We start from the raw sequence: 124,593 nt of genomic DNA, 5'->3' as shown, positions 1-124,593 counted from the left end.
GCTGAGGAACGGGAGAGCGAGGTCAGCGCGGAGTCCGGTCGGGCTAAAGTGCCTTGCGACTGCTTATGAAGGTGCCGAGATGCTATGCGCTTGTGCAGGGCGGCCCAGGCGGGCGTGCGGGGGAGCGCAAGTTGCCGAGGACGGAGGGCCAGCGATGAAGATGGAGCGACGGACCCGAAGGGGAGGAGCTTTGCGCCGGGCGAGACCTGGTCTGCGAGCTGTTCGAGGTACTGGCGGGCGTGCTCCTTTGCGTGGTACTCGTCTGGCTGGGGCACGACCGAGGGCACAAAGCTGGACTCGAGGTAGTGCGAGAGGGCGGGGGCATGGTGGTACGAGACGCCGTCGCGCCAGAGGGGCGGGGCGGGGTGCGGGTGGAGGGTGTGTGCGAGGTGTGCGTGGGCGGGGCCGAGCTGGGCGGGGGCGGGTGCCGGTGCAGGCGAGGGTGCCCTCGAGGAGGACGAGGGCTGCGGCTGGAGCTGGGGCTGGGGCGGGGGCTGTGCGTGCGGGGAGGGCTGACGGGAGCGCGGTCCTGGAGTCGCTGCGGCCATGCTCGCGTGCACGACGGGCGCGGCCGAGACGAGAGCGCGGGCGGCGAGAGGCTGCGGGCGAGGACTCGACGGCGAGGGGAGAGCGGGTCGTCGCTGCGAGCCACAGTCTCACTTGAGCGTCGGACAGGGAACTGCAGCGATGGCGTTTGCACTCAAGGTGGGCTCACCCCCGCGCTCCTCGCTGCATCCGCTCCCGCTCACCGCGCTCCCCTCGTCGCCCTCGTCCTCATCCCCTCGACCCGCGTCCACCGCACCACCTCCACCCGCCCCCCCGCAGCTCGCCGCAGGAGGCCTCGCAGGCGCAGGAGCCGCGCTCTACCTCAACCCCGCCCTCCTCGAGGACCGCGCGCGCCTCGCCGCCAACCCCGCCGCGTCCCACTCGGTCCTCGCGCGCCCCGCAGACCCCGAGTCCCTCCGCTCCCGCGTTCGCTTTCCAGCCAGCCTGCTCTGCGCCGGCCAGACCGCACTGACTACCGTCCCGCAGCTCCCCCTCTACGACGCCCCCGCCGAGCCCACCGTCCTCGTGCCCGTAAAGAGCCCCCTCCAGGACGAGGTCGCCCGCGCCCGCCGCTCCGCCAGCGACACCCTCGACGGCGTAAAGCACCACACCGCCGACCTCCGCCAGCAGTGGCTCGAGTGGGAGGCCAAGGGCGAAGGTGCGCGCGCATCCTCGCCCAAACCGCACGCTTTCGCTCACCTTTCTCTCGCGCACCGCAGCGGCCCTCAAATCGGTCATCTCCGACAAGGACCAGCTCAACCCCAACGCCCTCTAGTGCGTCACCCGCCTTGCGTCCGCCGCTGCGGAGGAGCAGGCTGCGGCCGACTCAGCTGCGCGATAGCTGCATTCCCTCCTCGAGCGCTGGCTGACCATCTCGCGCACTACAGCGTCGCTGTCGCCACGCTCGCTGGCTCGATCGTTGGCCGCAACCGTGCGTCCCTTGCTCAAACTTGCGCGAGTGACTCTAGCGCTGACCTTCTCATCTCGCCCTCCTGTCCTCACCGCCATGCTCCGCCTCCTGCGCACTTCGCACCTCGTCATCCCTGTTCGACTCGGTCTCTCCGCTTCTATCCCTCTGCGCTTCCCTCGCACACCCGCTCTTCCGCGCCCGTCCGCCCCGTCCTCATCTCCGTTCCCTCGCCTCCTCTCCGCCCCTCACCCATCCGAACCCTGGCCCGCGCCACTCCTCGCCCTCCCTCTCCCCGTGCACCCGACGGCAACACCGACTGAACAGGCATCCTCCTCCGCCTGACGCTCCCGCCCGTCTTCCTCGCCGCGTCGACCGCGTACCTCCTCCCGCACTCGTGGGACCGCATCGCCCGCCGCGCAGGCTTGCCCGAAGAGTGGAGGGACGTGAGGGGGGCGGTCGATAGGTGGACAGGTGGCAAGGCTTAATCCGATAGCCGACGACCTACATTTCAATGCAACGGTGCTGGGTCGACGACATGTATCGCCAGGCGTGAGCATCACAGCACAACGACGCGCACGCAGCGCAGGCAAGGCTTCTTGCAGGGCAAGCCAATTCGGAAAGGGACCTGCAGAAGATCCCGACCGAGCGTAGTCTTCCGTTGGTCTTGTCGCAACTCGGTATTGAAGAGTATTCCATAAATGCGCATCGGTACATGCGAGGGGTCGTGAAAGACTGATTATAATTGTATGACATCAACCAGACTGGTTCAACACGCTTTCCTTCGTGCATGCGGGAAGAAGGAACATTGTCGGACCGGGAGAGAGTGACATGTGCACGCTTGAGGTGAGATACACAAATCAGCACTCTGCCTTGTGGCCTGCAGGGACCCATTTGTCCGGCGTAGGCACAGCAACGCGCACGCATGCGAGGCAGGACCGAGGGAGGGAAGGTTCGAAGACTCACGCAATAGCGAATGCGCACCTAGGCAATCGTGCACGACATGTACGAGACGATCTGGGGGTTGCGCTCCTCGTTGGCGAGCTCGGCGGCCTCGTCCTTGCGCGAGACGGTGCACGACATGTACGAGACGATCTGCGGGTTGCGCTCCTCGTTGACGTTGGCGGGGACAGCGACGTCCTGGCTCGAGGCGAGGGTGATGGGGGCCATGGTAACGAGTGTGGAGGGTCGCGAGCGAAGAGCGGGGCGAAGTCGGAGAGCGGATGAGGTGAAGAAGCAAGAGACTGGAGAGCGCTGTTCAGTCTGCTTTTGCTGGCCGCCGTGCGCAGCCACAATGGAAGCATCGAGCCTTTGTTCGCCCCTTGTCGCGCGAAGCGCATGCCGTGCGCCATTGATTGACTGGGCTGTCGAGGACAAAGGGACAAAGGGCAATACCCAGCTTCATCATCGCGCACGCGCACCGAGGTACGGCTGCACGTGCGGCAGTCTGCGTTCATCCAGTGGAAAGGCTTCGCAAGGCGACGAGCTGGCTGAGCCGAGAAGCACGCGTAGCTGCTGCCGCCCCGTGTAGCGCGATCTCATTGCGGAGGTTGCGCAGGGTCGTCACACGCGCGAGGAGAGCTGTACCTGTAATGGAAAGCAAATATCGTTTCTCGCTCAGGTTGCCGCACCGGACGGGCAACGGCCAGAGATCAACCTTGGACGCGTGGGAGCGACCCGAGCGAGGCGCGACGCTTGCAGTGCGCGACACTGCCGAACGTCCACTACCTCTGCTTCCACTCCCGTGCGCGGAATCCGAGCATGTCTCGTGCGCGCTGGACACCGGGCGATCTCGAAGCGCCGACTCTCACACCTTCACGCCCTGCCCCGCCGGTACCCGTCGCTGCGAGCGGCGCCTCGCCGCTCACATGGGCGTCCCACGCGGACGAGCACGCGAAGTCGCCAGCGTCACAGGGCGCCGGTGCACACAGCGACAGCCAGCACCCCGTCCACGACGCGTCGCGAACAATCGTGCGACGAGGGTGGGTGAGCGTCAAGGAGGATGGTCTGCGTGCGTGGATGTGGGGCAAGAAATGGCTCGTCTTGCGCGAGCAGACGCTGAGCTTCTGCAAAAGCGAGGTATGCTGCAATTCTGTCTCCGACGCCGCCCGCTATCGGCGTTGGCCGCTTCCAGAACGTCCTCCTCGTTCCGCACTGACCCCTCGGCGCCCACTCTTTCGCGACGTCGCTTCAGACGAGCACGACGACTCCGTCGACGACCATCGAGCTGTCCGACGTCACATCCGTCACCCGCGAGGATCTCAAGCCCTTCTGCCTTGCCATCGCGACCACCGCCCGCCCGTACTACCTCGCCCTCAAATCGGACGAGGAGCTGTATGCCTGGATGGACGACATCTACGCCCGCTCGTCCCTCATGGGCGTCTCGAGCCCGACCAATTTCGTCCACCAGGTCCACGTCGGCTTCGATCCGGTCAGCGGCGCCTTCACCGGCCTGCCTGAGCAGTGGACTCGCCTGTTGACAAGCAGCGCTATCACGAAGGAGGACTACGCCAAGAATCCGCAAGCCGTTCTCGACGTGCTCGAGTTTTACACGGACATACAGACGCGCGAGCGCGACGATTTTGGCCTGGGCGCGACGAGCATGGGCATGACGGATGTCGGCTCGGCGCTGCCGTCGCCCGCGCTGCCTCGTGCGCACCTTCCGGCGCCTGCTCGATTCGGCGCGGGGACGGGGCTCGGCGGCCGTGCCGACTCTGTCGCAGCACCCTCAATATCTGATCGTCCTGGCGTCGCTGCTGTATCCGCGCCTCCTCCGCCGTCACCCAGTCTTCCATCGGCGCAGCACCTTGCGCGCTCACCTGCGCGACCGCCCCCACCGCCGATCACCCGGCCCGCACCACCGCCGCCGACGAACGGCCGCGCTCCTGCGGCCTCATCGTTTCCTTCTCGCCCGCCTGCACCCATCGCGACTGCGCCAGGCCACACCTATTTGTCGTCCTCGACCTCCTCCCCTGCTCAGCGTGCGGCCGGACCGCACCTCAAGCCGCTGTTGACCAGCGCTTCTCGCTCGAACCTTCGCGAACCGCCGTCGGCTCCTCCACGTCTCGCGCCTCGCGCGGACCCGGCGGCCACTGTGCCGTCCGGTGCAAAACCGTTGCGACTGCTCGCGCCGGGCGCCAACACGGCAGCAGGACCGGGTGGCAAGTCGGGAGGGGCGCCGGCAGGCGCTGCGCGGAAGGTCGACAGCGACCGTCGCATCTCGTCGATGTCGGAGGCGCAGATTATGGCGAAGTTGCGCGCTGTCTGCTCCCAGGAGGACCCCAACGGCCTGTACTCCAAGATCAAAAAGGTCGGCCAGGGTGCATCCGGGTCGGTGTTCGTCGCCAAGGTACTCGCAGGCGGTTCGAAGGTCGCGATCAAGCAGATGGACCTCAGCCACCAGCCGCGCAAGGAGCTCATCGTCAACGAGATTCTCGTCATGAAGGAGAGCCAGCATCCGAATATCGTCAACTTCCTCGACTCGTTCCTCGTCGGCGGTGCCGAACTTTGGGTCGTCATGGAGTTCATGGAGGGCGGTGCTCTGACCGACATCATCGACAGCAACACGCTCGAGGAGAATCAGATCTCCAGCATCTGCAACGAGGTGCGCTAGCTTAGCTTTCGCCTCATCTTTGCAGCTTCGCGTCTTCCTCGGCACCCCTTATCAAGACGCGACTAACTCCCGCTTCAGACGTGCAAGGGTCTGCAACACCTTCACGCGCAGAGTATCATCCACCGCGACATCAAGAGCGACAACGTCCTGCTCGACGCTCAAGGTCATGTCAAGATCAGTACGCCCTTTTCGCTGCCTCTTGCCTCCGCGCCGGCTAGCCGCCATGCCGTCCATCTCACTCTCCTCGCTGATACCTTCTGCGAGCGCAGCCGATTTCGGATTCTGCGCCAAGCTGACCGACCAGAAGTCGAAGCGGGCGACCATGGTCGGCACGCCGTACTGGATGGCGCCCGAGGTCGTCAAGCAGAAGGAGTACGGCGCCAAGGTCGACATCTGGTCACTGGGCATCATGGCCATCGAGATGATCGAGAACGAGCCGCCGTACCTCGACGAGGAGCCGCTCAAGGCGCTCTACCTCATCGCGACCAACGGCACGCCAACGCTCAAGAAGCCCGAAAAGCTGAGCAAAGAGCTGAAGAACTTCCTCGCTGTGTGCCTCTGCGTCGACGTCAAATCGCGCGCTTCCGCCGACGAGCTGCTCGAGGTGCGCCCACCATGCTTGTCTCGCCCTCGTGTTCCACAGTTGACAATCGTCCATTTGCTCTTCAAACCTTGCGTCTGTCTGGCCATATGTACAGCACGAGTTCCTCAAGAAGGCCTGTCCATTGACGGGTCTTGCACAGCTGTTGAGGTCGCGCGGGACGTCTAGGTGACTAGAACCCGTGTTCTGCGATTGGCTATGCTCGTCCATTTCCGGGACGTCGGCCCCGAGAGTGCGACATTGTCTGATCAAGAGCTAGCACGACCTCGACTGTGTCGCGATTTTATGATGGCTGTGCGATGTCGCGCCATCGCCGCCGGCAATCGTTGACGAGGGACCCGGACACGTGTATCTAGTGCTGTATGCTTGCGCACTCGCTCACAATTGCACATGTTGATATCTGACCGAAGTTGCTGGACTTTGTGACAGTATGCTGGTTTGCTTTTTGCTGCTTTGCATTCGCCCTTTGTCCCTTTGTCCTCGACAGCCCAGTCAATCAATGGCGCACGGCATGCGCTTCGCGCGACAAGGGGCGAACAAAGGCACGATGCTTCCATTGTGGCTGCGCACGGCGGCCAGCAAAAGCAGACTGAACAGCGCTCTCCAGTCTCTTGCTTCTTCACCTCATCCGCTCTCCGACTTCGCCCCGCTCTTCGCTCGCGACCCTCCACACTCGTTACCATGGCCCCCATCACCCTCGCCTCGACCCAGGACGTCGCTGTCCCCGCCAACGTGAACGAGGAGCGCAACCCGCAGATCGTCTCGTACATGTCGTGCACCGTCTCGCGCAAGGACGAGGCCGCCGAGCTCGCCAACGAGGAGCGCAACCCCCAGATCGTCTCGTACATGTCGTGCACGATTGCCTAGGTGCGCATTCGCTATTGCGTGAGTCTTCGAACCTTCCCTCCCTCGGTCCTGCCTCGCACGCGTGCGCGTTGCTGTGCCTACGGCGGCCGAACGGGTTCCTGCAGGCCGCACTCAGCGATCATGCGCCTTGACTGGCTTCTCACGGATGTCACATGCCCACAAGGAAGATGAACTGAGGTTGTCTTGTGATTGCTCGTGCGAACAGTCCCGCCCCTTCCTCCGTCGAGTCCCGCCGATGGCGGTACGTCGCCATCCTTCGCCCCACGGAGGCGGAACGACGTCGAGAAATGTATGGTGGATATTGTGTCGGTGTTGTTGCTGCGTGCCAATCTTATCTTTATCTTCGTCGTCTCCTTTGTTCGTCCGCTCTGTGGTGCTCCTGTGGTGCTCCTGGCTTGTGGACAGCGGTTCCTCGTTCTTACAGCAAGGCGCAGCGCGTTCCAGCCACGGGACTGTCCTGCCCGAAAAGAAGCCGGCTCCGCGGATACTCATGTCCGAATCACGCTCATCGCCATCCTTCATCGCTCACCACTCACCGGTCAGCACACGAGCGCCGCTTGGCTTTCCATGGTCGAGAACTTGTCTCGCTGGGCTTATGGGCTCCTTGCGCGCCCCGTTCGTCTCGACCGCTCTCCTCATCGCGTTACCGTGCCGTGGCAATTCGTGGTCTGCCGACTGCTGGACCCACTGTCCAGCGTCACAGGCGGCACTAAAGCAGAGGCATCTTTGCGCGCTGAGCGAAAGCGGCTTTGCTCACACGATTCGTTGCGGCAAAGATTCTCGATGATCCAGCTCGCTGCAACGTAGCATCGACCCGTGTCGTCGGTCGTCTCCTGGGGCGCGCGACTCGGATGCGCACTTTCGCTTCGCGAACGGTGTCTGACTTTGTCTCGCGCTACAGCAGCGGTTCGTCGGACGCTTCGCCCGACTTGGCCGTTCCGGTGCCCACTTCCCTTTGTCTTCCACGCCCGAGTCTCCCGCTCCGGCAGTCAATGGCGCACGGCATGCGCTTCGCGCGACAAAGGGCGAACAAAGGCTCGATGCTTCCATTGTGGCTGCGCACGGCGGCCAGCAAAAGCAGACTGAACAGCGCTCTCCAGTCTCTTGCTTCTTCACCTCATCCGCTCTCCGACTTCGCCCCGCTCTTCGCTCGCGACCCTCCACACTCGTTACCATGGCCCCCATCACCCTCGCCTCGAGCCAGGACGTCGCTGTCCCCGCCAACGTGAACGAGGAGCGCAACCCGCAGATCGTCTCGTACATGTCGTGCACCGTCTCGCGCAAGGACGAGGCCGCCGAGCTCGCCAACGAGGAGCGCAACCCCCAGATCGTCTCGTACATGTCGTGCACGATTGCCTAGGTGCGCATTCGCTATTGCGTGAGTCTTCGAACCTTCCCTCCCTCGGTCCTGCCTCGCATGCGTGCGCGTTGCTGTGCCTACGCCGGACAAATGGGTCTCTGCAGGCCGCGAGTATGGACCTTTTGCGTGCTACTTCAGCGACGCCGCCAACTCAGAACCGTTGTTGACATACCTGCATCGCTTCCGCTTGGGCAGGTCGCCTCTTCTTACCTTCACCTGTCACCCCCGGCCATTCGCGGTTTCGCCTTCGTTTGCGCCACCGGCCGATTGTTGCGACGGAGCTAGAAGTTGCGGTCTTTAGCTGTCACCCATTTACCATGTTATCCTTATCCTCGTCTCACTTTTGTCTCTCTCTCCGGACGAACGGGAGCTTGTGCACGCGAACAGATGCACACGAACAGCCATGCGAGTTGCAAAGAATCGTAGTCGGCACGGCAGACAGCTCGGACAGTACACAACGAAGAGGGCGGGGAAAGGAGTCATGCGAGAAGGAAAGGCGAAGAGCGGAAGCCGGATCCGGGCGGCCATGCCATAGCAGTCGCTCACTGCGTCGCGCGGCGCACCATCTGCACTCTCGGCGGGCATGTCAGCGGACCTCTCGATGCGAAGACGGCAGCATGGGGCAGACAAGCCATGCCTAGAACGCACCTCGCGCGCCCACTTGGCCACCTTCTTGGTCTCCGGCCCGCCCAGCTTCGTGCGCCCTGCCTTCAAAAGCTCGCTGACCCAGGGAGAGGACAAGGGCTCTTTGAGCTGCCCATTGGGGAAAGCCTCGGCGAGATCACCGAGAAGGCCGATAGCGGATCGCAGGATCGTCTCGGTCCGGTCCTGATCGGTGAGAGTGAGATGGAGGAAGGTGAAGAAGTCGGCGATATAAGGGAGGAGGAGATCCGCTTTGCCGCCTGTCTTGAGACCGCCGACGATGCCCGTGTAGGCCTCGAGAATGCCTTCACGCAGGGTATTGACATAATCGACCAGGTCATAGTTGTTCTGCAGTTTAGAAGAGAGGGGCGTGAGCAGCCATTTAGAAGCGGACGTAGGGGGACCGTGGTCGTACCGGATCTGCCCGCATGACTCCCGCCTGCTTGAGAACGGCCATTGTCGTAAGGAGGTAGGGCTCGAAGGCGGGACCGATGGCGAGAGCGATGTCGCCGAAGCAGCTGAGAATGGGCGGCTTGACGCTGCGGTGAAGGACCGTACTCTGAAGGGCACTCAGAAGCCCCTCCATGAACTCTTGGCAGTGCGCCAGGCTGCCTTCCCCGAGCGCCCGACACAGGTCGCCGATGAGGCCGACGGCGATAGAGCACAGCTGATACTCCTCGTGAGATGCGAGCGCCTGCCGGAGATACGGCATGAAGGCTTCGAGGTACGGCTGGAATGCGCCTTCGAGAGCAGCTGTCATGGCGCCGATGGCGAGGAAGGCGTCCTCAAGAACGGGCGACTGCTTGCCAGCCGTCGCGATCAAGCGAAGCAGGAGCTCCATGATACGGTTGGCGAGGGGCTGGATCTCGCGTCCGAGTCGACGGACGATGCTCTGATGACGACGAGGTAGGGCAGAAGAGCGTCAACATCGCTCCGAAGGCGAAGGAGATAAGGACGCACGGTGAGGACGCTGCAGATATTGACCTGGAGCTCGTTGTAGCTGTTGCGATCGTCCGCTCCGATCAACTGGCCCTGCGATGAAGCGAGTCAGCGGGGATGACTTGGCCGGATGCAGGCGGGTCGACGGACCTGCACCGCCAAAAGAGCTTCGGACCGGTCCAGCACGGCAATGACGAGCTTGGAGACGACCGGCAAGCAGTCGGCGGGAGCATGCGTCGCGAGCGTCGACAAGGCCTCGTAGGCCGAGTTGCGCGAGTTTGATTCGTTTGAGCCGCTACGAACCGTTTCATGGAGTCAGTCCGCAAGTCGTGCGCAGGAGGGAAGGAACGCACGCTTCGGCAAGGCGCAGAAGCGAGGAGACGATGCCATCGTAGTACGGGCTGAGGGCACAAGTCTCGCCTCCAGCATCCCCGAGCTGCTCGGCAAGGTTCATGAAGGTCCAGCAGCAGTTGCTGACGATACGCGGCGACTGTTCGAGACCGGCGACGAGCGCGGAGATCATCGGCGGGAGATGCTCATCAACCTTGATCGTCTTGACGAGCACGTCGGAGACGCGGCCCAGAGTCCACGCAGTCGTGTCGCGCACTTGCGATGCGGGGTCGGCCATCATCTCGATCAAAGTCGGAAGCGCCTGCGCGACGAGCGGGGCGAGGATCTTCTCCTCCGGACCGTCCAAGATTGAGCCAAATGCCATCACAGCCGCCTCGCGATACCGCCAGTCGGGGTTCTTGATGTTGCTCTCGACGAATGGGATGATGGGGGACACGATGCCGTCGCCGACGCATTGCGCCAACAGCGCGAGACAGGTGCCGGCGGCCATCGAGACGTTCCATTCATCATCGGTGGCATCCTCGTCCTGCTTGGTCAGCAAGAGGAGGAGCACTGGGAGCACTTCGGGGAGGGCGACGCGGGCGAAGTGAGCCGACTCGCGCTCGGGCGCCTCGCTGTACTCGGCAGCCTCCTCAGCCTCGAGCGCCAACTCGATCTCCTCGTCGCACACGGTCGACCAGAACTCGACAGCCTGCAGAGCGACGTTTTCATCGGCGTGCTTCATGCCGAGAACCGTGAGCTGCCGAGCGGAAGGTATCGCATCTTGTCAGCATCGACCGTTCTGGCGAAGAGACAAGCGGAGATCGCGCACGCCGAAGAGAGCCCGCTCCATGTAGAACTTCATGTAGTCGTAGTAGAGGTGCATGATGCGGACGAGGCATGCGAAAGCGGCAACTTGGACGTCCGACGAGGGAGATTGAGTAGCCTCGCACACGACCTGCATGATGTAATTGCGCTCGCCCTGCCAGAGCAGACGTGTCAGCAGTGAACTCATCTGTCAAGGCGGGATCGTCCCAGCGAGAGGCAACGTCGAGGCGCCAAGGCCTGTCTACAAGACGCACCTCGCGCGCAAAGTTCTCGCGAACAAATTCGAGCGAATTGTACAGCGCGTTAATCGCAGCGAGCTGCACATCGGAGCTGCGAATCCGACAGATCCGGACTGGGGTCAATTTCACTGTCCCCATGTAGTCGGGCAAGGGCATATTCGTACCTGGGCTCCTCCTTGCGTGCGCCCTGAACCACTGCCGTCAAGATCTCGTTCGACTGCGCAGCGAGAATCTCGGGTTTCTGGATAGTGGATGGCGGGCAGGCGCCAACACCCAGTCAGCGCGGTGTTCGCCGCACGGCAGACGCAGGGCAGGAACGAAGGCGACGCACGATCGACTCGCAGATGTAGCCAATCGTCTGCAGAGTGGCCTGACGGAGGTTCGGGTCGTCGTTACGCGCAGCGAGGGCGAGAAGCTGGCCGATGAGGGAGGGCCACAAGCCGGCGGGGAGCTCGATGGCGGCGATGGCGGCGATGACCTGGCCAGCTGCGTTACGTGCGCCACGCTCGGTCGCGGCGAGCGTCGCGAGCGCATCGTGCTTGAGCTGGTCGCGAGTGGCCGGGTCGAGGCTCTTCCAGCGGTTGGCGTAGTCTTCCTGGCGGGCAGCCTCGCGCGCCGAGAGGGCATTCTTGATGGCGAGTCCGGCAGCACTGCGGATGTGGGCCGGGGCCTGGTCGCTGGCGAGGGCCTGTGCGAGGCTGACGAGGTAGGCGGTCGGGTTGGATGAGAGGAGCTGGGTGAGCTGGGCTGTGGCCGCGTCGCGCTCCTGCTGGTTGGGCGAGAGCGTCGCGGCGAGCACTGCGGTGGCGTCCATGGGAGGCAGCTCTGCACACACACGCGCGGGGCCGGACAGAGCGGGGACGAGGACGAGAAAGAGTGCCAACCGCTCAGGCGCGGGCCGTAGATTACGTTTGCATTACTCCGCGAGTCGTATTCCCAGTTGTATTGCCTGCGCGCAGCCGCTCACCCTCATCTCATCTCCGCAACTCAGCCTGAAGCACCGCCTCCTGCTCAAGTTCCGGCGCCCGTTCGCCTCGACTCGTGCTAGCTCGTCCCGTTCGCCCCCTCGCTTGCTGCGCTTCCCTCTCTCCATCCTCTCTCCATCCTCGCTATGAGCGCCGACATGAGGGTGCGTCGTCTGCCGCTGCTCCCGCCCCCTCGGTTGGCCCGTTTGAGTCTGTTCGGCGCAGCAGCTGACCTGCGGTCGTTCACGCACAGGGTCGTGGCCGCGGGCGCGGTGGCGGCGGAGCCGGTCGCGGAGGCGCTCCTGGCGGCGGAGCAGGCCCTCGCGGTGCCACGGGTGGCCGCGGCGACGACCGTCCGAAACGCGAGGCGATCCTCGACCTCGCCAAGTACGTCGACCAGCGCGTTCGAGTCAAATTCACCGGAGGTCGCGAGGGTGAGTCCGCTCTCTGGCTCGTCCGCTGCTCGCACTGCTGATCCGCTCGGTGTGGACTTGCGCACGATAGTGACAGGCACTCTCAAGGGCTATGATCAGCTTCTGAACCTGGTGATGGATGATCTCGAAGAAGTGCTTACCGGTTCGTTTCCGCTCGTCCCGTTTCGTGGATCTGCTTGATCGCTGACGTTCTCAAGCCGACGGCTTAGACCCCGCCACCAGCTTGCCGTTCGTGCCAGAGCAGCGGCGCTCCCTCGGCCTCGCTGTGTTGCGCGGAACGAGCCTTGTCGTGATCAGTCCGGCGGATGGGTGTGTTCTCACTTTGGACCATGAAGCCTTGCGCGCGACTCCCTCAGACTTGCTCACTCGCACTGCATCACCGCAGATCAGAAGAAATCGCGAACCCTTTTGCTGCCGCCTGAGTTGGAATACATTCGAAGGCGTTAAACAATATTCTGCTCCTCCTCGACAACTACCTTGATGCCATGTCGCACCCCCACTTCGCGCGAGATGTCGAAAGCAGGCGCCGAAGTCTTGTCCAGGGCAGTGCCGGAAAATTTGCTGAAAAGGCGATGCCACCGTCTGCGGATGCGAGCGTTAACACCGTCATTGAAGAAAGCAGCTAAAGCCGATTGAGACTTGCCGCGTTGGGCGAGAGGACGATTCCGCCTTGGCATGTCTGCCAAGGAAGATTGCGCATAATCGCTTGTAGGCCGTAACAGCTTCGTTACCAAACCCGAAGGCCGCGAAGAAGATGAACCCGACAATCACGTTGCCCCAGCTGGAGAAGTCGGCCACCGCGGGAGTTTCCGAATAAGTCACAGGGTGTGCTTTCCACTGCAAGAAAGGGATCAGAACAGCTCGGATAGTCAAACAAGGGAGACTCACCGCCGAGTGAGTGTACGACCATGAATAATCGTAGTAGCGACCAGACGTCTGGACGTTGACCACGGCCGACCAAAGCGCGAGTGGCACACCCACGCACAGGTACGACATGGTCACGGCGCAAAGACGAACGAAGCGCGCCGTGGTAAGCGCTGAATGAGCGCCCGCAACGACACGCCCGAAGTTTTGTCGATGACGGATGAGACGGTACACTGTGTATACTGTGAGAATTGTCAACACTGATACCATTCATGTTGACACGGCGATATATCTTACTGGAATAGAGCGTGCCGCCAACAGCAAAGAAAGGCGCCCAAATCACTCGTAAAATGAGTGTTGGCCATGTCATGACTTGCGTAACCGTGCAGCCGACCCCTCGTATGATGCTGTATCGGTTCGGTTGGTAGAGTACGTGGCAAGCCATTATGACTCCGGGAACGCCGAAGGAGAGAAGGTAGTCTTGAACCGCCCGCCTGCGTCGATCCTGGCGAGTGACCGCGGTTGCGCGCGGACTCACGATGTCGGCGAGGAAGCGGGCGATGCAGAAAACCGCTGCAACCCGTCCAATCTGCTGACCGACAGCGAGCTGAGGAAGAACAGTCAGCTACACGGCGCCGAGCGTTCCGCAGGATTAAAGGGGCGCACCTTCACGCTGATGTCGCACCAGATTGGGGCTCGGTCCTGCGTGTCATTGTACCAGGTGACAACGTTGATCTGGGCCTCCCACGGGTCAGTACGGGTGCCAGTCTCGAAGGAAGACAACGCACAAACTCGTTCAGATTCGCGAGTACCACCCAAACACCCATAGCGATGGGGCCGGAGTTGCCCTGAACGAACTGCCAGTAGAGAGGGACGCTATTCAACGCGACGAGCAAGCCATTGCAGACAGCGTATGGAAGTTGCGACCGCATTGTGCGAGAGGGAAACGAGAAGCGTGCACGTTCGCCCGAAGGCAATCCTGGACAAAGGACGGACGGACAAAGGCTTGTCTCATCATGAAGGTGACGCCGTCCGAATCCGAATCTCTCGCCTTCGGAAACATGGCTCCGAGAGAAGCGATCATTGCGGTGATTCTGGCGGCGCCTACTACTTCTTCTTGACCTCCTTGCGCCGCACCTGCTCGTCGCCCACGAAGATGCCCTTGCCCTGGGACGAGGCGAGGGACGAGAGGGTGAGCGAGCGGGACCCCAGGCGAGCCTAGGCAGGGGAGAGGGAAGCGGCGGCCGACGTACATTGTACGGTTCGGGCACGCGCCAGCTGCGGATGCGGGCTGCGACCTGGCCGAGGCGCTGCTTGTCGACGCCCGACAGGACGATCGAGTTGGGTGAGGGGACGTCGGCGCGCACGTCGGCGGGGAGGTCGACGAGGACCGGGTGGGCAAATCCGAGCTTGAGGTTGAGGCGCTGCGTGGCCGGGGTGGCGGCGGGCGGGAGGGACTCGACGGCGGCGCGGTAGCCGACGCCGACGAGGCGGAGCGGGAGCGTGTAGCCGTCTGCGACGCCGACGACGGCGTTGGCGAGGAGAGCGCGGGTGAGGCCCCAGACTGCCCGCTGCGACTTTACGGCGGGATTGTCGACCGAGACGGAGAGCGTGGCAGGGAGTGCAGGCGACGCGGTCGACGCGGGCGGGGAGGGCGGGGAGGAGGGCACGAGGTCGAGACGGACAAAGGGGGCGATGTCGACTGCGAGCTCGCCCTTTGGCCCGCGAACGAGTGCCTGGGCGGGGGCGCCCGGGCCTGCCGCAGACGGGGGCGAGGGGCGGATGAACGAGACGGAGGGAGGGAGGGGGATGGGGGCGGCGCCAACGTGGGAGCGGGTTGGCGGGGCGGAGGAGAAGGCGCGAGCAGCCGGTCGTGGCCAGTGGGCGGCAGCTGCGGCGAGGGGCGCGGGCAGGCGGGGCATGGCGGCGCGAGGTGCGGGTGAGCAGCAAGGACGAGGGCGGCGAGCGGGGGGTCGTCGCGGGTGCGGTTCGCGGTGGGCGTGTCACCGGGCTGAGTCTTGCTAGTGCTCTCAGATGTGCAAATGCTCTGCGTGGATCGAGCGCGGTGCGGGGCGAGGGCGAGGGCGAGGCGAGGGCGGTGCAGCTGTGCGCGCGACGCGAGCTGGGTTCGTCGCCCGTCGCTGCGCCTGCTCGCTTCCGCCGCACCGAGGCTGTCTCTGAGCTTGCCTGGACCACGCCTGCTGCTCCCTGCTCGCCCGCCATGCCCGCCCCCGTCGACCGCAACCTCGTGCGCATCGGAAAGGAGCGCGTAGAGAGCGTGCGTCTTCCGCTCGCCTCATCAGCCTGCAGCACCCCGCGGACACACCTGCGAGCGCGCGAGCACCCACTCACACGCTCGCACTCGCCGCCGCACAGGTCTCGGCCACCGACTTCCCCGGCCACCACCCCGGCGAGTCGCACCACTGGGACCTCGACCGCTTCCGCGACCACCTCCGCGTCCAGCTCAACTGGCTCAGCCCCTCGGCCCTCGAGTTTGACCTCGTCGGCGTAGATGCCAGCGTCGCAAACGCCCTCCGCAGGATCGTCATCGCAGAGGTGCACTGCCGTTCCCCCCTCCCGCAACTCCCCCCTCTTCCGCTTGCTCGGCCAACACCTCGAGTCCCCGTCAACGCACGTCGCTTTCGAGCCCTGCTGACTCGTTCCCTCGGCATATCACCGCACGCTCGCAGGTCCCGACCGTCGCCATCGAGGATGTCTACATCTGGAACAACACGTCCATCGTGCAGGACGAGGTGCTCGCACAGCGTCTCGGCCTCATCCCGCTCGCCATCGACCCCCGCAAGCTCGAGATGAAGAATCGTGCGTCCGCCTCACTCGTCTGAGCCGGGCTGCCATGTCCAGCGCGGCCTGCGCTGACCTCGTGGCCCCTCCGTGAGTACAGCCTCGAGCGAGGGCCCTACCGATCTCGACACGGTCGTCTTCAGCCTCGTGGCGCGGTGTGAGCGAAGGCGAGACGTCAAGAGGGGCGAGACGGATCCAGACAAGATCTGGTCAGGCGTTCAAGGTGACTTGCTGCTCTCCGCTCGCCCGCTCGGTGCTTGCTCACCCGGCCGGCCGGACCTGCGCAGTTCTTTCGTCCGATCTCGAATTCAGCCCGCGAGGAGCGCAAGAAGCGCTGTTTGCCGGCAGCCTGCCCCGACCAGCTGTGCCCGACATTCTCGTGGCCAAGATGCGCGGCGGTCAGGTGCGTTGCGAAACCTCGCATCCGCAACGACTGCTGACGTCGTAGCGTGGGATTCAGGAAATCGTCGCCGAACTCCACTGCAACAAAGGCGTCGGCAAGGACCATGCCAAGTGGTCTCCCGTAGGTGCGTGCCGCTGTCCTGCTGCTCGCGTCAGGCTGGACCTCACTGCCTTGCTTTGCACCGCGCAGCTACCGCATCCTACCGCCTGCTCCCGACGATCCGCATCGATTCGCCCATCCCTCCTGCCTTGCACTCCAAATTCCAGGCTTGCTTCCCGCCAGGTGTCGTCGACGTCTCGTCCGGCGAGCTTCGCATTGCGGATGCGCGGCGCGACACCGTCAGCCGTGAGGTGCTCCGCCATCCCGAGTTCGAGGGCAAGGTGACCCTGGGGCGCGTGCGCGACCATTTCATCTGTGCGTTCAACCTGCAGACCCGGCCCCTGGTCGAATCAGATGCTGAACTCGACTCCCAATCGTCGCTCGTAGTCAACCTCGAGTCCGCCGGGCAGTATGCTCCGCAGGAATTGGTGCCCGAAGCGCTGCGCGTCCTCGTGACCAAAGTGCAGCAGGTTCGGGCGGCGCTGCAGGCTGTAGGACCATGAAAACTGACGATTTCGCGCGGATTTCACTGCCCCGTCGCAAGACTTTCTGAGAGACTGGACGCGTTCGTAAATCCCATGCTAAGCATTATAATCGTGCAGAGCCGCGAGTGCTACGGCAAGATTCTCCCACCGTTGCCGCCGCATACTGCCTTCGAAGAAAAAGCCCAAGTCGTTCTGCTGCAGTCGAATCACCTGGTGATCGCGTATGGGGGATATCACGCGCATGTAGAACGCCAGCACGGGCAAATGATGTGACGTCGAGCTGCTGGCCGAGCACAACGACTGGAGTGGGTGGGGAAACGACATGTTGGCGATGCTGGACGCCGCCTGATTACTCATCATCCAGCGGAAAGGGCTGCGCTCAGCACCTCTGTTGAATGGCCACCATGTCGATCGCTGCCAAGGCCAGGCATGCTGCGGTACTACGGGGCCGTCTCCGAGCGAGCTGATGGTGGCGTGTAGATAGGTCGCGCACCGCGCTCGTGACAGCGAGCGACGATGCTCGAGGGCGATCTGGTGCAATGGTCGACGGGCGAGATCGCAAAGGGAAAGCGGTGTTGAGAAGAAGGGGTAGGGGATCATGGCGTTGTGCGGGTAGGCGTCTAGTCCGAGAACTGATCGGACGGAGTAGACGGGTGAAGCGGTAACGAAAGAACGTTCCGACTCTTCGCCATTGTGAGCACTCTGTCAGATGGCTGTCAGCACAGCTCGGAATGGTGAGGCAGATGCGCACCTTCAACACCCACGACATCAGCACATCCCCCGAGGAAACCCATTCGGCATCGCCTGTCGCCGATCGCGCCTCCTCCTTGATACGCTGAATGAGGCGACTGGCTGCATCCTTCCCAACGAAGATGTACCGGGCTTCGTCGCGGTGATACCATTTCTCCCAAACGTAGTTGACGAGGAACTTGGCGATGTTGACGAGACGGGTGGCGCTACTCCAACCGACCAGAACATTCCGATCGACCCAGGCGTCCCCTTGTGCAGCCGGCGTGGCGTTTGTCAACGCGGCCTCGTGCTCGTCGAGAAGACCGTCGAGTTGGTTGTGAGCCAGGAGAGGCGGCGCCGTCCAAGACCTGCCGTGCAGCTCGGCATCAAGCGCCGCAACGATGAGCCCTAGACCGGTCGCGTCGAAAACTGCGTGCGGAACCGTCACGCCCACTGCGATCGCATCGGCGAACACAGTCGCATGCACGGCCAGAATCGACGTGCCGGAATCCGCATAAGCGGACAGTGTTGTCGGTAACGATGGCGAAGCGAAGAAGTCTATCGCTGGCGGCTGTTGAAAGGCAGACGGCAACGACGGGTGCAAAGGGCGTACAGGGCTTGATTGGCCTGTCGCGGTTGCGTAGGCCTCCAACGTCGTACAGGTGCTGAAAAGGAGGGGATTGTTGCACTGCGTGTTGTCGGGAATCGCAATGGCCCAGATGTTCACCTATCGCGCACATCTGGTCAGCGCTCGCCACAGCTCAACGCAGTGAGTTGAGGTGCGGCTCACATCCTCGAGCCAGACGGGTTTGCCCTGCAGCAGGGGCCACTGCGCGGCAACCCTCTGCACAGCGTCACGAAGGTGCGCGACGGCGGCCTCGTGCGCGGCTTCATCCGGAAGACTGAAGACGTAGGCGCAGCAGAGATTCATAGTGGAGACCGCATCATCCACAGCCTGCAGCCGCTGAGAGAGAGGCGCAAGCATCGCTGGGCACCGTTCTGAACGAAAGAGCATCGGAGGCCACAGCGGAGAGTTGAAGCGCCCCGCACATTCACGTGGGCTGCGTCCCTTTGTCTAGGTAGCGCTCCTTTGTCGCGAGGCCAGAGGGACACGATGTCGAACTTGTGCAAAGCGCGCATTAAAGTACGGCCCATGGTCAGCAAGAGCGGACCCTCAGGGCATTTCAAGAAGACCTTTTGGCACGAGTGAGTCCTGGGTTCCAGTCAGATGGGGACAAGAAACAGGAGCAAACATGAGCAAACATCGCCCTTCCTCGACTAGACCACTGAGGGCGAGACATCGAGGCATTGGTCCTGTCTGAGTGCGTATTCGTCCAAGAGCTCGAGGGGCTGAAGCGGCGAGGAGGGAACGGTTGGCACTGACGATAGACACGCATCCCGATGGCGAAGCTGACGCTTCCAACGCACCAAGGCTCGACCCTTCCCCGCTCTCCAGATGCTACGGTCACTTTGCTTGTCTGTCTGCTTACTCGCAGGCAGTGCACGCGCCGCGAGTGTACTCGTTGCCGGCGCGGACGCCGCGAGCGAATCCACCTATGACCGCCTGCTCGACACGTTGCGAGGTGCGCACCCGGTCTTTCGGAGGACGGCTCGTCCCGAAGCTGAACTGCTTCTGCGCAGGTGCTGGGCACGACGTCGCGCTTCGCAGCGTGGATGCCGCGGCGGCCGAGCTGCGCCAGGATGGACGCCGCTTCGAGCATCTCGTCTTCTTCGCTTCCGCCTCCAAACGTGCGTGCCAACGTCGAGCAGTACGCCATCTTCTGTTCTGACGCTTCTGATGCGGTCGCAGAAGTACCGCCGGAACTGTCCCCCCTCAACCTCGCTCGTCGGATCGAAGCTGGCACCAACCTCGTCCTCATCGTTTCGCCAGACTCTGCGGAGCCTTGGCGCGACTTTGCTCGCGAGTTCGAGGTCGACTTCGGTAGCCGCGGTCAGCAGGTCATCGATCACTTCGGCCACGATGCCAGCGACAGTGGATCTCACACGGTTCTTTCGGTCTCGCTCGCCTCTGCGCCCGCACCCTTCGTCAGCGACGCCACGCGTCGCGGGCGAAACGTCGTCTACAGCGGCGCTGGTCATGTGTCGGGGCAACATCCTCAGCTGGTCTCGGTTCTTCATGCCTCGTCCACTGCCTCAAGCGCCGATGCTGGCGGGTCGCACGTTGTCGCGGATGTGAGCGAGACCAGCTCGGGAATGTCTCTAGTCAGCGCGTTCCAAGCTCGGAACAACGCGCGTGTCGCATTCGTCGGCTCGACAGACGTATTCGCCGACCGTTTCCTCGACCGTGGCGATGAGTACGTGCCATAGCCCTCTTTCGCTGCCATTGCACATGCTGACCCGCCGTGCATTCGTCTTGACAGGCTCGGCAATGCCGCTTTCGCGCGCGATCTGTTGGCCTGGGTCTTCCACCAAACGGGGCAGCTTCGCCTCGTCAAGTCGCGATACAACGCGCCGGGCTTGCTCAACGCGCAGCCTACATATCGCGTAGGAACCCAGCTTGTGCGTGGTCGTCCAGTCGAGCGGGCTGCTTCCAACCGCTCAGGCAGAACGCTGACGTGCTTCCCGCTGTACAACAGGACGTGGAATTCACCATCTCCTCCGACTCGCCATATAATGCCGATGACTTGCAATTGGAGTTCGGCATGCTCGACCCCCATCTGCGGCTCGACATTCCCATGCAGAGCCAGTCGCAAGACACGGCAACGTTTGCGACGCGCTTCACCATCCCGGACCGGCACGGCGTGTTCACGTTGCGCCTCGACCATCGCCGGCCAGGATGGACGGCTGTCGAGCACAAAGAGACCATCGCGGTGACGCCCATGCACCATGATGAGTATGAGCGCTTCATCGGCGGAGCCTTCCCGTATTACGCCGGGGCGGCTAGCGTGTCGGCAGCTTTCCTGCTCTTCGCCGGGTTGTGGAGTCTACAGTCGTGAACGCTTGTAGCAATACTGGAGTGACGCACTACAAACAACATGGGCGGATCTAGTCCTCGAAATCTCTGCCAGATGTGTGCGTGCCTGGCCGGCCCTGGCACCTCCGCTTGTGTCGTGTGGCTTGAAGTTATCGCGACTTTGAAGGGCTGCACAGCGCACGGCAAGAAACTCGGTTCACAATTAGCGTTGTCCTGGCAGCAGAAGATCAGACGAGGCGAATAGCGCACCGACCACGGTACGGCTGGCGAGTCGGCGCGAATTCGCCAAGCTTGTGTCCCACCATCTCGGGAGTGACATGAAGCGGGACATACTGCTTGCCGTTGTGCACGAGGAAGCGCAAGCTGCAAGAGAAGGCGAAGCGATGTCGTGAGCTCGAACGGCATCAACGCTCCGCAGGGAGCCCGTGCGGGAACCTGTGCCGCACCCGATGAAGTTTGGCAAGATCGTGCAAGCCCGCGATGCCGTCCGGATCGGCGTGTTGGACTTGATGGCCTGGTTGATGCCGGGGAAAGCGGTGAAGGCAGGACCTGTCGACGAGAAGCAAACAAGGTCAGCAAGGTCGTTCAGGAGCCTGCTTTCTGGTCAGGCACACCCTTCCAGGCCGCACGGGCCCACAGAGCGCGACTGGGAAGCATCGTGGTACAGAGCGAGTTCAAGAGGCGTTGCTTCCCGAAGCTTGTGGTTCAGCTCGCGGTGGCCGAGATTGACGAGACCAGAGATCAGAATGCTCTCGCACTTCTCCAACGGCACCGAGACGGTGCGCGTAGGGCAAAAAGACACATTATGCGACTTCCACTCGGACTATCGATTCCAGCTACGGTCGTCGTCGTGGTCTGTCATCCCGGAAGCATAATCCGCCCCGAAGGGCGATGTCGCTGTCTCTGTCTGAGCTGCTGCACTCAGCGCGACGGACGGATGGAGAGCGGCTACACTGGCTACGTCGTCCGATCGAGCTAGCACGGGCGCAGAACTCGTGCTCGCACTTGAAGCCCATGTCAGCCTCGCTTCGGGCAGCTCAGCACTCGAAAGCCCGACGGCCATGACCTGATGCGCGAAGGAGTCACGTAGTCAGCGTTAGCGTCATAGAGCCACCTTCGAGCAGTAGAGAGGGAGAAGGGAAACTTGCATGCTCGGCAGCCTTGCGATCGGCGAATTCGGCGGCGAAGCTACGCTCCTCCGCGTAGTATTCCAAGCTCTTGACTTGTTCGAGGGTCTGGGAGAGAGCTGCTTGTGAGGTGAGGCGGCAAAGTTGTGGCGAAGACACTCACCTCGAGATGCGCTCGCAGCCTGTCGCGGTGCTGCTCGTCGAGCGGGCCAGCTTTGAGTTTGGTGGAACGATTGTCGAGGCGGAATTGCTGGTACGAGCGGGGCGGAGGTGCCCGTGCAAGTGAGTGTCGACCCGCAGTCCATGGCCGCGCTTTGTGAGCACGAGGACCCGCAGGCGTCGCAGCATCCGTGACGATTCCAAGAGAAGCAGCCTACAGAGCGGCGAAGGAGGTGAGCTTGCGCATGATAACTCATCGAACGGACGCGGACGCGGGCGTACCTCCCGACGAAGCTTTTCCAAGTGCTCCCGTGGCTCACTGCCGACTGGCACCTGCGTCGCCGCTGTTTCCACAGAGCTAGGCTGACGAGCCGATTCGGCTTCGGCGGCGAGACGTCTCAGGTCCGCCAAGATGGCCCTCCGCCGCTCCTTGTCGGCGCCCTCAAATTCGTCGAGCAGATGACGCTGCTGCGCCGCGCTGTCACGGAGGAAATCTCCGGCATCAGGGGAGCGTGATTTCGCCTGATGCGGAGCCCGGGTTGACGTAGAAGACATGGCCTGAGCGGGAAAGGGGTTCGTGTCGGTACTCGGTGGCGACGTGCGATCCATGTCTTGCGAGCCCTGCAGTCCGCGGTCGTTCGCTCGGTAAACGCGCACAAAGCGGTTACCAAAGACGGCCTGAGGCGACGAGACGGCGCGATCGGCTTGCGCGGGCGTCGCGAAGGTGACGGTGGCAGCACGACGCTCGAGGTCGAGGGAGAGATCGCAGATCTGGCCGAACGGCGCAAAGAAGTGCCGGACCGCCGCATCCGTGAGCGACGGTGCGGGTATGTTCTCCACGCTGATCACGCGAGATGCGCCGCGCGCCGGGCGCGAAGAGTGCGTACGGGACGGGGGCGGGCGATGCTGCACACGCTCGGGCCGCAGAGTGGAAGCCTCCAGCGCGGATAGAGGGGTTTGCGGCAGGTGGCGGGGTTGCGCGAACGGCAGGGTGGAAAGCTGTGGCGGCGGACGACCGAAAGCTGGTACAGCGGGACCTGTCCAGGCGAAAGCATCGTGCTGGTAGTGGCACGCATCGCCGCGAGCACAGAATCCGCGAACTGTGCGAGGCATGTCAGACCTGTACGCACGGCCTCGATCTCAAGGCACGCGATTCTGCGTTTGAGAGGACTCGAAGGCTTACGGTGATAATCCCGGCAGAGCCCGGAGGAGAGCGAGCCTACCGCTGTGCGGTTCATGACAACGTCGCCACTCTGGTCGCGCTCTCCGCGAGTCGGCTGATGGGGCAGACGGATCTGCTTTGCGGGCGCGAGAGCTGGCTCGGAGGAGCGTTGCCTCTTTGCAGGCCCGTCCGACTGCGCAGCTGGGCGCACAGCAGCCGTCGCGGTGGAGAGCGCGACAGGAGGCGATGGTTCGCTCACGACGGCAATGAGCGATTCGACGAAACGCGGTGTGTCTGCACGTACACGGAAGCGCCGATGAGCGTTCCGCACGCCCTTTATCCCAAAGGCAACCGCCCTGCGCTCGCCCGTTGCAGAGGGACAACGCACGTTGGTCGAGGAAGTCGTCAAGCTGCTGCACGCAGAACTGGCGCAGCTCCTCGACGTCGCGCACATCGTGCTTGAGAAGCGCAAGGACGTAGTCGGCGAGAACGGCGGGCTCTGCGTCCGAGCTGAGGTGTGCACGAGCAATGTACGCGGTCAACAGGCGTGGAGAGAGCGACGAGGCGAGCAGGCCAACCGAGACAGGTGCAGGCCTGGGTCGAGGGGGTCCGGGAGCAGGAAGAGGAGCGGACGCACATGGGCTCGAGCGAGCGGGTGAGCCACGGCTTGAGTGCCGCCGGGTCATGCTCGAGGAGCATTGAGGAAGGGCGTGCGACAGGATGCGCCCAGCCGACGGGGGCCTGGGCGGGTCTGGCGCGGCAGGGAGCGCAGGGTGCAGCAGGCGGGCGGAAGCGCTGACGTGGCGCGCGCGCGCTGGCTGGGCGGCGTCGGCGGGAGGGAGCGCGGCCGTCGCGCGAGCTGTGCGGCGGCTCGCCCTCTGTCCGTTGTCAGGCCGTCCCCTCTTGTCTCGACCAGAGCGACTCTCGACAACGTGCGCACCTTTCTCGCAGCGCCCCTCCCCCATTCCCGCCCGCGCCCGCGCCCCGCCCGCCAGCGGCCCCCTCGCCCGCCCGTGCTTGTGCTCTGCTGACTTTGCTTCGCCCGCCTGCCCCCGCCCCTGCCGCCTGCCGACCGCCTCGAATCCCGTCCCGGTCCCTCGCTGCCGCCCCTGCGCGCCTCGTCTCGCCCCCCTGCGCCCGCCGCCGCCGCCCGCGCGCGACCTTCGCGCCCGCCCGCCTCTCGTCCCTCGCTTCCCCCCTTCCACACCCCGCCTCACCGCGCCCCTCTCGCGCACCACGCCCGTCCCTGCGCTCCGTCTGTTGCGCACCGGCACGTACTCGTCGACAGCATGGGCCGCTTCCAGGAGTACCAGGTCATCGGCCGCAAGCTGCCGTCCGACAAGGAGCCTCAGCCCAAGCTCTACCGGATGCGCATCTTCGCGCCCAACGACGTCGTCGCCAAGTCGCGCTTCTGGTACTTCCTGCGCAAGCTCCGCAAGGTCAAGAAGGCGACCGGCGAGGTGGTTGCCGTCAACGTGGTGCGTCCCACTTCCCCTTCCACCGCCCCGCTCTGCGTCGGCGCGTCGGTCTTTGGCCTCGCGTGAGCGGTGGGCGGTGGCGCTGCCGCGAGGCATCGTCATGCGCTCACGCCACCGTGCTGTGCGGTCGGCGCGACGAGCAGCGGATGCTAGCGGGCGCACGCAGTACCATCGGACGCGCAGTGCAGCGGTGGGATCGCCCGCGCCAGTGGTCAGTGCTGATTGTTCATTGAAATGGTCTTGGTGCCCTCGCGCTCGCAGATCAGCGAGAAGAAGCCGCTCAAGGTCAAGAACTTCGGCATCTGGCTCCGCTACGACTCGCGCTCGGGCACCCACAACATGTACAAGGAGTTCCGCGAGCTCTCGCGCGCCGACGCTGTCCACGCCTGCTACCAGGACATGGCCGCTCGCCACCGCGCGCGCTTCCGGTCGGTGCAGGTCAGTCTATTTGAATCTTCGGCCCGACTTTCGACAAGCTGACCCGTCCCGTGCCGTACGCAGATCCTTCGCGTTGCGGAGATCGAGAAGACCGCCGATGTGCGCCGCCCCAACATCAAGCAGCTCCTCACGCCCAACCTCCGTTTCCCCCTCCCCCACCGTGTTGTCAAGAGCCGCAGTCTCTTCCTCGCCCACCGCCCGTCGACCTTCTACTAAGCGCGACGGCCGTCGGCGTAGATCCGATGTGTCTGGAAACCACACGCTCATGCCTCACTGCACTGTTCGGCGATGTGCTGGGTGCGCTTTCAGCGATCGCGCAAGAGATGCTAGCTGTTCCGGCTCGTTTCCTTCCGCTACGTTCGGCGAGTCACGGCACATAGAGCGATGCGCGATCAAGCGCAGCAAAGGCCAGGTTTCTCCGAAGTGGCTGCGCGAGGCGGCCAGCAAACGTACGCTGAACAGCGCTTTCCGGTCTCTCGCTCCTTCAATTCGTCTGCGCTCTGCTTCGTCCCGCTCTTCGGCCGTGTCCATTCGCACTCGTGTACATGGCCCCCCAATGCCCTCGTCTCATCTGGGCCGTTGCTGTCTCCACCAACTTCGACAAGGCCAGCCTTGCCTACATACAATTTTCAGCCCCTTCCCGTGACACCTTTGCGGGAGTTGCGGGATCGGAGTGAGCGCGGTCGTCCGCCCGACGATGACTCGGTACTGAGGGACCTTTTCGCGTGCTCGAATCCCTCTCTACTTGCTCTTTACTTTTGTCTCGTTGATTGTCACGTCCGCTAATGCAGGGAAAGGGTTCTGCATCGATCCTATGCCAGCATCAGAGATACGGTGCCCCGAGCTGCTGACGGAAGACACCGAGAGTGAACTCGACAACGAGCAACAAGACACCTCCACCCGGGGCGAGACGCAGGACTTTGGGGAGGAAGCCGGAATAGAGGGCGCCGACACCCTCCTCGCGAGCAATCGTCAACAGCGAGGGGAACGCCCAGTTGTACTTCGAGACTTGTCCAGCAACCTGCATCGGGAAATGAGTGAGCGAGCCATCGGAGCGCGTAATTTAGCAATGACTGTGCGGCTTGCCTTGACAGAGTTCTGAACGCGCGACTTGACCACGTCGACTGCAATTGAACCGCGTTAGTTGGTCAATGCCGCGACGAGACAGCGATGCAGCTGCTCACAAGGCGTGTTGAAAGCGGTCCCAACGAAGCCCCCGATTGCGCCAGAAACAAAGTCGTTGAACAGTTGCGCCGACTTAGTCTGACAAGGGGCGGAGACGGAACATTCAGCGCATCTCAAGATGAAACATGGCAGGAGGAATGGGTGCGAACCTCGGCCTTGGGAAGCAGAGCGCGGACCTGGAAGATGCAGCCGAAGTAGCCGCCGTTCCACGTGACGTGCCTGGCGAGCATGGCGCGCATGTCAGGGCTGCATCACAACAGAGCCGGTAAGGGCCTCGCAGAGGCGTACCTCCAGAAGGTCGGCTCGAGGCCGGCATACAACCCGAGGAGACCCTCCTTGCGAACAATCTGCGCGACGACATCCATCGGGCCCTTGTAAGTGCTGTTCTTGTCCTGCAGGCGGATCTTGACGAGCTCGAAGGGCACGACAACGATGCTCTCGGTTGCACCGGCGCTGCACCCCGTCAGGACCGACAAGCCTTGGGTCATCTTGTCGACACCCATCGCCGACTTGTATGTCTTGCCCCAGAAGTCGTTTGCGGCGAACTTGACGGCACGCTTGGGTGCCTCAAGCATGAGGGGCGGGACCAGCCCGCGGTAAAGGCGACCGACTCTGCGGGCGAGCACGACATGTAGCGGGTCAGCCTCGGCTGAGCGCAGGGTTGTCACGAGGAGCAGCACGCAGAGTGGCAAAGCTTCGCACCCTTCCTTGGCGATGATCTTCCGGAAGCAGTCGACCATGCCGTTGTAGTGCTCGGCGCCGGGAACCGCCTTGCCGACCTGCAGCTGCATGCGCGTCTTGACCTGCGAAGCGGTTATGCAGAGACCTTAGAGTCTGGGAACCACACCACAGATCGCCGAAAGATGACGCACGACATCTGCGAGGCGCAACGAAGACAGTGTGAGGGAGCCGCGGTCGGTCCGGGAGCGGGCGAGGGCAAGGTCGCACGAGCGGAAGGGGCGACGCACCAAGCGGGTAGAGCGTGAGGAGCTCTGTGACGCCGGCAATGGCACCGGCGGCGAACTGGTAGACGAAGGGCAGGGCTGTTGCCGCGACGAGACGGAGTGAGCCGCACGATACGGGTCCAGCCGAAGCAAGGGCGAGACGCACGCTTGCGCTCTGCGGAGGGAGGAGCGGCGGCCATGGCAGCGGCAGCAGGCGTGCGCACAGGCGGAGCGAGCGGGCGAAGGAGCGGGCAGGAGCGAAACCGGCGCGAGAGGGGACAGGCGGCAGGCGGGGCCAGGCGGCAGCCGACGGCGCGGGCGAAACGGGCGGCGCCGCGCTGAAGGCCAGCACGCGCGCGCGCGCGCCGCTGCCGACGACTACTCGCAACTCGCTGCTCACGCACGCCACCCGCCCCCCGCCTGCAATGCACGGCGGTGCAGCTGGACGGTCGCCTGCAGGCGCAGTCGCTGCTGGCGCGCTCCACCTCGCTGCGCTCGCGCGAGTCGTGCGCCAGTCGCGCGCTCTTCCGCTCGGCCTCGCTTTGCGCCATCCTCCGCCGCACGCTGTGCAGCCTCGTCCAGGCGCAAACCCCGCGCCTGCTGCTGGCAACGCCCCCAAGCCGACTGCAACCGTCGTCGATGTTGTGACGACACCCGGCGCTCGCTCAGAACCTCCTCCTGCACCGCCTCCTTCCGCCGATCCCTCCACCTCTTCGCATCCGAATAGCGCACCTTCGCCTCACAAGCAGTCTTTCTCGCCCCCGTCACCGCCTGCGGTCGATGGCTTGCGTGAGGCGCCGGCTCTGCTCGAACCTGCCGCATCGCGGTCCGGCGACGTCTTGCTGTCGGCGGCAGATGCTCCGACGCTGGAGACGAATACACCCACGGAGGAGATCAACCCCGTGACGCAGGTCGAAGAAAGCCGGTCGATGGTGCGATTTTCGGTTGAGATCTCGGAGCGCTGAATGACTGACACTGATGCTCTCTCTCTCGGCTGTGCAGCGTTCCTCGACCGCTTCTCGCGTTCCAGCATCTCGGATGGCCCGCCTTTTGCATTACGGCGGTGAGCTGCTCTAGCTCAACTCGCCTGCTCCTCCTTCGCACTCATCTCTTCTTTCGGGTCCGCAGGTCTGGCGGCGGGTCTCGGCTGGGGCGTGGCTGCTGAGGCCGTGCGGCGGACTACGACGCAACGGCCGGCGGATACAGCTGGTGCGTCTCTGCTTTTCAGCGGGGACAACCTCGAACGCCTCGTAGGCAAGCTCTCCAAGATGCGCGGAGCTGCCCTCAAGCTCGGCCAGTTCCTCAGCATACAAGGTAACAGATCCGGGGCCTATTCCGTTGTCAGGCGTCCGCTGATCTTGTCTCGCTTGCAGATACAAAGCAGCTTCCTCCACAAGTCGAAGCCGTCTTGCAGCGAGTGCAGAACAGCGCAAACTACATGCCCGAGTGGCAGACCGAGGTCAGCTGTCCGGCAAGAGTCCCGGATCGCCTTCAACTGACAGTTCGTTCCGTCGACAGCGGGTGCTGGCTCAGAACCTCGGTACCGACTGGCGCTCACACTTCAGCGAGTTCGACATGCGCCCATTCGCCGCTGCGTCGATTGGACAAGTACATGCTGCGACCTTACACCCGGATGGGCCACTCGCGCGTCGGTACGCGGGCGTCACTCAAGTGGCCGTCAAGGTGCAGTTTCCGGGCGTTCGCGAATCGATTACGAGCGACATCGGCACGCTTCGTTGGCTCCTCGTTGCGAGTGCGGCACTGCCCAGGGGCCTTTACCTCGATAACTCACTCACTGTGCTCGCTCGGGAACTCGACGACGAATGCGACTACGCTCGTGAAGCCGAGTGCGGCCGCAGGATGCGCGAACTCATCGGTGCTTCGTCTCTTGCCGGCGACTTCGCGGTTCCGCAAGTGATCGACGAGCTCTGTGGGCCTATGGTCCTGACGACTGAGATGATGCATGGGCGGCCGCTCAAGGATGTCCTGGGCAATACGCAAGAAACGCGTGACTGGGTGCGCAAAACCAGCCTCCACGTACTCAGAGTTGCTGGCCACGAATGCTAACCTCCGAGTTGCAGATTGGGACCCGCATTCTGCAGCTATGCATGCACGAGCTCTTCGAGTTCCGTCTCATGCAGACGGATCCGAACTGGAGCAACTTTCTCTTCAACGAGGCAACGCGCAAGGTGCGCACTTCGCTCTGTGCTTGTCGGCGTGCATTCTGGCGTTTTCTCATGCGACCGGTGTGCGTGCAGATCGAGCTCATCGACTTTGGGGCAACGCGCGACTACTCGGATACTTTTATGACACTATATGGACGACTGCTGGACGCTGCCGTCGACGGTGACCGCGAGATTGCGCTGCAGCTCTCGCGAGAGCTTGGTTATCTCACAGGCGATGAAAACGAGGTGCGCCGTTTGTCATCAGAGCTTGCCGTGTACTGACCTACCGGGAGCACTGCAGATAATGCTGGAGGCGCACCTCGATTCGCTCTTTGCGCTCGCCACGCCTTTCCGTGCCGATGCGCCGTCGCCATTCCCGTTTGGCCTTCTCGGACCGGGCATCACTTCCAAGATCCGCGCGCAAATCCCCATCATGCTCCGCCACCGCCTCACTCCGCCACCGTCAGAGACCTACAGCCTCAACCGCAAACTCAGCGGTGCTTTCCTTCTCTGCGAGCGACTCAACAGCCACGTTCCGGTGCACGCCTTGTGGAACGCAGTCAAGCAAGCACGGCATCCAGAGGACTAGGGCTGGAACGACGTCGACTGCATCTATCGCTGCAATACGGACTGGACGTAATCGTCGATCAGAGACGGCCATGCAGCTGCAGAGAGTTGCCATTCGTGAGTTCGGAGACATCGACGAATGTCGTAGACGGATGAGTTAAGCGCGCCTTCCTCGTCATAATTGGAAAAGTCGGCGGCGGTGGTTCGGGTGAAATCAAGGAACTGTGCGGGCACCAAGCAGCGTCTATACCTCTTGTCCGTATAGCAGCACGGGTCTCATTGTGACTCACGAGGTTCCATGTGTCTCGCGAAACGGCTCGCCCGCCTCGGTCAGTCAGGAAGGCGATCCAGGAGGCGAGATGTGTGGCGGGGAAGCTTGCGGCCGGGTCGAGAGGGATGAGAAGGTTCCACAGTTCTTGCGCAATCTCGAACTCTGCACAAGGCAGGTGAGCAGGAAGACGCGGCGAAGATCCCGAAAGAGCGAAACAGTGCTCACGGAGACTCTTTTGTCCCTCTGCTTTTGCATAGTCAAAGGCAAAAACGTAGATGCGCTTGAATCCTTCCGGGTCCGTGAGACGCGTTCGCAACGTCTCCATATACTGCCTTTGCTGCTCGAGCGAGTCGCACCTACTCGCACGGACGATCAGCGAGTTGCCGCGCTGACCGGAAGCGCAGAAAAAGGCCGCACCGCACAGTCTGCCACGCTTCAAACCACCCAGAGCGTGCGAATCGCCCCATGGTGGGCGCTTTGGTGAACCAGGCGAGGGCGAGCATGATCACGTCCTCCGGGTCGACGGCGAGGTCGGCACAGTAGCGCATGGTCCCGTCCATGCCGATCTCGTCAACATTGCTTTCGTCTGTAGCCAGTCCCTGTCAGCGCCCAGCAGAAGCGGCGTCATGACCAACAGCGCCCACCGCGGTACTGAGCCCACACATCTTCCAGGTTACGCGCGAGTGCTGCACTGCTCGACGCGCTCGTCTGTGCACTGGACGACGAGCGAGGATCGCTGTAGAAGGCGTCCAGGGCGGCGTCGAGGCGCCAAGCCGTGGCCTTCAGGAAGCGACTGGCCTCCGTCGTGCTGCAGCAGCCGATGTCAACAGCGGGCAATCGTACGAGTGCACCTCTGACTCACGATGCGCCAGTCACTGTGGCGAATTCGCGAGCGCGAGCGTCCTTGGCTGCCTTGCTGAGCGTACTCTGCGTCGAGGCGATTCCCGTCAGCAGCGGCGCACAATCAGGGCAATAACACGACGCGGAGGGAGACACGCACCATCCCCTTGAAGTTCGAATCACACTGAAAGTCCTTGAAACACAGAGACGCGTAGCTTGAGTTCGACACGGGAGCAATTCGGCGGGAGAGCAACGGTCGGTCGTAGCATCCGAAGATCTCTCTGACTCTGCGGCTTTCTTGTGTTCCGACTCGAATTGATATGGCAAGACTTTGCAGCGCAGAGTGCGGGCCTCAAGGTACTGGCGGACTAGGTGAACGCCGCACCCGCCTCTTGTACTCCGCCGGGCTTTCGTATTCGGCCTCACGCTGCGACCACATCCCTTTGCGCTTCAGCCTGCAGACCACGAGGCGGTCAGCTCCTCGACACGACTGCCGGAAAAGCAGCCATAACGGGACGTGCCTTGCGGCCCTCTCGAGGGCACGGAAATGCTCGAGGCGACCTCCGTGCATAGCTCCTGCCTGTTCATACACGGTCGCGACTGCGCGTGCGTAAATTGCGTGAGCGGTGCCTCAAAAAGCGGCAGGATGAACAAACACCGACGTCCTGCCTCCAGCAGCAGCTCAGAGACGTTGCGGCGGCGGATGTGGGGGAAGCGGCGGACGTAGACCATGGCAACGGCCCGTCCATAATGATCCTTGCCGAGAACTTCCATGTGAGCACGTCGCCCGGATAGCACTTGCGTGAGCCTGCAGGCAGAGGGCCACAGGGTGAGCGGCATTGACACATTGTCGACGAAATGGGCACGCGCCACTCAAAAGCCTCTTGCGAAAAAGGTTGCGCCGGCTTGCCAAAGTGCGCCATCTGCACGGGCGTGTCAGCGCAAACGCCGTCTGACGCACGGAAATGGCTCGAATGCTCACCTCCGGAGCATCGACGCCAGCTAAGCGTACAGCCAGTGTCTCTCCCGCAGTCTCTGTTGACCCGCGAGCGTCAGAGCACTACGAGTGCTGAAAACGCAGTGCCGTGAACGCACTGCTCTTACGTTTCGGTGGACGCAGCCATGGCCTGAGAGTCGGTTGGTGAAAGAAGCGGCAGCCGTCGGCGTCACCGACGCTGCAGGTGCAGGGGTTGCGTCTAAGCCTCGGGAGTGAGACCAGACGAGCCAAGAGTCTCGGACCTTGTGACAATACCTCGGAGGCGACGAGGGCTGTAGTCGAGGGGATGAACCAGGTCCTCGACGGAGCGGATGCGCCGGCCCCACCGGTGCCACACCCTGGAACCAGCGTAGATGACTGCAGCAGTTGTCGAGCACACCAACAGCGGATTGGTGGCGTCTAGACGCGTGCAGGCTTCTGCCCAGGGCCCGGACGATGGCTGTCGCGGTCGAGGTGAGGGAGCTACCTGACTGGAGCTGGCGAGCGAATCCTGCTTGTCCACGGTTGAGTTGTTCCACCAGGAGCTCAGCATGTCCTCGGACCGAGCTGCATGGAGGCCGACGAGCCGCGACAAGGCAGACAAGCAGCGGGACCCATCTGCTCGACGATGAGAGCCACGACTAGACGTGACGTGCTTCACCCGTTCGCCGCCTCACGCAGAGCCGTCCTTGCGAGCGATACACGAGTCCCTCGCGCGTTCGCGGCTCCCGAGCCCTGCGCCATCGTCAGCCCCGTCCTACCGGGACACCCTCACCGCCGCTCTCCACCAAGCCGACATGCTCTTCCGAGACTGGGACCGCTTTGCGCAAGCGTGCGATGTGCTGTGTCAACGGAGTACCCGTCAAGTAGGTCATCGCCTCGCCTCGTTTCCCCGAAGCCTTTGCTCACGCTCACCTGCACCCTCATCGCCCGATTCAGACTCGAGCATGCATCAGGTGGCGTCAGCAAACGGGCCTACTAGTCTTGCGCGTGACGGACGATCAGACTGTGCGTCGCTCACGGCAAGTCTCTTCCGTGAGGCGCACCATCCACTCACCAATACACCGAAACCTCGGCTCTGCAGTGCCTTACATTCAAAGCGCGCTCCAGCGTCTACCTGAACCGCTTCGACGCACTCAACCGGGCCCTGCTCCGCCAGTACCAGAACAAGCGGCGCGTAGCGCAATTGGCTGTCGAGGCGGGCTCGAGGCCCGAAGTGCAGGATGTGAGTGCGACCGTGGGCGCCGACGATGCGACGGCCGAGACAGCTACGGGAGGCGCAGCTGGGACGGGCAAGGCGAAGAAGCGCAAGGGGAAGAAGAAGACCAAGTAGAGACCGGAGGATCTCAGCGGAAACGAGCGAGTGGTAGTCATACAGCATTGAGAGCTTCGATGTGGCTCTCGTATAATGAGCGCCTGCTCATGCCTCTCAGACCTTCCGTTGCGCAAGGAGGGCCAGGAGACAGCTCAGCTTCACGTGCAGGGAAGAGGGGGCAGTCGGTGGCGGTGCACGCTCGTTCCGAGCTCGACGGCGGCTCGCTCGCGACCATCAACTCGGGTCGTTGCGCGAGGAGCTGCACGAGCTGCTGTTGCGCAGATGGTGCCCGAAGAGAAAGTCGCGGCCCAAGCAAGCGCCGCTGCGCCCGCAGGCACCACTCGTCTCCTCCTCACCGGCTTGCATCCCTCCGTCGCTGCACACCATCTCCGCCAGCATATCCTGGCCTGTCCGCCTACCGCTCCTGCTATCACCGACCTCAAGGTGCTCTCGCGAGCCTCGGGGGCTTCCCGCTGCATCGCGTTCGCCGGCTTCAAGACGCACGGGGATGCAGACCGTGTGCGACAATGGACCAGCGGTGCCTGGGTGGCCGGTGACAAGGGTGGTACGCGTATCAACGTCGACTGGGCCAAAGAGGTGCGTGAGGAGTGTTGCGCCGTGCTCGTTTATTCGCAAAAGAATCATCTCATGTGTGCTCGCCCCGATAGTCGCGCGACGCTCCTCCGCCGCACAAGCGTGTCCGAGTCTCGACTGCGGCAAGTACTGCGTCAACGGGGCGAGATGACCGCTTTGCCGACTTCCTCGCCGTCATGGCGCCGTCGCGTCGTTTCGACACTGTTGTCACGGACAATGCGAGCCTGGTCGCGGCCGCAAAGCCTTTCTCAGCTGCGCCGTTGGAGTCCTCCGCAGCAATCGAAGCGAACGCGCATGCTGCAACCGCTGCACGGGCGACACCTCCCAGCCCTCAGCGCAATGCTCAACCGGCCGCGCAAGACGGCGCTGCTCTGGATGAGACGCTCTCCGATGCCGATTACTTGGCTCGCCGCATGAAGCGCAAGCTCGCGGACGATGAGGTCGAGGACGATTATGCTCTTCCGGCTTCGGGATCGGCGGCCTGGGCGCAGGATGATGCGGCAGAGTCCGAACCCTTGCCGGGAATCGACGAGGTCAGTCGCTTCGTGGCGTTTTCTTCGGGTCACTTATCCGCTTTTGATACATGTTTATCTGACTTCAAGCGGTTGAGCAGATCCAGCCGTCGGGCGCGGCCTCCCAGTCTGCCGACGAGGCGACCAACGCAGATATCCTCCTTACCGGTCGTCTCTTCCTGCGCAATCTCCCGTTTGATACAACCGAAGCCGAGCTTTCCGACGTCTTTGGCGCACATGGGCACATCGAGCAAGTGCGTTGACTTCGCGTGTTAGCTCGGCGTTTCGAGCTTGCTGACCTCGCTCCTTCGCTGATGCAGGTTCATCTCCCACGCGACGCCGCCACGGGCCAGTCCAAAGGCCTCGCCTTCGTGACTTTCCGCCGACCAGCGGATGCCGTGGCAGCAAGGAAGGCGCTCGACGGCACAACCTTCCAGGGTCGTCTTCTCCACGTCCTGGCAGCGGTTGGTCGCGCCAGCAGGTCGGACGCTCGTGCTCGATTGGACACGTTCAAAGAGGCTCGGCTCGACGCTCGCAAGCAGGAATCGGGTCAGACGTTTACCTGGAGCGCATTGTATCTCAACGTGAGTGCAGCCACGTGACGCCCGGGCACACCGCTGACCTGCCTTTGCTGGCCTTGCAGGCTGACGCAGCGTTGGCTAGCGTTGCCGACCGCCTCGGCATCGCCAAGTCTGCGCTTCTCGACCCATCTTCGAGCGACCCGGCTGTAAAGGTTGCCCTTGCGGAGGCGCACACGCTTGCCGAGACGAAGCGATACTTCGAGGAAGTGAGTTTACGCGTTATCATTTCTTGCTGATACGGCCTCTCACGCTCCTTTTTCGCCAGCACCATGTGAATGTCGCAGCTTTCTCTCGGCCGGGTGCCCGTTCCGCGTCCACCATTCTCGTCAAGAACCTGCCGTTCGGGACAACATCTGCCTCGGTCCAGGCGCTGTTCGCTCCACACGGAGTCGTCAAGCGATTGCTCTTACCCCCTTCCGGCCTGATCGGCATCGTCGAGATGGAAGATGCGCTTGGTGCTGCCGCAGCATGGCGTGCACTCGCCTACAAGCAGTTTGGCAGCAGCGTTCTCTATCTGGAGAAGGCGCCCGCCGCGATCTGGTCGAGCGACAAGGTCGAGCGTCCTGCGACGCAGCCCCATCCGAGCCAGCCTGCCGCACCCGCGCAGACTCGTCCTGGTTCCGCCATCGACGAGTCCGACGATCCTTCCGTCGCAGGAGCGACTTTGTTTGTCAAGAACCTCAACTTTGCGACGACGACGCCTCGCCTACAAGCCGCGTTCGAATCGGTTCCCGAGTTCGCTTTCGCACGTGTCCAGACGAAATCCGATCCCGCGCGGCCCGGCCAGACCCTCAGCATGGGTTTCGGCTTTGTCGGTTTCCGCACGGTCGAGGCAGCTAAGTCGGCGCGGACGGCTCGCCAGGGCTTCGTCCTCGATGGACACGCACTCGACCTCCGCTTCGCTCAGCGCAATGCCGACCAGGTCGACGCATCAGGCAGTCGCAACAAGGCGAGCTCCACCTCGACCAAGCTCCTCGTGAAGAACATTCCCTTTGAGGCTACGCGCGCCGACCTGCGACAACTGTTCGGGTGAGTATTCACTTGTTCGCATGGCCGGGCGCCCGCTAAACCCCCGTCGCTACAGCGCATACGGTCAGCTCAAGTCAGTCCGGCTACCGCGCAAGATGGACAACAAGACGCGTGGATTCGCTTTTCTCGAGTTTGCTTCCCGCCGCGAGGCGGAGGCTGCTTTCGCCGCGCTCGAGCATACGCACCTGCTCGGTCGTCACCTCGTGCTGCAGTGGACCGATGGAGATGATTCGTCCGCAGTTGCGAGCAGCACTGGCCAGGGAATGGCCTCTCAGCGCGGCAGCAAGTCCAAGTTTGTCATGTGAGCGGGAAGGCGCGAATGTGCGTATTCCTCCGTTACCACCGATATGCCAGCATCAACCATGACTCACCTCAGCTGTCATTGCCCCGTTACAGACGGTGCGCCGCGCGACGCAGTGAGCGACCACTTTGGCACGGCTGGCCGCCCGGATCCGGCTTCCGCTCTTCGCCTTTCCTTCTCGCATGACTCCTTTCCCCGCCCTCTTCGTTGTGTACTGTCCGAGCTGTCTGCCGTGCCGACTACGATTCTTTGCAACTCGCATGGCTGTTCGTGTGCATCTGTTCGCGTGCACAAGCTCCCGTTCGTCCGAAGAGAGAGACAAAAGTGAGACGAGGATAAGGATAACATGGTAAATGGGTGACAGCTAAAGACCGCAACTTCTAGCTCCGTCGCAACAATCGGCCGGTGGCGCAAACGAAGGCGAAACCGCGAATGGCCGGGGGTGACAGGTGAAGGTAAGAAGAGGCGACCTGCCCAAGCGGAAGCGATGCAGGTACGTCAACAACGGTTCTGAGTTGGCGGCGTCGCTGAAGTAGCACGCAAAAGGTCCATACTCGCGGCCTGCAGGAACCCGTTCGGCCGCCGTAGGCACAGCAACGCGCACGCATGCGAGGCAGGACCGAGGGAGGGAAGGTTCGAAGACTCACGCAATAGCGAATGCGCACCTAGGCAATCGTGCACGACATGTACGAGACGATCTGGGGGTTGCGCTCCTCGTTGGCGAGCTCGGCGGCCTCGTCCTTGCGCGAGACGGTGCACGACATGTACGAGACGATCTGCGGGTTGCGCTCCTCGTTGACGTTGGCGGGGACAGCGACGTCCTGGGTCGAGGCGAGGGTGATGGGGGCCATGGTAACGAGTGTGGAGGGTCGCGAGCGAAGAGCGGGGCGAAGTCGGAGAGCGGATGAGGTGAAGAAGCAAGAGACTGGAGAGCGCTGTTCAGTCTGCTTTTGCTGGCCGCCGTGCGCAGCCACAATGGAAGCATCGAGCCTTTGTTCGCCCCTTGTCGCGCGAAGCGCATGCCGTGCGCCATTGATTGACTGGGCTGTCGAGGACAAAGGGACAAAGGGCAATACCCAGCTTCATCATCGCGCACGCGCACCGAGGTACGGCTGCACGTGCGGCAGTCTGCGTTCATCCAGTGGAAAGGCTTCGCAAGGCGACGAGCTGGCTGAGCCGAGAAGCACGCGTAGCTGCTGCCGCCCCGTGTAGCGCGATCTCATTGCGGAGGTTGCGCAGGGTCGTCACACGCGCGAGGAGAGCTGTACCTGCAATGGAAAGCAAATATCGTTTCTCGCTCAGGTTGCCGCACCGGACGGGCAACGGCCAGAGATCAACCTTGGACGCGTGGGAGCGACCCGAGCGAGGCGCGACGCTTGCAGTGCGCGACACTGCCGAACGTCCACTACCTCTGCTTCCACTCCCGTGCGCGGAATCCGAGCATGTCTCGTGCGCGCTGGACACCGGGCGATCTCGAAGCGCCGACTCTCACACCTTCACGCCCTGCCCCGCCGGTACCCGTCGCTGCGAGCGGCGCCTCGCCGCTCACATGGGCGTCCCACGCGGACGAGCACGCGAAGTCGCCAGCGTCACAGGGCGCCGGTGCACACAGCGACAGCCAGCACCCCGTCCACGACGCGTCGCGAACAATCGTGCGACGAGGGTGGGTGAGCGTCAAGGAGGATGGTCTGCGTGCGTGGATGTGGGGCAAGAATTGGCCCGTCTTGCGCGAGCAGACGCTGAGCTTCTGCGAAAGCGAGGTACGCTGCAATCCTGTCTCCGACGCCGCCCGCTCTCGGCGTTGGCCGCTTCCAGCACGTCCTCCTCGTTCCGCACTGACCCCTCGGCGCCCACTCTTTTGCGACGTCGCTCCAGACGAGCACGACGACTCCGTCGACGACCATCGAGCTGTCCGACGTCCCGTCCGTCACCCGCGAGGATCTCAAGCCCTTCTGCCTTGCCATCGCGACCACCGCCCGCCCGTTCGGACGAGGAGCGGTATGCCTGGATGGACGACATCTACGTCCGCTCGTCCCTCATGGTTCGTCCAACAGGTCCACGTTGGCGTTGTTTGCGCGTCTTCTCTCCGCTTGAGTGGCTTTGCCATGCCTCACTCCGACGACAGGCTGCCTGGTCCCGACTGCCCGAGTGATACCGTTCGGTTTGCTTGAATGTCGCGTTGCACTCGCTGCTTCGCCAGAGTGTCTCGCCCAGATTCGCTTGCGCTGGCACATCGTCTTCTCTCGTGTCGGGCTTCCAAATTTGCCTCAGATGAGGCGGCCCAGTCCCAGTCGCTGACTCGCGAATGATTTTTACTCGTGCTAGAGTGGCATGACCGGCGCTGACAGCTCTCGCACCTTCCCCTGACATGAAGCATGGAGCTTGGAGGATGCGCACCCGACTTCGCATTGACTTCGCACATTACCGATCATGGCACTGCCCCGATCACCTACTGAATCGCCCAGCTGTTGTTGAGTATAAGCACCGGTGGTCCCCTCTAAACAGGAGCCCTTCGCACCAGCTCTCCTGCTTTCGAGGCTTTGTCCAGAGTGGTACGCGGCGGCCTTTGCTCGACATCTGTTGCTCCAGCTTCTTGCTTTACAGGCTCGCTACCGCTACGAGACAACACGCTGCAAGGTGTCTTCCGTGCCTCCGAATTCCCACACGGCCTGCCGCCCATTTGCAGCCGGACCGTCGCTTTCTCGGATGTGCGCCGCAAGCATGCATTCGATGACCCCGGCAGCGGGATGTGCTCGTGGTGGACGATGCGTGCAATGATAGAGAAATGACTGTCACGTCTCTCTCGGCCGCGGCACAGCTTGTCCGGGCGTCTGCATCGCGGTGCAGTCTTCGTCTTTGCCGCGTGCCCACCCGACGCAACTTCCCGAGGCTTACCATCTGACTCGGTTTCTGCGAAAATGAACTCTCGTTCCCGATCGACATGGCAGAGGAGTGTGAGGGCAATGCGCGCAAGATGGTTCCAACACGAGGAGACGGCGACGACGACGTTGGACGAGTAGCTATAGATGTTGGAGGGGAGATACACGGACGATCTTCAAGTCTAAGTGGTATTTAGCTGATGAGACGGGCGCGATAAACAGGATGCTAGGCGATGCGAGGGTCGAGGCTGTATGGAGAAGGCGACATGCGGGATAGTGAGGATGACGGAAGCAGCAGACGAGGCGCGGAAGAGATGGTACAGGAAACGTGAGGGAAGAATCGAATCAAGCCAACAGGAAGCACGGCGACAACGAGAGAGTGATAAAATTAGGGGAAGGGCGCGGGAGAGCGCGGCGGCCTCAGAGCGCCATCTGCTCATCCCGTGCGGGTGCCGGCACCCGCGTGTAGAAGCCCGTCGACGGCGGGAGCGGGAACGCATAGTCCTCGGTCTCGACGTCGTGGTCGTCCATCTCGGCGGGGAGGACGACGGGCGCAGGGAGCTCGACGTGGTACGACGCCTGCTGGTCGCGGCACGCGTCGGCCCAGTCGTCGCTCCAGATCGGGTAGTAGGCCGTGTACGCCGCCTTTGTGCCCGCGCTCAGCGTCGACGACGTCGACTCGTTCGACGCGCACGGGCGGTCGAGCGTCAGGTCCGTGAAGGTCCGGACCGGAACGGGCTCGTCCTCGCCGGCGATGCGGACCTTGTTGTTCGGCGCGTAGCCGATCGCAGCTGCCTGCGCGGCGGTAAAGGGAGGAATGCCGGTCGGCGTCGCGGGCTGCGACGAGTTGCCGGAAGACGAAGACGAAGAGTCGTTGGACGGCTTTCTCCGCCGCGAGTTGGGCAGTTGCCGTGCTGCGCCACGAGGAGAGCGGCGAGGCGAGGTGCGGCGGCGGGAAGTCGGAGTGACGGGAGAAGGCGGCGTCTGGAACAGGTCGTCCTCGTCGTGGCTGCGGCTGCGGTACTGCTCGAACGAAGCGCGAGACTGCGGCGGAGGCGTTGACGGCGCGTCGACGCGCTTGCGCCGCGAGGTGGGAGACCGAGGAGGCGGGTTGATGGGCGCGGGCGGCTCGCGAGGAACGCGGCGAGGAGTGGCGGGCGGCGTGAGCGGCGTCTTGCGACTCGGCTGAGTCGGCGTTGCGGGCGAAGAGTAGTCGTCGGCTGCGAGGGTAGATCGCAAGTCAGTCTCAGTCTGTCGCGGATTGTAATTTGGAAAGAAGAACGCACCCTTGGCCCAGGGCGTGGTCGGTGCCCGGATCTCGAGAATGTCCTCCTCGCCCTCGATGTCCTGCATCGCGTCCTCGTACTCGCCCTCTTCCTCCTCCTCGTACAGCACATGCTGCTGCTGCTGCTGCTCGGCGCGGCGCTGCTGCTCCGCAGCGGCATACAGCGCCTCCTGCTCCTCGAGCTGCGAGCGCGCGCTCTTGCCGCTCTGCGCAAACGCGCGCGCCGCCTCCTTGGTAGCGCGCGAAGCGTGCCGCAGTTCGTCCTCGCTCATGACGAACGTGCGCACACTGAGGATCTCGCGGCGGAGGTCGGCGAGCGAGATGCGCGCCTGCGGGTTGAGCGCAAAGATGCGCTTGAGGATCCGGTTCGTGTGCTCCGAGATGGGGAGGATCGAGCGCAGGAAGTCGGGGTTGCCGAGGTAGGCGCAGAACGTCTCGTCCGACGGGCACGCCTGCTTCCACGGGTTGCGCCCGCAGGTTAGGTTGACGAGGATGACGCCGAGCGACCAGATGTCGTTGTGCGGTGTCGAGTAGGTGGCGAGGCGCTGAAAGAGGCCGCCTTGGCATTCTGTAGACGCGGGAGATCGTCAGAACGCGGGCGGGACGAGGAGCCGACGGGAGGAGACGAACCTGGCGACATGTAGAAAGTGCTGCCGCAGCCAAAGTCGCCGCTTGTGCGCTCGCCCGTTGCAAGACCGAAGTCGGCGAGCATGACCTTCTTACCGCCATCGAGGCAGAGAATGTTCTCGGGCTTGAGGTCGCGGTGGTAGATGCGGTTGGCGTGGCAGTACTCGACGGCGTCGACGATTTGGAGGAAGACGCGGCGGATGAGCTCGTCGTCGCCGAGATACCGCTGACGCTCGGTGATCATGCCAAAGAGGTCGCCCTCGTCGCAGAACTCGAGCACGACGAACGTGCACGTCTCGTCGTCGATCGTGCTGTACAGGGTGACGACGTTCGGGTGGCCCGATGCGCGCTCGTGCAGCTTCATCTCGCGCTGCTGGAAGCTGCGCTGACGCGTGTCGAGGCCGATCTTGTTCAAGCATTTGACGGCGTAGAGCGGGAGGTTGCCCAGCTCAGGGTGTGCCCGCGAGGTCGGGTACGGCGTCGGCTGCGCAGCGATGTCGCGCGCAAGGTAGACGACGCCGTAGGCGCCGAGGCCCAGGATCGAGACAAACTCGAGGTGCGAGACGCGGTCGGGCGTCGAGTTGTCGATGACCTGCCCGATGAGGTTCTGCGAGTGCGACGAGTTGTTTGCCGCCATGGCCGCCTGCGCCTGCGCAAACGAGTTCTGCTCGGGCAACAGCTCGGGCTCGACGGGTGCTGGCGGTGCTGGTGCGGGGGCTGCGGCGGCGAAAGTGGGCTGCGGCGGAGGTGAGGGCGAACGCGGCGGGAAGAGGTAGGTCGGGCTCGCGGCCGCCTTGGCCGCGTGGTGCGGTGCGGGGGACGTCGCGGGCGAGGAGGGCGAGGCAAAGGCGGGCTGGAGGTGCGAGTCGGACGAGGTGAAGGACGACTGGGACGACGACGAGGGCGACGAGAGGCTCGAGGCGGAGCCGGTGCTCACGCTTGCGCTCGTGCTCGCCTGGGAGGCGACGTGTGCGTGCATGGTGAAGGGCGACACAAAGCCAAAGAGCGACATGGAGCGACTCGGGCGCCAAGAGGTAATGCGAGGCGAGGTCCGGCGGGATCGACGCCGAGCTGTGTCAGGCGAGATGGCGGCGGTCGCGGGCGATGCTGCCGGGGCGGGTCGGGCCTGCTGGACGGTGGAACGAGCGAGTGCGGGCGCTGGCGGGCGTCGGGCGGGCGCAGGCGGGGGGAGGACGGGCCGGGGACGGCGGGCGGAGAAGGCGAGAGGCGATGAAGCTGCCACAGGCCCGGGGCAAGGCACACGAGAGAGCGACGGGGACACAGAGAGGGAGAAGGGGGCAGAGCAGCGTCGGGCGGCACACGGTCGCGCTGGCCAGACACAAACACAGTCCAAGCCCGCTCTCGGGGCGAAGCAGCGCTGTCCCAGGCGAGGGGGCAGGCGAGACGAGTCGCACTCCGGAAGAGGAAGTGCCAGGCACCGCGGCCCGCACCCGCCCCTGCGACCTGCCCCGGACTCTGTCCCTTTCCCCTGCCCTTTCGCCCCCCGTCAGTTTCGCGCCTCGCCCCGATCCCCGCCTCGCGCGCTTCCCGACAACGTCGACGTCGAGCAACGGGCGGGCGCCGCAGCTGCACTCTGTCGTCCGCGCACTCACAGGCGCATTCTCCTCAGCTACCCTGCTTCTTCTTTCGCTTCGACCGCACGAGAGCCTCCAGGCATCTTGGAGTGCCCTGCTCGTCCTCGTCGTCGGTCGTCCGGTGCTCTTTCCTTTCTGCGCGTCCTTGCTCTTTGTTCCAAGTCCTCTTCCGCTTTGCCGCTGTGTGCACCTGACAGCAGGCTCTTGTTGACTGGCTGAGCGCGCAACCACTCCGTTGCGTTGTATGTCACCTGCTGGCGCCCACGCGAGGCCCGCCTCGTACCTCGTCAGTTGCTGTTCCGGACATCTCTTCCCGGCTGCTCTTTCGCTTGCGGCTGGCACTGTTTCTCCTCAGAGCAATCGACGGACGAAACAGCCCCGGCACCGAGTACGCAGATCCGCGGTGCTGTTATGAGTGGATCTGCGGGCCTCGACCCACGCAACCGCCCGCCGCCTTCCCAAGCAACCTTGTCGTCTCGCCGCCGCGCCGCTCGAGCCGGAAACGGCCCGCAACAAGGCTTCATTAACCTTGTCGGGGCTCACGCTCACGAGATCTGCGGAAAGCTCTGGCGATGCCGCGATTCGCAACGGCCGCTTCATTCGCCAAAGACCACCTTCCTCGCTTGGACTTCCGCTCGCGCTCCGTTCTCCAGCTATGCACTTTGCATGACAGTCGACTCTGTGCGCGGCACAGCGCGAGACGGCTCGTTGCTAGCCCAGGCCGCGCAGGTTTTGTGCGCACTGCGATTAAAAGCTCCGGTTCATTCTTCAGCTGGCGATCACTCTGCCCGGCCTCCCCGACACGCAGGCAAAGGCTAGATTACGTCGAGTGTCTTCAACCAGGACGAGCCACCCTATGCACATTTCCGGGATCATGGACGCGGCGACAAAGACACGCTCTCGTCGGGTGCACCTTCCCGAGTCGGAAGAGGCCTTATTCGCTCGCCTCCTCGCCGGCGTTCTGGATCCTCTCGCTTGCTGGGCAGGCTCCACCCTCATTCTGCCAGTCTGAACGAAGTGCACGAGAACGGCAGCTTGACATGTCGATTGCTCCGCTGCTGTCCGAGACGTGCACCCGGCCGCTCATTCAAAGCCCGAGGCCCCCGAAGATTCGGCGGCCTCGCCCGACTCGCCAGCCTGGCGATCTGCAGAAGCTCGTCGCAGAACATGGGCGACGTGTCCATGAAGTGCGGTGGCTCGACAGGGGTGAAACGTCGTGCTCACTACTCTACCGCTCCCCGCGCTTTGCTTGTAGGGCTTGCCCGCAGTCAAATGTACTCTAGCGCTGCTATTCGCAGCGTGTTTTCCTGATTTGCTCAGAAGAAGCCCAAGTGGTGCATGCGGCGAGAGACTGTCGGAGTTCTAATGGTGCTACATGCCAGACTGCGCGGACCGCGAGTCTTGGTGAGCCAAAGTTGGTACCGCATTGTCGAGGTTCCGCTCGAGAGCTCGCCAGATCGGCATTGCAGGGCATAGGAGTTGATCCGCCGAGGACAAAGAACGACGAGGCGGGAAAGCAGTCCTTCTCGCTCGCGCAACGGCTCCTCGCCGTCTGTGCGCATCTGGCTGCCATGCGAAGATTAGAGGCACTCTACGCCAAGCTCCAATGCTTCTCGCGCCGTTGCAACGGGGACGACCAGCCCTCTCCCCCGGCTCAGTTGGACCTTCTCAACCGCCGCTCACCATCTTTTCGCTCGCTTTCACCGTGCCTGTCGACATTCTTCGATTGCATGTCCATGCTGAATCGACCCTTTGTCTTCGCTCGCCATGCCTCGCTATCCGCACGGTCCGCGGAAGCCTTCGACAGGTCAACCCTGACCGCTGGCCGGGACATTGCTAGTCGCGACGCGACGCGTCAATGTCTCATCTGTGCATCGCAAGCTCGCGGCCTCCCGTCATCCGCTTTTCCTTCCCGCCGGCCACGAGCCTCGCGTTCCTCCTCGACGTCAGGCTCAAAGTCCGCACGCTACGATGCCCTCTGTCTTTCTCGTCCGCTCGGTCGGCACGGCATCGCCCGCCTGCCGCGGCTCGCTCCCGCACCGCAGTCGATCGTGGCAATGCGCCTGACTTTCCTGCATGGTCCTTGTTGACGACGGGGAGGATGAGAGGGCTGACCGCGCAATCAGCGGGTCCCGACTTCGCAAGCGAGCTGGAGATCGCCTCTTTACGATCGAGCAGGCGCAGCCAAGGGGTCGTACCGTATCGCCCTGCGATGGAGAGGTGGCTCTCAGTCCGGCCTTATCCCCCTCGCCGACCGAAATGGTTCGGCCTTGCTTCGCTGGCGCCTGTTCTCTGCCACGCTCGCAATCCGCGTGCCATCTCCGACGAAGCCACGATCGCAGTCTCCGCAGGACAGCGGAGAGGGTTCTTGATCCGAGCGCACGAAACGCCTTTCGGGTTGTTGCGCCGGCCTTCCCTCTCCATCGCCTCGCTTGCTGCACCTGCTCGTTCGGCCAGGTCTGCTCTCTCGGGTGCTGCACTTGGGCATCGAGCGCCGACCGAGGTCGGCGCGATGATATTCGGTGAGAGCCGTATTCCTCGCCCGCTTCGCGCTCTGCTCGTCCTCCTCGTTCTCGACTGCACGGTGTCAGCTGTACCGCTCTGCGAGGCCATCCGAGCAGCTGACCAGACGATCCTTGCCGCGCCTCTGCCCGTCCAGCTCGGACAAGCCTCCCGCCCGAAAGGCTCGCAACCGCTGTCGCATCCTGCGCCGATCTCGGTCGCTGGGCTCGTCGATCACGTCTATCTCGCTTCCTCCGCTCTCTCGCTCGATGCTCTTTCGGGCCGTTCTCGGCTGCTCTGGAAGTCAATTGCTCGCTTCCGCTCGTGCATTTCCGCCCGCCGGTACCCACGTGACTTTGCGACCCTCTCGAGCCGTTGTCGAGCGGGACTGGCGCAGCCTTCTCGATTGCCGCGTGGGGTTTGCGAGGCGCAACGCATCTGCCTGCGGCTCCAGTGTCACGGCGGCCGAGATGCGCCGCCGCGCAGCGTTGCCGTCGGGAAGCATCAGGTCGCAAGACCAGGCAGCAGGCGCGAGGTTGGCAGACGAGGGCGAGACTGGTCTGCTTCAGTCATCAGGCTCGATACATCGTCGTCGACGTGACACCAGTCTCGTCGCTGCGCTGATTGCAGATTGAGAGCTACTCGGCGAGAGCTCGACAGCGACGACTGAGACTCTTCTGACTGAACGGCTTGCCGTCGCATGCCTGGTAAGACAACTCTTGAGCAGCTGAGCCGACTCCTTGGTCATGCAGCTAATTGCATCGGGCGGCTTGACAAGGCATGCATATGCCCTGTCAGCGCGATGATGTCGAAGCGGTCCAGCAATTTGCCAGCGTCCGCATAGCCAGACTATGCGGTGCTTGGGACAAGACGTCTGCGAGACGACAACTCAGCGTGCTGCGAGTAGACAAGCCGGCGAAGGGCAAGCGACCAACCGGTGCAGAACGCTTCGCCTAGAATGGCGGACGAGCATCATGGCCGCCCGCTCTGCCGAGGTCGCCACCGTCCATGGCCATTCTGCGAGTAGGAAGAAAAGCAACTCGACAGGTATGTGAGACTCGAAGCAGAGGTGCAACGAACATCGTAGCTGGTGATGTGCAGGAGCTGCTCCTGCGAGAGAAACCCGGCTTCACGCTGAAAGCCGTCGTGCAGCCGCTGTGCCCCAGCTTAGAAGGAATGAGCTGAAAGAACAGTCTGAAGCAACAGGGGACCGGCAGCGGGAAGCTTGGCGGCACCACAAGCGCCGAGAGCCCGTAGCTGATGAGGAGGTGAGGCGGGAGATGCAGCGCAAGCCGGTCCTATGTAGCTCGTAAGTCGGTCCAGACATACGTTGCCGGCAGTACGTATGTCCAAGCAGCGTTCGCGAGCTGCCAGTGTAAGCAGCACAAGGTCGACCCGAAGCTCAAGGGAGAGGAGGGGGATTGGGAGCGACCGCATTACCCGCTGCTACAGAGCGTGTTGCGATGGGGCTGAGACGTCGCAGAGCAGACCAACCTGCCGCACCAACCAGCCCAGATGCTGCTCCCGGCGCCGGCTCCTCTTCGAAGAACCGCCGCCCCACATCCTCGCCTACGCCCTCGTCTTCCTCGCGAGCGAGCCGTGCACGCTTCGCATTGGCCGTAATCCCTCTGCTCGGCCTCGCGTGGCTATACCTCACCCGGACGAGCGGGCCGAAGCAGCTCGCCTCGCACTTCGCCATCTGCTCGCCGCGCAATGGCTCGCAAATCATCACGATGGACGAGTCGGACGGCGGGGCGCACCTACGTGTACAGTGCGTCGTGTTCGAAGCAGGAAAGGTTGTGGGAAGAGGCAGCCTGGCAGAGGTCAGGAGCGAGTGGGGGGACCTCGATACGACGGGACAGGGCATTGGGAGGCGCGGAGGCGTGCGCATCCACTACATCAAGCACGGTCAGACAGTGCTACCGGGCCTGTATGCTTGCGCCTTCCAGTCACGCGGATGAAAAGCCTGACAGGCTGTCTACGCAGGATTGATGCACACGCACATGTGCTGCAGCAGGGCGAGGCTTCAACGGCTGTGAACCTTGTCGGAGCGACGTCGGTGCAGGGTGAGTGACGGAGTGATGTCTCCCGTTCGAGTGAGGCGCTGACCTTTCGTCTTTCTCCCGCAGAGGTGGTCGACCGCATCGCTCGTTTCGTCGATGCCGATCCAGAGCTGCAAGCCGACCGCAGCCGCTTCATCCTCGGCCTGGGATGGGACCAGACCAAGTATGCAGACACGGGACGCGAGTTCCCGACTGCCGTGCGTCCCCTTCACTTGCCATGCCCCTCGTCTCGCTGACAATTGCTCCCGTAGGACGACCTTGAACGTGATCCACGACTCGCTGGACGGCCAATTTACCTGAAGCGGAGTATGTACGGTCACTCTCGCTCTATGAGAGCCTGACCTGATCCGTCACCTGGTCTCTCGTTCCAGTCGACGTGCACGCTCTGTGGGTCTCGCCTGCAGTCCTTCAGCTGCTCCCGCCCGACTTGCCGATCAGAGTGCCAGGAGGCGAGATCGTGCGTCTGCCGGACGGCCGACCAAGCGGCGTTTTCCTTGACAATGCGATGGGCTACATCAGCAAGTCCCGCCTCTTTGCCCTCCTCGTCGCAGCGGTCTGACTTCGCCTCTTCCCACGCCCAGCCGCCGTTGTCCCACCTTGGACGACGTCCTCCCGTATGCGCTTTCTCCGCGCCACGGCGCTCTCGATGCTCTCGTCAGGCCTCACGTCCGTGCACGACGCGGCCCTCTCGCCCGCGGACGTGCGCTTCCTCCGCGCGCTCGACGAGCAGCACCGCATGCCCGTACGCGTGTATGGCTTCGTCGGGTGCGAGCCGACCAACAGCTGGTGTGGAGACGACGAGGGGGTCGAGAGGTATGAGGGCGACCGGTTCACGGTCAGGTGCGTTGCGCGACGTCCGTTGTTCTGTGCGCACAGCGCGCTCGAATCTTGACAAGCTCGCGTGTTTGCAGGGCGGCGAAGATCTTCACCGATGGCGCACTCGGCTCGTGGGGCGCAGCGATGCACGAGCCCTATTCCGGCACGTTGAGGAGAGGCTCATGCAACTAGTTAGCGCCGCTCACGAGCTGACCCGGTTTGTCACCTCATCCTCCACTAACAGACGCTCCGGACAAGAAGGGCTTCCTGATTACCGAGGAGAACGAACTGCGAGAGTTGATTGGGAAGGTGCGTTCCGAGTCTGCGTTCTCCGAGCCCACTCCTCCGTTGGTCCACGCAGCTGACCATCGCCTTCACACGATGTAGTGGATCGCCAAGGTCAGCCAACCCGCTAGCCCACCATGAGCTCCTCCCGGCCGACCCCACCGTCTCATCCGCCTCGCGCCCGCAGGGTTTCCAAGTCAACTCGCACGGGATCGGCGACCGCGCCAACACGGCCGTGCTCGACATCTACGAGTCGGTCCTGCGCAACCTCACGCGCGCCGACGGGCGCGACCCGGGCGACGACGCCGAGGTGCGCAGGACGCAGCGCGAGTGGAGGTTGAGGGTCGAGCATGCGCAGATCATGGTGCGTGGCGCCCGCTTGACGGTCGAACGAGTCTTTGGTGCTCGGGAGGGCCAAGAGAGCTGACAAGCGGTATCATGTACAGACACCGGGAGACATTGAGCGGATGGGCCGGCTTGGCATCATCGCCTCGTTCCAGCCGACGCATGGTGCGTGTCCGATATCGTCTCGCCTCGACAACCACCCTGACCGTGCTGAACCTCTTCCTCGGTGCTTTGCAGCCACGAGCGACATGGCCTATGCCGAGACTCGGCTGGGTCCCGAGCGGATCAAGGGCGCATACGCCTGGCGCTCGCTGCTCAAGTGCGTCTTTAATTCGGTCCTTGCAGCACGCGCTCAAGCTCGCCTTCTGCGCTTGACTGTTGTACGGGGTGCCGAGCACTGACGCGCCGACACCTTTCCCCCAAGAGCCGGCGCACCTTACGCTCTCGGGTCCGACTTTCCCGTCGAGGCGGTCAACCCGTTCCTCGGGATCTACGCCGCCGTCACGCGCAAGTGGGCGGACGGAGGGCGCGCGGGCGACTCGCCGCACGGCGAAGAAGGCTGGTGCGTTGTTGCATCTCCCTCCCTCGAGGGATGGAGCAAGGATGCGTACTGACACACGGCGCGCGACGCCTCTGTACAGGTACCCCGCCGAGCGCCTCACGCCGCTCGAGGCCCTGCGCGGGTTCACGACCTCTGCAGCGTACGCCGCGTTCCAGTCGGACGAGGTCGGGTCGCTCGCGGTCGGGAAGCACGCCGACTTTATCGTCGTCGACGGCGACCCGCTCGTGCTCGGGACGGCGGTCGCGGGCGAGAGTGGGGACGAGCGGAGGGAGCGGGAGCGGAGGTTGAGGGAGATGAAGGTGCTGACGACGGTGGTGGGTGGGACGGTCATGAGCGGACGAGGGTTTTAGGGAGACGGGCGGATGACGATGACGGGATGAGATGCGGGTTGACGAGGTGGAGAAAAGGGGGCACAGACCCTGATCGAGGGGGACACGGGGGAGGGAGGCAGAGAGCGGGGGAAGAAGAGGGCGGCGTCCGCAGCAAGACGAATGCGCTCCGTTCTGTCGACCCAACTTGCGCTGCCTGGCTCGAGAGTGTGCGACAGTGTGCGAGTGCCTGTAGCCTAGATCTGCAGTCCACCTGTCTCTTCTTCGGCTGCTCCGTTCGAGGTGAGCACACGCCCATCTCGCATCTCGCCGTCGCCATGCCATTCCGCGGTGCACCCTCGCGCAGCCGCAGCGTGTGTGCGCGAGCAGAGCACACTCCGAGCGTGCACTCATTCAGTCACGCCGCACAGCCCGTCTCGCCTCCCCTCGACCCGCCGACTTCCCCTTGTCCCGAACCCTCCCCGACCCGCTGCTGCGCCTTCGCCCCCGTCTGCTGGCTCAGCGGGACCCACCACACTCGATTTCGGCACACTAGACGCGTGCTGGGCCACTGTGACCTGCGCGAAAGGCGCTGTGAGGTGCGTCATCGTGCTCGCCTGCACCGGTGGAGGTGGACCGTTGGATGCGCAGCTGGAGCCGGCGGGGCAGGAGAGGGTGACAGGAGGGCTGCTGAGTGCGCAGGAGGAGCTGGATAGGGGCTGCGGAGAGCTTGCGCCCACCACAGACGAGGCGCTGCTCCTGCTCCTGCTCATGCAGCTCGTGCGACCCGTCCTTCCAGTAGCACACGGCTCACGAGCGCTCTCCCTTGTCCCGTAGACGCCAACGCATACTCCACAGCTCGCCGCTGACCCCGGAACCGCCTCCCGCCTGACCCCGCCAGCACCTCGTCCACCATGTCTGCCGCGCAGAATGCGACGTCCGACCTCATCGAGTCGTTCAACCAGAAGCTGAATTCGGTCGCGCCCGGCGCCGTCGGCATCCAGTTGGCCTTGATGGTCGGCGTCGGCCTCGTCGCGCTCGGCGCCTTCTCACTCCTGCGCCCCAACAACTCGGTCGTCTACCAGCCAAAGGTCAAGTACGCCGCCGACGAGAAGCGCCCGCCGAAACTTGGCAAGGGCTTCTTCGACTGGATCGTGCCCGTCGTCAAGACGGGCGAGCAGGAGATGATGGCGACCATCGGGCTCGACTCGGTCGCGTACCTGCGCTTCCTACGCATGTGCCGCAACAGTGAGTCCGGCCGCTCCGCGCTCAAGTTTCTGCGTGGCACAGAGCGCACATGCGCTGCGCAGTAGCCGCGCTGGATCATACGTCGTCTGACTCGTCTCGCTCGCAGTGTTCCTCTGCATCGCTGGCCTGTGCTGCGCCGTCCTGATCCCGATCAACGTCGCCTACAACCTCAATTACGTCAACAGTAACAGCCGCAACTACCTCCTCATGCTCACCATGAGCAAGGTCCGCTCGAACTGGCTCTGGGCGCACGTCGTCGTCACCTACGTCGTCACCGCCATGGCGTTCTACTTCATCTGGCGAAACTACTCGGTCGGTCCACTCGCCCGGCTCCTTGCACGACTGTGCTGACCTGTCAAGTCCCGCAGATCGTCGTCAAGCTCCGCTGGCAGTGGTTCCGCTCGCCTGCGTACCAGGACATGCTCTATGCCCGCTCGCTCATGGTACGTCTCCACCGTCTGCACACTCCATCGAGGTCATCTGCTCACCTGGTACCGCGCGCAGGTCACGCACGTCGCCAAGAAGTACCAAACCGACGCCGGGCTCGCCGGCCTCCTCGCGTCGCTCAACATCCCCTACCCGACGACAGCCGTGCACATCGGGCGGCGCGTCGGCGCTCTGCCGGCGCTCATCAAGAAGCACAACGAGACCGTCAAGGAGCTCGAAGAGGTCCTCACGACCTACTTGCGCCACCCGGACCACGTCCCGACGAGCAGGCCGACCAAGAGGATCGGCGGCAAGTTTGGGCTCGGGGGACAGACGGTCGACTCGATTGGTGAGACGTTTACTGATTCAGGAGCATGGACAGGAGAGGGCAGGAGCTGACGAGGATTGGTGCGCGAACAGACTACCTTACGGAGAAGATCAAGCGGCTCGAGGAGCGTATCGAGGTGCGCCCTGGCGCCACTTCTTGAATTCGTTGTCATGCGATGCTGACCGTCGTGTTCGAGCCCGGCAGGCTGCACGTGCGCAAATTCACGAACGAAAGCCAGAGAACTACGGGTTCGCGTCGTTCGTGAGTTTGACTGCCTTCCGCGCCTGCGTTTCGATGGGTGTGCATGCATCTCAGATGAGATGCTCGGGGTACCGGAGGAATTTGGCGTCAGACTCACGCCGCGTTCCCGCAGGAATCGGTTCCGTACGCCCACATCGTCGCCAAGACGCTCCTCGGCAAGCGGCGCCACAACGCCTACTTTGAGCTCGCGCCCCAGCCGTCCGACCTCATCTGGGAGAACCTGACCATGTCGCCCGCGGCGCGCACCAAGAACAAGTTCTTCGGCGGCCTCCTCCTCGTCCTCCTCTGTGGCTTGTACACCATCCCGCTCGTTGCCGTCTCGCTCCTTGCCAACTTGGCTGCGCTGTACGTCGTTCGCGCACCTCGGGCTTGTCGGTCTCAGAATCAGGCTCATCCTGGACGGCGTCCTGCAGGTCTGCCTACGTTGACTTTATCGACGCGTGGGTTCGCGACTACCCGTGGCTCTTCTCCGCATTCGTCGGTGCGTGCTGTTCATCCCGTCAGCACTACGCGCAACGAGGCAGAGTCGCTGACCTCCGAACGTTGTTTGCTCGCGCAGGTATCGTGCCTCCGGTTCTCACCCTCCTGCTGCAGATGATTCTGCCTATGATCATCCGGTGCGTTGAGCGTCGTTCCAGCCTCGTGAGTGCATCTCACTCATTCATCCACATCTGCAGCTGGATCGCCTCGCTTCAGGGCGCGACCACGCACTCGCAGTCGGACCGCATCGTCACCGCGCGCTACTCGGCCTTCCTCTTCATCACTCAATTCATCATCTTCTCGCTCCTCGGTGTCATCTTCCAAATCGGTACGCGCTTGTTCGATTCCCGGTCTAGGCCGCTCCTGACGCAACGCCATCCGCAGTCTCGCAGGTCGTGCTCGAGCTCCAGGGCCACGCTTCGACGAGCAAGATCTTCGACTACCTCGAAACGATCCCGCAGCAGCTGCAGAACACATACATGATCCAGAGCAACTGTACGCGCGACCCGAATCCGTTCCGCCAGCCTCGCACGCGCTAACCCTCCGCCTTCGGCAGACTGGCTCACGGTCTTCCCGCTTCGCGGCGCCTCGGCCTGCTTCGACCTCGCGCAGATCATCTCGCTCCTCCTCGTGTGGGTCAAGACGCACTTCTTCGGGCGCACGCCTCGCGAGATCCGCGAAGCGACCAAGCCGCCCTTCTTCGACTTCCCCGTCTACTACTCCAACTCGCTCCTCCTCGTCGTTGTCGCGCTCGTCTACGCGCCCATCGCCCCGCTCGTTGCGCTCTTCGGTGTCGGAGCATTCGCGATCCAGTACTGGGTCAGCAAGTATAACCTCCTCTATGTCGCGGTCCCGCGCAGCGAGACGGGCGGGCGCCTGTGGAACGTCGCCATTAACCGCTGCCTTATGGCGCTGGTGCGTAGAGTGTCGATGCTTCGGCAGTGGAGAAGTGGTTGACCCCTTTGTGCTTCGTAGATCCTCATGCACATCTTCATGGGCGTTTCGATCGGCCTGCAGACGAAGCGGTGGCTCTATGCCGTGATCCTGTGCGTCCATGCTCTCCGAACACCGCCTTCTCACTGACAGTGGTCGCCGCCTGCGCAGCGTCCCGCCCATTGTCGCCGTTTGCATCTTCAAGGTGTTCCTCGACCGCTCCTTCCGCGACCGCTTCCGGTGGTACATCCCCGGCGAGGCCGAGATGGCCGCCGTGCACATGCACCACGCCGATGCGCGCAAGAACCGCCTCCAGAAGCGCTTTGGCCACGATGCGCTCTCCGAGCCGCTGTACACGCCCATGCTGCACAAGAGCGTGCAGCATCTCTTGCCGACCATGTGCGTGCATCTGCTAGCCTTCCGCGACTTTGATCCATTCCTGGCTGACCTTCACGCCCACCGACAGCTACAACGGTCGCATCGGCCAGAGCGAGGGCAAGGTCGAGGGCAAGACGGTCGAACAGAACACGGCAGGCGGTCTCACGTTCGCCATGATGGAGGCGCACGACCTCGAGATCGACCGCGCGGCGTACCTGCGGCAGCGCGACGAGGACGAGGTGACCGTCACGACTGCCGCCGCGCTCGGCCACATACGCACGACGCCCGGCTCGGTCGCCGGATTCGAGGGCGACGACTACTTTGACACGCGCCGCGCCGAGTATCTCAAGCACGGCGCGACCTACAGCCGCTCGAGCACGCCGTTCAAGGATGGCGACGGCGACCTCCCGCTCGAGCTGCAGCGCATGCCAACGAGCGACGCCGCCTCGTTCTTTGGCATGGACGGCCGCCACACGCCAAACGCCTCGACCGAGCAGCTCATCCAACCGTACTCGGCCGTCATTCCCGCCGCCTACCCGCCCTCCTACTCCTCTCCTCCTCGCCGCTCCTCGCCGCAGCACGTGCGCGGCCTCTCGGGCTCGCCAGCGCAGCAACATCCGCGCGGCAACATGTCTCAGTCGTCCTTTTCGAGCGTGATGGGCCAGCTCCCCGGCGCGTCCGTCTCGGCGCTCGACATGGCGCAATACGGCAGTCCCGCCGCCGGTCAGCGCCCGATCCCGCAGCGACAGTACACGGGCCAGAGCGCGTACGAATCGGGCGACTGGCGGCCGCAGCACGCCCCGACGCGCAGCGGGCAGAGCTCGGTCGACTTTGGCGCCGCCGGCGCGCGGCCGGGCTCGCGGCAGGGCAGCGTCGCCATGCAGGGGTACCCGCCTGCAGTGCCGTACGGTGGCGGCAGCGGGTCGCCCCATTCGCACCCTGCGAGCCGCACGGGCAGCCCTGCCGCCCAGCGCGCCGGGACGCTCGCCGACGTGCCCGGCTACTCGGAGTACGGCCCGGGGGCGGGCGCGACGAGGTACGCGCCACTTGGGTACGCGCCGGCGGATGAGAGTACCGAGTACTTGCCGGAGCAGCACCCGCCGCCTCCTGGTGCGAGGCGGTGAGTCGGTGGACAATCCCGTCGTTTCCCCCCTTCCTCGTGTGGGCTGCCGCCCCGTGCCGTCCCTCCTTTCTACGCTCTCTTACGCTGCGCTCGAGCGGCTTTCATGCTGAGTGCCACAGACACTGCCTCTCTCTCTCCATCACGACCCCACTGCATATCCCCTCCCTCTGTTTTCCTTCTCTCTCCTCTCTCGTCGCAAAAAAGCAATGTATCCGAGTCGTTCTCTCTGTCCTCTTTTGTATTTGAACAATCCGCAGGCGCAACGCTTCTCCGGGAACAGTGGGAGGTCACGCTGCCGCCTTGATCCGCCTGATGAGAAATCGAGGAGGAACATCGAGTCAACTTCGCCCGCGATAGGGTCTACGGCCAGTGCAAGTCATATCAGAGGCATGACTGAGGTTGTTCGCTCCCCGGCTGTCCCTTCCAGCAGCCGACACCGAGCACTCGAGAATCTGCCCAGCACGCGACCGTCCTTCTGGCTCCACCCTCATTGCTTGCCCGCATTCGTGGAGTCTCGTGTGTGCAGCACTCTCTCGTGTCTAGCTAGCAAGTCAGCCGCGACCCTCGCTGGGCCATCTTCGGCCTCTGATCTCGGGCAGCACCGCCTCCTTCTGTCCGATGAACGGCGCCGACGCCTACTCGCCTCTCCCGCTCGAGGGCCGAACGCTGCTCGTGCTGCACGCGTCTGTGACGGGGACAGCCATCGACATCGCCGAGCGCATCGGACGGCGCGGGAGGAGGGAGGGCTGGGCCGTCACCGTCAAGAGCGTCGCCCAGTTCGACCAGGTGCGTCCCGTCTGGCGCCATGAGAGGCCCGTGCAGAGCTCCAGCTGACTCGCGATGGGCAGGCTGAGCTGCTCGAACACGGCCTCGTCGTCTTTGTCGTCCCGACTACCGGAAACGGCCACACTCCGCCGCAGTTCGTCCCGCTCTGGACAGCCCTGCTCCATCCGGGCTTGCCGCCCGACCTGCTCGAAGATCTGCGGTGCGTCCTTCGCCCGGGAGCACGCGTCGACCGAGCTGACAATGCGTGCATGCAGATACGCCGTCTTTGCGCTCGGCGACTCGAGCTACGGCAAGTACAACTGGGTGGGCAAGAAGCTGTCGCGCCGGCTAGACTCGCTCGGCGCACATGCCGTCGTCGATCGAGGCGAGGGAGACGACCAGAACGAGTGGGGGTGCGTCTTGAGCCCTCTCTCCCGCTCGACCGCTGCTGATGTTGCGATTGTAGCGTCGAATCGACTTTCCCGGGCTGGCTTGACACCTTCTTCGCCGCCGTCGACCCGCTGCATCCTCCTGCACCTGGCTTCGTCCCCCTACCGCCCACCGCGCTTCCTCCCGCCCGCATTCGGCTTGAGAAGGTCGCCTCGCCCTCTTCCTCGTCCGCGCGAGCACGAGCAGACGACGCACCGCTGCTCTGGACCGACGACGCGCGGTGGGCGCGGCTGGTGAAGAATGAGCGCGTGACGGCGGAGGATTGGTACCAGGATGTGCGGGAGATCGAGCTCGAGCTCGAGGATGTCGAGGAGAATGAGCGGACACGACTGTGCGTATCAGGCCCGTTCATGGATGTCCGCGTACTGACGTGAAGGTTGCGCAGATACCAAGCGGGAGACGTGCTCGAGCTGCGCCCGCAGAACTCGTCAGAAGAGGTCGATCGGTTCCTCGAGACGGTGAGGTGGACCGACATTGCCGACGACATCTACACCGTCTCTGCATCAGATCCAAGTGCGTGAATGCCTGTAGCCGAGGCGAGTAGCATCGCTAATCCGGCTTGCGGTACAGATCAACCGCTTCCTCCGCACTTGCCCACACTTTTCCGCACGACTCTCCGTTACCTCCTTACCTACGAGCTCGACATCTCATCGGTTCCGCGGCAGTCGTTCTTCGAGTGGCTGGCCGCCTTCTCAGAGGGCGACAAGGAGGAGAAGCTGCGCTGGTTCTGCGAGCCGGCCGGACAAGTGTGTTTGTTGCGATCTGCGGATGCTACGCATCTCGCTGACCTTGTTCGGATGACAGGATGACCTGATAGACTACACGATTCGCCCTCGTCGGACGATCAACGAGGTGCTGTATGAGTTCCGCGAGGCCGAGATCCCGCCCGAGTACATCCTCGACCTGCTCCCGCCGATCCGCCCGCGAGGGTTCTCCATCTCGTCATCCCCTGCTGTGAGTCGCTGCAGCTTGTTGTGTCAAGGGCCGAGCCCAACTGACGAGTGTGAATTTGACAGTCCCACAACGGCAAGGTCGACCTCCTCGTCGCGATCGTCAAGTACAAGACGATCCTCTCTGTCCCGCGCAAGGGACTCGCAACGACCTATCTCTCTACCCTCGCACCTGGTGCGATCCTTCTCCATTGCTCTAGGGTCGTCGACCATACTTGAGCTGACCGCCCCAACGCTCGTGTGCTCCAGGCGCACGCCTCCCGATCCGGTTCGACAAGTCGGGCACGCTCAAGCTGCCTCCGTCGGCGGCCGCACCGCTGATTATGGTCGGACCCGGGACGGGCGTCGCCCCATTCAGGGCGCTGCTCGAAGAGAGGGTGAGGGCCGGCGCGAAAGGTGCGTCTCGCCCCGCTCCACACATTCAGCTCGTCGTGCAACCGAAGCTTGCAGCATTGCTGATTCTTCTGGTCGGTGGTGGCACGCAGAGAACCTCCTTTTCTTCGGCTGCAGGAGCTCGAGCAAGGACTTCTACTTCCGCTCGTACTGGGACCAGCTTGTCGCCGACGGCACGCTTACGCTCAGCGTTGCACCGAGCCGAGACCAGGTGCGTAGCTTCCTCGCTGTGTGGTGCACGTGCTTGTGTTTGTACTGATGCTGAGCGTGCCGCAGGAGGACAAGGTTTACGTGCAGCACCGCATCCCGCTCTTTGCGGACCAGATCTGGGATTACCTCCAGCGAGACGGGTACCTCTACGTGTGCGGGTGCGTCACAAGTCCCGCGTCTCGTCCCCTTTGCGCACTGGTGCTGACTGAAAGTCGGCGGCGCGGCGCAGCTCGTCGACGCAGATGCCCAAGGCGGTCAAAAAGGCCATGCTCGCCGTCGTGCGCGACAAGGGCGGTATGTCCGAGGAGGAGGCGGAGAAGTACTGGGACGCGCTCGAGAGGTGCGGCAGGCTGGTCGAGGAGACTTGGGGTTGAGCGGGACGAGGGAGGGAGGACGCACTAGACGCGCTATTTCGCAATCTTCCGATTACTTTGGACAGGCGCTAGGAGAGCTAATGAGCGATCCAGCTGTCCTCCCGCACTACTCGCGCGAGAAGTCAACTTGATCGCCGAGTTGACCTTTGACCTCCGCCACCTTCCGCCCGCCCGCAATGCTCGCGCGATGAGTGCTGTGCCTGGCTCTGCTGCGTCGTCAGACTATGGCGACGAGCTCGACTACACCGACGCTGCCCTCGACGGTCAGCTGGAAGAGCTCGAACAAGCGGCGAGAGCAGGCGCAGTTGAGCGATCGGTCAGGACCGCGCACGTCGAGGTGGCGCTCGAGGGCCAAGGAGAGGCGTCTAGGGCTTCAGAAGACTCGCGCACGCTGCTCACTCAGGATCTTGAGGCTGCTTCCGTCGAGGAGCAACCGACGAGCTTGTGGTGCGCCGCTTCGTCTCCCTCGTCGTTGACCACCGCGTGCACTGACGAAATCTGCATTGCTTGCAGGAAACGCTACCGCCAGAGACGAGGATGGGGCGCCCTCTCCGTTTCCGACTTGAGCGGACCCTCGTGGTGCGAGTTTCAGCACTCGTACCGCCTCGCCACGAAGCCCTACCTCCCTCCGCTCGAGCGCCCTGCTGCCATCACCACTGTCGCTGGCACGACCATCGCCGTCGACTCGCGGCGCACGGTGCGGCGAGAGAAGGTGCTTGACCGCGGCAAGGAGGTGCACGCGCAGATCGAGCGCGAGGTCATGGGCGAGCTGCAGGAGGTCAAGGTCGAGGTCACGGGCAAGGAGGAGTGGTGGGCGCTACGTGTGCTCAACACGTGCGTCTGTCTCGACGCGCTCATCGAAACGGGCCGGGTCGTGCGTTTCTGCCGTTTCTTTTCCCCCTCCCATGTCTGGTGCGCTGACTGGAAATGCACTGCAGCGAGAGCTACCCGTGCTCGGCTGGGTTGGGGACTTTCTGGTCTTCGGCGTCTGCGACGAAGTCGAGCGCCGTGACCTCGTCCCTCCCAAACCGCCGCCATCCGCCGACCCTCCCGTGCGACTCGCCCCTCCCGCCACACCGTCACGCGCGTCAGCGCGTAAGAAGGGCAAGAAGCGCGAGGCGTCGCCGGAGACGCCGAGCCACCAGGCCGCCGAGCAGCACACTCTGGAGCACTTCTTCTCGCCCGTCCCGTCGCCGAAGCATGCGCTCAACGGCCGATCAAAAGACGGCGTTACGGAGGCCCTTCTAGTCGACCTCACGACCGACGTTGATGGCGTAGAAGAGGCAGCCGGCACGCCGCGATGGACATTCGTTTTGAGCGACACGAAGACTCGGTGAGTCTCGCTCTTCTTTCTTTCGTGCGATCAGCGCACTAACCTTTATTGTCCACAGCTTCAACGCATCGATCCCGTCACACGCCGAGTCGCGGCCGGCCCGCTTGCAGCTTATGTTGTATCATCGCCTCCTCACTTCGCTCATCTCGTCGTCGTCTTCGCCCAGCGCCTTCTCCTGGCCGCGCCTCTACACTCACCTCGCCCTCTCACCGACCGCGACGCTTTCTTCTGCATTTCTTGCCTCTCTCGCGCCGATCTTCTCCGGCTCACCCTCCCTCCTCGCAACGCTCAGCCGCGCGACCACGCTTGAGCAGTTCGTTGCCACGCTGCAGCAGTACGGCGCGCTCCTCTCCTCGGCCGGCGGAAGCGCCTGGCTGAGCGACGAGATGGAGATCAGCTACCGCCTGCGCGAACCTGCGCGTGGGCGGTGGAAGTCGCGCCGGCCGACCCGGGCGGAGAAGCGTGCGCGCGATGCGGGCGCCGCAGAGGATGTGCAGGATGCGGAGGGGAGCGAGGGAGCGGAGAAGCGCAGAAGGGCCGAGAGGGAGGCGGACGAGGAGGAGGATTTGCGCAGGGCGCTCGAGCTGAGTCTGCGGGGAATGAGCGCCGAAGAGGCTGCTCCTCCCGTCGCCGCGGGTGCAGCGGCGGGCGCGCCTGTATCCGCGGGCGTCGACGAGATTGACATCGTCGACTCGCAACTTGAAGACTCGCAACTCCCCTTCCTCGCGAATCCGTCTTTGCCGATCCCGCTCGACGTCCCTCCACCAGCGGATGTCACCTCGTCTTCTCTCGCTGCGTCTGCAGAAGCGTTCGCCCTGCCGTTCAACTCGCAATTCTCCGCCAACGGCTCGAGCGAGGCACCTGCACCTGCGTTGCCGGTGCGCTCATCGAGGTACAACCTGCGCAAGCGGCCACTGCCGCCACCTGCGACTTCAGCGTCCGCCGTCGATTCCGCAGCGACGCCCGATCCGGCCGCGGTCCTGCCGATAGCGTCGGCGACCGAGCCTCCGCGCGCTGCCTCGCCCGCCTCTCTGGCATCCACCGCTCTCGACCCGGATGCAGATCCTTCGCACATCGGCACCGAGTCCTTCGCGAACGACCCCGTCGAGCTCGACGCCTGGCTCGAGAATGTCGTCGCGTACTGGCGCGGAGAGCGCGAACCCGTCGGCGTTGCGCTTAGCGAAGTGAACCGGTGCAGGCACGTCTGCGAAGCTCACCTTCGTCGCGTCGCGAGTGCTTCGTCACCGGAAAGCTGACCATCGTTGCTCGAATGTTGCACAGGACATGCGAATTCGAAGACGGCTGCGAGTGGCGCGCAATGAAGGCGGCCGAGGCGCTCGAAGCGGCTCAGAAGAGGCGTTTTGGACGGACAGCCAGTGCTGCTTAGACACTTTCTCATCTATGCAGTCCGCCGACGTTGTTGTTGTAACTCTGCTCACGGTTCATCGGACGCAGTGGCTGGCAAGAACGAAGAGATTGCATGCATGGCAAGGACGGTAGGGTACACAACGACAAGCGGGGGTGGTGCTACACAAAAGACAGAACAGGCGAGCTCCCCTCACTCCTCCATCTCCTCCTTCATGCGACTCTGCTTGTAGCGCTCGACGACGCCCTCAAGCATGGCCTTCTTGCGGCGGTTGTCGCGACACGCCTCAAGCTCGCGCATGAAGCGCTGCACACCGTCGGTCCCGTCGTAGCCTGACGCGAGGAGCACCTTCTCCGGCTCGGCATTGTCGTCGAGTCCCGCGCTCGCGAACAGGCCACCCGTATGCGCACCCGGCTCGACCTTGACCTTCTTCGGCGCAGACGGCGAAGAGGCTTTCTTCCCGCCGGCAGCGGACAGGCGGCCGCGACTGAGCGGGTCCCATGGCGCGTCGTCCTCGTCGGTCAAGAGCGCAGCAGCCGACTTGCGCTTCGCCGCGGCCGCCGCCTTGCCCTTGCCCTTGCCCTTGCCATCGCGCACCGCCGTGCTGACCTTGCTGGGGCCGGGGATAGCTTTTGACTGATGCTGCTGGCCGTGGATTGCAGCATGCGCGTGCGCCTTTTCGATGCTCGACTCGCCCAATGTCGCGTCGCTCACGGTCGTGCGCGCGCCGGCGAGGATGTTGGCGATCTCGGCCTGCTCGGCGAGGTGCTTCTCGTGCTTTGCGAGCTCTTCGGGCGACATCGCTACAGGCCACCGAACGGGTCAGTACCGGGTCCGCGCCGACAGGAAGTGATCGAACGCACCATTGGTCGGCTCGGCCTTCTTGCTGTAGCCAGTCACCTCCGCCACGACCTCCTCCTCGTTCGGCTCGTCGAACTCTTGTATCTTACCGCCGTCGTCCGTCTCGAAGATGCTCGAGTGGCGCAGCGCATACTCGAGCTCCTCGAGATTGGTGCGCCGGATCGCATGCTCGGTGAGCGAGTTCGAGTCGCGGAACTGGAAGATGTTCTTGACGCCCCACAGCTCGCCCTGTACGGCTTTCCCCTCGCCTTCGACACCCGTGTACATGCGGCGCTCGGCATGAGCATCGTCTGCGACAGGGAAGGTCAGCGGAGCGCCCCGGCTGCATCGCACACCTCGACGTACAACTCGTGTTGGCGATGGCGCGCTTGTACTGCTGGCGGTTGTAGATGAGCTCTTCGAGACTATCGCGTGGAGCAGGTCAGCTCATGTAGGCAAGCGAACGGAGAAGCCATACGTACGTGCCGGCGCCGATGAGGCGGTAGACGTTGACTTCGCGGCGCTGGCCGAAGCTGCGGAAAGAGCCGATGGAGTAAGTCACGGCAGCTGAGGGGCACGCAGGGTAACGAGACGACGTGCCGATACGCGCGGTCCATGGCCTGCAAATCGTGAGCGGGGTTCCAGTTGGGGTCGAAGATGACCACCTGTGCGAGAGAGATCAATACGAGGTTTTCGAGAAGGACGACGGGCTGACGGCTCACGCGGTTGGCGGCCGTCAAGTTGAGGCCAACACCTCCGGCGCGCGTCGAGATGAGGAAGCAAAAGACGTCCGACTCGGGATCGTTGAAAGCGTCGACAAGAGGCATGCCTGCGCGATGCCCAGATGCGAGTCAGTCCTATGCTGCCAAGCGTCGCACTCGAGCCGTAACGAGCGACGCACGGTCATCCTGCGGGGTGCTACCATCGAGCGTGAGGAAGCGGTACCGCGTCGTGTCCATCATGCTCTTAAGAAGGCCGATGATCTTGAGCGACATCGAGAAGATGAGGACCTTGTCGCCATGGGCATGCCAGACCTCGAGAAGCTCGCAAAGAATCTGTTCAGCACGTGCAATACACGGTGCCGAGTCAGCGGACGTGCACCGTGCGAGATGCAAGGATCGCCCGAGCGCACCTTCCATTTGCCGCAGAGCTCCGGGTCGAGGTAGAGTGCCAAACCGGGCTTGCGCTCTTGCCAGTCGTCCGGAAAGGCGGCGCGAACCCACTCGAGGTCCTGGGCGTACTTTGTCGGGTTGTGCGTCTTGTCCTCCTTGTCCGGGTAGATCAAGCTGAGGTGGTTCGAAACTTTCTGGAAGAGCGTGATGTACTTGAAGATGAGCTGCACGGGGGAATCCAGAATCGAGCGTCAGCTGGGAAGTTGTGTCGATGCAGGCAGACCTTGGCGACGCACCTGCGTCCACTTCTGCTCGCAGCAACTGCCGCGGCGAAACGGCAGCCCTTGATCATCGACCTCGCCGCACGGGCAGGGATCATCGGCCGTGAGCATGATCTGGACGTCCTCGAGTTCGAGCAGACGCGTGTAAACATCGCGCTGCAGCTCAGTGAGCGGGCAGATGACGACGTTGTCCGTCTTCTTCGGAAGCTGTAGCCTGACGCTGTCCTTCGTGCTGCAGTACAGATAGCGACATCAGCTCGGATCAGCGGGAAGCGACCGAGAGGCGCGACACGTACCGGCGGAGCCAGAAGTTCGGCAGGAGCGAGCTGACGAGCGCCATAGCACGCGTGCGACCCAGCGCGAGCTCTTCATCCGTAGCGTCGGCTTGCTGCGCGAACTTGAGCGGGCGGGAAACAAGATCCTCCCTGTCACGCTTCGCAACGTGAGTAAAGACAGACGACAGAGCAGGCGAACGACCAGAAACGCACCACTGCCTTCGCGTCCCAACCCAACCCGGCACAGCCCAGTTGAGGATGCACCAAAACTCGCTCAGGCGGTTTTGAATCGCAGTTCCCGTCAGGCCGTAGCGAAGTTGCGTCGGAAAGCGGTTGAGAGCGATCGTGGTGCCGGACTTGGGGTTTTTGACGCGGTGAGCCTCGTCGACGACGAGGATCGTGAAGTCGTGCTTGATCAGCTCGTCCACGTTGTCGCGCACCGTCTCGATGCCCGCAATGACTGAGAACACAGCATGTCAGGGGTTATTTCGAGACTCGGCGGGCTCCAGCAGACTTACGGACGTCGAGGTAGCCGAGGTCGAAGCGACGCAAAACGCTCGCCTTCTCCTGCTTGTTGCCGGCGTAGATCCCGACATCGAAGTAGCCCCACTGTGAGGCACGCCCGGCATCAGCGTCAGTCTGTCGCATGCGAGGTAGGCGCTGCGAACGCACCGTCTGAAACTCGCGCTCCCAATTGTGCACAACGGCGACGGGGCATGTGATGAGGCACGTTGGACCAATGTCGGATGGGCGGTCGAGCGGGTCGTCCTCGTCGCGGTCGTTGATAGCGTCTTTGCGCTTGCCCTCGTCGTACTTCTTGAGGCCCTGCTTGCCTGTTCAAGCGCCGACGACGTCAGCACACTGAAACGTAAGTATATGACGAGAAGAAGCGGACCCATGACAGCCGAGAGGAACGCGATGACCTGGATCGTCTTGCCGAGGCCCTGTACATTTCCACGCGTCAGTGTTGCACTCGTGCATACCGGAAGACCTCGAAGCGCACCATGTCATCACCGAGCACTCCGCCCATGCCCTTCCTGTACTGCGCAAACAGGAACTCGGCGCCTTCGCGCTGGTACGGCCGCAAGAAGCGGTTGACCGGCGCGGGGATCTGCGCGCGCGAACCGTCGAAGGTGACGAACGAGTGCGGGCCCGTGTTGGCCTGCTGTGCGTTCAGAAGCTGGAACTTCGGGCGGCCTTTCCGCACAGGCTGGGGCCAGTTCTCGCGCGCCTGCGCAGTCACCCCTTGCGTATCAGCATGGCGAACGAACGGGAAAAGAGGAAAGACGCACCTCAACGCGCTGCCTCTTGTTCGTTTCCCACATCGGCAGCTCGGCCTCCTCGTCCTGCTCGTCCTGCTCGTCCTCATCCGTGGCCCTGTCGTCCGCTACGCCATCGTTCCTCTTCTTCCGCTCCTCCTCGACCCTGAGCCGCTGACTTCTCACCACCGCCTCCTGCGCCTTCGCGCGCCTCTCCTCGCGCAGCCGCTTCGCCTGCGCCTCCTTGATTCCGCGCACATACGCATCCTCGTGCTCGCCCTCGTCGCCCTCGCCGTCGACCTCCTCGAGCTTGACGCGGCGCTCGACGGGCTCGGGTTTGACGCGCTGAGAGACTGTCTGTGAGCCACCGTGCGAGTGCGCCGGGAAGTGCGGCGCTTCGCTCGCGCCGGGCGCGGCGATCGGCTTCTCGTCCGCCTCGGCATCGGAAGGCTCCGTGTCGGGCTCGGCCCCGCTGTCCTCATCGTAACGGTCAAGCTCCATCGGCGCAGGAGCGGGGAGGGGTGCGTTGCGTGCGGTCGAGGTCGAGGCGAAGGGCTTGATGTCGGGCGAGAGAGACAGGCGCGGCTTCGCTACGAGAGCAGCGGCGAGGGCAGGAGCGGGAGGGGCGTCCGAGTCCTCCTCTTGCGTAGACGGCTCAGGCTCGTCATCGCTAAGCTGCGAGAGGACGTCAGGTCATGCAGAGGTGCGAGGTCAACAGCCCCCTCCCGAGGAGTCATGTCGGGCACCGACGCACCTCGATGATCGACGGCTTGACATCGGCAGGGCTGGAAAGACGCGCTCCAGTTCCAAACCTTGGTGGCTGCGGACGAAGGGCGGACGGCTTGACGTCTTCGTCCATCTCGAGCTTGAGCACCCTCGGCTTCTTCTCGTCATCTCCCTCGCGCTTGACTGGCGAGGACGACTCATCCGTCTTGACCTTTCTCTGCGCCGCGGCAGGGCGAGGGCGAGGGCGGATCGAACCATTCAACTCGCCCATACCGTCCGTATCCCAGTCGGTGTCCGGCCCAGACTCGTCGTCCGTCAGATTGACGATGTGCGCGTTGGCGGCTGCGCGGCGCTCTTCGTCCGAGTCGACGGGCTTGTCTGGCGTGGAGATGACCGTGATCTGAACGTCTGAATGCAGACACTCGGAAGTCAGGAACTTGACGAGCGAGGGAGGCACAGCGACGGAAACGCACTGAGGAGCTTGACGAGCGGATTGTACTTGAGCTCGAGAGCCTTGCGACGCGCACTCATCGCGCTAGGGTTCTTCTTGTTGACCCAGCGCCGCGCGAGGTGCTTCTTGACCTCTTCTTCGTTGTCCGAGAGGCCGTTGTCGTTGCGCAGGGCGTGCATCACTGCTCGAGGGGAGCGAGTCGGCATCGCTCAGCAGCAGGAGCGGAAGGGAGAGACAGGACGCACCCTCGTCGGCACCGCCGTCATCTTCGTCCGTGTCGCTGTGCCCGTTAATGAGGCGCAGACCCGTCCTCGCCTCGACCTCGCGTCGCTTTGCCTTGCGGTCGAATGCCCGTGTCGTAGTGGTCGGAGCACGCTCGTCGCCTGAGCTGTAGTTCGCGCGCGCCTTGCCCTTGCCCTTGTCAGAGTGGCGGAAGAGGTCCAGCACCGCTTGCTCGTCGTCCTTGCTCTTCCGACCCGTAGCGCCCTTGAGGTCCTTCCCGCCGCCCTTTTTGCCCTTCGGCGGGAGCTTGAGCTCGGGCGGAATGGCCTCGCCGCGCTTCTTGTACGCCCTGCGCTCGCTGATGATGCGCGTCCGGTCCGCCTTGTCGCGCGACTCGCGGGCGTCCCTGCGGGCTTCGGCCTTGACCTGCTTGTCGAAGTCGGACTCGGCACTGCTGCTGTCGCTGTCGGCGTCTAAGCGGCGACGGGACGACGAGAAGCGCGGTCTGCTGATGTTGTCGTCGCTCGACGCGGACGAGGACGATGACGAGGACGAAGACGGGAGAAGCTTGCGCCGCGAGGTGGTGGCGGTGCTTGTACTGGTGCTAGTCGCAGTGCTCGTACGCGTCTTCGTCGTTGTGCGCGTGCGCTGCACCACCGAGCCGTACGCCATCGCACAGGGCGGGGCGGGGAGAAGTGCAGAGGGCTCGCGGGCCCGCGCGAAGCGGCGGAGGCTGAAGCTGCCGGTCTCTGTAGCGTAGCTGCGCCTCTAGCCCGGTAGCTCGCGGTATGAGGCGATTTCGTGAGAGGAAAACAACGGCGGCGAGTTGACATTCACGATGAGGCGGGGGAAACGCTCGCAGCCTCTCCGAGAGACCAGCAAGCCTTGCGAGTTGGCGCAGCGAGCATCAGAGACCTGCATGCTCGTTACTCGCGTCTGTCCGAATGTGTCGAGAGGTGGCCACTCGTCCAGCATTCGCCCGCCTGCTTTGCCCTCTCATCAGCGACTCCCCTGCGCTCAGAATGGGCCAAGATGATCCCACTGCCCCTAGCATTCAGTCCGCTAGCCGGCCTTGAGATCCTCGGGCGCCGCCTTACGAGCTGAGTCCGCGGTTGCTGCTGCGATGTCCTCGTTCTCTCGCTGGTCTGCCGCGCTAGGCACAGCACGTTTGAGCTCAAGCGTGTGCCAAGTAGCTCACCATGGGTGGCTACCGGCCGAGCAATCGCTCAACAGGCCGGCTCTAGCGACGATGATCAGGGCTGGTCCGCTCTTCTAGTTGCAAGTCGCGCTCGGGCGCTCACCACTTCTTGACGATGCCCCTCCCCGCTGCGTCCGTCCCATCTTGCGCCATACATCCTTCCTCCTCGAGCCAATCGAGCACGCCGGCATAGCTCGCAAGCGCATTGAACGCGATGCGATCCTTGCGCGTGCGGAAGTAGGCCGTCTCGAGCATGTACGACATGTGACGGTGGAAGAGCGGGAAGATGAGGCCGTGCGCAGTCGAGAGTCGAACGAACTCCTGCGTAATTTTCGAGGGCGTCAGAGGCGATGCGAGGCTCGGCTGTGAGAGGAACGACGCACCTGGATCGCTGGGAGAGGTGTCACGTCGTAGCCAGCAAAAAGCGCCTGCGCACCACAGATCAAGTCAGCAACGGTTACTCCATAGAAGGGTCTGCTGCAGACGCACCGGATTCGCCAGCAATCCTCGAGCACTCATCACGCCGCGCACACCCGTTCTCTTCCTGAGCGCCTCGCCTTCTTCACGCGTAAAGACGTCGCCATTCGCAACGACAGGAACGGCACCCTTGGCGCAGCTCGCGGCAAAGGCAATGCCTTCGGGATTGACGGGGTGCCCGTCCGAAGATTGATGTCGTGTCCGGCCATGCACGGACAGAATATCGGCACCGCCCGCGAGCGCAGAGGTGACAAGCTCGTGGGTCCGCCTGAACGTGGAAGACCGTCAGTCCAGGACACTGCGACCGGCGGATTGAGCGAGACGCACGCAGGGTCGTCATCTATCCTGATCTTTACGCTCACGGGGAAATTCCACCCGAGCCGCTGCTTCGTTGTGCGGACCAGATCCCGCACCAATTCCGGCTTGCGCAGCAGCGCGCAGCCGATTCCTTCGTGATACGCCCACTTTTGCGGGCAGCCTGCTCTCGCAACCGAGTCATGCTCGTCAGTCGTGGCGAGCAGAGCAGGGGGAGACCGCCATCGACGCACCGCAGTTCAAGTCAATCCCGTCGACCCACGGTCTGGCGAGCTCGGCCGCCTCGGCAAGCTGCACCGGATCGTTCGCGGCAAACTGAATGATCACGCGCCCCTTGACCTTGCGCCGTCGCCGTCCATCGCCGTGCGGTGCCGAGTGCACGCCGGACCTTCGTGGCGGCTCGGGAGTCGGGTCCCACTCAGCGACGGGAGGTGCGGACGAGGTCGAGGCTTCGGGAAGCCAGAAGGTGCCGCGCTCCGTCGAGGAGGTTGAGAAGTCGCTGTCGCGGGCAATGGCGGACCGACTGAACTCGGCTGCTCTGGAAGCGTTGAAGAAAGCACGCAATTCGGCAGATAGAAAAGGGTCCGACTCGGAGTCAGATGAGTTCAGGAAGAGGAAGGCGAGCGCAGCTTGAGGGGAGGCGCAGATACCAGCTCACAGCATCATCGGAGTCCAGACGAGATGAGTCTCGTACTGCGAGACGAGTGCACGGAACGGCAGCTTGCCGTAGCGTACCATGGGAGCTGCATTCGGACCAAGCAAGCCCCGAAGCGAAGAATGGGAGCAAGTTCGTAGCCTCAGTTTCCGTTCGTCCTCCTGAGCAAGCGAGCAAACGAGAGGTGCGCACCGCACGCATTGACGCCGTCGAACTCGCGCAGCAGATCCTGCGGCAACAGCTCCTCGGCAGGCGCACCGCCATCTTCGACGTGAGCCTCGTCGCCCAAGCTCATCTTCAGCAGACTGCGTGATGAGGTGGCGGTTGCCTGTGCCTCTCCGTGCGAGTCGACGCGGCTCGCTTTGTGTGCACGTGCGTCGTGCTCGGACGTCTGCCCGCGGATGCGAAGCGTGGGGACGCGGCGGACCAGGCGCGAGGCGCAAGGAACGGGGTCGTGCTGACGCGATAACTTGGCGTGGAGGACTTAGTTCGCTCCGCAACGCACAGCAGCTCTACGGTACCAGCGCGTGGTGCACCTTTCGGCGTCTTTGTTTGGCGCTGAGGCTGAGCTCCGCTGCCCGCTTCGACCACCGAGATCGGCCCGACGCGACGCGCCTCTCTTCCGCTTGCCTCGCTGGTGTCAAGGCGCCCTCTCGACTGTGCTGTGCTCGCATCTGCCGCTTGCAATGACGCACAAGTCGATTGACGACGCTGCGGGTACGTAACGCCTCTGCTAGAAACAGGAAGGTCGCCCCTCGACGAGCATCGCTATAATTCTTGGCAGGCTCGTCTGGCCGACCTTGCCGCCACGCTCTCACAGGCTGATTGACTGCAAGACGGTGCTGCGGGCACCCGCTGACGTGCACCTTGGCAATGCTAAACAGAGGTAGCCGCGTGTCGTGCACCCGCAGACACTGCGTCGCTCCCCTGACAGACGACAATCGGCCCTCGCGCACCCCTCTTCTCCGCTTGTTCTTCCTCCTGCTGCATCTTCAGGCTCCACTGCTGTCGACGCTATGAGTCTGACCACCGACAAAGTGCGTCGCGAGGCTGAGAAGCGCGAGTTCTCGCACTCGTCGCCGCCTCCGACAGACGACCATGGCCGAATTGCAAAGAAGGGCGCCTTCCAGGGTACCACCATGCCTGAGGGGACTCGGTGCGTCGACGCGAATGTCTGCGCCATCGCAGCCAACTTCTCTCATGCAAGAGTGGCTGACCTTCTCATCCTGCCTGTGCAGTCTCAATGACTCGGGCGTGCCGACCTACATGGGCGCCACCGGCAACAAGCTGGGCATTCTCATCACCATCGCCGCATCCTGCGGCTTCATCCTCTTCGGGTCAGTCGCACGGCGTCATCGACGGCGCGCGTCTCTGCTGACTTGTACTCCTCAGCTACGACCAGGGTGTCATGTCAGGCTTGATCTCGAGTCCCCAATTCGTCCGCACGTTCCCGCTGGCGGACGCTGCCGTCCAGGGCGAGTATCGCGGCGAGTTCCAGTCTGTTTCGTTGAAGTGGGCCGCTAGCTCACATCCTCATCGGTACTCGAAGCTTCGGTGCTGCGCGCTTTCTACGTTGCGATCTACGAAGTTGGCTGTCTCTGTACGCTTCGTTGCCCCTTCCTCCCCGCAAGGTCCAGTGCACTGATTCCTCGACGTGCAGTGGGTGCTGTCTTCGCCCTCCTCTTCGGCGACAAACTCGGCCGTCGCCGCATGATCTTTTGGGGCTCTGTCATCCTCTGCTTTGGTGTTGTGATTCAAGTCACCACCTTCAGAGGTCATTGGCAGAGCGGTCAATTCATCATCGGCCGCATCGGTATGTGCACGCCCTAAACTCTCGGCCTTACTTTTCATCTGATCCTCCGTCTCCTTCGGCAGTCACTGGTCTCGGTACCGGCTTTCAGACGTCGACGATCCCGACATGGCATGCTGAGTGTGCCAAGGCGCATTCGCGTGGCCTTTCCGTCTTCATCGAGGCAGCCATGATCTCTACCGGCACCATGGTCTCCTACGTGCGTTTCTTTGGCCAGCACAAGCGTGTCTCACCACTGACGCACTCGTCGATGCTCAGTGGGTCGATCTGGGCTTTTCGTTCCTCGACTCGTCGGTCTCGTGGCGCGTGCCCATCGCTCTGCAGTGCATCTTCGCCATTGGCGTTGTTGTCATGCTCCTCTTCCTGCCCGAGTCACCGCGTTGGCTCGTTTCCAAGGGCAAGATGGTCGAGGCGCAGCGCGTCGTCGCTGCACTTGAGCCCGCACCGTTCGACTCAGAGGTCGTGATCCTCCAGGTCAAGGTCATCGCCGACTCGCTCGAAGGCCAGACCCACCAGCGCAAGCGCGACCTCCTCACGAACGGACCGACGCAGCACCTGCGTCGCATGATCATCGGCGCGTCGACGCAATTCTTCCAACAGATCGGAGGATGCAACGCCGTCATCTGTGCGTCTCGCCCGTCTCACCGACAGACTGCTTCTGACAGGCTCACGGGACCCACAGACTTCTCGACCGTCATCTTTGAAGAGTACCTCGGCGTCGACCGCACGATGGCGCTCATCCTCGGTTCGGTTCTCGCCACGGTCTATGCACTCGCTGCCTGCATCTCGTTCCCGCTCGTCGACCGAGTCGGCCGTCGCAAGCTCTTCTACATCGGCACGCTCGGCCAGTCGCTGTCCATGTTCCTCATGTACGCCTGTTCCTCCTTTTTCGAGAGCTAATCTTACTACTCAAGCTTACATCGCGACGGCTTTCTCCAGCATGGCTTGCATCATTCCGGGTCGGGACAGCTCGGCCATCAATGGCTCGATTGTTGGCGTGCGTCCAGTCCACCCGTGCGGCTTCGCCTCGTGCAACCGTTGCTGACGTTCGCAACCCAGCTCTTCCTGTTTCTCACCTTCTTTGGGTTCACTTGGCTCGAGCTGCCCTGGCTCTACCCGGCCGAGATCAACCCGCTCAAGACCCGCACCAACGCCAACGCCGTCTCGACGATCAGCAACTGGCTGTGGAACTTCACGGTCGTCATGTTTACGCCGCCGTTCCTTGCCTCGACCGCTGTGGGCTGCTGTGCGTCCCTTCATCTCGCGAACACTTCAGCGAGAGAGTCGACTGACCTGTCCTCTCGTCTCCTTGCTGCCTCGTCCTTCCGCTTTGCGCCTCGCCGGCTTTGCTCGCACCCGTCGGTCGCACCCCGCCTTGACGATGCAGTCGCATTCTGTGCGTCGCATGTCCCTCTTCTCCTACTACGGAGCATTCGCTGACCGATGCCTTTCTCTTCCAGTCGGAGCGGTCAACCTGTGCTTCTTGCCTTTCATTCGGTAGTACGACTATTTCGACTGTACCGTCGTCCTGGTGCCACACTAACCCCCATTGGTGCAGCTTCTACCTGGAGACCGCCGGCCGTTCGCTCGAGGAAATCGGTGCGTGGTACACAAAGCCCTCCAAGGGTCAGCACTCACCCTGTCTCTACCATCACAGACTTGATCTTCGCCAAGGGCTACGTCGAGGGCGTCTCGTACGTCAAGATGGCCAAGATCATGCCCAAGTATTCGACTGCCGAAATCGAAGCCGAGTGGCAGCGCCTGGGTCTGTCCGACGAGGACCGCCCGCAGTCCGCCATAGGCTCGACAGCCGGTGATGTGTAGACCTTGGTCTGCTAGAACGCTTCTCCCTCCATATTGCGACGCCTTCGCCATCCTCGCTAAAGGATTGCACAAGCTGATAGAAGCGACTCGCCCCTCTCCCCCCCACTCCCTGTACACACTCCTCATGTCCATAGTCAGGTCTTCTCGTCTGTGCAACACCCTCCAGTCTCGGAACAGGCTCGGCTCTGCCCACTTCATCCCGCAGTCCAGCGTGAAAAGTGAGCGCTGCGAGAAGTACCAGATGCAAGGAGGGACCAGGACCACTGGCTGAGAGTGTACGAGCTGTTCTACGGCAAGAGGACAACAACTTGAGAAACGAACAGAAAAGAAGGGACGGGGGCCAGTTCTACAACTTCTACTCAGATGCGCACGTCAAAGTCATCGACGAAGCGCCTTTTCCGCAGAGGCTTGACGGACCGGTTGCGCTGCGTGGGCGTTGCGAGGGTGTCGAGCTCGCCGTCGAGGGCGCAGTCGTCGTCCCAGTCGCGCTCGCTGCGCTTGAGGCTCTTCGCCTCGCTCGTCCTCGTGGGCGTCCTCCAGCCCGTCTGACCCGCTGCGTTGCCGGAGCAGAACTCTTCGTCCTCGCAGCCCTCGAGTGCCGCCTCGCTCAGCCACTCGCCGAAGTCGACAGCTGCGCCGTCGGAAGCATCGACTTCGATCGTGGAACTGAACCAGCTAGCGCTGTCGCTGCAAACAGACGTTGCGAGGGTCGACGTCGTCGCGCTCGATTCGGTGCGCGACATGCTCGACGAGGCTGCGTAGTAGTCCGCGCCGAAGTAGATCGGCTCGCTCGAGCAGCTGTCGCGGAAGGGCGAAGGCGAAGTGACCTCGAGCGCTTTGAGCGTGAGTGGGGCAGAGAGGTCGACGAGCTCGCGCCGTGCGAGGTAGTTGACGGGCGTCTGAACTGGCAGGAAGAAGTCGGCGAGAGTGGCAGAGGGCGGCGGGGTGAGCGGGTCGGAAGAAACTGATGGCGAGAAGGTCGATGCAGAGGTCGACTCGGCATAGAAGCTGGGCGGCGGGGTCGGCAGCCCGAAAGGGTCCGGACCGAGTGACTGAACGCTTGCGCTCGAGCGAGCTGCCGCGCCGACCTCATCGGGCGTCGTCTTGACCTTCTTGCTTCGCGGCTGGACAACCTTCCTTGCCTTCTTCGCGCGTGGCGCCTTCCTCGGTTCGTTCTTCTCGGCCGCCTGCAAAGGCTTGACCCAGCGAAGCGAGCAAGTCGGACAGAGGCCGATGTAAAGGCGAACGAGGTCTGCGCAAAGGAGTGACGGGTGGTTAGGAAGGTCCACTGCTGGGTAGGGGAAGCAAAAGCAGCGCACCCTTGGTCACTTTGGCCCAGCTCTTCTGCACTGCTTCGAACGTCCTGTCGCCTCCGAGGTGCTGGCCGTCGCAGACATGTGCCGCCTCGATGATGCCGAAGAGCTCGTCGACGAGGGCGACGGGGCGAGCAGCAAGATTGCCCTTCTCCTTGCAGTGGACGCGCACGACGCCGTTGATGTCCTTGCCGATGGTGAAGCCCTTCTGCTTGACCCACCAGCGGTCGTTCGAGGTGCCGTACAGGGACGAGCCGGGGTGCTGAACGATGTCCCGCACGATGTCGTGCAGCTCGGGCGTGACTGTGTGGTAGGTGCGGCAAGTGTCAGTTGTGTGCAGGTACCGTACAGGCGGGGGCGAGAGGAAGGGACGCACAGACAGTCCTGCCCTGCTTCGTCTTGTTCATCGAGGCGACATGGACGCGAACCGCCTCGTCGAAGTCGTGCTGCGTCGGCGCCGAGCTGGATGCCTTGTTGGAAAACGCACTTGCCGTCTGCGCGACTGTGGGAGCCGGAGAGGGAGGCGAAGGGGCGAAGCGCGAGGCAGCCGGAACCGCAACGCGGAAGGCCGTCTTCCTGCACTCGTCGCTCGTCGCGCGGGAGCTGTGCTGCTGCGAGAGGGCCATGTCGACGTACTCGAGCAAGAGCAGATAGGTGGAAGAGCACAAGAAGCAGAGCGAGCGCCACTATCGAGGCCATCCTTCTGGACGTGAGACCCGTACGTCTGGGCAGCGTGATCGGACCGTGTTCTTGAGACAGAGACCTGCAAGCCCACTCCACTGTTCTGGGTTAGAGCGATCGGAGCGGTCAGCGCCAGAGCCTGCGACGGGAGGCCGCTCAGACTCGAGAGCCAGCAGCAAGGCGGTGCAGAAAGCTCTAAAAGCAAGGGGTTGCAGCAGCAGGCTGCCGGCTGGCTGCCGGCCTGAGACGCAGTATCGCTGCCACTTGCCGAATTGTCGCAGCCTGGCGTGGGCTGTAGCGCTTGTGAGAGCGCACGAAAGCTGAGGAGAAGAGGGTAGCCATTGAGCCTTCCGTCGCCTCGGAGCGTCTCGTACGAGCGTCTAGATACAGCTGAGCACCTCCGTAACTGCGCTAAGGCACCGCCCTGGCTGCAGATGTCGCGAGACAAGCGGAAGAGCGAGAAAACTCGGAGCGAGCCGCGACGAAAGTCGACTTTGCGTGCAGACCTCTGCAGCGGACAAACGCGTGCGAAAGACGTGTCGAACAGGTCAAAACGACGACTGAGCGCATCAGGCGGCCCGCAGGTGAAGCGAGGCAGAGTGCCCGACCGTACAAAGGCCCGGGTCCTGCGAGGCGATGAAGGTCTAGCGCTTCAGCTGCGCGAGGGACTCTGAACGAATGTACGTAGGGTGCAGACAGATCGAGACATGTGTCAAACCGCCGGAGAAGCGGGAACAGGGTGATGACCATCGCAACATCGCCAACTTTGCTTTCGACAACGCAAGTCGACGTTCCGCGGCGGCGCCGCTTCCGCCAGTCTCTTCCAGCTCGAGGACGCAGACTTGTGATGCTCACAGCATTCGCATACAAGCGCAAGGCGGAAGCATCGCCGTTGCAGCCCTTTTTCAGAGCTTCTCCGCCCCGGCCACGATGACAAACACGACATCGTGCGCCTCTACGCCGCTGAGCATCGAGAGACGGTGTGAGGGGATGTACGAGATGGCGGGCGCGGAAGCGGGTTTCGTCGGGGTGGCGGAAGCGGGAGGAAGGGAGAGGAGGGTCGAGGCGAGGTTGCGGACTGCGGACAGGGCAACGTGAGCTATGAGGGTGAGGCTGACAAGACGCGTGGTGCATACCCTGCGTAGGAGTGCAGCGCGAAGGGCGGTAGAACGCCCGGATAGAGTGCAGGTTGGACCGATCGATGCCCGGAAGAGCATGCGGCCGCTCCTCGCCTATTATTCGCATCGAGTCAGTCGACTTCACGGCGGACGCATTCAGAGGAGACATACCAAGCGAGCAGCCGAGGATGGCAAAGACTGTGTCCTGGCCCGCCGAGTCAGGTGCCGGAGAGCGCTGCGAGCACTGGTACGAAACCGGGCGACCCGTGTCGTTCGAAACTGCCCGCGCATGCGATACAGATCATCAGCTTCACTCCTGGACGACAGCAGTCGCACCAGTAGAGCAAACAACGCACCCGTCTCCATCCTGCACCAGCTGTCCACGTCCTTCCCGTGCCCAGCTGCAGTGCTCTCCTCCCCCTCGCTATCCTCGTCATCCTCCTGCAGCGCCCCCTGCGTCGGCGGCACGCACCACGTGATCTGCCACTCGACCTCTGCGCCCTTGGGCAGCGCCGCGGCCTCTACCGCCACAAGCGGCGGCGGCGCCGTCCCCTCGGCCCCGCTCGCGCGCCACACGGCCCTGCAGCACTCGACCTTTTGCGCCCACTCGGCGCGCGAGGCGCACGGCGCGAGCCACACGATTGCGCCTTCGGCGCGGCCGAGCGCGAGCGGGGTCGAGGGGGCGAGGGGCGAGAAGTGCGAGGAGGAGAGGATGCGGTGCGCGTGCTGGAGCGAGAGAGAGGCGTGCGAGGCAAAGTCGAAGGCGGCTTCGTCTGCGGGAGAGGTGGTGGAAGAGGAGGAGGGAGGCGGGAGAGTGAGCGTCGAGGGGAGGAGCGGGATCTGGCCTGCGACAAAGACGCGGCCGGCAGTCTGCGCGTGGATGAAGCACGCCTTCATCAGTACTCGCCCCTGTTGAAAGGCAAACGACGATGCGAGATCCAGTGATCCGCTCAGACGCACCTTGACGGCCTGCGAGTAGGGTCCTATGTTGGCCGCGGCCCAGTAGCTCAAGCTCTGCACATGCAGCGCCTTCCTCTCCTCGTCGTCCCCGCGTCCTTCTCCCGCCGTTCCGACCCGCGCCACCCCCTCGAGCTTGACCCTCCACGCCCCCTCGTCCCCGGGGCCGGGGCCGGGGACGGCGACGCACGCGCGCGTCGGCGGCGAGGTGCCAAAATAGGCGGCGTAGATGGCGTTGATCCGCGGGAAGAGGGCCATCGTGTGCGCCGAGGGAGAGAGGTACACCGTCAGGTGCGCGAGCGAGAGGAGCGAAGCGCCGTGCGCCGAGAGGAGGTCTGCGTTTCGCGCGCGCGCAGTGAGTGAGCGTTCCGCGGGAGGAGAGAGGCAGGGAGGGATGCGCACCTTCGAGCGCGGCAAAGCACGCGCGCACCTCGTCCTCAATCTCGCCCATACACAGCTCCGACGGCGCGCCCACCTCTGCGAGGTAGAGCCACCCGTCGCCCGTCTCCCTCGCCGACGCCTTCAGCCGCAGCGCCTCCTCGTCCCCCTTCTCGACGCTCGCACGCTCCTGCTCCTCCTCCTCCGCAAGTCCCTCCGCAGCCACCCGCTCCCACGCCTCCCTCCCGCATTCCCTCCACGCCCCCTCGCGTACCTCGCTCGCCCACAGCCCCGGCCGCTCGACCACCTCCCGGCAGAGCTCCCCCGCGCGCGCCCACCGCGCCTCGCCGCGCTCGGCGCCGGCGTAGGCGGGCTTGAGCGGGCCGAGCGAGAGGCGCGAGAGGTACAGGTGCGCGACGGTCGCGTGGCGGTCGGCGTTGGTGACGACCTCGCGCACCTCGTCGCTGTGCGTCCGCCCCGTCCGCGCGCTGGATCAGTTCCGAGAGCGAGGGGAGGAGGGGAGGGGGAGGGGGAGGGGACGCACAGCTGCACGCGCCGGAGGAAGAGCGGGGAATCGACGGTAAAGGTCTCGTACTCGCCGCCTTCGCCGCACACGTGCGTCTCGTACTGCTCGTTCTGCACACGGGCGTGAGGGCGGCGGCGGCGTCGAGTCAGGAAGGTGCGTTGATGGACCGGACAGACGTGGTAGAGAGACGAAAGGGGCGCACAAGACGGTGGAGCGTCGGCTGCATCTCTGCGAGCGTCTTGCCGAGGTGCTGCACGCCGAGTCTGCGCGGGCCACGATCACCTCCTTCGTCAGAATCTAGTTCTGCTCTTTAGAACGAGAAGGAGGTTCGGAAGAATCGACGGTAAAGGAGAGAGAGAGGACCCACCCCGCGCCTGCGACTTTGACGAGCACGCACTCCATCCCGGCGTCGACCATCTCGGCGAGAAGCTCTTTCTGTTCGCGCTCCCACAGCCACGCGAGAGGCGTCAGGCCGAGGCGCGCGCAGCTGCGTTTCGGGTCAACGGACGAGTCGAGCGGAGGGAGGGAGGAGGGAAGAGGGAGGAGGGGACGGACACGTGCTCGACGCGGACGCGCTGGTAGTTGGAGAGGATGGCACCGACAGAGACGCCTTCTACGTCGGGGTGGGCGGCCTGCAGTGCCGTGGAAGGGTTGAGCGGGAGAGACAAGTGGAATTGGGAAGGTCGGGGTCGGGCGGTCGATAGGGAAGGAGGGAGGCAGTCGTCAGCTTCCGAGCGTCGTCGCCGTCGACAAGCAGCAGCCGTCGAGCAGAGATGCACGGTTTAGGAGAGGAGGTGGAGAGGAAGGCGTGGGCGGACCTTGACCTTCTGGAGGAGCTGGAACAAGTCCTCTGTCTCGTCGCGGTCTGTGTCGTCGTCGTCGTGTGCGGGGTGGGTCTGCTCGCGGGCCTTGCCCTTGCGAGAGCCGTACTCTGCGCGCTGGTTGATGGCGGTGCCGGCGATGGTGTGGGTGTAGAGCGGGAGGTCGAGTACGCTGGCGAGGGTCTGTAGGCCCGAGGACCCGACGGTCTGGTACATGAACGAGTCGAGCTCATCTGGGGGACGGAGAGGGTTGGAAGCTTGCAACGGGAGTGCGAGGGAGGGCAGGCTGACCTTGGCCGTGTGGAGGGACGAGCGAGGCGAGGGCGACGGGGAGGTGGCCGCGGGCGAGGCAGTGGTGGAGGGTGTAGACCGAGTCCTTTCCGCCCGAGAGGAGCCCGACGCACTTCATCGTGCGTCGCAGTGCCCGAGTTGGTCACAGTGCTCGCGGCGACGAGGCGGTGCAGCGAGTCCGAGGCACGAGCACCCGCCGCCGAGTCCGCGCTCAGCAGCGACACACCGGCGAGCCCGCACCGCGCAGAGGAGCACGTGCACAGGCGAGCACTCGACTCGCACCGGCTTGCACGAGACTGCGCGACTCGAACGCGCGCACCCGCTCTTGCACCGCCAGAGCTCGCTCTCGCCTCTCTCGCTCCACTCGCGCTCACTCACCCGCGTCTCGCCCGCCCACCGGCACGCCATGCCCCCAAAGAACAAGGTCATGGCCGCACGCGCGGCAGCTGTTGCACGCGCCGCCGCAGCTGCGACACCCCCCGCAGCAGAAGCCCCCTCCTCCTCGGTGCCCGACGCCGGTCCCGTCGCATCCACCAGCGCAGCACCACCCGCACCCGCAGCCAAGGCCAAGGCATCCCCGCCCTCGTCCCCGCGCAAGGGCAAGGCCAGCGCCGCCCACCTCCCGCCCGCCGCGACCCTCCCCTCCGAACCCATGGACCTCGACGAGACCCAAGAGACGGGCGACGGCGACACCGACATGCTCGACCCCGCCGTGCCGCACACCGAACTCGACGTCTCGCGCCCGCGCAACGACGTCCCGCCCCGCGCCGCCGCCGCCTCCAAGCGCGCGAGTGCGGCCAAGGGTAAGGGCAAGGAGCGCGCGCGAGACGGCGAGTTTGCGCCGCTCCAGGACGTCGGCAAGGACGCGAGGCACCTTGCCGACGGGCTCGAGGCGCTCGGGCAGGACTCGTTCAAGGGCAAGAGCCTGACGGACCCCGTAAAGTCGGTCACGGTGCGTTTGATCCGCTCTCGCGTGTTCGTCCTGGACCATGCCTGACGCCCGCATGCCCCCGCAGGACAAGTGGGATCTCCTGCCCGCCTTCCTCGCCGTCAAGGGTCTCGTCAAGCAGCACATCGACTCGTTCAACTACTTTGTCGACGTCGACCTCCAGGCCATCCTCCGCGCCAACGCCCGCATCACGTCCGACGTCGACCCCAACTTCTACCTCGAGTACACCGACATCCGCGTCGGCTCGCCCGAGCGGCCCGACGAGAACGCCATCAACCCGAGCATCACGCCGCACGAGTGCCGCCTGCGCGACCTCAGCTACTCGGCGCCCGTCTACGTCTCGGTCAAGTACACGCGCGGACGCCAAGAGGTCGTCAGCAAGGGCATCCGCATCGGGCGCCTCCCGATCATGCTCCGCAGCAACAAGTGCGTCCTCACGGGCAAGAACAAGGCGCAGCTCGCCGCCATGACCGAGTGCCCGCTCGACCCGGGAGGCTACTTTGTCGTCAAGGGCACCGAAAAGGTCATCCTCGTCCAGGAGCAGCTCTCGAAGAACCGCATCATCGTCGAGACCGAGCCGAAAAAGGGCCTCGTGCAGGCTTCCGTCACCAGGTGCGCCGCGCCTCTCCTCCTCTGCTCGATGAAATTGCACTGACTCGCAGCACGTCGCAGTTCGACGCACGAGCGCAAGTCCAAGACGTACGTCCTGACCAAGCACGGCAAGATCTACCTCAAGCACAACTCGATCCACGAAGACATCCCGATCGCCGTCGTCCTGCGCGCGCTCGGCATCGTCTCGGCGCGCGAGATTGTCCAGCTCGTGTGCGGCAACGACGACGACCACCGCGCGGCGTTTGCGATCAACATCGAGGAGCTCGACGACCTCAAGACCAAGACGGGGCAGCCCGTCCCCGTCCAGACGCAGCAGCAGGCCCTCGACTACATCGGCCACCGCGTCAAAGTCATCCGCAAGATGCCCGGCGAGCGCGGCTCGGGAGGCGGCACGGGGGGCGCGCCCGCCGCGTGGCAGCCGCGCCGCCCCGCGAGCGAAGAGGCGCTCGAGGTCCTCGCGACCGTCGTCCTCGCGCACGTCCCCGTCGAGGACCTCAATTTGCGCCCCAAGGCCATCTACATTGCCAACATGGCCCGCAGGGTCCTCCTCGCCATGCAGGACCCGAAGAACGTCGACGACCGCGACTATGTCGGGAACAAGCGCCTCGAGCTGTGCGTCGTCCGTCTCTCCCCCGCTTGGCTTGCTTCACGGTGACTGACGTGGTGTCCTGCCGGCGACCGTCGCACAGCGCGGGGCAGCTCCTGTCGCTCCTGTTCGAAGACCTGTTCAAAAAGTTCAACCACGACCTCAAGACCAACATTGACAAGATTCTGAAAAAGTCGAACCGCGCGACCGAGTTTGACGCGATCAAGCAGTTCCAGCTGCACGGCGACGGCATCACGCAAGGGTTCGTGCGCGCCATCTCGACGGGCAACTGGTCGCTCAAGCGGTTCAAGATGGAGCGCGCCGGCATCACGCACGTCCTCTCGCGCCTGTCGTTCATCTCGGCCCTGGGCATGATGACGCGCATCTCGTCCCAGTTTGAAAAGACGCGCAAGGTGTCGGGCCCGCGCGCGCTCCAGCCGAGTCAGTGGGGCATGCTGTGCCCCTCGGACACGCCCGAGGGCGAGGCGTGCGGACTCGTCAAGAACTTGGCCCTCATGACCCACATCACGACCGACGTCGACGAGGAACCCATCTGGAACATCTGCTTCCTCATCGGAGTCGAGGGTGCGTCCCCGCGTCGCCCGTCTCGCCCCGACTCGCGTTGCTGACTCTTTCGGGCGGACGCGTCAACCTCGGACAGACATCAACGTGCTCGATGGCACCGAGATCTACGGCGAGGGGCACCTCGTCGTCTACCTCAACGGCAACGTGCTCGGCCTCACGCGGTGCGCGCCGCGGTTCGTGCGCACGTTCCGCCAGCTGCGCCGCGCCGGGCGCATCAACGAGTTTGTCTCGATCTACGTCAACCTGCAGCAGCAGGCGATCCACATTGCGAGCGACGGAGGGCGCATCTGCAGGCCCCTCATCATTGTCGAGAACGGCGTCAGCAAGGTCAAGGAGTTCCACATGAAGGTGCGCAGCCGAGGCCGCTCGTTCACGCACCCGCACTCGCGAATGCGGACGCTGATACTGGTTTTCGTCATGTTGTGCAGATGCTCCGCGACAAGGTCATGAACTTTGACGACTTTTTGCGCAAGGGCCTCGTCGAGTACCTCGACGTCAACGAGGAGAACGACGCCTACATCGCGCTGTACGAGAACGAGCTCAAGCCCGAGACGACGCACCTCGAGATCGAGCCGTTCACGCTCCTCGGCGCCGTCGCGGGCCTCATCCCCTACCCGCACCACAACCAGTCGCCGCGCAACACGTACCAGTGCGCCATGGGCAAGCAGGCGATCGGCGCCATCGCGCACAACCAGCTCAACCGCATCGACACGCTCCTGTACCTCATGGTGTACCCGCAGACGCCCATGTGCCGCACGCGCACGATCGAGCTCATCGGGTACGACCAGCTCCCCGCCGGCCAGAACGCCACCGTCGCCGTCATGTCCTACTCGGGCTACGACATTGAGGACGCCCTCATCCTCAATCGGGCGAGCGTCGACCGCGGGTTTGGGCGCTGCCAGGTCTTCCGCAAGTACACGACCCTTCTCAAGCGCTACCCGAACGGCCTGTGCGTGCCTTCTCCACTTCTCCTCAGCGTTTCTCCACGCCGGCCTACTGACGCGCGCCCGCCGCAGGTACGACCGCCTTGCCGACCCGCCCAAGGGCGAGAACGGCGACGTCCTGCCCAAGTACAACATCCTCGACCTCGACGGCCTCGCGCACGTCGGCGAGCAGGTCAACCCGGGCCAGGTCTACATCAACAAGCAGACGCCGACCAACGCGCACGACAACCAGCTCGCGGGCGTCGGCGGCGGCGGTCCGGGCGGCGACGGCGGCGCGGGCGCAGGCAGCGAGGCGGCGCCGTCGTGGAAGAACGCCGGCATGACGTACCGCGGCCCGATCCCGGGCTACATCGACAAGGTGCTCCTGACCGACACCGACTCGGACTCTACGCTCGTCAAGGTGCTCATCCGCCAGACGCGCCGCCCCGAGCTCGGCGACAAGTTCTCGTCGCGCCACGGGCAAAAGGGTGTCTGCGGATTGATCGTCCCGCAGGAGGACATGCCGTTCAACGACCAGGGGATCTGCCCCGACGTGATCATGAACCCGCACGGGTTCCCGTCGCGCATGACGGTCGGCAAGATGCTCGAGCTCCTGTCGGGCAAGGCGGGCGTCATCAAGGGCAAGTTCGAGTACGGCACGGCGTTTGGCGGGAGCAAGTTCGACGACATGAGCCAGGTCCTGATCGAGAACGGCTACTCGTATGCCGGCAAGGACTACCTCACGAGCGGCATCACCGGCCAGCCCCTCGAATGTTACGTCTACATGGGGCCGATCTACTACCAGAAGCTCAAGGTGCGTCCTCGCTATCCGTCTGTGCGGCTGGAGGCGCAGCGCTGACCCTTGCTTTCTGTCCCGCAGCACATGGTCCGTCTCTCCTCGGTCCCAGCCCCGTTGCCCCGCTCATGAACTGACGCCGTCCACCTGCAGGTCCTCGACAAGATGCACGCCCGTGCTCGGTGCGTTTCACCGTGTCTGCCAAATGCCGCTCGTGTCGCTGACTCAGCCCCATCTCTGCAGCGGTCCCCGCGCCGTCCTCACGCGCCAGCCGACCGAGGGTCGCTCGCGCGACGGTGGTCTCCGTCTCGGCGAGATGGAGCGCGACTGTCTGATCGCGCACGGCGCGTCGCAACTCCTCCTCGAGCGCCTCATGGTCTCGTCCGACGCGTTCAAGGTCGACGTCTGCCAGGAGTGCGGCTTCATGGGCTACAATGGCTGGTGCCCGCGCTGCAAGAGCGCCAAGCGTGTCGTCAAGCTCATGCTGCCGTACGCGTGCAAGCTCCTCTTCCAGGTCAGCCCCTCTCCCCTCCCTTTCTTGTCTCTTTGCGTGGGCTGACTCGCTCTGTTCGCGCCTATAGGAGCTCCTCGCCATGAACATCGCGCCTCGACTGGTGCTCGAGGAGGCGGTCGGGATCTGAGCCCCTCCTCTCTGCCACCCCATCGTCTCGTCTTCCACGCTCGCAACGTCTTTTCGCATCCCTGATATCCCTTCGTTCCCTCGTCTGGCTCTCTCTCATTGAGGTAGTCGAGTACGTCTTGTTGAAACAATAGCAGTCCGAGACTTCAATGCTGCGATGAGATGAGTGCCCTCCCTGCGGCTCGGCTTGCGCGATCCTCACGCGAGACTGGACAGCGCGCTCTCTGCAAGATACTCACCTAGACACGAAAAGTCTCTGCTGCCCGTTTGGCCCGCCCTGCTGTCGTGACCTTGACTTCGCTCGTCAGCTCCTCGTCCTCCTTTCCCTCTCACCTCATCCTCGCTCCGACTCGGACTCTGCCCAGACCCGCTCGAGATGCTTCCCGTGCTTCCGCTCGAGCTCCAGCTGCGCATCATCGAGCTCGCCGTGCCGCCGCTCACCAAGCGCAACCTCGGCAAGGTCCGGCAACTGTCGACGACGCTCCCGCTCGTGTGCCGCGCCTGGATGAACCTGGCATACCGCGCCGTGCCAGTCGTGCCGAGATTTGTGTTCAATAAGGGCGACCGGGCTGGAACTGCGCCGGACTTGACGCTCGACACCATCGCAGCGAGCGGCCGAGTCGCGCGCGAAGTGGAGCTCGACCTGGGCATGCTAGCTGGGCTTGAGGTTTTCGAACAGCTCTCGAACAGTCGTCTTACCCAGACGCCGAATGCGCTGTGGCTTGACCTGCCGGATGACCAAAGAGGCGGTACTTTCCTCGTTGAGAACTTCGGTGCGTCGCCAGGCTACAGTGACCGGTCGAGCACTCTGGCTGAGACTTGCCTCGACTCCCCCAGACGTTCCCAGGCTTCATCTCGACGACGCCCGCTGGTGTGCCTCAGGAACTTGGCTTATCGGCTCGCTCCAGCCTCGTGTCGAGACCTTGTCGCTGTCGTCCATGCAGGCAAACTCCCTCGACACTGTCGATCCATCGATCCGCCGGCTTGTATTCACCACGTGGGAGGGCGCGGACCTCGACCTCTCGAACATATGGCCTTTCACTCCGAATCTCGAGATTCTTGGCATCGCCGTTCGCCCCCCGTACAGCGGCTGCTTCGAATGGGATGTCTTCGAGGGCTCGCGGGCGAGCAACACCGTCCGCCACGTGTGCCTTCAATTTGCGTACGATCGCAAGACGGGGCGCTGCACCCTGTTCGACCCGGACCTTTTCTCGCTCGCTCTGCCGCCTTCTCTCCTCACACTCACCGTCCGCCATCCGTCCATCTTGACCTCGGGACAACGCTCGGTGATCACTGCAGCATGTGAACGCAACAGCACGACCTTCATCGAGCAGGCATACACGCTCGGACAGGGCCAGTTGGAGGATGAGTGGGACATTGAGGAGTGGGCGCTTCTGATGACGTGAAATTCATATCCACTACCAGATTTGCAAATTTCGCTGCTTTCTTGTTTCTCGCCAGAACGGTGGCGCGACGGTCAGGCTTCGCTCGTCCCCACTTCCCCTCGGCTACTCGCGAAAGTCTCGCTCAAATTGTATTCGCCTGTTTCATCTAGCGATGATCGAACCTGCTGCGTGCCTTGCACGTCTCTGGTCTACAGCAGTGTATTCCAAGTTGCCTCCTGCTCGAGCAATCGGACGAAGTCTCCGGCGCCCAGCTTCAAGCCCGCAACATCCCTCTTTTCACCTGCGTCCTCACCAAGAGCGAGTTCCGGCCACATGACCTCGAAGCCGACCTCTGGATGCTTGAGGTTGACGCGCACAAGCTTGACGGCGCCCCCTTCGCCGCCGAGTCGCTCGACTAGCTCCTCGCTCGGCCAGCGCACGACCGAAGGCGTGTTGAATCCGGCCCCGAGCTCGAGGAGCAGAACGTGCCCGCCCTTCTCCCGTGCGCGACTGACAAGCTCGTCGACCTGCTGCTGATGCCGGCGCGTCTCTTCCGCCGGACGCTCGATGAACCAGTCCCCACCGCGAACGTTGAAGAAGACGTCCTGCCCGCCGCACGACGGGCAGCGCGGGATGAGCTCGTCGGCGCGCTCAGGCGGGATGCGCATCTCGTTCCGGTCGACGACCTCGGCGGCGCGAGCGCACGCGGCGAAGGAGGGCCAGATGCGCGCTGTGCGCGAAGGGTGCCGCGCGGCGCACGACGGCGAGAGGCACTGGAATGTGTCGTAGGTGCCTTGAGGCGTCCAGACGCGGTCGGCGTCGAAGCCGGACGAGAGGAACAGGCCGTCGGCGTTTGAGCTGCGGACAGCGTAGCCGTTCGGGCGGGAAGTTGCGAAGCGTAGAAGAGAGGCGTAGAGCGATGTTGGGCGAGGGAAGGACCAGGTCTGCACGCGGTAGCCGTGGAGGAGCAAGAAAGCCCACTTGACAAGCGGCTGCAGAATCAGAAAAAGGTCAGTCTTTGACATTCGAGTGAGAAGAGGGAACGACACGCACATCTTCCCAGTCATGACCAATCGTGTGGTAGAGACAGCGCAGCGGCGTCTTGTCGAGCAGGCCTGGGTACAGCTGCGCGAACAGGTCTGGGTTGGTGTAGTCGAGCCCGAATCCGACCTCGTCGTTGACAGCATCCGCGCTGAGTCCCGCTCCGGCATGGATGATCACGCTGTCGGATTCGAGAATCCATTGCTTGACATGTTCCGGGATTGTGCGTTGGCGGGTGAGCGAGATTGGAGGCGAAGGAAGCGCGGGGAAGACGGCAGGGAGGGCGGCAAGATAGTTGTCCGTGTCGGTCTGCGAGAAGAGGACGAAAATGACGTTCTTGACGTTTGAAGTCGGATGCGCGTCGAGCCACCTGGATACGGTGCACAAAGCGATTTGCGCTGCCTGCGCGCCGGGAAAGAAGAAAAGGCCAGTCGAGATGCAAGGAAAGGCGACCGTCGAGATCGTGCCGAGCTGCATGAGTAACCGTGTCAGCTTGAGATCGACAGCGAATGGGCCTTGTCACACATACGCACCTCTTCAGCTAGGTCCAAGCAGCGCCGGTAGACCGTTTCGAGCTGCTCCACCTGCATGGGCGTTGGCTGCGCGCCCTTCCTCGCGAGCTGTGGGCCCGCCACATGCAGCACGTACTCCGCCCGTAACGCTCCACCGCGAGTGACGAGCACGTCTTCGGCCGTCTCGACGTCGTCCCAATCGCGCGCCGCCATGATCTTGACGCAGTCGGCGCGCAGAGCCGGACCCGCCGCGGCGTGAATGACGTTGTCGGCGCAGGGGTGCGAGGGCTTGAAGCAGCCGAGCATGCGCGTGTTGGCCGGGTTGACGAGCGCGAGTCCGCCTTCTGCGGCGCTCGCGCGCGACGACGCCAGGCGAGTGTAGTCGCCTCGGTGGAACCGGATTCGCTGGAACGACCGAGGAAGCGCGTCATGCGAGGTGGACGGGAAGAGATTGGTTGAAATGGCGGGGATCGACGACACAGAGGTGTACGGGTCGGGATCGCGGTCGTTGCGCGCCCGCGCGAGGGTTGTCGCGAGCTTGACGATGTCCTCCGGAAGGGGCGACAACTCCGTCGGGTCGCGGACGGTCAAAAGAGATCGCAGCAGCTGCTCGCGGTGCGCGTAAGGGTAGGAGGGAAGGTTGGCCGCCGAAGGTAGGCGTGGGTGGTACGGGAGTTCGCGGATGAGGTGGGTCAAGACGGCGATCTGCGCGCCGACCACTTCTTGCGGCGAGGTCGCCGTGTCCTCACCTACGACTCTCGGCAAGGCGAGGTCGACCAGGTCTCGGTACGAGTTGAGCGCGAGCATGGAAGCGGCTGAAGGCGAAGGACACGAAGAGAAGGAGTCGCGCGAGCGCGAGACAGCCGGATCCCGGTTCACGAGGCGGCGAGTACGGCACAGAAGCAAAGACGACAGGCGCAGGAATCGCCAGCATCAGCGACTGGCTGAGGTAAGCGCTGAGAGGAACGTTGGAAATGGACGAGACGAGGCTGAGCAAGCGGAGCTCGTCCCAGTCTGTGCAGGGCGGCTGGATACGGGCTGTGCGAAATGTTACAACTCAGCTCGCCAAGCTGCTGAGTCCTGGCTGCAAGTCTGTGCATGCAGACGTTAGGCGAGAAGGAAGGGAGAGAGGGGGACGACGACAAGGAAGACAAGCTCAGTACAAGACTTGCTCCGGAAAAATGGGGTACTGACGGTCTGCACACACGAGTAGCTTACAACGAGCATGCCGCAATTGCTATCCTCCTAGCTGACGTGAGTTCGTCGACTTCGTCGAGTTCTCCCGCGGCGACTCTCTCTCTCGTTCCTCCCCGTCGCTTGCGCTCAACTCGCCCGAGCAGAGCTCAGAGTAGCTCGATCGAGCTCTTGCAGAGTCTCTGACAATCTCTCGATCCTCTCTCTCCCGCCCGCTGCTCCCAGTTCTCCCCACCGTCGACCTCGCACTCGCACTTTTTCTCCCTCAACTTTGCTCGTCCCCGTCCAGGCGTAGCTGTGCCTTGTTGGAGTTTGACAGACACTCCGTGCACTGTCCTTGGGCAGCGTCTGCATCACCCGCACCGCTCTTGGCTGCTACTGGTTCGTCCTCTCTTCCCTCTCCCCCTCTGTCCGCGCGCCCTCTCGTCTCGCCTCCCAGTGATGACCACATCAATATTCACACTGTCTGTACGCGGCTGGCCTAAGAAACCGGCCGTGGGGTGCTGAGTCTATCACTACAACGGTATCTGACGGGATCCGAGACGACGGGCGCGGCGATGAGCATGGATGACACGAGTCTCTCGCACGACGAGTACTGACTCCATCTGTGTTCACCTGCACAGATCCTTACTGCTATGTTCTCGTACTCCTTCCAGCCTGAGCCTGCAACACTGCCTTCTGGTTCTCATGGTCCACCACCACATCTGCCGTCTTCGCCCGCCACGGAATGCTTGTCCCACGACTCATCCCGAACCGGGTGCCACGCGTGCCAAATGCCTTTCTCGTCATCTGTGAGCCTTGTGTCCTTTGATGGTCCAATGCCCGCACGCAACGACGACAACACACATTTCCTCATGTCTTCTTTCTCCGGCGTATACCTCTCCATCGCTAGGAGTCCAGGATGCCGATACCCATTTTATCTGGAAGACTGAGCTTGCATAGTTACGAGCACACGGTTGCGCGCGAACAAGGGGACTGACAGACGTCGTTCCCCTCGCGCAGGACCTCCATCTCTGCACTCTGATTCTGCCTGCGACTGACTGTTTTTGCGAGTATCCCGGTCAAGCTCGTGGATTTGCAACAAAGCGCCCAGACTTATCTGATGATGCCGGGGACGATTGAAGGCGAGTCGTACCGTGCCCGAGAAATGCAAAGTCGCGAGAAACCAGTCATCACCCACCTGTGCCTCGTTCTGATCGTCATCGTTATCTTGAGACTCGTCTTGTAGAGAGAAAGCTCGCGAGCGACGCAAGAGGCGAGCGAGGCGGTGCAGCGCTTCGACGCGCGCTCGGAGCACAAGTCGCCGGCGAGATGAGCGCTCTCGCTCTCGACGCCTCGCCCGAGCAAGTCTAGCTACCAGCCAGGACGAGCAGGATGCAGTCGACTGCGCCGCTGAGCGAGCTCGTGCTCTCGTCTACGCACTCTGCCTCGCCGCTCCCGACCGTCTCGCTGCACGACCCCGTCTCGGGCGCGCTCGTCTACTCCTTCCGATCCCCCGTGGCGGCCAGCACGGTCCAGTCAAGCGGAGGGAGGGGCAGGGACGGCGAGGACAAGCCCAGCTTGGAGTACCGCCGGACATTCGATGCGGTCGAGGCGAGCAACGGGTGCGGAGGGTTCCTCATGGGCTTGGGCGGCAAGGACGGGAGGGCCGCAATCAACGTCTGGAGCTACACGAGGGTGCGCTCCACGCCCTTCCTCGAGTTGCTGAGTGGGAATCGCCTCACGTTGCTCACTCCTCGACTCGCTCGCTCGCTCGCTCGCAGGAGACGACCCAGCAGCGCTTGATCCCTCCCGTCCGCCTCTCGACCTTTGCACTCAGTCGCGATGGCGTCTACATGGCTGGCGGCACGCTCGACGGCCGTATCTTCCTCTGGGAGGTGCGTCTCCTTTCACTCTATTCGTTGCACCTCGTTCCGCCTGGCTTACCGGTTCCGTCCCGAAGGTCTCGAGCGGCACGCTCCTCGTCACTGTCGACGCGCACTACCGCTCGATCAGCGCGCTCAAGTTCTCGGACGACGGCGCGGCGCTCGTGAGCGGGAGCGAAGACGCGGGTGTGAGCGTCTGGTCCATCGGACGGTGCGTCGGCCTCCCCTGCCTCCCCATGCCCTGCCTGTGACTCATCGGCTTAACGGTCGGGGTGCAGACTGCTGAACGCGACGCCCATGAACCCGCCTGCGCCGTACGCGACCTTGTCGGACCACACGCTTCCTATCACCGACATTTGTGTCGGGCTCGGCTCGTTCCCGCACTGCCGCGTCATGACCTCCTCGATGGACTCGACCGTCAAGGTGCGCTGATCTGTTGAACGTGCGAGGAAAGCGCCGCTGACGAGCGGTATTCGCAGATCTGGGACATCTCGACCTCTCCCGCCTCGCTCCTCTCGACCTTCTCCTTCCCGCACCCCGTGTCGCACATCGCCTGGGACACGCTCGAGCGCTTCTTCTTCGCCGCCGGGCCCTCGCCCCCGCCCGCCGGTCCCGCCTCCTCCGCCGCACCCTCTTCTTCAACGACGCCCGCTGCAGCAGACGGGCCGGCCAAGAGCCGCGTCGTGCGCGTCAACCTGTTCCGCAAGCGGAAAGACGAGTTCGGGATCGACGTGTCGGAGCCGGTCGGCGGCGGCGGGAGGGGCGAGGTCGAGCGGGTCGGAGAGGACAGCGGGAAGGAGGGCGAGAGTTACGAGATTAGGTGCGTCGGCGGTGCCGTCTCCTGCTTTACGTGACTCGTGGCCCCTCGGTTGGAGCTGCCGCGCTGAAGCTGAGAATCATCGACGGCGCCTACGTACTTACGCCTTTGCCTCGCGCAGCGACACCATCACCTCTCTGCACCTCTCGTCGCACTCGCCTATGCTCCTCCTCGGCACCCTGACCTCGCAAGTCCACCTCGTCTCTCTCCCCTCGCTCCTCCCCTCGCGCATCCTCTCCCCGCCGCCCTCGTCCACCTCCCCGGGGGCCATCACGAGTCTGAGCACGCTCCTGCGCCCGCTCGAGCTCGGCGCCTCGTCCGCCCACGGCGGCAGCGGCGGCACGCTCGAGCTCCCCTCCCGCACCCTCTTCGGCGGGTCCTCGGGCTCCGGCGCGGCCGCGGGGATGGGACTGGGGAGGACGGTCGTGCCCCCCTCGGAGCGCGAGCGCGGCGGCCCCCACTCGCGCGTCGTCGACGTGCGCATCGCCGGCGGGCTCGGAGGAGGAGGAGGAGAGCGCATCGAGGACCTGATCCAGCCCGCGCGCGGGCTCGCGAGCCCGGCGGCGCGGCTCCCCTGCGGCGGTAGCGCGGAGGGAGGGGCGGGAGGGGGGCTGGAGAGGGAGCGGGCGCGTGCGAACGAGCTGCAGAGGGAGGTCGAGGCGCTGCGGCTGCAGCTGGGGAGGGCGGTTGGGGTGGGCGAGGGCTTGTGGAAGAAGGTCGTCGAGGGGGTGCTCGAGGGGCGGTAGACCGTGCGAGGGCGGCGGGAATGCGCTACCTATGCACCCGAGCGAGCAAAGAGCGGCGATTTTTGCCAGATAGCTCGGAGCGTGTGCCAGATCTACAACAGACGAGATGCTGGATCAGAATGCAAGGTCGTCTCGAAACTAGCAACGGTGAACTTTCCCGTCTCTTCCGTTGGCGCCGCAGATAGACGATGTGCAAATGCGCTGTTGATACATAGGTGGACTGCCGCTCGGTCCCTAGACTGTACCCCCCGGTCAAACCCTCCTCGCTCACCGCTGTGCGACGGGGGCCTCTCCTCGTGCGCGCTCTGCAGCCCGGACGGCCTCCCGGATGCGCCGTTGCCGTGACATGACGAGACCGGTGGTGGCAGGTGCTGGTCGCGGGTCGGTCTCTGCGGAGCGTAGAAAGCGGTCAGTCGCGAATCGCAGCGAGGGAAGAGACGTCGGACGGACGGAGGACGCCGGCTTGGACGAGGAGGCGCTCTACGGGCTTGGAGGGGATGGCGCCCTGGCTGAGCCAGTAGCGGACGCGGTCGAGGTTCCAGCGGACGTGCTTCACGCCGACGTCTGCCTGTGCGGTCCTGGGGAGGAACTGGCGGGCGCCCCAGTCGCGCTCGTCGCGGAGGTGGCCGTTCGGGGAGCGGGAGGGCGGGGGCTGCACGACGGGGAGCGGGTCAAACTCGCCGAGGCGCTCGAGCGGGCGGGCGGTGGCGCGGGCCGAGGACTGGGTCGCGACGAGGTCGAAGCGCGGGGCGTTGCGGGTGAGGTGGTGGCGCGCGAGGCGGATGCGGATGCCCATGGTCTCGCTTCAAGTGTGGCCCGTGTCCTGACTTTGCTCGAACGTGCGCTCGAGAGGCGAGGGCGAGGTGTAGCTGCCGAGACGAGCGATGGAGAGCGGCAGCTTGCACCCGGCACTCGTCTGCGCACACAGCTCTGCAGGACTCGAGCTGCGGGAGAAAAGACTGCACGCACTCCAGCAGACACACAGGCCAACTCGCCCGCTCTCCTCGCTCGCTTGACCCGCCCCGCCGTGCGTCCCTCGTCCTTCAGCTTCATCTCTCTCCGCTCGTCGCCGTTTGCTTACTCCCCTGCGCTCTACAGCTTGCAGTACCTCGATAGAACTACTCCGCAGACACTCGCACACGATGCCCGCCTCGCAGTACGCCTCGGCCATCATCGAGACGGCCCTCGCCGCAGAGCAGCCCATCCTCCGCTTCGGCACCTTCACGCTCAAGTCGGGCCGCTCGTCCCCCTACTTCTTCAACTTTGGCCTCTTCAACACGGGCGCCCTCCTCCTCGCCCTCGCGTCCGCCTTTGCCGACGCCATCCTCGACGCCTACCCGGACCTCGGCACCCCCGCCGCCGCCCCCGACACGCCCCGCGTCCTCTTTGGCCCCGCGTACAAGGGCATCCCCCTCGTCGCCGCCATCGCCGCAGAGCTCGCCCGCCGCGGCCGCGACGTCGGCTACAGCTACAACCGCAAGGAGAAAAAGGACCACGGCGAGGGCGGGTCCATCGTCGGCGCGCCCCTCGAGGGCCAGCGCGTCCTCATCGTCGACGACGTCATCACGGCCGGCACCGCCATCCGCGAGGCGCACAAGATCGTCGAGGCCGAGGGCGGAAAGACGGCCGGCATCGTCGAGGCGCTCGACCGCGAGGAGCGCGGCCATGCGCAGCTCAGCACCGTGCAGGAGGTCGAGCACGAGCTCGGCGTCAAGGTGACGAGCGTCGTCAAAATGCGCGACATTGTCGCGTGGCTCAAGGACCAGGGGCGCGACAGCGAGTGCAAGGCCATGGAGGAGTACCGCGCCCAGTGGGGCGTCAACTAGACAGCGCGGCAGCTCTCCCTCGTTTGTACGTGCGCTCGTTCCTTCTGCCCTGCCGACGACCTGACTGACGCTCTATGTCTTCTGCGCAGTGTAGCATACCCCCCGCAACCGGTTCCTTATTCCACTCGCATCCGCTGCGCGTCGGCTCGTCGCACAGCTGCGCAACCGCACGCTCACTCTCAATATCCCGGCTCGTTTCTGCCTGTCAGCTACGGACGAGGGCGAGCTGCGCTCCGGGAACAGTACGCTGCCGCGCAATCGAGAACGCAGAAGCACTTCGTCTCGCAGTTGCGGGAGCCGTGGCAACCCTCGCGCGTCCGCTGTTTGGTAGCGGATCTCTGTCCCAGCTAGCCAGCCATCATGGCTCACCTCGTGCTCGGCGACGGCCACCGACACGGCCAAACCTCGTCGACTTTCGCCTACGAGCATTCGCCGCCAGTTTCAAGTCGGAGAGCACGCTGCATATATCTACGCACCTACCGTACGCGGACAGCTTCAAATGCGCCTCGAGAATCGCCCACTGTGTTAGAGAGACTCGGCACCGCATCCGCAGCCAAAGTCGCTGCTGCTGCCTCCTCGGCTCCCGGAGGATCTTCATTCTCGGTCATGCCCGCGATGCATCGCGTGGCTGGCTATATTACATGAGCGGGCGAGGCGCTTGAACCACGGCCCACGAAGATGCAAAGGATCGCCCTCACACTTTTCATCACGCGAGACATGGCGAGACGAGATCGAAATGTTTCTGGTGGTCGCCGCAGAGCACGATGATGAGGAAGAGCCTCGGCCTCCGCCGCGATGCATGCGGTCTTCGCGTGAAACGACAGCCTGATGAGTTCACCACTTTGGCAGTAGGGCCAAGCGGCAAAGGGGTCGGCGCCCCCCTCGCAGCGGATTTTCCTCGTCGCACTTGGCACCCAAAAAGTCGCCGAGGAGCATCCCGGGCGGCCTTGAGCGGGCTCTGACAGTACCGGTAGCGCAGCCCGCCGAGCAGTGAGACTGCGCTCGCGTAATGTAGCTGAACCTTGGGCTGGAGCTCGAGGAGAGCGGGAAGCTGCTCGTTCGCTCCCGGCGGGCGGGCTCGAGAAGCGGGACCGAAGCCGTGTCCTGCTGCGAGGACTGAAGTAGCGCCATATGTACTCTTGAGACAGATCGTGTGCGTTGAAGCACGGGGCTAGAGCAGTGGAGGCGGTTTCTGGAGAGAAAGCGACGTGATGCACAAAAGCTTCTGCGCGAGCAGTCGAGGCTCGTCGAGCATGCCTGGCTCTAGCTCGAGGGCGCTACGTAGAGAGAGCATATGAAGCCGACACAGAGCAATACCATAAGCCCGAGAGCCACGCGAGAGGCAGCGGTGCGCAGCCGATGAGCGGAACCAAGCCCGAGCATGCAGGGTTCCTCGACAAGTCGTCGGCGCAAGTGGGTGCCGATGCGTGCGATGGCAGCCTAACACGGTCCTGCACGCAGTCACTTGGAGACGAAGAGCAAGCAGGTAGCCGGAGAGCTGGCCGGTCCAGCCCTTGCGTCCGTCACATTCGCATGAAGCCGCGGTGTCGTCGGCGGCGGGGCGGCGGGCAGCATGCCCCTGCACTCGCTTGCGGAGCAAGCGCAATGTGTCTCAGTGCGGAGCACCTGCGTGCGCTCGAGTCCTGCAGGGGGAAGAGCGCAAATGTGCAGAGCATACAGCATACACACGCAGACGAGGACAAGGCGGGGAGGTGTCCGACCGGGCTTGATTAAAAAAGTGGAGGTGACGGATCGGCGTCGCGCGTGCGGCTGCGCGCGCAGACGGCGACTCCACGAGAATGAAGCCCGCCATCTCGGGCATTCCTGGTGACGAGAAGAGCTCTGGACCCAAGGGCTCGATGTCGCGGGCAGGGCGCTACAGACCAAGCCCGCCGAGGAGAGACAGCACGTAGCGCGAGAAGAACGAGGCAGCCTCGCGGGAGCGTGGGCTCGGGAAGAGAGGTGAGCACAAGCCGGGGCGGCAAGAGACACGTCGGAAACGGAAGGAGCGGGCGAAGAAGGCGCGGCCCTGGTTCTGATCTGCGTCTCTCGCCCGCACGCGCGCCCTGGCTGGCTACAGTACCTAGCAACGGGTTCCTGGCTCGGCGGCTGCCGCCCTGCACAACGCTGCATCACGTACCGCGTGTCCGGCTCGGTTGCTGCTCTTCTGCCCGCTCTCCCGCGTCACTCCACCGCTGTTCTCCTGCTCTCCGCTGGGTCCTAGCGAGCAGACAGGCGCTCGACAGGCAGAGGTGCAGCCGCGCTTCATCTCGCTCGGTCCCGCACCCCGCTCGAAGGCCATCTTTCCCGAATCTCGGTTCCCTTCGGCGACGTCAACGCCGCCTGGCCTCGCGAGCTCGAGCGCACTCCTGCCTTCGACATTCAGCGGCGAGGCAGCTTTGCTCTGCGCTTCCGAATAGCGTCAACGACGTCCGCAGGCCAGAGCCTACCTCACGTGCGGCTTCTTTCCTCCGGCTCCGCACAATCCGCTCGCACCCTGCTGAACCGGCGTCGTTGCAACAGACGCGCAGTACTCCGGAGACGACGTAGCTGCAGCCTTCTCCGCTTCGACGGGTGTCAAACCTTCCGGAATGGCGACCACCTCGTACGCCTTGCCGCCGCCGATTACGCCGCGCGCGACTTACGGCGGAGCACAGCACTACGCAGAGGTGCAGCACTACGTCAGTGAAGAGCCCTACGAGGTCTACGGGCAGGGTGAGTCTCAGCTTTTTCGCTTTGATGGGTCGGCAGGGAGCGGCGTTCGATTCGACTCGACGAAGTCGGCCTCGAACGGTCTCGCTGACGAGCTCTGCACACCTAGATTACACCTGTGTCGACTTCGCGGTCGCGCCAACCTACTCGTCCGCCGACTACTCTGCCCTGCCCACTCCGCCTCGCTCAACTTACCGTCCGCCTTCATCTGCGTCATCCTGGTCCGATGCGCCGTCAAGTCGACCGCGATACATGCACGATCTTCCTGCGCCACGGCCGGTCTATCCCGTGGCCGAAGAGCCGACGATGCTCGACTCGGCTTTCGAGCCTGTCGCGTACGACTCATCTATGAGCGCCCCGTCAACAGCCGAGGCGATGTACTCTGGCGACGACGGCTTTGCGTATTCGGTCACGCGGGACACGCCCATAGCGCCGTCCTATTCGACGTCGCCGACAACCGACTTCTCCGCTTCCTTCCCCCCCATTTCGTCTCGCTCTGCGCCTCGAGGTCGGGGTGTCCGCGCGTCGACCTGGACCTGCACGCTGTGTGGTTGGGCAGCAGCGACGGCGGAGCAATACGACTTCCACCTCAAGGCTCACGACGGCGACTGCCTTTTCCAGTGCCATCTCGACGAGTGCGGCGCGACGTTCGGCCTCGCGGAGGAGCTCGTGCTGCACGCCAAAGGGCATCAGCAGTCTCAGGCGCACAAGCCCAAGCGGTCTTGGGACGAGGTGCAGTACGTCGAGGCGCCGAACTCGGCGACCCAGCTCTGGACGCCGGAGCAGCCGAGCAAGCGCGTCTGCGTCGAACCCATCACGCCCGTGACGCCTGCGCACATGCAGAGGGCGACACACCGCCGTATGTCCCTGCAGCAGCAGGAGCAGCGCCGGCCGTCCACCGCATGTGTCGGGTCGTCTTCGTCCGGCTCGAGTGATATCAGGCAGGGATTGGCGTACGGCAACGGTTCGCCGCGATTGGCGCGAGCTGGACGCTCCAGCTCGTACGACCCGACGACCCGCCCGCTCCGCGCGAGCGCGTCCCGCTCGTCCCTCGGCCAGAACGAGCCGTACACGGCGGCGTTCGGCGCGTCTGAGGCGCGGCAGCCGCCCTCGACGCCCAAGCCGTTGTCGGTCTACACTCTCCCGGCCTCGCCCGCCATCTCGCAGCATGCGACTCCGCACCAGCCGCGCACGCGCTCGCCGCCGCGGTATCAGGAGCCGTCTCCGCAGTTCGCCTACCGCCCGCTCAGCCGCCTCGCTTCGCCCGTCAACATCCCTTCTTCCGCGCCCATCAACCAGGGCGCATTCGAGCCGTACCCCGACGTCGCCTCGTCCGACATGATCGTCTCGTACTCGCTGCCGCAGGCGCCGCAGCTGCAAACGCCTGCGCGCGGCCGGACGATCCACTCGCGGCGACTCGAGCAGCAGCAGCCGCATTATGCGTACGGCGACTACGAGCCGGCGCACGTGTACGCCCACGCGCCGGCGCAGCAGTCGACTCCGACCTCGCAGTACTACTACACCACGCCTGCGCGTGCAACGTACGCTAACGCGCCACCAGCTGTCGACTACGGCTATGCCGCGTACCCCGACGAGGCCGCTCAGCAGGCTCACCCGCGGTCGTACGGCTCCGGCCCGGCTCTCGTGCCCATCCCCGCCGAAACAGCTGCCTCGCCCACGCGCCGCCGCTCGTCGGGCAATTCGACGGTCGGCTCGATTGCGAGCAACCAGAACGAGTACACGACCGCGCAGGCGTCGCTCGTCTCGGCCGCTTCGATGAACCGACTCCTGTCACGCCTCCCCGCGCCTTCGGGTTCGCCTTATGTCCAGCAGCCCCAGCCATACGCTCCGCATGCCGCCACGCAGAGCCGGTCTCCGCGTGCGCCGGCGCGCTTCGTCCTCTCGGACGACGACGGGCCGAACGTGTCTGCCATCCACCCGCGGTACCGCCAGCCGCCTCCCGTCGCGCCCGCGCCGCCGCCGCTGTCGCCGACATCGCCGCCCAAGCCGGTCAAGATGCACCACTGCGAGATTGACGGGTGCGGCAAGGCGTTCAAGCGGTTCGAGCACCTCAAGCGGCACGAGCGCACGCACACGCTCGAGAAGCCGTTCTGCTGCGACATCGAGGGGTGCGGCCGGTGGTTCAGGTGCGCTTCGGCTTTCTTAGAGCTCAATTACCTCAGGTTGCTGACTATCGATCAATCACGCAGCCGCTCGGACAACCTCGCGCAGCACCGCAAGACGCACGAGCGCAACGGCAAGACGGCGCGCGCGACGGCCGCCGCCCTCCGTGCGGCCGGGATGGACGTCTTTGTCCCCGCTACCCCGGCAGCGCCCAGCCGCCCGGTGCGGGCTGCGCGCAAAAAGGCGCAGAAGGTGGCGCAGGAGGCCGAGTTCGAGCCGCAGGTCGTGCTCGTGGAGGAGGACATGGACGACGAGGCGGAGGGCCAGGCGCATTTCGAGGTGCAGGACCTCCAGGTCGACGGCTGAGGCGCCGTCCTTGTACCCCTCATATATCAGCATCTGTGCGTGTCGGTATGCGACCGCTCGTGTGTATCCTCTCCATCCAGCAGCTGGCACCCATCTTAGTCGTTCCGCATCTGGCGTCGCTCTGTATCGCCGTTCTTTTCGTGCAGCAGTTGTGCAACCCAGCAGTGTCTCCCGATCCCCAATTCGAGACGAAGGAGAGGTGCCTGCTCCCGCACGCCGCCATTCATCGCTGCGCGTCGCGATCACGGCGAGCGCGCGGTTCCTCCGTCGCTTTCGCCCTTTGCTCGGCGCCGTCTCTATCTGTCGTCGTTTGCTGTGTCTGTGTTGCTCCAGCGGGCTTGTCACGCCCCTCTCGTCGCTCCTTAACCTCCACCTACGCTCGTTTGCACCCCGCGAGGATGCGCCTCTCCGCGCTCCTCGTCGCTCTCCCCGCCGTCTTCGCAGCCTCGTCCCGCGCCTTCGCGTCACCCTGGGCGCCGGCAGGGCTGCACGCACGCGCAGAGAACGACCCTGACGATCCCACCGGTGCGTCTCTGCGCTCACGCGCCGTCCTCGACGTTGAAGCACTTCGCTCGAGCCGCTGTTGCTAACTTTGGCCTCGCGCTCTCTCCATTGTCCAGGCAAGACGCTCTAGTGAGTCCGCTCCTCCTCCTTGGCCATTGTTCGTTACAAGGGTGCACGCCGCACAAGAGTGCCGAGGCGGCGGGGAGGATCTGCTCGACCGCCGCTTGATCACGCGGGTCGACGCGACTTGGACTTGCAGTCTAGCGCTTCCGGGCAGGAAGCGTGTCCGCAGGGACTGTGCTTTCCTGAGTGAGGCTGCGCGCGCTCGAAGCGGGACACGAGCGTCCAGACCTCCAGGCGGAAAGACTGGGACGTACCATGTGCTGGTGGTCCACGCGCCGCAGGATGTGCTCGTCCCGTCTCGCGCTACACCATCAAGAAGTCAAAGCAAAGACGATCCGCGGGGCGTTTGCTGATCCGCCCCCTCTTCGTGCTGCAGTATCACGGAGCCCGCCTGTGGATACTATCGCGTAAGTGCACTCCTCGGCCCGTCTCACTTCCGCATATTCCTTGAGCGCTGACACTCCCCAAACAGTGCGTCGTCACCTGGCCCGTCGGCTCCAAGGTCGCGGTCAACTGGCTCGGACCGCCGCCCGGCAATGTCCGCGTCTCGCTCGAGAGCAATATTGGTGGTCCGAGCTACCTCATCACGTCGAGCATTGCGGCCAATTCGCAGGAGGGCTATTGTGACAGCGGGTACGGGATGGGCGTCATCGCGCAGGGGCATGAGTGCGGGCGCGTCGAATTTGTCGTCCCCGAGAAGTGGCAGCGGCTCAACAACTGTGCGTGCCTTCCCACCTGCACCTGCATTGCTAGGCACGCTGCTCACGGCCCTTGCGCACAGACACGATTGTGGTTCAGTCACTGTCGGACGAGTCGCTCATCGGCTACACCGACATGATCACGATCGCCGATTACAACGCCTCATCCCCCTCGGCCGTCCCCGCCAAGCAGGTCCCCGCGGGCACCTCCGTCTCGCTCTTGACCATTCCTGGACCGACGAGCGTCAACAAGGGCGCCAGCACCCGCTACACGGGCGTTTACCCCTCGCCGACGGCTGTCACGGCGCAGACGACCACCACTACTCCTCCCGTCGCCGCCGAGACGACCTCGTCCTTACTGCCGTCCTCGATCGTCCGTCTGTCGTCCTCGTCGCTCCTCACGTCGAGCTCGAGCGCAGCAGCCAACGCAACGGTTGCAGCACAGACGGGTCTTGCGGCCGTCAATTCGACCGTCTCCTCGCCTTCGAGCGGCGTGAGCTCGACGGGCACGGCTGGCGCCGGCAACGGCGCAGTGTCACTCTCGGCGCAGACCCTGACGGGCGCCGCTGCTTTCGTCGCGGCCGCACTCGCCGTCATCGCCTGAGCAACTTCGACCTCCTTCGTCCTCTCGACTATCTCGCCTCGTTCGCCTTTCGGCTCGCAACGCCACTATACCCCTGAGCACTAGTCTTTTATCCCGCACAGATTACAGACCCTCGTCCCGTCCCATCCGTCGTCTCGTTATCACCTCGCATCCCTTCGCACGTTCCTGCCTGCGTCCCTATTCCCGCACAACCGCACCCCCTGTATGGCTTGCCCGGCGCCTCAGTCGTATACCCTACCCCCACGCCTCTCGTCGCTTCTCGCCGGATCTGGATGAGGTGGACGCACGCGCAATCTCTGCAACGCTGGAGCCCGCTGGTCGCGCTCCCCGAGCGCAGCCCGCATCTTGCCCACAATCCTGATATTTGACCGCCCGTCAAGTCTCAGCGAGGCCTCGAGAGGTGAGGTGTGCTCGTGAGAGATGAACACCGACCTCTGCCCAAGAAGAGAAGGAGAGCGATACGAACTTTGTTTCGAGACAAGGCGACGAGATGTGGACAAAGTGTACAGAGAGGACAGCCAAGAGAGCCAGGACATGCAAGACACGAGGGAACAAATGGAAGAGGCGGAGCGGGAAGAGGGGGAGGGCAGATGGGGTCTAGCAGAAGCGCGGGTCGTGCTTATACTTGTACTTGACGAGTTCCGGGTCGCTCTGCTCGCGCATGCCGAGCTCGATCATCTGGATCTGCAGCGCCGTGTGCTTCCTGCGGGGGTGGCGAAACAAGCGGGAAGGTGAGCAGGGCGAAAAGGCGTCACGGAGAGCGGGAAACGAGGACGCACGAAAAGCAGCGGGCCTGGAAGAGATTGCCAGATTGGAGCCAGAGGTGGGGAACACCCGAGTACCTCTGATGCAGAGCAAAGCGGAAGTCAGCATTCGCTCGAGATTTGCCGGTTTACACGGTGCGCCAGTTGACTGCGCACAAGCCTTGCCAGCGCGGCTCGAGATACAAAGAAAGCACTTAACGCACCCACACGCCCGGGATCTCGCCCTGTGCGTCCTCGCCCCAAACGGCGCCGAGGCGATTCGCGACATCGTCCGAAATGACGCGGCGCACCGTCTCGCGCTGCGAGGTGTAGCCGGTCGCGAGGACGACCAAGTCGGCCTTGAGCTCGACGCCGTCGGCGAAGAGGACGCCGTCTTGGGTAAGGCGGTCGATCTCGACGCCCTGCTTGACCTTGATCTTGCCGTCGGCGATGAGGCGACTGCAGCCGACGTCGATGTAGTACCCTCCGCCGTCGCGGAAGTACTTGATGAACAGGCCGCCAGGGTAGGCGTTGAGCTTGAAGCCGGCCTGCGAGACGGAGCCGGCGAAGCTGGGTCAGACTGGCTTGAGAAGGTCTCGGCTGGCGTTGACGCACCTTGGTCAGTCCGTCGAGGAGGTCCTTGTCCTTCTTCGCAATCTCCTTTGTCGCCTCGATGTGGAACTCCTCAAGAAGGTTGATGGGAAGCGAAGTGAGCATCAGGTCGGCGTCGTCCAAGGGCGGGCCGTCTTCCTCGTAGATGCCGTTGAGCAATCCCGGAATCCCGAATCTTGAACGAGATCATCAGCGATGTCCGACATTGTAGAATGACAGAGGGAACGCACTCGGACGACATGACATAGGTATGAGACCGCTGGACGATGGTCACGTCAAGGCCGTGCTCGAACGCGTCGGCCGCGATGTCGTGTCCCGAGTTGCAGCAGCCGACGACGACGATCTTCTTACCCTTCCACTCGTCCTTGCCGTGGCAGCCCGGGTGGCCCGACGAGTGGGTGAGGTAGCCCTTAAAGTCGCTCATCGGGAACTTGGGCATGCGCGGCTCGCCCGAGAAGCCGGAAGCCAGGACGAGGTGGTTGACCTTCATTTCGCGGTCGCTCTGGCCTTCGCGAACGATCCGGACGGACCACTGCTTCGTCTGCTCGTCGAAGGTCGGGTTCGGAGCGATCGTCGACTTGAGCCAGACGTTCAGCTCCATCTGCTCGGCTGTTTGAAGGGAGAGTCAGGGGCGTGGTGACTAGCTCCTCGCCGCAGGAGTGTCACGTACCGTAGTCCTCCATGTAATTTGCGAGCTTGTCCTTCGGCGTGTAAATGGGCCAGTCTGTGCCGGCGGATCTCGTGAGACGGAAGTCCACAGTTCCGTCAGGTGAGCGCGGGCCATAACGTACTTTTGGGGAATTGCATGTACGCGAACGCGTCGGCCCAGACTGGATCATGCAAGCAGAGTGAGTGGTAGCGGCGGCGCCAGGAGTCGCCAATGCGCGGGTTCTTCTCGACGATGAGGGTCTTGATGCCGAGGACGGTCAAGCGCGCCGCGAGCATCAGACCGTTCTGTCCGCCGCCAACGATGAGCACAGCTGGGTCCTCGTCTTCGAACTTCTGCTGCTTGTTGCGCTTGTCGAGCCAGTTGTCGGACGAAGCGTGCAAGCCGTGCTCGGCGCCGAGCGGACGACGGTGGCCAGCGAACTCTTCGTGACCCTTGATCTCCCAGAACGCCGTCTGTGTCGTCATTGGAACAGGAATGAGCCTGTAAGTGTGTGTGAGAAGACGAAGAAAGGCGGTAGGACGAACGAAGAAAGTGTAGGCCTTCCAGTCGCCCGCGCCCGGCGACGACTCGCGCAAGCGGAGGAAGCCCTTGCCACGGCCCTCGTCAGTCTCGAAGGTGGTAAAGGCCTGGAGCCAGTTGGCTGCGTCGTTGACAATGGCATCGTGCGGCTTGATCACCGTGAGCCTTTTGATGGCGGGAATGCCGTATCGCGTCAGATGCCCGCGGATGTCGCTCTTCTTCAGCGAGTTGAAGTCGAAGTCGATTGTCTGAATGGTTCAGCATGAACACAGTCAGCAGATGTGACGAAAGCGTAACCCTCGGAAGAGTGCGAGAGAGCCTCGGAGCTCGACGCGAACCGTCCGCTCTTCCCCCGAGCTCGTATGCAAGGGACAGACGTACGAGGATGTCACGCCACCATCCGTCGTTGGTAAAGTGCCGCTCAATGCCGTCAAGGTCCTTTGCGTCGAAAGCAGCTTGAATTGACGAGCAGAATGCCTGAGCAATGTCGGCAGGACGGTTGGCGCTGTGCATCCAGAAGTCAGCGCCGAGAGTCCGTGAATACATGAAGGAGTAGTCCACACGGCTGGGAAACCTTGAGAGACGCGGGGAGAGCGCTCTCGACGTGCGAGATCGTCTGCTTGAGCGTGTCGAGCACCGAGACGGGTGCTTGCTGTACGTCGGCGGAGGGAGGCATGGCTCGTATGTTCTGAGTGAGGAGGGAAGAAGAAGCCAAGCCAGCGAGCGAGCGAGAAGCGAGCGAGATCCGGGTTCCCCACCAAGCGAGGATGCTCCGACAGCGATACTGGACTCGGTGCGGAGACGGCACTGCCACGTCAGCTCTACTAGCACCCGAGGCAAGCCGGACGGCAGCGGTGGAGGCGTCGAGCGGAGACAATTGGCCGGCGTCGAAGGGACAGCGAGCGCCACGAAGAGGTCACGAGAGCGCTGCGGAGGTCCAGAGTTTCGGGGTCGCGGCGAGCAAGCGATAAAGTCTATCAACCTGCTCCCTCCACGCCGCGCGTCGCGTCTCGACACGGTCGGGCTGGCGTGGGCGAGAAAGAGGGACGGTCCCTACAAATCGACCCAGCGCCCGCTTGCCGTTGTGCGACCGAGGTCGACTTACGATCATCCTTCTCTTTGCTGTCGTCCGGCTTGGTGTGGCTGAGATGCTGGCTGGCTTCTGCCCCTCTCGCTCGCGCCCTCGCGCTTTCGCACGCGCCGATCGCCTCCAAGTGTTCCTCACGCGCCGATCCAGCTTGCTTTGACCGCTTCTCACGACTTTGTCTTGCCTCTACGGACTGTGCACGTCAAGTTTGCACGCTGCAGTGAACTGCAACTCGCGGCAATATCGCCGGTGGTCGGAGACGCGGGCGGGGCAGACCGCCCTGCAGCAGTCTTGCGCCGTCCTTGCCTCGGGAGCTTGCCTGGCGCAGGGCAGCCCCGCTGGCGCTGTTCGGCAGGCGAGGCAGGGCGCTCGCTTGTTGATCATTGCCGCCGACTTCAACCCGTGGGAAGAGCCTTCCCCACCTCGCGACTTTCGACGGCCCAGGCTCTCGTAGTCCTCGTTCCCCGCCCTTCCGTCGGGACCTGACGGATCCCGCGCAACCTCGCTTCATGTGTGCTTCAGGTCAGGACAGCACACGGGGAAGGGCCAAGGAGGGCGCTCGCGCTCCGCGCTGCGTGACCACGACGATGCCGCGCTTCGCAAACGCGGAACGGCTCCGATCACCTGCGTGAAAGCCTCCCGACTTCCGAGCAGGTCACGGGCGCCTTTGCTCCCCGTTGCATTTCAGGCTAGTATGCGGGGCAACGAGGAGACAGCCGGCTCCTTCCTCAGGATGGGCAGCGACGGTAGGCAACCGTCGCGGCGAGGTCTCTGCATGTCTTTCCGCTTGGTCTCCTGCTTTCGATCGCCTCGCCTCACGTCCGCTCACAACAACACCGCCTGAATGTCTACTCAGCCCACTCCGCCGCCTGAGAAGGCTCCAAACCACGATCTCGAGGCTGGCAATCTCGGGTTGCTTGACAGCAACGGCGGCGCATCCCTGCGTCGGCAGATCTCGGTGCAGCTCACATCTGAGCAGTTCGAGCGTCTGTACCTTCAGCCAGGCGGAACGAAAGCCAAAGGCGACCTGGCCAAGGTGCGTTCACACTTGAATTTCACTCTCTGTCGCGACCTCCTCTGCTCGCCATTGGGCCTAGACGACCGCCGTGCTGTAATCTTAAGGACTGACGGCACTGACCCTGGTTCTCGCGACCGACAGCGCTTCGGTAACCCAACTCCGCTTGGCATCGCTTCCTTCCTGCTGTGCTTGACGCCCTTTTCCTGCTACCTGATGGGGTCAGTCCCTTGCTCGACTCCTTGGACTGATGGATGGACGACAATTAATGCTTGCCGCATGTCTAGATGGGTTGGCACGTCCACCGCCGCTGCCGCAACTCTCGTGTGCGTTTCTCTCCCTCCTCTGCCTGTCGGCATGCTCTTCACTCACTCTACCGTCGGGCCATAGTGGCGCAATGTACTTCATGGGCGGTCTCGGTCTCACTCTGGCCGGCATCTTCGAGTGGGTGCTTGGCAAGTGAGTCCGATTAATCGTCCGCACCAAGTCGTCGCGCTCTGGTTCTCACCCTGCCTTCCTCCGACAGCACCTTTACTTCGGTTGTCTTCATCACCTTTGGGGCTTTCTGGCTCAGCTTCGGCTTCCTGCTAGAGCCTTCGCAAGGGATTGCCAGCGCGCTCGACGCGTGAGTCGCTGTTCTCAACTGCCCTTGCTCTGCTGACTCGGAATGTGATTGTCACGCAGCACGTCTGTCGAATACAACGGCGGCATTGCGATGTACCTCATCTGTGCGTCTCGCTCAACCGTTTGACCACTGTCGAGGTCTCTGACCTGGACCTTCGTGATCGCAGGGTGGAGCGTCCTCGTCCTCATCTACCTGGTTGCCTCGCTCCGAACCAACGCCGTCTTCGTTGCGCTCTTCACGTTCCTCGAGAGTGCGTCTATCTCGATCGCACGAGGACGACATCATGTTGACCTTCTCGGCACCCCTCGCAGTCACCTTCTGGATTCTCTCGGCCGTCTGTGCGCCTGCTACAGCTCAGGCGTCGAGTCAAGCGATAACTCACCTCTACTCCCTTCCAGACATCAAGTCGGCGTACGGCGATACGAGCAACATCAACGCACTGCTCAAAGCTGCCGGAGCTTTCGCGTTCCTCACGACGGCTATGGGCTGGTAAGGCCATCTCGACCGCTGCGAATCTTCGCGTCTCGATACGGGAACGCGAGACGGACACCAGGCTCACGCGGGAATATGCGCTGACCTCGCTCTTGTCTCTGCCTTCAATAGGTACCTCCAGGTTGTCCTCATCTTCGACTCGGTCGGCATTCCCATCAAGCTTCCTGTTGGCGACATGTCCACCTTCATGGCTCGTCGTCGCCACATTGACTGAGCATCTCGCTCGTGCTGAACTTACGAACCTTCTGCGGCGACGGTCCCCTTAGCTTATCTCGCTCGCGACATACGCTTGCATTTCCTCTTGTACCTATTCTTCGTCTACTTGTTACGGATACAAGGCACATCTGCGGCTCTTTCGTCCTCCCTCCTCACTCCTGGGCTGCGCGGCAGTCAGTTCTGCACGGTATTGTCACATCTCCATGGTCCACAATCGCGTGCGTGCCTAGCCCATGGAGGAGTTCGAGGAGATTGAAAAGAGTCCCGGAAGCATCCTGCTGAGCGCCGAGCTCACTGCCTCGCTGACCTGCTCGACCGCGCCTGCCGCTGCATCGAGGAAGTCGCCAGCACCACTGCCCTTGTGATCCTCCTCGACAGATGAGGCGGGGGACGCCGCTTTGCCTGGACTGCGCGGCGTTTCGATAGGCGTGGGCGAAGCGGTACTGCGGCGTGAACGGGAGGGTCGGCGGCGAGAGGAGCGAGTCGGGAAAGCGGGAGTGTCGGAAACGTCCTCTTCGCGCGAGCGGGAGTGGGTCGCCCGCTCGTAGTTGTTGATGTGCGCTTGGGCTGGAAGAGATGACGCTCGCGCGCTCCTCGAGCGGGGCGGGCGGTGGTCGGAGGGCTCGAGCGAAGGCGACAACGGACGGCGCTCCTTACGAGACGAGCGACGGTCTGCGAAGGGACCTCGGATGAGCTCGTTCACTGCAGCCTGCAATGGAGACTGACACGCACCGGTCGCTGATCCGCGCGTGTCCTCGCTCGGCACGCTCCTGATTGATCGGCGCCTCGATGGATCCCGCCTGGCGCGATGATGGGCTGACTCAAACTGCCCGCGCTCGTCCGGCCGGCGATTGTGCTTGTCCACAAGAGGAGGCGGTGAACCCGCAGACGCCATTGACGACAGGACGCTGCGGCGGCCCTCGTTGTCCCACTCGACATCACTCGTCGGCGCCGAGACCAGCACAGCGGGCGTAGCCTTACGACGCCGCCTCTTCGGCTTGTCAACAGCTGCATCGACCTCGTCGTCGGACAGCACGACGGCCTTCTTCTCCTCGTCGAGGCGCCGCTCCATCTCGACCTGCGCGAGGCGGATCTTCTCCCGCTCGGGTTCCCACATCTCGTACTCGCGCACGCGGCTCATGGCCCTGCGCCGCTCGCTCGGCATCAAGCTCGCGCGACCTTTGCGCTTGGTGCGCCCGCGCGGATCGGTCGGCCAGCCGTCGCCAACATCGTCCGGCGCGAGGGCATCCATCAGGTCCCACTTCTCGAGCATGAGCCGTGTGGCGGCGTCGGGCGAGAGCGTGTGTCGAACATGCAGTCGTGGCGGGTCGAGGAAGCGATGTGGTGCCGAAGGAGGAGAAGGGCGACGGGGAAGACGGGGAGAGGATCGGTACGCTTTGCGTGGAGACGGCGGAGCCGAGTCGCCGGAATCGAAGACGGGCGTGAAGCGGTCGTACCGACAGCTCATGGCGAGGCTCGAGGAGAAAGCAGAAGCGCGAGCGAAGAGGCCGGACGGCAGGTCCGCGGGTCCGCTCGCGGGTCTCCTATTCCGGCAACAGACGAGCGTGTAACGGCGATCTGAGCGCAAGTCGAGTGAAGCAGTCTCGGGATTTCAGCTCGAGCAGAGGGTTTGACGGCACAAGAAGCGCTCGCGTCGCAATCACGGCTACAGGAGCCCGGGAAGCCGGTCGGAACATGCGCCGCAGAGTGCGCGAGGAGCAGGAGCGAGTCCTAGTTGACGGCGGCGAGCGAGTGGCGAGCCATATTGGCTCTAGCGCAACAGCAAGCCGGGATGCAGCAGAGTGGCCGGAAATCTGCAAATTGCGGGCGAGACAGTCAGCAAGAGTCCCTTCACGATGCTCGTGTCGCGGTGCGCATCAGGATTGGTTGTCATCACGGCCTCGCTCCGGGTTATTCCAGGCATGGAGACCCTTGCAACTGAATGCAGGAGCGGAAGGCGCAGGCGCAAATTATAATCGTGCATCATTGCGCGGCGAGAAGGGGTGAAAGGGACGAGGGGGCCAAGACTCACCGAACGCTGGGCGGGTACAGGCGCGTCCCACGGGATGATAGAGATTGAAGCCCGCCGCGTACGATGGAAGCTCAAGCCCGCCGCTCGGGCGATTGCGACTGCCACAGGCGGGCCGACATGTTCTGCAACATGACCGCAAGGAGACCCCTCGTGTGCTCCGCCGGATCGCTCGAAGCACTGGCGACGAATTGCAAGCAGCAAACAATCGAAATGCAGCCGGAAGGAGGCCCTGCTGGTGCTGGAGGACTAGGGCGGCAGGAAAAACTGCGTGCGAGGAGGAGGAGCGGGAGGGTCGAAGGACTAGCTAGCGGGCGAGGGAGGCCTGCTGGACTGTCACAGCACCTGCACGCGCTTGACCAGGCCGCTCTGGACTCGCACCTAACGAGGTGAGCGCAAGCGGCGAGGGAAAACGAGGGAGAGAGACGACGAGCGAGGAATCAGCGAAGGCGAAGAGGTCTCTCCATGTGAAGGATGGGGCTGGGTGCATATGCCGTGTGGTATATCTATACACGCCCTCACTGAATAGTCACCTCTCTCGGCAGGATTCCATGCAAGCTTGATGCGCCTCGTCCTCGCCCCCCTCTCGCTCCTTGCCCTCATCCTCTCACCTGCGTCTCAGCGCTTCTGCTTTTACTCGCTAGCTGTGGGTCTACTGGCGGCTCCCAACTCCAGACGCGGAATCCTGCTACTCGCTTCTGTCTCACGATGGACCGCTTCTCCCTCGCCCTCGTTCAGCTCCGTGTTCGCCCGCTCCGTTTCGAGGCCGTCGCCGCTGCTGAGAGAGCATCTGCTTGCTCTCAAACTCTTGACAAAAGCGCCTCTCGCGCTCGAACCTCTCGCACCCGTCCGACTGTCCCTAGCCGGACACTCCGCCTCGTCCGTACCTCCTGTCCCTCTAATGGACTCTCCCGTCTCGTGCTTCTTCAATCCCCTGCTTTTCTCCATCCGCGTCCATGTCAACGTCAGGCGCGCACGACCCCGACGGGCGCGGCACATCGCCGTACCAGTCTCGTCCCGCCCCTCCCGGGTCGGACGTCCAGCTCTCGTCCGCCGTTGGCAGCGGCGGCGGACACCGCGCGGGCAGCAACGTCGCTCCAGCGGGCGCGAGGCCCAGCGGCGACGGAGAGCGCGACGACAAGGCATTCTTGAGCTACGCGGATGGCATCGAACTCACCCAGGCTGACAAGCAGGTACGCCCGATCCGCCGTTTCTCCGTCCTTAGGTTGCTGACGGGCTCACGAACGTCTGCAGGAGGGGTACGACCCCTCGCTCCTGAACCTCCCAGAGCGCAACACCGCCGCCACCGCAGCCGCCGACCCCGTTCCGCACGTGAGCTCGCCTCCCGCCGCACGTCTCGGCGCCGGCGGCGCTCGCAACGCCGCCGCGCTGCCCTACGCTTCTCGCGTGCGCGACGACTCGTTGGAGCTGAACGGCGGCGCAGGGAGCAAGCGCTCCTCGCGCGACGGGCTGAACCCCGGCGGCGCGGGCGGGAAGGCGCGGAAGAGCGTGCGGCACCACTCGTCGACCAAGGAGGGCGACGGGCATCGCGGAGCGGGGGGAGGTAGCAGGAAGAAGAGGAAGAAGAAGCCGCTCAAGTGGTGGCAGAAGCGCAGCACGCTCATTGCGGCGCTCGTCGCCCTCATCCTCGTCGTTGGGCTTGCCGTCGGACTCGGGGTCGGGCTCACGGTTGGCACGGACGACGGCGACAGCGGCAGCAGCAACAGCTCGCGTGAAGGTGTCGCACCGACCGCGTCGACGGGAGGCGTGCAACCGAGCGCTTCTGGCATCGGCGGGCCCGACGTACCCGTCTCCGCGTCTGGCGAGACAGGCGGCAGCGCCACCGCTACACAGGGGGATGGCGACATTGGCGCTCTGACAGTACAGCCCACTGCGGTCGGGAGGGAGTCGAATGCGGCGGTGCGAGCTGCAGGCGAGGCGATGGCTACGCGGGCGGCGCCGACGCCAGCAATTGCGAAGAGGCGGCTGGCGAGGTGGGCATGAGGGACCTTCTGTGATGATTTCGGCGGCGCTCCTTACCCTCTGACATGTACAACTGGCCGGCTCGCGACTGCACACTTCGAAATCTTCAAACGGACGAGGGCAAACGAGACGACGATGCAAGGGGCGGATACACAACGAGCAGACGAGAGAGATGAGACAGTACGGTGCCGAGAAAGAGAGAAGCAGTGTCCGTGCAAAGGGTGATTAGGCGAGTGTGAGAAATGAAAGTATCGAGCCAGGACGAAACGTTGCAGTGTCCATCCTCCTCCCCTCCTCCGTTTGGCGGGCCGGCGGCAGATCAAGCAACGACCGCCGCCAGCGCTGCGACAAGCAGAGCCGCGCCGGACCAAGCCGTCGCGGGGACTCCGCCGTTGAGTTTCGACGGGGCGGTCGCTTCGGCGCGGACGGGACCCGTCGAGTCGCCCGAACCGGTCGTGTTCCCTCCCAGGTTCGTGCTGTAGTTGCCTGGATTGTCGCAATACGAATCAAGGTCAGCAGGGAGGAATCACCTCGAGGGACCGCTCGAGTCGTGACTCACCGATCGGGCGCGTCTCGTCCGTGAACGCGCAATTGTCGCTGTCGCACAAGCAGCGGTTTGCGATCGGGTCGAACCACGCCGTCTGGCAGTCGCTCGGGAGCGTGTGGCGCGTGTCGCCCTCGCGCGGCGAGGGGACGGGGTCGTCGGGCGTGGGCTCGGTTGCGGGGCAGTAGTAGCAGCTGCGAGGAGGCCCATGTGAGCTGAGGAACAGGTGATGGAAAGCAGCAGAGCGGGACGCACGTCTGCCACGGGAACGCGGCAAAGTCGCAGCGGTTGAGCAGGCCAGCCTGTACGCAGCGATGGGATGGCAGATCAGCATCATGCATCGCACTTGCTCAACAATGCGAGTCTGAAGCCTGCACTGCAGCGCACCATATTGACGGGGATGCCGTTGCAGATGTTCTCGTCCTCGGGGACGGCGGGCGAGCCGCACCCGAGGCCCTCGACGTCGGCGATGTGCTCGTTCGTGACCGGGTTGCGCATCCACTCGAGAAGCTATTCATTCGCGCGCACGAATGCTCGTCAGAATGCGCGCGAGGTTCGGGCTGGGTGGGGAAACGGCGGCACCTGCTTGTTGCTCACGATCCAGACGTTGTCGTGCGACTGGACCCAGTCGAGGAACGTCTGGAGCATGTTGCGGATCGCATCGGGATTCGTGACGCCCGGATAGTTGATCGCGAGGTGCTGCAAGCGGGCAGTCGTGTCAGGCGTGGTCTAAAGCACGCCGAGGCGAGAGGAAACGCACAATCGGGTGCGAGTAGAGACCGAAGGGCTGGCGGTTGCCGTTATCTGCGGAACCACACACACGTCAGTCTTGTTCACAGCGCGTGCGCGATTCCAAGCATTCGAGATTCAACAGCGCAGACGCACAGTGCTGAAGGAACGTCTGCTGCAGCCAGCCGAGGACCTCGTCTGCGTCGCGCCCCTCGAGCCACGGGTCCATCAAGTGGATGTCACTCGTCGACTCGCCGAAAGTCGAGTACATCGGGATCTCCCACAGGCCGGGGAGCTTGAGGCGGCCCTGGCAGATGTCGGGCTGCTCGAGGCAGTTGTTGGCGATGCCGTTGTCGAGCGTGTAGGGCCAGTACGCGTCCGTGTTGCTCGCGTTGGCGGGCGACGCGCTCGTCATCGACGAGTCGTACGTGAACGACGCGTTGTGGAGCGCGCGCAGCGTGTCGCCGTCCCAGCTGAGGAGCGGCGCGCGGAAGCCCGCAATGTCGCTGACGGGAATGCCCGCGAAGGCGTTGAGCGCGCGCAGGTTGCCGTTGATCTCGCTCACGTTGGGCTTGCCCGCGTGCGTCATGGTGTGGTCGGCAATCTCGTTCCCGGCGACGTACATCTCGGTCACCATCGAATAGTTGGTGTACGAGAGACTGGTGAAGTAGGTCATCTTGGGCGCGCAGCCGTTAGGATTCTGTGGAATGAACTGATCAGCCTGCGCGTTCTGAAGAGGTCGACGAGGATGAGCGCACCCTCCTTTCGGCGAGGAAGTGATTGATGACCTCGACCGTGTAGCTCTGTGCGTCCGACAGGATCAGTCCATTGTCGTGGATGCCTCGTCGCTGGAATACTCACCTGGATGGCATCGTCTGCAGTGAAAGCTGTACAAGAGGGGAGATCAGCACCGCTCCCGAATAAGATTGGAAGGCTCTTCCTTCAACGCACTGACGAATTGCGGCACATCCTGCGGTCTGAGACCACCGGGCGGCGAGGTCGAGGCGCACTGCGGGGCGTGCACAACGGTCAGCGCGGGAGCAGAGTCGAGGTGGGGACGCGGCGCACGAGGCAGTCTGGCAGCCTGCACTCGTTGGTGTCGCACGAGTAGCCGGCTGACTCTGCAGATGTAGCCTTCAATTGTCAGCCTGATCCGTGCGTGGCGAGTTGGGCTCGAGCCGAGGCGCCGGGTCCTCCGAGCGACGAGAAGGGGCAGGTGGCGCTCGCGGCTGGCAGCGTGAGCGGGCGATCGAGAGGGGCCAGTGCTTACCAGGAGACGAGACAGGCCCCGTAAGCGCACCGCCCTCGCCGCCGTTTGCGCCGGTCGAGAGCTGCGCCGAGGCACTCGCGGCGAGGAGGACGAGAGGGAGCGCGAGAGAGCGCGTGCGCATGCGAGGACGGGCGGGCATGGCTGCTGGCAAAATGTGCACGGCTCTGGTAAGGCTCTGGACCCACTCAAGGGAGAGCGACGCGCCAGGTTGAGCGAGAGCTTCCAACTCCGCCTTCCGCGCGGACTCACCCCACCGCTCTCTCGCTTCGCAACAGCAGCCGTTAGCGCTCACAGACGAGCAGTAGAGACGCATAACTTCTGTGGTGTGCAAGGCGGCACCTCTACCATGCTCTTTCCGGCCCCTCTCTCCTCGTCAACGTCTATCGATCGCTTGCATGTTCGCCATCGCCCTCACAAGAAGCGGACCCCGGTCAAGCACAGCCGAACCAGCTGTGGTGCTGCGCTGACCCTCATAGCATCAGCCTCAAAAACTGCTTCGATGATTCGCGCGTTGCAGCGGGACGGCGGCTACATCGTTCTCAGGTCCATTATGCACATGGGGTCATCCTTTCGCCTGTCCGCACTGTCGCGCTGGAGAGCGCGCACTCTGCGTCGAACTGAGCGGCATTACTGGACGACGGGGCCCGGGCGGACGTTGCGCGCGCGCTGCGGCTTGCGGGTGCCGTTCTGCGAGGCGAGCACGGCCGACGTGCGGCCGAGGGCGACCTGCGTGCAGACTCACCATCAGTCGTCCGCTTCACTGAGACGGTCGCAGAAGCGTGAGCGCACCTGGTAGACTTCGGGGCGCCCAATCGTCTCGAGCGCCTGGATGACCTCCTTCTGGGCCTGCTCCTTGCCGTTCTTGAGCTCCTTGGTCTCGACCGCGCTCTTGACCGCGTACGGCGACGCGTCGGGCTTGCGGTACGACACGTTGAGCCCGCGGCCGGACGACGGCGTCGAGATGTCGAGCGTCGCGCGGTTCGCGAGGCCCGACCACTTGGGCGAGTGCACGCCCTTGAGGTTGCCGCGCTCGACCGAGAAGATCTGGCCGGTCCCGCGACGCTTGTGGATGTAGGCGTTCTGCGGGCGTACAATCTTGTTGTCAGCACGAGTCGCGAGTGCGAGACTGGGGGGGACAAGCGGACGCACGTGCTTGCGGGTGAGCAGCCAAAGGAGGTCGTCCGAGGCAATGTTTCCCTGAGCCATTCTGTAGTCGTTGAGGTGTCTGCAGCGGCACCCAAGACGAGGTCAGGTCCGTCGGCGTGAGCCCCACATCGGCGTCCAAGACGAAGCGGAGACGTGCGACTGCGGGACAGCGCAGCGCGAGCTCGATGCTATGCAAGGACGAGGAGTCATGCAGCTACATATTGGTCCTCTCTGGCGCCTCCGTGGGCCGCCGAGTCGCGATGCGGCGATTTGCCCCGCACGGACAAGATCTCGCGGAACGAGGCGAGGGAGTGCAGCATGCAGGCTGGAATGCGGCCCTGCTCCGGTGGAAACACTCGTGGAAGTGGAAGACTCACGTTGTGCGAGTCTGAGCGAGACGCGTGAAGTGTGGGAAGCAGAGGAGCGAGCCGACCGAATTCCCTTGACGCAAGGCGCGAGCACACGAGGAGAGGGGGACGGTGCTGCGTTTCCCTGCCGTCCCGCGCCTCTCAGTCGTCTGATACACGTCAAATAGATACGAGACGAGCTACAGGGCGCGCCGGAGTGGGCAGCAAGTCGTGCAGCACCTGCCGTGGAGACATTTGATTCCGACGAAGCGGAAAGAGGCAAACGCAAAGGCATTGATTACTCGGTACGACAGACAAGAGAGACAGTACGACAGGTCACGCAAAAGACAAGAAACCCCTCTCCCCGCAAGCCCACCCCTTCACCAGGCACTCCTCCCCCTCCCTCTTCACCAGCACGTCCCATCGAGGAACCATCTGTCTCCCTCCCAGTCAATCTCGCCCTCGGCAAGCCCGCCACCCGCGACCGAGTTGAGCGAGCGGCGCGCGACCTTACCCGCCTCGAGCAGGCGGAGGAGGATGCGCTGCACCTCGTGCGCGGCGAGGAGGCCGCGAGCCTGAGCGCGCGCGATGAGGGCGGGCTGCGATCCCGTCGAGCCTGTCAGTGTACAGCTCGGGACGGAAAAGACAGAGGAAAGGACGCACGCAGGTGATTCCGCTGCGCGCGAGCAGCTCGCCCTTGACCCAGGCGCACGCGCGCTGCCAGTACTCAAAGTTGACCTCGCCACTGACGCCCGTCCACAGCGCGGGGAGGTAGTACCGCTTCGGGTCGCTCGACGGGACCGGGAGCGCCCACGAGGAGAGGTAGCGCGCGTGAACCAGCGAGAGCGCCGCGTGGCCGGCGAGGAGGGCGAGAGGCGGCGATGTGGTCGTGAGAAGCGAGACGGCCGAGAGTATCGCCGCACGGTCGTGACCGACGAGCACAGTCTGTTCGAGGGAGTGAGTGTGAGTCACTTCGACTGGCAGGATAAGGGGACAAGTACGCACCGAAAGCCTCCTGAGCGCGATCCCCTCTGCTCCTGCCGCACTGAGTGCCTTCTCAAGCGCGAGTGCAGCATCGACGTCGACAGGCAAGCTCGACTTGGCCTGTGCAAGAGCAGCCGCGTCGTCCGTTACACTCGCGGGGAGGAGCGTTGTCGGAAGCGGGACGGCTTTCTTCTTGTCGAGCGCCTCGAGCGGTAAGACATTGATCGTGCACTCGATGTCGTCGTCGTCTGTGACAAGGTCCGTCAGCGTACGCGTCCGTGTCAAGAGAAGGAGAGTCAAGCGCGACGCACTGGCCTGGCGAGTCTGCCAGAAGTCCAAGTCGCGCGTCTTGTCCGTCAGCGTCGACGTGTCGACCGCGAGGTCGACCGTGCCCTCGGAGACGAGGTCGAAGAAGGCGAGCATCTGACCCTCGTTCGGGATGAGCGGGAACTCGAACTCGTCGCAGTCGCACAGCTCGTCGTCCCAAGCCGAGGCCTCGCCCAGGCGCGTCATGGTCGCCGTGTTGTCGAAGCGCTGGAAGAACCTGTGAATCAAATACAGGTCAGCGTGGTCCACAGCGCTCGCTGAAGAGGGCGCACTTGTCCGTGAAGACAAAGTTGCGACCGGGCTGCCGGCGATCCTCCTCAGAATGGAGCTTCTCGATGATCTGTGCGCGCAAGAGCTCCTCGACGACACCGTCGACGCGAGTAGCGTATGGTTCGAGCAGCGCGCTGCCCTTTGCCACATCGTACGCGTCCACCGGGGTCGAGACGATCGCCTGCGGGAATGTCGCTAAGTCAGCTGCTGTTCGATGAGGAGTGGATATCTTCCTCACCTTGAGGGCCGCAGCCGTCATCTCCCGCGTGCGGTGAGGTTCCATGACCTTAGTCTCGGGCGCCCAAGGCTTGCCGAGCGGAGCAGCCGCAGCGGCGTCTTCGCGGACGTTCGTCGCGATGTGATACTTCGCCCACGTCTTCTCGAAGCGGTTCGACAGCTTGACGGCGTGCTCCGTCGGCATGACGTGGAACTGCGCCTCGAATTCGGCGATCGTCGAGGGAAGCTGGACTGCCGGGAGTGCGACTTGCGGCTGCGAGCGCATGAGACGGCTAATCGGCGGTACAAGCGGTCAGTCGGTGCAGTCAAACAGCGCGAGACGATTCGCTACGCACACTTGGCGCTTGTTAACCTTCTCGCGAAGAAGGCGGACGTTGGCGCCGAGGTCAAACTCGAGCATGCTCAGCGGCTTCGGGTCAGGGATGCTGCGACCATGCTCGCGGAAGACCCTGACGTAGGCGTCGACGAGGCGATCGTGGTACTCTTGCTCGCTCGTCTTCTTGAGCAGTGTGTGAGTCCGCACGCGTAGCGTTTTCGGCTTGTTGCCCTCGAAGAACTTCTCGAACGCGCCAAAGCCGATGCGCATGCCGCTGATGTGCGAACGCGCACGCAGGACGGCAAAGGCGTCGAGGAGGAGCTCGTCCTGCTCGGAGGTGTAGTGGTTGCGCGAGAGACGCTTGCCCTTGGGCAGGTCCGGGTGCGGAGGGAGCGGAACGTCGAGGAACTCGGTCTGCGTGCCAGTCTGCACAAGCTGGTCCTCCGCCGTGGCAACAAGCGCCGCTGCCTCCGACTCGTCGTCGACGGGATCCACCGCCGCCTTGATCCGCTCCGGCTCGACAGCGGACGTCTTGCGCTTGCTGCCAGCGCGACGTTTCTTGCCGCCCTCGCCCCGAGGCGCGACTGCGTACGGCTTCTTCGCGTCACTCGCACGCTTCTGCAGGCCGCTCGGCACCTGCGAGCGCATAGCGGCATCGGCAGCAGTCATTGCCTGCGCATCCTCGGGCAGGAGGCGGCGCAACTCGAAGTCGAGCTGCTTGGCGTCGAGCTGTTTGCGCGGGTCGAGGAAGGTGCGGTGGAGCCAGTCGACCGTCGTAGCGTCGAGCGTGGGCTGGTCGTGCTCGGCGCGGAAGCGCTCCAGGATGGCGTGCCAGTCGCGCTCGCGCTGCGCCGCGGCATCCTGGACCTTGCGGTGCACCGTCGCAGCTGCGTTGCGCGCGCGCTCGGCAGCCGCCTCGGGGTCCTCGTTCTCGTCGCCCTCCTCCTCCTCCTCGTCGCCATACTGGCCGGCACCGATGCCGTCAGCTCCGCCGAGTGACTTGCGCTGCCGCTTCTTGGCGCGTCTCGAGCCGGGCGCCGCCCTCGGCCTGTACAGCGCGTTCGCGAGGAACGCCTCTACATCTGCGACCGGCGCGTAGACGGCATGCGCCCACTTCGCGATGTCGTCCTGGCGGTTGGCCTTGTCGGTGACGAGGCCCGGGTCGCTCATGACAAGTTTGGTCAGGAAGGCGGCTTGGGGCGGTGCCATCGAGTACGCGTCGCGCCACTTCAACGGGCCCCTCATGCTTTTAATGAACGTGCGGACGTTGGTCATGACGGCGTCGGGCGGGAAGCGGTCGTCGGCGATTGCGTCAAAGTCGGCCGGACGCTCGTTGCCCGCAGCGTCTAGCGGCAACGGCCGAGTGCCCGCTTCGACTGCGCGCCAGTACTCGACGACGTCGTCGCTCGACTCGAACTCGAAGACGTTGATGAGGCGGTGGACGTCGGCGGGGTCCTCGCGGAACGCGTAAACGGGCACGATGCGATTGAATCGCCAGTGTTGCGCGAGCTTGGGCGTGTACGCCGGCTGAAACTTGGCGAGCGTGTCGTCGACGGGCATGACGGGCTGCAGGAGACGGAAGCCGTTGAGGGCGTCGAGGGTCTTCCAGAGCGCCGCTTTGCGCTTGCGGTCGTGCGGGCGGATGATGTCAACGATGTCGCGCGGCAAGTCGGCCATCGCAAGCCGGCGGTTGTCGGCGTCTTCGAGAAAGGTCGCAAGCGTGTCCGATTCGAACGGGAGCGGGACGATGCGCACGAAGACGCCCAGCGGCATCGAATCGAGCAGCGTTTTCTGCGTCACGATGTCGGCGTGCTCTTCACGAAGACAGAGGACGTCCGAGTCGTCCGGCTGAGCCAGAAGCCAAGACGCGAGCCACTTGTGCAATGCGCGAGCGCGAGCGGCTAGCCCAGGGCGGACGCCGTACTTGCGACTGACGACGTGGACTTGCTTGCTGAAGAAGAGGCGCACGTCGTCGGGTGAATCGGTCGGAGACGGCTCGTCGAGGCCAGCGGCGTCCGCCTCACGGAGGTCGGTTTCGACGACCTCGTCGAGCACAATGTTCTTGTCGTGGACGATGTCGGCGAAACGACTCCTGACAGTCTCGACGAGCGTCTTGACAAAATCCCGATACTGCTCCGACTCGGTCGAAATGGTGGGGAGGTAGTAGATCTTGCGCTGATCGCCGTGTGCAGCGGTGACGGTTTGACGAAGAAGCAAGCCGCGACGCTCGGCGGCCTCAAGCGTGGTCTGGAGCACTTTTTTGTCCAACTTGAATGCGTTCGGGTTGCGCTGCTTGGACCAGGCGTAGATGCTGTCGTTCAGGCGGTAGGCGAACTCGATGATACCTCCCTGGTCGCTGATGTAGTCGACAACGTCCTTCTGGCGAGCGAGCGCCGTCAAATTGTCGCTCGAGACCATCGACGGGCGCGGCTTTTGCTTCGGCCTCGAAGCAGCGGGCGCAGTTGACGCGACGCGGATCGCAGATGTCTTCGGCGTGGCAGCCGTGTTGGTCGCACTTGGCGGCGCCATCACCTCAGGAGCGGTGGCAGCGGGCGTCGCAGGTGCCTCGGCTGCAACGTTCTGAGCAGTCGAATTTGAAAGACCCGCAGCGTGATTGTCGAGCGCGGCGATTTCGGGCGGTGGCGGCGACGAGCTGTGAATGCCAGCAAGCGCATCAAGCGCCTTGAACCGCATCGGATACTGGGCGACGGGAGACGAGCGCTCGACTTCGACGTAAGGCTGGAGGCGGCGCGGCGGCTCGGCCGTCGCGGGCGTCGAAGTGGCCGCAGCCTGGCGCCCGCGCTTTTTCGTCGGACGCGCTGCAGCGGCAGCAGGCGCTGGCGTCTCGGGCTCGTCGGTCTGCTCGGGATCTCCGCTCGTCTTTGACGCGGAGGGCGTCTCGGCGGTTGTAGCGGGCGCCGACGACGGGCCGGGCGTCGGCTGCTCCTTCGTGGAGACGCCGTCACCGTGCGGCTGCGAGCGGCGGCGAAGTAAGCGAGCGAGAACCGCAGCACACAATCGAGTTGCGCACGTACCTGTTCGACAGCATCCTCCATAAGCTGGTCCTCATCCTCGTCCGCCATTCCTCCGTTCGCGATCTCCTCCGTCCGCTTCGACTTGCCCTTAGGCGCCTTCTTCTCCTTCTTCTCCTTCTTGTCCTCCCCCTCCTCGCCTGCCTTCTTCCCCTCCTCGCCCTCGTCCTTCTTCTTCCTCGCGCGCTTGGCCTTGGGGCGCTCGAGCGGCGGCAGTCCCAAGCGCTCGCGCTCCTCGTCCTCGAGCCGCTCGCGCTTCTTGCGCATGTACGGCGACTCCTCGCCCGGCTTGAGCGGGTTCTTGCGCGGCCGCCCGATCGTGCGCGGCGGGGGCGGGACGCGCGGGGCAGCGATGACATCGTCGTCGGCGGCCGCGGGGGCGTCCTGGTCGACCGCTTTGCCCTTGCCCTTGACGTCGGCCTTGCCCTTACCCTTGCCCTTCGCCGCGGCCGCAGTCGGCGCAGGCGTCGCAGGCGCGCTGCCGTCCCCTGCATCGCTCTGGGTCTGGGTCTGGGAGGCGGCAGCGGCGGCCTTCTTCTGCCTCGGCTTGTACTTGCGCACCGACGGTCCGCCGCCGACCCTGTCGGTCGTGTTCGCCCAGACGTTGAACGTCTCGAGGCGCTTTTGCCTCTGCTCGAGGCTCGCATACTGCCCCTCGACCGGCCCGTCCTCGTCGGGCGTCTCGAACGCGCCGACGCGCGCGCCGTCGCCCTCGGTCAGCGCGCGCCACTTGGCCTCAAGCGCGTCGTCCGGGTAGCCCTGCGAGCGGCGGAACGAGAGGTAGCCCGCGAGGGAGAACCAGCGCGCCTGCTTGACGCGCCCGACCGTTTCGCGCACAGAGTGCACCGTGTGGTCCGCGAGGTGCGGCGGCGGGGCGACGCGCGCGAGGCGCTGCAGCATACTCTCGATGAAGCGGATCGAGAAGCCGCCGAGCGCGGAGGAGATTTCCTGTATAGGGGCCAGGAAAGCGGGTCAGCGGATTCCGCGGACAGAGCGCAAGCACAAGGCTCACGGCGTTGGTCAGGCCGCGCATGTCAGCGTCCATCAGCAGATCGAGCACCTGTCGCTCGATTGACCTGCCGAGGACAGGGTACGAGCCCGCGTCGTCCTCGTCGTCGTCCTCGCGCTGCTCGACCCGCCCCTGTGCCCCAGCCGCCGCAGCGTCGCCGCCCTCGCCCTTGACACGCTGTACGAGGCGCAGGGCCTGTACGATCGAGTCCTTGTGGCCCTTGCGCTTGCGCGTCACGTTGACCTTTTCGACGATGCCCTCGGCGACCAGGGGCGAGATGAGCGCGTTGAGGCGGCGCAGAATTTGCGAATTCACGGCGTGGAGACCCTGTACGCTCGAAGCGTGGCTCAGTGTCAGCGGTCCGCTCAGAGTGCCCGCGCTGACCGAAGTGAGCGAGACTAGAACGCACGATGCTCGCGTGGATCTCGGAATGCGGCATCCAGCCGTCCTTCCTCCTCTTGAGGGCCTTGATGATCCTCGCGCGAATGAGCGGCGCGTTCGTCTTGACATACATGATGCTGATCGGGCTCATCTCGTTCCCGCCCCACCCACCGCCGACCGCGCCCTCCTCGTCCGCCCCACCGCCCTCACCGCCGCCCGCCTCGTCGTCCGACGCGGCCGCGTCGGGCTCGGACGCGATGTGCGCGAGCCACGCGGGCGAGCTCGCGAGGTAGCGCACGTGCACGACGCGGTTCGTGCGGCAGCCCTGGTCGACGTCGCTGAACTTTTTGACGAGCCCGAGCTGCTGCGGGACCTTGACCATGTGGAAGACGCTCTTGGGGTCGAGCGCGAGGTCTTTCGCGATGCGCACGGCCGTCGCGCCGTCGCCGCGGCCGCGCGAGACGAGCTGCAGCACCGAGTAGATCGGCGGCGTAATGGACGAGATCTGCGCGTCGTTAGTCAGGCCGAGTCAGTCTCGTCGTGCGTTCCCGGTGAGAGATGACAGCGGATAAGGGAAGCGAACGCACCTTGGCGTGCGTCCCAACAATTGCCTTCCACGCCGTCTCCTCGCTCGCGATGACCCTCAAGTTCTCGCCATACTCGCTCTGGAGCTGTTCGAGCCCCTTTGCGCGCTCGTCGCCCCCCTCGAGGAAGCGCATCTCGTGCGTCGGCCCCTGCGGGCGGCGCACCTCGTTCGGGTCGCGCTTCTTGCGGCCGCCCTGCTTCTTCACCTTCTTCTCCTCCTCCGGCTTGGGCGCCTCCGGTGCCGGCTTGACGTCGCCGCCCGCGCCGTCGCCATCGAGCGCGGCAGCCGAGGTGCTCGCCTCGGGAGCGTGCGCAGACGGGTTTTCGGGCGCAGGCGCAGGAGCGGGAGGCGGGGCGGGCTCGGCACCGGGAATGGGCACGAGGACGCCGAGACGGACGTCAGGCTGCTCGAGGAGGGCGTCCCACACGAACGAAAGGAAGCTGGCGTCGACCTTTTGCAAGCGCGCCGGGTCGTCGGTCGTCGACGAGGAGGCGGCGCGAGCGTAAAAGTGCTCGATGCACTGCGCGAGGACGGGGAGCGAGGTGCCTGCGTGCGGGTGGGGCGTGTCAGCAAAGTGGACGAGGATCTCGGTAGGATGCTTGTGCTGGGTGGGAGAATCGAACGGGCGACCACCACCTCGTCTCCCCACCTCGACCCGACCCGACTGAGCACGCGCGTCGAGGCGAGGCAGGGCGCGTTGCGGAGCGTGTCCTGCTGTCAAGTCGGCAGCACCTGCAGCGCAAGCCTTGTGCCGCGAAGAGAGCGTGTGCACTGCTCTGACTCTGGCTGCGAGGACGAGGCGGGCGGGCGACGAGAAGGCAAGGGGAGAGGCGCACCTGCGTCGCCGTCCATGGCGACCTCCTCGAGGAGGTACTGCAGGAGCGCGTCGATCATCGTACCCTTTGCGCCACCCTCGCACGGTCGAGCGGGAAGAGCGAGCAGTCGGCGAGACGAGAGAAAGCACGCGCAAACAACCGCGACGAGCGGGTGCGAGCTGCGCGGGTGCGCTCAGCGGGCGTCGGGCAGGCTGTGCAGCTGCTGCAAGACGCGCTCAGGCGCAAGCAGGGCGCGCAGAGTCGCGTGAAGAGCAGCAGAGAGGCTCGCGCTGATGAGCCGGGTATTCCACTCGCGGCAATACAAACCAAGACTAGTCTTGATACATTTGCTCTCTTGCTCGTGCCCTACCCTCTTCGCCAGCCGAGCGCACGCTGGATGGACCGCTGGGTCGGGCTCGATGTCACGCTCCAGACCCTCGGCGCCCTCCTGTACCCGCACGAGCGCATCCTCGTCCAGCAGGACGGCGTCGGCCTCTATGACGGGTCCGTCTCGTCGCTCCTGATTGCGCCAAGTCCCACAGACTGACCGTGCCGATACGCCCGCACAGCAAGGACAAGTCGCCCGCGCACGCCGACGGGCGCTGCGTCCTCACCTCGCACCGCATCGTCTTCGTCTCGTCGACGCGGCCCCACTCGTCGTCGGCCTACATCGCCCTCTCGCTCGTCCGCCAGACCGAATACTGGGTCGGGTTCCTCAAATCACATCCAAAGATCACCCTCGTCCTCGCAAGCGACTCGGATTCATCCGCCGGAGACGGAGAGCCGGACCGCCCCTCGTCGCTTCCGCGCGGGGAACCGTCCAAAGATCTCGACCGCCTTGCACTAGTCGCTGCCGCCGGGGGCGCAAATTGGGTCTGCCGCGTCTGCGGGATGCACAACGTGCCCTCGCCCACGCTCGGCCTCAAGTGCTCCCTCTGCGGCGTCGCGCGCGACCCGCACCCGCTCCCACACTCGGCGCCCGTCTCTCGCCTCGGGACCCCGCCCCCTGCACGGCCAGCTTCGGCCTCGCCTCTGTCTACCCGAACGGCAGCCGCGCCCGTGCAGCCGGCACTCGACCCGGACGAGACGGGCACGCGCCTCGCCTGCCCCGTGTGCACCTTTCTGAATCACCACTCGATGTCGCGCTGCGAAGTGTGCGACTCGGCCCTCTTTCCCCCCTCCTCGACGTCCGCCTCGACCTCGCGCCCAGCGACGCCCGGGCCGGCGACAGACCCCGCTTCGGCCGCGCCGGCGCCTGCGGCAGCGGCGGGGGGAGCCGCGCCGTATGTCCGCTTGTCGTTTCGCAGGGGAGGCGAGCGAGCGTTCTATGCGGCGCTTAAGGAGGCACTGGCGGCCAAGGCGTGGGATGCGACAGGCGGGAGCGCGACGCCGGTGGGCAAAGGCGGGAAGAGAGACGCAGCGGCGGGCGCGGCGGCGAGCGCTACTGGGACTGCCACAGGCGATGGGCTCGGTGGAGGCGCTGGTATCGGTGCGTTTCGTGCCACTCGTGCTGTCTTCCTTGTTCGACAGCCCATACTGACCTACTGCGTGCCCGCGCTATCAGATGCCATCCTGCGCGGGATGGACCTCGAGGCGCGGGACCGCGAAGACTCGCTCGACGACGCGCTCAAGGACCTCGAGTCGCTCATGGCGAAAGCCAAGGAGATGGTGCGCTTTCCTTCCCTCTTCGTCTCCTACTCGAGCTGACAAGCGCGCGCCCGCAGATCACGCTCGCGCAGTCGATCAACGCGCAGCTCTCGACCCCGAGCGCGCCCTCGCCGGGCGCGTCAGCAGACGAAGCCGCGTCGGCGGCCTCTCTCGCCTCGACGTCGCTGCACTCGCTCGGGCTCGTCTCGGCCGCCGTCACGCCCGACCTCGTCGCCGATTCGCGCCGGTACCATGCCGAGCTTGCGCGCGAACTGAGGGACGTGCTCGACAAGGGGAGGGTGATGCAGCGCCAAGGGGGCGTGATCGGGCTCGACGAGGTGTGGTGCTTGTGGAACCGCGCACGAGGGGTCGGTGCGTTGCTCGCGCCAACGTCATGATCGAGTGAACCGCGGCGATGTGGTTGTGCTGACATGCATCGCTGGGATGCTTCCGCACAGCCCTCGTCTCGCCGAAAGACCTGCGCCTCGCCGCACCCTACCTCGCGACGCTCCAGACCTCGTCCTCCTCTTCCTCCTCCTCTGCCGGACCCTCAACCGGCGCCATCCACCTGCGCGTCTTCCCCTCGGGCCTGACCATCCTGCACACGTCGCGCTTCTCCCTCGGCGCCTTCTCCTCGCGCCTCCTCTCTCTCCTCGACCTGCGCCAAGCGCTAGTCGCCTCGCTCGCGTCGCCCTCGACGCTCGATTCCCTCGACCCCGCCGCGCTCGCCGAGCGCGAGGGCGTGCAGCTCGTCGAGGTCGCGCGCGAAGAGGCGCTCAGCGTCGGGCTCGCAAAGGAGCTGGTCGAGCTGGTCGAGATGGGAGAGGGGCCGGCGGGGAGGGGAGGGGGCAGGGTCGTGCGCGACGAGCAGACGCAGGAGGGAACGCGGTGGTATCGCAACTTTATGGACGGGTTCGTGTGGGATGGGCAGACATTCGAATGAGGTGGAGGCTGCGCGTCGACTAGAGGATTCAGACTTTTCATGATGTGCTTCTCTGTCTGTTCTTTGTTGTAGCTCTCGTTGAACGCTCGCATCGGTTTCTGTATCGCCGCTCTCGAAACCCTGTTGTCCTTCCTCCAAACCCCCCCCCCCCCCCCCCCGGGGCGAACCACCAAAAAAAAAGCACCCAAGACCCGGAACGGAGGGCCGCCAGCCCCCCCCCCCCCCCCCCCCCCCCCCCCCCCCCGCCCCCCCCGGGCGCGGCCCCCCCCCCCCGGGCCAAGAAGAGGGCGGCGTCCGCAGCAAGACGAATGCGCTCCGTTCTGTCGACCCAACTTGCGCTGCCTGGCTCGAGAGTGTGCGACAG

At 64.0% G+C, this 124,593-nt stretch overlaps 43 protein-coding genes across 43 annotated transcripts in view; 24 read left to right on the top strand and 19 right to left on the bottom strand.

Annotated features, from left to right (window-relative positions):
* JCM10292_005381 (uncharacterized protein) overlaps positions 1–548 on the bottom strand; it is a gene marked incomplete at both ends in the record, with an annotated part of 4,447 nt that extends 3,899 nt beyond the window's left edge. The window contains 2 exons of the mRNA XM_076651587.1: position 1; positions 175–548. The exon at position 1 is cut by the window's left edge and continues 34 nt beyond it. Coding sequence (XP_076502893.1) covers position 1; positions 175–548 — 375 coding nt within the window. The remainder of the gene's footprint in view (positions 2–174) is intronic.
* Positions 549–687: 139 nt separating this feature from the next.
* Positions 688–1,941, top strand: MIC26 (Mic26p; the record flags this gene model as incomplete). Its single annotated transcript, XM_076651586.1, has 5 exons — positions 688–972; positions 1,033–1,204; positions 1,266–1,320; positions 1,434–1,477; positions 1,781–1,941. 5 exons carry the CDS (start codon positions 688–690, stop codon positions 1,939–1,941), a joined length of 717 nt encoding a protein of 238 aa, XP_076502892.1.
* Positions 1,942–3,214: 1,273 nt separating this feature from the next.
* On the top strand, positions 3,215–5,839 carry JCM10292_005379 (uncharacterized protein; the record flags this gene model as incomplete). The annotated part of the gene is made up of 5 exons (XM_076651585.1): positions 3,215–3,532; positions 3,648–5,057; positions 5,145–5,244; positions 5,336–5,670; positions 5,765–5,839. 5 exons carry the CDS (start codon positions 3,215–3,217, stop codon positions 5,837–5,839), a joined length of 2,238 nt encoding a protein of 745 aa, XP_076502891.1.
* A 509-nt stretch (positions 5,840–6,348) lies between these two features.
* Positions 6,349–7,894, top strand: JCM10292_005378 (uncharacterized protein; the record flags this gene model as incomplete). The annotated part of the gene is made up of 3 exons (XM_076651584.1): positions 6,349–6,518; positions 7,436–7,475; positions 7,739–7,894. The coding sequence occupies 3 exons, from the start codon at positions 6,349–6,351 to the stop codon at positions 7,892–7,894; spliced, it is 366 nt and encodes a 121-aa protein (XP_076502890.1).
* A 542-nt stretch (positions 7,895–8,436) lies between these two features.
* KAP95 (karyopherin beta) lies at positions 8,437–11,686 on the bottom strand (the record flags this gene model as incomplete). The annotated part of the gene is made up of 10 exons (XM_076651583.1): positions 8,437–8,460; positions 8,543–8,884; positions 8,952–9,428; positions 9,497–9,568; positions 9,626–9,770; positions 9,829–10,565; positions 10,638–10,787; positions 10,888–10,963; positions 11,037–11,113; positions 11,204–11,686. 10 exons carry the CDS (start codon positions 11,684–11,686, stop codon positions 8,437–8,439), a joined length of 2,583 nt encoding a protein of 860 aa, XP_076502889.1.
* A 297-nt stretch (positions 11,687–11,983) lies between these two features.
* LSM7 (Sm-like protein LSM7) lies at positions 11,984–12,693 on the top strand (the record flags this gene model as incomplete). Its single annotated transcript, XM_076651582.1, has 5 exons — positions 11,984–12,001; positions 12,091–12,271; positions 12,342–12,413; positions 12,481–12,580; positions 12,657–12,693. The coding sequence occupies 5 exons, from the start codon at positions 11,984–11,986 to the stop codon at positions 12,691–12,693; spliced, it is 408 nt and encodes a 135-aa protein (XP_076502888.1).
* Positions 12,694–14,242: 1,549 nt separating this feature from the next.
* Positions 14,243–15,057, bottom strand: MRPL6 (mitochondrial 54S ribosomal protein uL6m MRPL6; the record flags this gene model as incomplete). Its single annotated transcript, XM_076651581.1, has 2 exons — positions 14,243–14,302; positions 14,389–15,057. The coding sequence occupies 2 exons, from the start codon at positions 15,055–15,057 to the stop codon at positions 14,243–14,245; spliced, it is 729 nt and encodes a 242-aa protein (XP_076502887.1).
* Positions 15,058–15,356: 299 nt separating this feature from the next.
* Positions 15,357–16,942, top strand: RPC40 (DNA-directed RNA polymerase core subunit RPC40; the record flags this gene model as incomplete). The annotated part of the gene is made up of 8 exons (XM_076651580.1): positions 15,357–15,413; positions 15,512–15,691; positions 15,826–15,955; positions 16,038–16,160; positions 16,225–16,340; positions 16,398–16,464; positions 16,530–16,754; positions 16,827–16,942. 8 exons carry the CDS (start codon positions 15,357–15,359, stop codon positions 16,940–16,942), a joined length of 1,014 nt encoding a protein of 337 aa, XP_076502886.1.
* Positions 16,943–19,109: 2,167 nt separating this feature from the next.
* Positions 19,110–20,610, top strand: WBP1 (dolichyl-diphosphooligosaccharide-protein glycotransferase; the record flags this gene model as incomplete). The annotated part of the gene is made up of 5 exons (XM_076651579.1): positions 19,110–19,236; positions 19,295–19,402; positions 19,464–19,968; positions 20,035–20,173; positions 20,251–20,610. The coding sequence occupies 5 exons, from the start codon at positions 19,110–19,112 to the stop codon at positions 20,608–20,610; spliced, it is 1,239 nt and encodes a 412-aa protein (XP_076502885.1).
* Positions 20,611–20,815: 205 nt separating this feature from the next.
* Positions 20,816–21,245, bottom strand: RSM19 (mitochondrial 37S ribosomal protein uS19m RSM19; the record flags this gene model as incomplete). The annotated part of the gene is made up of 3 exons (XM_076651578.1): positions 20,816–20,951; positions 21,035–21,137; positions 21,203–21,245. The coding sequence occupies 3 exons, from the start codon at positions 21,243–21,245 to the stop codon at positions 20,816–20,818; spliced, it is 282 nt and encodes a 93-aa protein (XP_076502884.1).
* A 1,131-nt stretch (positions 21,246–22,376) lies between these two features.
* Positions 22,377–23,735, bottom strand: JCM10292_005371 (uncharacterized protein; the record flags this gene model as incomplete). Its single annotated transcript, XM_076651577.1, has 4 exons — positions 22,377–22,432; positions 22,543–22,974; positions 23,425–23,546; positions 23,674–23,735. The coding sequence occupies 4 exons, from the start codon at positions 23,733–23,735 to the stop codon at positions 22,377–22,379; spliced, it is 672 nt and encodes a 223-aa protein (XP_076502883.1).
* Positions 23,736–24,325: 590 nt separating this feature from the next.
* On the top strand, positions 24,326–25,168 carry JCM10292_005370 (eL20 family ribosomal protein; the record flags this gene model as incomplete). Its single annotated transcript, XM_076651576.1, has 3 exons — positions 24,326–24,514; positions 24,776–24,952; positions 25,016–25,168. The coding sequence occupies 3 exons, from the start codon at positions 24,326–24,328 to the stop codon at positions 25,166–25,168; spliced, it is 519 nt and encodes a 172-aa protein (XP_076502882.1).
* A 607-nt stretch (positions 25,169–25,775) lies between these two features.
* JCM10292_005369 (uncharacterized protein) lies at positions 25,776–27,281 on the bottom strand (the record flags this gene model as incomplete). The annotated part of the gene is made up of 9 exons (XM_076651575.1): positions 25,776–25,973; positions 26,039–26,076; positions 26,137–26,215; positions 26,287–26,356; positions 26,426–26,749; positions 26,840–26,940; positions 27,010–27,014; positions 27,106–27,180; positions 27,248–27,281. The coding sequence occupies 9 exons, from the start codon at positions 27,279–27,281 to the stop codon at positions 25,776–25,778; spliced, it is 924 nt and encodes a 307-aa protein (XP_076502881.1).
* A 225-nt stretch (positions 27,282–27,506) lies between these two features.
* On the top strand, positions 27,507–29,835 carry JCM10292_005368 (ABC1 kinase family protein; the record flags this gene model as incomplete). The annotated part of the gene is made up of 8 exons (XM_076651574.1): positions 27,507–28,013; positions 28,084–28,144; positions 28,210–28,395; positions 28,455–28,540; positions 28,600–29,097; positions 29,163–29,270; positions 29,340–29,492; positions 29,548–29,835. 8 exons carry the CDS (start codon positions 27,507–27,509, stop codon positions 29,833–29,835), a joined length of 1,887 nt encoding a protein of 628 aa, XP_076502880.1.
* Positions 29,836–29,858: 23 nt separating this feature from the next.
* JCM10292_005367 (DCN1 family protein) lies at positions 29,859–31,087 on the bottom strand (the record flags this gene model as incomplete). Its single annotated transcript, XM_076651573.1, has 7 exons — positions 29,859–30,035; positions 30,104–30,246; positions 30,310–30,440; positions 30,502–30,670; positions 30,729–30,892; positions 30,947–31,011; positions 31,085–31,087. 7 exons carry the CDS (start codon positions 31,085–31,087, stop codon positions 29,859–29,861), a joined length of 852 nt encoding a protein of 283 aa, XP_076502879.1.
* A 2,410-nt stretch (positions 31,088–33,497) lies between these two features.
* On the top strand, positions 33,498–36,236 carry MRD1 (RNA-binding ribosome biosynthesis protein MRD1; the record flags this gene model as incomplete). Its single annotated transcript, XM_076651572.1, has 7 exons — positions 33,498–33,812; positions 33,884–34,342; positions 34,423–34,575; positions 34,642–34,905; positions 34,965–35,108; positions 35,168–35,931; positions 35,987–36,236. The coding sequence occupies 7 exons, from the start codon at positions 33,498–33,500 to the stop codon at positions 36,234–36,236; spliced, it is 2,349 nt and encodes a 782-aa protein (XP_076502878.1).
* Positions 36,237–37,674: 1,438 nt separating this feature from the next.
* On the top strand, positions 37,675–38,384 carry JCM10292_005365 (uncharacterized protein; the record flags this gene model as incomplete). The annotated part of the gene is made up of 3 exons (XM_076651571.1): positions 37,675–37,992; positions 38,108–38,230; positions 38,358–38,384. 3 exons carry the CDS (start codon positions 37,675–37,677, stop codon positions 38,382–38,384), a joined length of 468 nt encoding a protein of 155 aa, XP_076502877.1.
* Positions 38,385–39,531: 1,147 nt separating this feature from the next.
* Positions 39,532–42,035, bottom strand: JCM10292_005364 (serine/threonine-protein kinase; the record flags this gene model as incomplete). The annotated part of the gene is made up of 3 exons (XM_076651570.1): positions 39,532–40,331; positions 40,398–40,964; positions 41,027–42,035. The coding sequence occupies 3 exons, from the start codon at positions 42,033–42,035 to the stop codon at positions 39,532–39,534; spliced, it is 2,376 nt and encodes a 791-aa protein (XP_076502876.1).
* Positions 42,036–46,583: 4,548 nt separating this feature from the next.
* On the top strand, positions 46,584–49,541 carry JCM10292_005363 (amidohydrolase; the record flags this gene model as incomplete). Its single annotated transcript, XM_076651569.1, has 14 exons — positions 46,584–47,050; positions 47,107–47,186; positions 47,250–47,380; positions 47,435–47,489; positions 47,555–47,701; positions 47,765–48,023; positions 48,095–48,162; positions 48,244–48,308; positions 48,387–48,398; positions 48,472–48,648; positions 48,731–48,794; positions 48,867–48,948; positions 49,054–49,191; positions 49,271–49,541. The coding sequence occupies 14 exons, from the start codon at positions 46,584–46,586 to the stop codon at positions 49,539–49,541; spliced, it is 2,016 nt and encodes a 671-aa protein (XP_076502875.1).
* Positions 49,542–50,413: 872 nt separating this feature from the next.
* Positions 50,414–54,677, top strand: JCM10292_005362 (uncharacterized protein; the record flags this gene model as incomplete). Its single annotated transcript, XM_076651568.1, has 15 exons — positions 50,414–50,747; positions 50,854–51,059; positions 51,116–51,190; positions 51,252–51,522; positions 51,594–51,637; positions 51,706–51,762; positions 51,875–52,107; positions 52,176–52,243; positions 52,322–52,379; positions 52,440–52,570; positions 52,627–52,737; positions 52,799–53,157; positions 53,218–53,288; positions 53,347–53,574; positions 53,642–54,677. 15 exons carry the CDS (start codon positions 50,414–50,416, stop codon positions 54,675–54,677), a joined length of 3,282 nt encoding a protein of 1,093 aa, XP_076502874.1.
* A 617-nt stretch (positions 54,678–55,294) lies between these two features.
* Positions 55,295–57,818, top strand: TAH18 (NAPDH-dependent diflavin reductase; the record flags this gene model as incomplete). The annotated part of the gene is made up of 12 exons (XM_076651567.1): positions 55,295–55,462; positions 55,525–55,661; positions 55,717–55,854; positions 55,908–56,222; positions 56,277–56,404; positions 56,462–56,637; positions 56,696–56,845; positions 56,908–57,016; positions 57,091–57,237; positions 57,327–57,445; positions 57,511–57,602; positions 57,674–57,818. 12 exons carry the CDS (start codon positions 55,295–55,297, stop codon positions 57,816–57,818), a joined length of 1,824 nt encoding a protein of 607 aa, XP_076502873.1.
* A 187-nt stretch (positions 57,819–58,005) lies between these two features.
* Positions 58,006–60,538, top strand: JCM10292_005360 (uncharacterized protein; the record flags this gene model as incomplete). Its single annotated transcript, XM_076651566.1, has 5 exons — positions 58,006–58,265; positions 58,332–58,692; positions 58,757–59,151; positions 59,210–60,349; positions 60,433–60,538. 5 exons carry the CDS (start codon positions 58,006–58,008, stop codon positions 60,536–60,538), a joined length of 2,262 nt encoding a protein of 753 aa, XP_076502872.1.
* Positions 60,539–60,709: 171 nt separating this feature from the next.
* Positions 60,710–66,355, bottom strand: JCM10292_005359 (uncharacterized protein; the record flags this gene model as incomplete). The annotated part of the gene is made up of 19 exons (XM_076651565.1): positions 60,710–61,320; positions 61,381–61,668; positions 61,724–61,782; positions 61,840–61,890; positions 61,958–62,022; positions 62,080–62,186; positions 62,259–62,412; positions 62,490–62,693; positions 62,766–62,982; positions 63,047–63,175; positions 63,239–63,485; positions 63,544–63,634; positions 63,698–63,858; positions 63,921–63,969; positions 64,029–64,256; positions 64,318–64,959; positions 65,039–65,418; positions 65,484–65,642; positions 65,707–66,355. The coding sequence occupies 19 exons, from the start codon at positions 66,353–66,355 to the stop codon at positions 60,710–60,712; spliced, it is 4,491 nt and encodes a 1,496-aa protein (XP_076502871.1).
* Positions 66,356–66,980: 625 nt separating this feature from the next.
* On the bottom strand, positions 66,981–68,623 carry DUS4 (tRNA dihydrouridine synthase; the record flags this gene model as incomplete). The annotated part of the gene is made up of 7 exons (XM_076651564.1): positions 66,981–67,202; positions 67,265–67,309; positions 67,371–67,626; positions 67,686–67,836; positions 67,907–68,211; positions 68,332–68,416; positions 68,521–68,623. The coding sequence occupies 7 exons, from the start codon at positions 68,621–68,623 to the stop codon at positions 66,981–66,983; spliced, it is 1,167 nt and encodes a 388-aa protein (XP_076502870.1).
* Positions 68,624–69,344: 721 nt separating this feature from the next.
* Positions 69,345–71,962, top strand: JCM10292_005357 (sugar porter family MFS transporter; the record flags this gene model as incomplete). Its single annotated transcript, XM_076651563.1, has 13 exons — positions 69,345–69,484; positions 69,567–69,665; positions 69,721–69,815; positions 69,878–69,928; positions 69,989–70,141; positions 70,204–70,337; positions 70,397–70,763; positions 70,821–71,007; positions 71,078–71,135; positions 71,198–71,384; positions 71,599–71,638; positions 71,697–71,737; positions 71,796–71,962. 13 exons carry the CDS (start codon positions 69,345–69,347, stop codon positions 71,960–71,962), a joined length of 1,719 nt encoding a protein of 572 aa, XP_076502869.1.
* A 359-nt stretch (positions 71,963–72,321) lies between these two features.
* JCM10292_005356 (uncharacterized protein) lies at positions 72,322–73,901 on the bottom strand (the record flags this gene model as incomplete). Its single annotated transcript, XM_076651562.1, has 3 exons — positions 72,322–73,214; positions 73,282–73,578; positions 73,652–73,901. 3 exons carry the CDS (start codon positions 73,899–73,901, stop codon positions 72,322–72,324), a joined length of 1,440 nt encoding a protein of 479 aa, XP_076502868.1.
* Positions 73,902–74,861: 960 nt separating this feature from the next.
* On the bottom strand, positions 74,862–78,165 carry DPH6 (diphthine--ammonia ligase; the record flags this gene model as incomplete). The annotated part of the gene is made up of 12 exons (XM_076651561.1): positions 74,862–75,034; positions 75,093–75,188; positions 75,246–75,353; positions 75,431–75,944; positions 76,035–76,366; positions 76,434–76,873; positions 76,954–77,045; positions 77,138–77,198; positions 77,303–77,422; positions 77,491–77,567; positions 77,754–77,989; positions 78,048–78,165. The coding sequence occupies 12 exons, from the start codon at positions 78,163–78,165 to the stop codon at positions 74,862–74,864; spliced, it is 2,367 nt and encodes a 788-aa protein (XP_076502867.1).
* A 288-nt stretch (positions 78,166–78,453) lies between these two features.
* Positions 78,454–83,139, top strand: RET1 (DNA-directed RNA polymerase III core subunit RET1; the record flags this gene model as incomplete). Its single annotated transcript, XM_076651560.1, has 11 exons — positions 78,454–78,999; positions 79,064–79,608; positions 79,669–80,220; positions 80,298–80,779; positions 80,856–81,127; positions 81,208–81,728; positions 81,796–82,516; positions 82,583–82,588; positions 82,652–82,680; positions 82,742–83,012; positions 83,080–83,139. 11 exons carry the CDS (start codon positions 78,454–78,456, stop codon positions 83,137–83,139), a joined length of 4,005 nt encoding a protein of 1,334 aa, XP_076502866.1.
* Positions 83,140–83,514: 375 nt separating this feature from the next.
* On the top strand, positions 83,515–84,544 carry JCM10292_005353 (uncharacterized protein; the record flags this gene model as incomplete). The annotated part of the gene is made up of 2 exons (XM_076651559.1): positions 83,515–83,911; positions 83,976–84,544. The coding sequence occupies 2 exons, from the start codon at positions 83,515–83,517 to the stop codon at positions 84,542–84,544; spliced, it is 966 nt and encodes a 321-aa protein (XP_076502865.1).
* Positions 84,545–84,732: 188 nt separating this feature from the next.
* On the bottom strand, positions 84,733–86,883 carry JCM10292_005352 (uncharacterized protein; the record flags this gene model as incomplete). Its single annotated transcript, XM_076651558.1, has 3 exons — positions 84,733–85,515; positions 85,577–86,035; positions 86,098–86,883. 3 exons carry the CDS (start codon positions 86,881–86,883, stop codon positions 84,733–84,735), a joined length of 2,028 nt encoding a protein of 675 aa, XP_076502864.1.
* A 1,761-nt stretch (positions 86,884–88,644) lies between these two features.
* On the top strand, positions 88,645–90,698 carry IPI3 (chromatin-binding/pre-rRNA-processing protein IPI3; the record flags this gene model as incomplete). Its single annotated transcript, XM_076651557.1, has 6 exons — positions 88,645–88,947; positions 89,034–89,147; positions 89,213–89,346; positions 89,414–89,558; positions 89,615–89,955; positions 90,074–90,698. 6 exons carry the CDS (start codon positions 88,645–88,647, stop codon positions 90,696–90,698), a joined length of 1,662 nt encoding a protein of 553 aa, XP_076502863.1.
* A 267-nt stretch (positions 90,699–90,965) lies between these two features.
* On the bottom strand, positions 90,966–91,494 carry MRPS16 (mitochondrial 37S ribosomal protein bS16m MRPS16; the record flags this gene model as incomplete). Its single annotated transcript, XM_076651556.1, has 2 exons — positions 90,966–91,087; positions 91,149–91,494. 2 exons carry the CDS (start codon positions 91,492–91,494, stop codon positions 90,966–90,968), a joined length of 468 nt encoding a protein of 155 aa, XP_076502862.1.
* Positions 91,495–91,840: 346 nt separating this feature from the next.
* Positions 91,841–92,524, top strand: JCM10292_005349 (orotate phosphoribosyltransferase; the record flags this gene model as incomplete). The annotated part of the gene is made up of 1 exon (XM_076651555.1): positions 91,841–92,524. The coding sequence occupies one exon, from the start codon at positions 91,841–91,843 to the stop codon at positions 92,522–92,524; it is 684 nt and encodes a 227-aa protein (XP_076502861.1).
* Positions 92,525–95,115: 2,591 nt separating this feature from the next.
* Positions 95,116–97,726, top strand: JCM10292_005348 (uncharacterized protein; the record flags this gene model as incomplete). Its single annotated transcript, XM_076651554.1, has 3 exons — positions 95,116–95,239; positions 95,346–97,383; positions 97,447–97,726. The coding sequence occupies 3 exons, from the start codon at positions 95,116–95,118 to the stop codon at positions 97,724–97,726; spliced, it is 2,442 nt and encodes an 813-aa protein (XP_076502860.1).
* Positions 97,727–98,124: 398 nt separating this feature from the next.
* Positions 98,125–99,655, top strand: JCM10292_005347 (uncharacterized protein; the record flags this gene model as incomplete). The annotated part of the gene is made up of 5 exons (XM_076651553.1): positions 98,125–98,251; positions 98,347–98,359; positions 98,730–98,760; positions 98,826–99,072; positions 99,135–99,655. 5 exons carry the CDS (start codon positions 98,125–98,127, stop codon positions 99,653–99,655), a joined length of 939 nt encoding a protein of 312 aa, XP_076502859.1.
* Positions 99,656–100,252: 597 nt separating this feature from the next.
* JCM10292_005346 (NAD(P)/FAD-dependent oxidoreductase) lies at positions 100,253–102,875 on the bottom strand (the record flags this gene model as incomplete). Its single annotated transcript, XM_076651552.1, has 10 exons — positions 100,253–100,358; positions 100,435–100,499; positions 100,623–100,946; positions 101,014–101,185; positions 101,241–101,619; positions 101,681–101,734; positions 101,802–102,132; positions 102,205–102,447; positions 102,581–102,704; positions 102,763–102,875. The coding sequence occupies 10 exons, from the start codon at positions 102,873–102,875 to the stop codon at positions 100,253–100,255; spliced, it is 1,911 nt and encodes a 636-aa protein (XP_076502858.1).
* A 1,255-nt stretch (positions 102,876–104,130) lies between these two features.
* On the top strand, positions 104,131–105,632 carry JCM10292_005345 (acetate uptake transporter family protein; the record flags this gene model as incomplete). The annotated part of the gene is made up of 10 exons (XM_076651551.1): positions 104,131–104,322; positions 104,446–104,522; positions 104,589–104,627; positions 104,692–104,760; positions 104,828–104,926; positions 104,986–105,029; positions 105,093–105,176; positions 105,238–105,264; positions 105,325–105,415; positions 105,530–105,632. 10 exons carry the CDS (start codon positions 104,131–104,133, stop codon positions 105,630–105,632), a joined length of 825 nt encoding a protein of 274 aa, XP_076502857.1.
* Positions 105,633–105,860: 228 nt separating this feature from the next.
* Positions 105,861–106,706, bottom strand: JCM10292_005344 (uncharacterized protein; the record flags this gene model as incomplete). Its single annotated transcript, XM_076651550.1, has 1 exon — positions 105,861–106,706. One exon carries the CDS (start codon positions 106,704–106,706, stop codon positions 105,861–105,863), a length of 846 nt encoding a protein of 281 aa, XP_076502856.1.
* A 1,913-nt stretch (positions 106,707–108,619) lies between these two features.
* On the top strand, positions 108,620–109,667 carry JCM10292_005343 (uncharacterized protein; the record flags this gene model as incomplete). The annotated part of the gene is made up of 2 exons (XM_076651549.1): positions 108,620–108,856; positions 108,918–109,667. 2 exons carry the CDS (start codon positions 108,620–108,622, stop codon positions 109,665–109,667), a joined length of 987 nt encoding a protein of 328 aa, XP_076502855.1.
* Positions 109,668–109,965: 298 nt separating this feature from the next.
* JCM10292_005342 (polysaccharide deacetylase family protein) lies at positions 109,966–112,328 on the bottom strand (the record flags this gene model as incomplete). The annotated part of the gene is made up of 12 exons (XM_076651548.1): positions 109,966–110,132; positions 110,206–110,384; positions 110,446–110,492; positions 110,578–110,700; positions 110,773–110,889; positions 110,951–110,994; positions 111,076–111,619; positions 111,678–111,722; positions 111,781–111,806; positions 111,871–111,928; positions 111,988–112,040; positions 112,190–112,328. The coding sequence occupies 12 exons, from the start codon at positions 112,326–112,328 to the stop codon at positions 109,966–109,968; spliced, it is 1,542 nt and encodes a 513-aa protein (XP_076502854.1).
* A 488-nt stretch (positions 112,329–112,816) lies between these two features.
* Positions 112,817–113,395, bottom strand: JCM10292_005341 (uncharacterized protein; the record flags this gene model as incomplete). The annotated part of the gene is made up of 3 exons (XM_076651547.1): positions 112,817–112,915; positions 112,979–113,269; positions 113,339–113,395. 3 exons carry the CDS (start codon positions 113,393–113,395, stop codon positions 112,817–112,819), a joined length of 447 nt encoding a protein of 148 aa, XP_076502853.1.
* A 694-nt stretch (positions 113,396–114,089) lies between these two features.
* On the bottom strand, positions 114,090–121,718 carry JCM10292_005340 (uncharacterized protein; the record flags this gene model as incomplete). Its single annotated transcript, XM_076651546.1, has 12 exons — positions 114,090–114,281; positions 114,346–114,627; positions 114,688–114,914; positions 114,978–115,210; positions 115,266–115,444; positions 115,502–115,772; positions 115,836–118,789; positions 118,852–119,796; positions 119,861–120,184; positions 120,267–120,743; positions 120,826–121,370; positions 121,661–121,718. The coding sequence occupies 12 exons, from the start codon at positions 121,716–121,718 to the stop codon at positions 114,090–114,092; spliced, it is 6,687 nt and encodes a 2,228-aa protein (XP_076502852.1).
* Positions 121,719–122,036: 318 nt separating this feature from the next.
* VPS36 (ESCRT-II subunit protein VPS36) lies at positions 122,037–124,229 on the top strand (the record flags this gene model as incomplete). Its single annotated transcript, XM_076651545.1, has 5 exons — positions 122,037–122,143; positions 122,209–123,128; positions 123,204–123,307; positions 123,364–123,658; positions 123,745–124,229. 5 exons carry the CDS (start codon positions 122,037–122,039, stop codon positions 124,227–124,229), a joined length of 1,911 nt encoding a protein of 636 aa, XP_076502851.1.
* Between the last annotated feature and the right edge of the window lie 364 nt (positions 124,230–124,593).

This window comes from Rhodotorula paludigena (assembly GCF_050403205.1).
Source record: "Rhodotorula paludigena JCM10292 DNA, Rt_paludigena_JCM10292v1_ctg53, whole genome shotgun sequence".
Lineage (NCBI taxonomy): Eukaryota > Fungi > Basidiomycota > Microbotryomycetes > Sporidiobolales > Sporidiobolaceae > Rhodotorula > Rhodotorula paludigena.
This window is presented reverse-complemented; position numbering and strand designations above follow the sequence as displayed.